This window comes from Suillus paluster, assembly GCF_016628075.1.
Source record: "Suillus paluster strain FC165 chromosome Unknown EDB91scaffold_39, whole genome shotgun sequence".
NCBI classification, from domain to species: Eukaryota; Fungi; Basidiomycota; class Agaricomycetes; order Boletales; family Suillaceae; genus Suillus; species Suillus paluster.
In genome coordinates this window covers 1-116,015 of record NW_024537599.1, presented here as the reverse complement: position 1 = coordinate 116,015, position 116,015 = coordinate 1, and the positions used below count along the sequence as shown (strand labels likewise).

General features: G+C 46.7%; 29 protein-coding genes across 29 annotated transcripts; 14 read left to right on the top strand and 15 right to left on the bottom strand.

Annotated features, from left to right (window-relative positions):
* Nucleotides 1-2,256: 2,256 nt before the first annotated feature.
* Nucleotides 2,257-3,549, top strand: EDB91DRAFT_1250039 (uncharacterized protein; the record flags this gene model as incomplete). Its single annotated transcript, XM_041323176.1, has 3 exons — nucleotides 2,257-2,502; nucleotides 2,559-2,681; nucleotides 2,728-3,549. 3 exons carry the CDS (start codon nucleotides 2,257-2,259, stop codon nucleotides 3,547-3,549), a joined length of 1,191 nt encoding a protein of 396 aa, XP_041175601.1.
* Nucleotides 3,550-5,604: 2,055 nt separating this feature from the next.
* On the top strand, nucleotides 5,605-9,880 carry EDB91DRAFT_1250037 (uncharacterized protein; the record flags this gene model as incomplete). Its single annotated transcript, XM_041323175.1, has 16 exons — nucleotides 5,605-5,653; nucleotides 5,707-5,880; nucleotides 5,946-6,143; nucleotides 6,197-6,311; nucleotides 6,367-6,509; nucleotides 6,562-7,118; nucleotides 7,173-7,199; nucleotides 7,249-7,660; nucleotides 7,711-7,845; nucleotides 7,895-8,082; nucleotides 8,136-8,292; nucleotides 8,348-8,409; nucleotides 8,463-8,860; nucleotides 8,920-8,987; nucleotides 9,046-9,498; nucleotides 9,549-9,880. 16 exons carry the CDS (start codon nucleotides 5,605-5,607, stop codon nucleotides 9,878-9,880), a joined length of 3,468 nt encoding a protein of 1,155 aa, XP_041175600.1.
* A 1,223-nt stretch (nucleotides 9,881-11,103) lies between these two features.
* EDB91DRAFT_1083376 (uncharacterized protein) lies at nucleotides 11,104-11,756 on the bottom strand (the record flags this gene model as incomplete). The annotated part of the gene is made up of 4 exons (XM_041315621.1): nucleotides 11,104-11,255; nucleotides 11,307-11,350; nucleotides 11,453-11,650; nucleotides 11,725-11,756. 4 exons carry the CDS (start codon nucleotides 11,754-11,756, stop codon nucleotides 11,104-11,106), a joined length of 426 nt encoding a protein of 141 aa, XP_041175599.1.
* Nucleotides 11,757-13,233: 1,477 nt separating this feature from the next.
* EDB91DRAFT_1083375 (uncharacterized protein) lies at nucleotides 13,234-13,998 on the bottom strand (the record flags this gene model as incomplete). Its single annotated transcript, XM_041315620.1, has 4 exons — nucleotides 13,234-13,344; nucleotides 13,397-13,433; nucleotides 13,458-13,722; nucleotides 13,974-13,998. 4 exons carry the CDS (start codon nucleotides 13,996-13,998, stop codon nucleotides 13,234-13,236), a joined length of 438 nt encoding a protein of 145 aa, XP_041175598.1.
* A 4,052-nt stretch (nucleotides 13,999-18,050) lies between these two features.
* Nucleotides 18,051-18,389, top strand: EDB91DRAFT_1055679 (uncharacterized protein; the record flags this gene model as incomplete). Its single annotated transcript, XM_041313946.1, has 1 exon — nucleotides 18,051-18,389. A coding segment is annotated over one exon (339 nt), but the record flags the coding sequence as incomplete, so codon positions are not given.
* Nucleotides 18,390-18,958: 569 nt separating this feature from the next.
* EDB91DRAFT_1250033 (uncharacterized protein) lies at nucleotides 18,959-22,235 on the top strand (the record flags this gene model as incomplete). The annotated part of the gene is made up of 4 exons (XM_041323174.1): nucleotides 18,959-19,269; nucleotides 20,873-21,023; nucleotides 21,090-21,353; nucleotides 21,591-22,235. The coding sequence occupies 4 exons, from the start codon at nucleotides 18,959-18,961 to the stop codon at nucleotides 22,233-22,235; spliced, it is 1,371 nt and encodes a 456-aa protein (XP_041175596.1).
* A 13,738-nt stretch (nucleotides 22,236-35,973) lies between these two features.
* On the bottom strand, nucleotides 35,974-36,911 carry EDB91DRAFT_1238051 (casein kinase I; the record flags this gene model as incomplete). The annotated part of the gene is made up of 5 exons (XM_041321661.1): nucleotides 35,974-35,994; nucleotides 36,023-36,170; nucleotides 36,249-36,502; nucleotides 36,553-36,792; nucleotides 36,888-36,911. The coding sequence occupies 5 exons, from the start codon at nucleotides 36,909-36,911 to the stop codon at nucleotides 35,974-35,976; spliced, it is 687 nt and encodes a 228-aa protein (XP_041175595.1).
* Nucleotides 36,912-38,167: 1,256 nt separating this feature from the next.
* EDB91DRAFT_1055677 (uncharacterized protein) lies at nucleotides 38,168-38,446 on the bottom strand (the record flags this gene model as incomplete). Its single annotated transcript, XM_041313945.1, has 1 exon — nucleotides 38,168-38,446. A coding segment is annotated over one exon (279 nt), but the record flags the coding sequence as incomplete, so codon positions are not given.
* Nucleotides 38,447-38,545: 99 nt separating this feature from the next.
* Nucleotides 38,546-38,962, bottom strand: EDB91DRAFT_1009030 (uncharacterized protein; the record flags this gene model as incomplete). The annotated part of the gene is made up of 1 exon (XM_041312379.1): nucleotides 38,546-38,962. A coding segment is annotated over one exon (417 nt), but the record flags the coding sequence as incomplete, so codon positions are not given.
* Nucleotides 38,963-45,034: 6,072 nt separating this feature from the next.
* On the top strand, nucleotides 45,035-48,092 carry EDB91DRAFT_504650 (uncharacterized protein). The gene is made up of 12 exons (XM_041327502.1): nucleotides 45,035-45,177; nucleotides 45,261-45,414; nucleotides 45,473-45,670; nucleotides 45,723-45,837; nucleotides 45,892-46,034; nucleotides 46,087-46,643; nucleotides 46,698-46,724; nucleotides 46,774-47,185; nucleotides 47,236-47,370; nucleotides 47,426-47,613; nucleotides 47,667-47,935; nucleotides 47,992-48,092. The coding sequence occupies exons 2-11, from the start codon at nucleotides 45,294-45,296 to the stop codon at nucleotides 47,907-47,909; spliced, it is 2,139 nt and encodes a 712-aa protein (XP_041175592.1). The 5' UTR covers nucleotides 45,035-45,177; nucleotides 45,261-45,293; the 3' UTR covers nucleotides 47,910-47,935; nucleotides 47,992-48,092.
* On the top strand, nucleotides 48,093-49,630 carry EDB91DRAFT_504662 (uncharacterized protein). The gene is made up of 5 exons (XM_041327503.1): nucleotides 48,093-48,386; nucleotides 48,445-48,512; nucleotides 48,571-49,023; nucleotides 49,074-49,401; nucleotides 49,458-49,630. The coding sequence occupies exons 1-4, from the start codon at nucleotides 48,220-48,222 to the stop codon at nucleotides 49,355-49,357; spliced, it is 972 nt and encodes a 323-aa protein (XP_041175591.1). The 5' UTR covers nucleotides 48,093-48,219; the 3' UTR covers nucleotides 49,358-49,401; nucleotides 49,458-49,630.
* A 2,429-nt stretch (nucleotides 49,631-52,059) lies between these two features.
* On the bottom strand, nucleotides 52,060-53,224 carry EDB91DRAFT_1083370 (uncharacterized protein; the record flags this gene model as incomplete). The annotated part of the gene is made up of 4 exons (XM_041315619.1): nucleotides 52,060-52,100; nucleotides 52,209-52,382; nucleotides 52,435-52,584; nucleotides 53,083-53,224. The coding sequence occupies 4 exons, from the start codon at nucleotides 53,222-53,224 to the stop codon at nucleotides 52,060-52,062; spliced, it is 507 nt and encodes a 168-aa protein (XP_041175590.1).
* Nucleotides 53,225-55,315: 2,091 nt separating this feature from the next.
* EDB91DRAFT_1142299 (uncharacterized protein) lies at nucleotides 55,316-57,568 on the top strand (the record flags this gene model as incomplete). The annotated part of the gene is made up of 9 exons (XM_041319042.1): nucleotides 55,316-55,385; nucleotides 55,439-55,553; nucleotides 55,609-55,747; nucleotides 55,830-56,360; nucleotides 56,415-56,441; nucleotides 56,505-56,901; nucleotides 56,952-57,086; nucleotides 57,136-57,323; nucleotides 57,377-57,568. The coding sequence occupies exons 1-9, from the start codon at nucleotides 55,340-55,342 to the stop codon at nucleotides 57,566-57,568; spliced, it is 1,770 nt and encodes a 589-aa protein (XP_041175589.1). The 5' UTR covers nucleotides 55,316-55,339.
* Nucleotides 57,569-60,238: 2,670 nt separating this feature from the next.
* Nucleotides 60,239-61,131, top strand: EDB91DRAFT_504421 (uncharacterized protein). The gene has a single exon (XM_041327501.1). It carries the CDS (start codon nucleotides 60,498-60,500, stop codon nucleotides 60,963-60,965), a length of 468 nt encoding a protein of 155 aa, XP_041175588.1. The 5' UTR covers nucleotides 60,239-60,497; the 3' UTR covers nucleotides 60,966-61,131.
* Nucleotides 61,132-61,154: 23 nt separating this feature from the next.
* EDB91DRAFT_504372 (uncharacterized protein) lies at nucleotides 61,155-63,752 on the bottom strand. Its single transcript, XM_041327500.1, has 2 exons — nucleotides 63,547-63,752; nucleotides 61,155-63,482 (listed from the first exon to the last, which is right to left on the bottom strand). Exon 2 carries the CDS (start codon nucleotides 63,469-63,471, stop codon nucleotides 61,345-61,347), a length of 2,127 nt encoding a protein of 708 aa, XP_041175587.1. The 5' UTR covers nucleotides 63,472-63,482; nucleotides 63,547-63,752; the 3' UTR covers nucleotides 61,155-61,344.
* A 2,749-nt stretch (nucleotides 63,753-66,501) lies between these two features.
* EDB91DRAFT_1083367 (kinase-like domain-containing protein) lies at nucleotides 66,502-68,576 on the bottom strand (the record flags this gene model as incomplete). Its single annotated transcript, XM_041315618.1, has 11 exons — nucleotides 66,502-66,528; nucleotides 66,606-66,683; nucleotides 66,826-66,863; nucleotides 66,982-67,201; nucleotides 67,256-67,454; nucleotides 67,519-67,561; nucleotides 67,631-67,661; nucleotides 67,719-67,906; nucleotides 67,951-68,014; nucleotides 68,065-68,269; nucleotides 68,320-68,576. 11 exons carry the CDS (start codon nucleotides 68,574-68,576, stop codon nucleotides 66,502-66,504), a joined length of 1,350 nt encoding a protein of 449 aa, XP_041175586.1.
* Nucleotides 68,577-71,345: 2,769 nt separating this feature from the next.
* EDB91DRAFT_1224728 (kinase-like domain-containing protein) lies at nucleotides 71,346-72,461 on the top strand (the record flags this gene model as incomplete). Its single annotated transcript, XM_041320957.1, has 4 exons — nucleotides 71,346-71,586; nucleotides 71,725-71,762; nucleotides 71,815-72,027; nucleotides 72,083-72,461. The coding sequence occupies 4 exons, from the start codon at nucleotides 71,346-71,348 to the stop codon at nucleotides 72,305-72,307; spliced, it is 717 nt and encodes a 238-aa protein (XP_041175585.1). The 3' UTR covers nucleotides 72,308-72,461.
* A 434-nt stretch (nucleotides 72,462-72,895) lies between these two features.
* EDB91DRAFT_1224725 (uncharacterized protein) lies at nucleotides 72,896-79,115 on the top strand (the record flags this gene model as incomplete). Its single annotated transcript, XM_041320956.1, has 4 exons — nucleotides 72,896-73,934; nucleotides 75,573-75,604; nucleotides 76,307-77,258; nucleotides 78,862-79,115. The coding sequence occupies 4 exons, from the start codon at nucleotides 72,896-72,898 to the stop codon at nucleotides 79,113-79,115; spliced, it is 2,277 nt and encodes a 758-aa protein (XP_041175584.1).
* A 3,672-nt stretch (nucleotides 79,116-82,787) lies between these two features.
* Nucleotides 82,788-84,902, bottom strand: EDB91DRAFT_1250010 (uncharacterized protein; the record flags this gene model as incomplete). Its single annotated transcript, XM_041323173.1, has 5 exons — nucleotides 82,788-82,820; nucleotides 82,868-83,293; nucleotides 83,343-83,792; nucleotides 83,844-84,015; nucleotides 84,073-84,902. 5 exons carry the CDS (start codon nucleotides 84,900-84,902, stop codon nucleotides 82,788-82,790), a joined length of 1,911 nt encoding a protein of 636 aa, XP_041175583.1.
* A 1,411-nt stretch (nucleotides 84,903-86,313) lies between these two features.
* EDB91DRAFT_1250009 (uncharacterized protein) lies at nucleotides 86,314-88,482 on the top strand (the record flags this gene model as incomplete). Its single annotated transcript, XM_041323172.1, has 3 exons — nucleotides 86,314-87,793; nucleotides 87,852-88,018; nucleotides 88,057-88,482. The coding sequence occupies 3 exons, from the start codon at nucleotides 86,314-86,316 to the stop codon at nucleotides 88,480-88,482; spliced, it is 2,073 nt and encodes a 690-aa protein (XP_041175582.1).
* Nucleotides 88,483-93,914: 5,432 nt separating this feature from the next.
* On the bottom strand, nucleotides 93,915-97,222 carry EDB91DRAFT_1142251 (uncharacterized protein; the record flags this gene model as incomplete). The annotated part of the gene is made up of 11 exons (XM_041319041.1): nucleotides 93,915-94,791; nucleotides 94,848-94,979; nucleotides 95,028-95,120; nucleotides 95,181-95,233; nucleotides 95,274-95,516; nucleotides 95,571-95,628; nucleotides 95,729-95,820; nucleotides 95,939-96,539; nucleotides 96,654-96,945; nucleotides 96,999-97,026; nucleotides 97,216-97,222. 11 exons carry the CDS (start codon nucleotides 97,220-97,222, stop codon nucleotides 94,033-94,035), a joined length of 2,358 nt encoding a protein of 785 aa, XP_041175581.1. The 3' UTR covers nucleotides 93,915-94,032.
* A 165-nt stretch (nucleotides 97,223-97,387) lies between these two features.
* On the bottom strand, nucleotides 97,388-98,900 carry EDB91DRAFT_1142248 (uncharacterized protein; the record flags this gene model as incomplete). The annotated part of the gene is made up of 10 exons (XM_041319040.1): nucleotides 97,388-97,630; nucleotides 97,687-97,926; nucleotides 97,978-98,005; nucleotides 98,057-98,108; nucleotides 98,158-98,232; nucleotides 98,406-98,410; nucleotides 98,528-98,625; nucleotides 98,681-98,743; nucleotides 98,803-98,827; nucleotides 98,877-98,900. Coding segments are annotated over 10 exons (853 nt in total), but the record flags the coding sequence as incomplete, so codon positions are not given.
* A 399-nt stretch (nucleotides 98,901-99,299) lies between these two features.
* Nucleotides 99,300-101,468, bottom strand: EDB91DRAFT_1250006 (uncharacterized protein; the record flags this gene model as incomplete). The annotated part of the gene is made up of 7 exons (XM_041323171.1): nucleotides 99,300-99,446; nucleotides 99,493-100,157; nucleotides 100,221-100,338; nucleotides 100,730-100,780; nucleotides 100,832-100,966; nucleotides 101,017-101,151; nucleotides 101,202-101,468. 7 exons carry the CDS (start codon nucleotides 101,466-101,468, stop codon nucleotides 99,300-99,302), a joined length of 1,518 nt encoding a protein of 505 aa, XP_041175579.1.
* A 771-nt stretch (nucleotides 101,469-102,239) lies between these two features.
* On the bottom strand, nucleotides 102,240-103,854 carry EDB91DRAFT_1250005 (WD40-repeat-containing domain protein; the record flags this gene model as incomplete). The annotated part of the gene is made up of 9 exons (XM_041323170.1): nucleotides 102,240-102,437; nucleotides 102,484-102,573; nucleotides 102,621-102,891; nucleotides 102,943-103,002; nucleotides 103,051-103,165; nucleotides 103,217-103,349; nucleotides 103,404-103,595; nucleotides 103,667-103,720; nucleotides 103,771-103,854. The coding sequence occupies 9 exons, from the start codon at nucleotides 103,852-103,854 to the stop codon at nucleotides 102,240-102,242; spliced, it is 1,197 nt and encodes a 398-aa protein (XP_041175578.1).
* A 193-nt stretch (nucleotides 103,855-104,047) lies between these two features.
* On the top strand, nucleotides 104,048-104,804 carry EDB91DRAFT_1250004 (uncharacterized protein; the record flags this gene model as incomplete). The annotated part of the gene is made up of 4 exons (XM_041323169.1): nucleotides 104,048-104,233; nucleotides 104,281-104,382; nucleotides 104,434-104,706; nucleotides 104,760-104,804. 4 exons carry the CDS (start codon nucleotides 104,048-104,050, stop codon nucleotides 104,802-104,804), a joined length of 606 nt encoding a protein of 201 aa, XP_041175577.1.
* Nucleotides 104,805-105,247: 443 nt separating this feature from the next.
* EDB91DRAFT_1055671 (uncharacterized protein) lies at nucleotides 105,248-105,840 on the bottom strand (the record flags this gene model as incomplete). Its single annotated transcript, XM_041313944.1, has 3 exons — nucleotides 105,248-105,349; nucleotides 105,396-105,488; nucleotides 105,541-105,840. The coding sequence occupies 3 exons, from the start codon at nucleotides 105,838-105,840 to the stop codon at nucleotides 105,248-105,250; spliced, it is 495 nt and encodes a 164-aa protein (XP_041175576.1).
* Nucleotides 105,841-106,772: 932 nt separating this feature from the next.
* On the top strand, nucleotides 106,773-109,578 carry EDB91DRAFT_1083357 (uncharacterized protein; the record flags this gene model as incomplete). Its single annotated transcript, XM_041315617.1, has 5 exons — nucleotides 106,773-108,210; nucleotides 108,269-108,417; nucleotides 108,474-108,935; nucleotides 109,142-109,212; nucleotides 109,407-109,578. 5 exons carry the CDS (start codon nucleotides 106,773-106,775, stop codon nucleotides 109,576-109,578), a joined length of 2,292 nt encoding a protein of 763 aa, XP_041175575.1.
* Nucleotides 109,579-110,922: 1,344 nt separating this feature from the next.
* Nucleotides 110,923-113,813, top strand: EDB91DRAFT_1083356 (uncharacterized protein; the record flags this gene model as incomplete). Its single annotated transcript, XM_041315616.1, has 8 exons — nucleotides 110,923-111,053; nucleotides 111,113-111,218; nucleotides 111,268-111,607; nucleotides 111,753-111,785; nucleotides 111,848-112,272; nucleotides 112,409-112,745; nucleotides 113,093-113,748; nucleotides 113,799-113,813. 8 exons carry the CDS (start codon nucleotides 110,923-110,925, stop codon nucleotides 113,811-113,813), a joined length of 2,043 nt encoding a protein of 680 aa, XP_041175574.1.
* Nucleotides 113,814-115,243: 1,430 nt separating this feature from the next.
* Nucleotides 115,244-115,654, bottom strand: EDB91DRAFT_1083355 (uncharacterized protein; the record flags this gene model as incomplete). Its single annotated transcript, XM_041315615.1, has 1 exon — nucleotides 115,244-115,654. The coding sequence occupies one exon, from the start codon at nucleotides 115,652-115,654 to the stop codon at nucleotides 115,244-115,246; it is 411 nt and encodes a 136-aa protein (XP_041175573.1).
* Between the last annotated feature and the right edge of the window lie 361 nt (nucleotides 115,655-116,015).

Here is a 116,015-nt window from a genome sequence, read left to right as displayed (position 1 = left end):
AGATCAGGGATGGGCAGTTGAGAAGTGTCAACAGTAGCCATCCACAAATTACTGGGTCGTAACCTCCAGGGTTCCTCAGCCCAAGTGCCAACCATTCGATTTGTGATAGTAGTTGCTTAATCCTCTCATGAAAGTGTATGACTGCAGGCGCATATGGTGAGATACCACTGTATGAAATTAGGGACAGTGTAGTGCAAGCAGGAGGAAAGAGCACCTCAAACTCACCTGGTGCAGGATAAGCCGGGGGGAGTGCACTTACAGCATGTGTAAGGGGCGTGGACAACAGGTGATTGATCTGGTCCTGAGTTGGTATAGTAAGAAAAAGATTCTAGAGTAAGAAAAAATGATGATACTGGAAGAAACAGTGTTTTCAGTACACCAATATCAGCAAATGGAATAAAAGAATGGTTCAAGGATGAAACTCTATTTGGTAGCCATGGCATGTGCCAGGCATCTGACATTCATCGACGAGCCAAACAACGCATTGTGGAAATGGGGCAAAGTTCAATGTTGCGTTCAACATTCAACCATGAGACACTTGTTATGTAGTGCTGTAAGTGGTGGTGGGCAACACCTGCCAACAAAGTGTGCATTCCCACAGGCATTAGATGCCCAAATAACTCAATAAGAGGTGGCACAGACGTCTGGGTACTGTATTCTCGACTTTTTGAGCAATCCAAGTAGACCAAAATACTGTGTAATAGCCTAGGAATAAAATGTTGAGGCCAAAATTTTAAATGGTTCAAAACTCATCAAGATCAACACATCACTTCACACATATCACCCCAATAATGGATGATTTTCCAAAATTGAGCCTCAACATTTTTTTATTGCATTCAAATACACATGACAACAGCGACAGAACAGTGATATGTGTGGAAATACGGTACCCACACTGCAATGCACACCGGGGCCCCTGAAAACACAAAATCTCAGCCACAGACATGTACCAAACAAAGAACACAACCTACCATAACACATGTTTTCACCCTCGTCTCTCACCCAGCTCAACACAAGCTGTGGCATGTTCGCTCCGACGACCTATTATGATATCCTATTAGTATCACCTCTAATAATATATCTGCATGGGCCGCCAACATCCTGATCTCAGCACATCCTGAACCTCATTTGCAATAAAAATAAAGAAAAATTCTCACCAATTCAGGCTTTAACCTTACTCTTTTAGATTAATTCTATACTGAAAATGATTGTAGTAGATGTGGAAATCATAATTCTTGTCGTTGTGCCATGATTTTCGCGGTTTTAGGGGAATTCTGCTTATATAAGCAGTACACTTTGTTGGCCGGTGTTGCCCACCACCACTGTAAGAGCTAGTTCGGAAACCCGGTGCTAGCCAACATTTGCTTGTTGATGTTTACACAAAAGTTTATCGGCATCATTCCAAGATGTCGGAGCTTGAACTTTACCTCCTTCCTACTGTACATATTATCAATGGATAGCTACCCTCATCTAACCCTAGAGCGGCGCAAGAGGCTTTTTGCTGGCGCTGTCACGATCACTGTGATCTGTGCTCAATATACCACTCTCCTCATGTGTTAAGGTCGTGCTCAAGGGAGAGGTTACTCAAAGGGCTTCGGCTTCAGCTCGTGCGCTGCACCCCTTACCCGAGTACATGCCCTTTAATTTCCGGGGGACAGAGGGGAAGTCCGACAGAAGTCCGGGGAGTTCCGGAGGACTTAGTGTTGGTGGAGTTCGGCGGAACTCCGGAAGGTTTATATGGGGATGGAGTAAGGCTACTACGGAAGTCCGGAGTAGAAACTGAACAGAGTTTAGACTACCCTAAGGTAGAGCCGGAGAAGTAGTCCTAAGGTTTAACCCCTAAGACTCAGAGGTGGACAAGAGGTGAGACTCAAGTCCAGAGATTGCAGGAATGAGCAGAACTAAGATGATATTCGAACTCAGGAGTTCCAGAGTATTACAGGGGTTTATATACTGTAGATATCATGTAGGTAAATCAGTCAGCAAAGGTAAGGGCTATGTACGAAGCATGTGGAAAGTCTATTACTAAGTATAATGGATCAAAGCAGTGAAGTCAGAAATGAAGTAAGAATGGACGGATCAGTAAGCATAGCGGAATAGGACATAACCGGTAACCGGAGCAATAGCTAATCTAAAAGGAGTTAGGGGTGAGTGTGGAGATGAAGGTGGAGCGCCGGGCGGAATAGTAAGACGGAGGACCAGACTTCAATGAAGTAGATCTGGAATTCCGGATCCGGAGGTACGGGATATGACATCATGGCCCAACCTGAAGTCAATGCCCCCCCTCAGGCTAAGCTCCCCCATGCCCAGTGGAGTGATGGCGAGATCACTGCCCTCGTGAATTATCTATACGAGCATCACTCAGATGCTGAAGGGGCAGGCAACTTCAAGCCACAGGTTTATGCTGCTGCTGGAAATGCCATCAACATTGATGAAGCTCTCCAACTCACTTGGATGGGTCTGCCAAAGACAGAAAAATCAACTAGAAACAAGTGGACATGGGTACATCAGTTATAATCAGTTCTAATCAGATTGTGAGCTGATGAGAGACCTTCTAGCTCAAAAATATCTACTATGCTATTGAGAAGTACCGCAACCAGACAGGGGTCCATTGGGACAATGAGAATGGGGCTGGGATTGAAGGACCTGCGGTGGCAGTTGTATGGATGTTATATCTCAAGGTATTTTTACTTTTTCTTATTTATTCAATAGCTAACATCTTGCTAGTCAAATCAATCCATGCATCCATTCCGCAACAAAGGATGGGAGCATTACAAGAAAATGCAGGCTATCATACCATTGGGTGGCGCTAGAGGGCGGCATGTTTTCCATCCGGGTGGCGCTGCTCCACCTACCACCAACACTGACAGTGAGCTTGGGGGGCCAACATCTGAGGATGCTGCTCGCCCTACTGGCGCTGTAGCTGGCCCATCAGGCACTACCACCATCACCACTTCCATTGCTGCGCATTCCACCACCACGCATTCTACCACTGCTAGCTCTAATGCTGGCAAGTGCCCATATTCAGAAGCACTGTCGGAGATGGAGACGGCATCATTTGGCTCAACACACGTGTCATCCATGCAACCTCCCTCCACCACCTTGGTGTCAGCCCCCCCGTCCAAGAAAGCACGGACACCAGCAGGGTCCCAGCATAGCCATGCCACGAAGATCAGTAGTGCTTTGAAGGCAGCAAAGATTACACTGGCAGCTGCTGTGGTGGGGATGCAAGGCACCATCAACCGGCTCACTGATGTCTTCAAATGGTTTGTCAAAGGAGGGCCTGACGGCGCGCAAGGTAGTGATGACTTAGTGACACAAGCCATCTGCGTCTTAGAAGGGGAGGACTCTGATATACCACCAGACCAGCAGGCTGTGCTGATTGCTATCCTTGGCTTGAAGGGTAACGAACATTATCTGAAGTTTTACGTGAACCTCCGGGACAAGCGCGGGAGGCGTGCATTTGTGGCAAAGCTAATTAACCAGCCAGTTGATGCAGGGGCTGATGCAGGGATGCGTGGTGCTGATGATCCTGAAATGATGGGCTGAGTTGCCCTGATTGTTGTTTGTTCTTTCAATCATGCTGTTGCTGCATCACTACTTTGTACAATACCAAATATTTGTCATGCATATCAATCATCCATTTGATCCGTTGAATTGAAGTAGACTACATATCACTTGTCATTGTCAGCGGCATCCTCATTATCCTCCTCCGCGACATCAAGCCCTTCTAAACCCTGTTCCAGTACAATGCACTGATACTGTGCCCACATCACCGCTGCAATCCGATCATGCATCGCAGCTCCTTGACGAAATTCAAGCTCGTTGTCCTCTTCAACAGCTGCCGCATCACCTTCAGCAATCACATCAGCGCCAAGACCATCCTCCGAAAATCTTTCTTCTTCGTCTTCATCATCAGCGGGAGGATCACCCTCGCTAGGGTCATGTATGAGGATGAAATTGTGTATAGCATATAGTGCGGCGGGAATTTGGGCCTGTACCTCCATAGAATATGCGGGTGACAGAAGTAGTATCCGAAAATGTTGCTTGAGAATGCCAAAGATGCGCTCAACAATGTTTCATGCTGATGCATGACGCAAATTAAACAATTCCTCTTTATTTGAGGGCCTATAAAACTTAGCATGAGGTCTATGAATCAAGTAAGAACTCACTGTATGTTTGTGCGACCCTATTCGGCAAGGTGATAATGCACACTTCAGTTGGGCACAAGTAGCCCAGGATGTAGAGGATATCCTGCATCTGCCAGGAAATATTTCCCTGGGGGAGTGAAAAAGTTGACAGAGCACCAGCCCATGAGCGCGTACATGAAGTTAAGGTCGAAATCACACACAAAGAGGCAGTTCTGGGATACAAAGCCCTTCCGATTACAATATATGGGATGTTTGACTGTAGGTGTGACATGGATGTGACTACTGTCAAGCGCCCCAATAGCATCCTTAAAAAAAGGCCACCATTTGGGGTTCTTCTGGATTTTGCGAGGGACTGAACCATCCAGAAAGCGTACATATTTTGGATAGAATGGCTGGGACGTGAAAATGATAAGCATCTTGCAGAAATAACTATGTACTATCAAATACTGCCCCCTAAAAATAAAAACAACAACTCACTGTGAAATCGTTTCATTCGAGCATTGGAATCTCTCTGTGACGTGCCTGATCAAAAGGCCAGTCACAGAGGTGTAGAGAAAAATCCCAAGCTGTTCCTCGAGGGAGACAAACTTAGGGTTTGAATGGCCCATGGCCCGAAGCTCAGAGATAAGCTCCGTGAAAGCACTGGTGTGCATGCCAAGCTCACACCTGATGTGTTCTGGGTGACCAGTGAGCAACTCGATAACCCAGTCTTGCCTGGATAGAGCTGAAGTATGGTAAGGTTCCGGATCTTTGGGATATATGGACTGTAGTATACTATGCGTCGCAGCAACAACAATGCTGATTACCAGTACCATACATTTGAGTAGTCGGTCCCAGACCTCCGGTCGAGGATTCGTCACAAGCGGAGCTAAGCATTGACGATCTATTGTGAACCCTGGTTGAGGATCCATGACGAGGAATGTATCATACCTTCTAATCATTGATTGAGGATATCGATAAGCGGAGGCCAAATTCAAGCTCCGATTAATCCGGATCCTGATTCAGCCGAGACAATTTTTCAAATGTTGACCAGCATCGGATTTCCGAACTAGCTCTTGGCAAGTGGACGCTTGTCTTGAACAAGCGTTTAATCCACGCAGCTGTCTGGCCGACTCTTGCAGAGAAGTTAGCCCAGGAGTGGGGCATTCTCCATAGCTTGTTGTACGGGCGGGGTGCTTGTAGCAAGGATGTCGGGTGTAGCGCAACATGTAATGATGTTCTATATAATACATCTTGCTGTGCATCTCCTGTCGTGTAAGCCAGTTGGCGGACCCAAAGGGCTTGAGCTACCGCGCAAGTACTCGCCACTTTCATCTGGTCAACTTGTACAGGCACTAAAGATCCCGACGGTACATTCAAGCCAAAGTTTGATCAATGCCTGCCCCTCGTCCTCTTTGTGCCAGTACTGTGCTGTGTCTGCCGTCAGCGAAGGTTTCATCAGTACCTATCTATGATGGAGCGCACTGCACAGTACAGCCCCGATGTCAAGCCCTTATGGATTCGTAAGCTCGTTTATTGATCGCCTACTTTCAGCTACTTTCGACATACTTATCAGCAGTCTCTTCCCTTCTTACTCGACGAGATTTTCCCCTACTGCCACAAGCCTCCATGAAACACAAAGAAGAAGTTATATTCGACGTGACGATTGAAAGAACACAGAAGACATTGGATGAAGCCACGAACTTAAACTCAACGTCAGCTGCAAAGCTTGACATGTGGGACCACGCAGGTTCGTCGTCGTCACTCCATCCCAGTCGCTTAGTGTCGTATTCAGATTACTTTGTCCTCGCCTAGAGGACTTCATCGCCCAGACCGCCCAAGAAGTCGTATCAGCGCACGATTTCTACAACCAGAATGCTACAGCCTTCAAGTCATCATCTGACGCGATGGTTACGGACCTCTCAAAGAAGAATATGGGCGACTTTCTGGGTGAGGCAAAGAAGGTCATGGATGCCCTGGATTCTCTGCAACAGATCCACCCGTTTGTTGGTGGTGTGTTTCCTACTTGTTGGTGTGTTTCTACCTCGCTAATAGATAGCCTGTAGTGGCTATACTTGCTTTCAAGGCAGTCGTGAATCTTGAGCTAACGCGAAGAGAAAACGATCGTAGAGTTGGATTGATGATAGCTCAGGCATCTGATATGATGGTCATGCTTCTCCAGTTCGTCGGCTGATGCCAATCTAGGACGACTTTTACTGATTCGATTTACTGGTAGACTTAAGGACACCAAAGACCCTGCCATCGTAGGACCTCACGGTGAAATTCGGGGGCGACTCCAGCGTGTCACGGACGGCATCAAGAAAGATATTGAGGATTGCGGGAACGCCATCGACAAGTACTACAAGTCAAAATTCGTTGGTTAGTTTCCCCTCGAATGTTAGGTGTTTCATATTGAGAACCTCATTCCCAGTGAAATTCTTCAGATCATCCCATTGGGCGAGCGAATTTGTCAAAATTTGCAGCAGCTTTTCCCAGCGTACCCAGGACCTCCAGCTCGCCTTGAATATCAGGACGACCTTGAGAGTTGACATTGCGATCGATAAGCTGGAGAAGCTAATCCAGAGGCCAAGCGAACGCGAAGCGAAATTCGAGAAAGAAGTGCAAAGGCGCGGTGGAAGGGAGAAGTGTTTGGAGAGTGAAGACGCATTAGTGGAGCTACTGAAATTTGCTGAGCAACGGGAAGCACGTCCACAGAATAAAGCACGTCCCGATCCCGCCTCCAAAGATGCCAATAAGCCTACTTCCAAGACCACTTCGGCCAGCGGATCGGTTGTTGAGCAGTACCGCCTCGATGCCTCATTGCTTCACGAACTGCGTGCTCCTTTACGCAGCTTACTCGACGAAAACCGCGCTCTCTTCATGTTCAAGCTCGACACCCAGACATCTGACATCAAAGATGCTATCAAGGATTCCGAGGCGCGCATCATGTGGGCCTTCAACAGCAGATTCAGACGGGTCAAGGATCCAGTAAGGAGCAGTAAACTTAGCCTCATGCATTACTAACTTGGTCGATTTCACCAGCACCTCCGATATATCTGGAAGGAGATGGTAAGTGTTTGTGCAGGCGTTAACAAGGTGCATACTTATCATCACCAAGAAATGGACAACAAGTGTCAAGACACTATACTTCATCGCAGAACTCCACGACTATTACGTCAATCGGTTCTCCCGCCTCCGTCACGATGCTCCGCCCGCACAAGAGACCTCGGAGGCTTCATCTTTGATCCTGCGAGTCCCATCCCCAACACCTACTGTCTCTGTCGCCTCGGATTCAGAAGGAGAAGATCGCGATCTTCAAGCAGTCGATTCTGCATATCGCGAGCTTCCTACAGTTGATCTTGCAGACAAGTGGTGCCTGAAATACTTGTCTGTTTTCTACGTTCCGAGTCTATCGGAAGGCTTCGATGGCGATGCGAATGGTTTGGTCAGCATAAGGGAAGTGAACTCCTTTACTTCCACGACGCCTTCGGGTTGGAGTCTTCCACAAACGCTTGCGTACTGGGCAGCAGGTGAGCATTATTATCATCAGGTTGAGTCCGCAGTGTTGACGTCAGGGAAGGGTGGAGAGTGGATAGCCAATATTACCACGCACGGATTGAACAGGTCTTGAATAGCATGGTTTATGTGCATGCAGATGCACTTCCGGAAAACCGGAGGTGTATCGCCACATACTTGAATTCATATGTTATCGATGGTCTGTCGCTCTGCTCACCTTTGGGTGGGGGGATTGACATTGTAGACAGGCATCAAACGACTCGTCCGTTCTATTGCAGACCTTGGATCAGAGGATTCGGACTTGGATCTTACGCAATTGGCTGCTCAGCGTCGCACGGCTCAGGAAGAGATATTGGCGGATAAACTTAACATCGTGAAGTATGAAATTGACTCTAGGGACACTATCAAACTTTTTGGATCTGGTCGCATCGAAAATGTGAGTTGTTTGCTCAGTGCTTGTGCTGGATGCTCACATGAATACTTGTTCAGTTCTTGCTGCCTTTGCTTTACCTCATCATCAGGAGGCATTTACAGATCATGAGACTCGCCAGCACAGTAATTCTGGTTGAGAGAGAACTCGAGTCTGCAACTCAAACGATAGAAAATATTCTGGGAGGGGTGACTCTGCGTGTGGAGCAACTGGCAGGTGCGCTTCCGAGTTGCATCGTGATGAGCTACTGAAATATCCTTCCACGTCGTAGAATCATTTCGCCAGCTGGGAAACGATCCGAAGGTGAGATTCACTTGGTATGCGCATGGATTGGTGCGTGGAGACAGCAACATTACATTGGTCATGGGTCTCACACTTCGCAACAGTACAACTTCTGGTACAGCCCAGAACTAACCACGGACGACACCGAATACTGGGAAACCCACAATTATGGACTTGATGAGACTGAGTTCGACATTGATGCGACAGCATTGAAGCTCGGTCCCTTCAGTCTGGCAGAGAAAGATGAAGCGTTGGAAACGCCTGTGAAGCTCACTGCAACTAGTCCCGGTCAGCAGCCTGAAGACACCAAGGACGAGTATATCCGTTTGTGGTGCATGAATGAACTCCACAATGCGCGAAACTTCTACCCTTATGAAATCACGCCTTATCTATCGTCCGAGGAAAAACAAAGGTTCAATTCCCTGTGCGACGAGCTGCCTCCTTCAGATGTGCAGCGCTGGAATTCATTAGCTGAACTCCATGTGCGCAGACGATTGTTCGAGTAAGTCCAGCTTTCGTTAGCTATTCTTCTCTAACCATTTGTTTGTTTCCGGGGTTCAGGTGTTCCTGCGATGCATGTCATTGCCTTGTCACTGACGTTCTTCACCGTTGTATAGACTGCGATTCCAGTGAGTGTGATGAAGACAACCCTCACGTGCGAAACGACTGATCATCTTGCATATATAGATCAATATGATTTATGTGCAGAATGTGAATCTCTACCGGTTTCGGAACATAAATACCCATCCGACCACAAGTCGACGCACAACATGCTTGTTTTCCGCATGCCGCTACCGCATGGTCGCTACAAGCGAGTCCAGTGGTATGCTAGGAATTATTTGTCTACTTGTATGCCCAATGCACCACCACCAGAAGGGCCGTCGACTGCGCAAGAAGACGAATGCCGGATACAATCAAATGGAACAGAACTTCCGCCTTCGACAGAGGCCACTCAAACGGATGTGGCTTGCGCCCCCCTCGATTCGCCGGCAGACGACGAGGAGTTAAGCGGAAACTCAGGAGCGGCATCCGGGGGGATAGTTGAAGTTGAAACCTCAGTTGCGGATGGGGATGCTTATACTTGTGCTGAATGTGGCGTTAAGATGAAGGGCATCTTTTATGTATGCCTTACCTGTGGAGGTCAGATTTCTATTCCTCTAAGGGAGCACGAAGCTTGATAACCATTACAGAAATCCAGACCGCCATTGCCTTATGTGGCGACTGTGCGTTTCGCGATGTATTCAATGTGGTCACAGCGCACCACCCTCACAAACACTGGCTGGTCAAGATTAAAGACAAGGTTCAAGACGCAGGTGGAGCATCAGACGAACCTCCCGATGACTCGGACGAGACAAGTTCGCTTTCCTTACGAGTCGACAAGCTGGCTGCAATGGTGGAATCTCGCTTTGCTGAGCAGGATCGCCGCCTTGATGCACTTATCACGCAGGTTGATCTACTCGTGCACAGTCTAGCTGGATCGACGGGAAAAGCACAGCTTCCCTTGGAGTCTGTCTCGGTTTGATTGGTTCGTAAATTGGCAGGCTGTCATTCTGATTCTCGTGTATGGTGTAGATGAACGCTAACTTGTAATGTCCCTCACATAAGTGTAAGGCTTGCTATGGGTTCGAAGGGGAATTGTAACGAAACGAAGTGGATAAGAGACGAGCGAGAAGGTAATCGAGAAGAGTAGGAATAACGTGTAATACGACGACTTTTGTACGAGGCTTTTCGGTCGTGCTTGGAGCGGGGAATCAGCGTCTAGGATTCTGCTGTAGGTATGAGTGTACATGGGTGGTATATATACGTTTTCAAGTGGTTGACTAGGCCGGAATCGGCGTGAAGAGCATATGGTGCAGTGAAAGTACTCTGTCAAAGAAAGGGATAGTGAAGTGTGAGCAGTAGGTAAGATAACGAGAAAGAGATGAAAGGAGGTATAGGGTAATGTATCCACGTAACTCGGATGCGAAGAGTAAAGCTCTTCGCGTCGGTTGAGTTACGTGGTCGTGCTAATCGTGTCTCCATCTGAAGGCTTGGTCGGCGCGCAGAATGGAATCCTTACATAAGCAAATGGTGAAATAACGATGTCCATTAATATTGCTACGAATTACGGAGTGTTATCTCCAGCCTTGCATGTAGCGTGCCATCGCAGTCTGTACACAGATCGCTACAACAACAGTCAATTCAATTCAGTGAAGGAGAATAGTCACAAAATATGTTGGTTGGTAAAATAACCGCTCCAAACACATCCACATGTAGCACGGATCGAGCTGAGGAAGCGAAATACTTGCTCGTCATACGTCGCCCAATCCTTCAACGGCCACGAATAGTCGGTGTAAGGCTTTCCAACTACATCACTGTATCTTGTATTACAACCAGGACTGTGTAGCCAACAGGGCAGCAGATAGAATCATACATCCATCAGTACCTTGATTTCGGATGAGTCGATGCAGATTCAAACCTACCCATCTGGCACAACAGTCTCTAGGAATTCCGGACATGTCAATTTCAAACCTTAACATGGAGTTTCACAGTCTGAATTCCCTTTCCCTCCGTGAGCCTCTATCAGAAGTACTGTTTTTAGACACACTGGAAAGCTAGGCAAGGAAAGACCAAACACGACGTGCCATTGCCACTCAGGACCCAGATAAAAGCGAAGGTGCCATAGACATCCTGCAGGGATTGGCGTCATCACATTGACGTGAGGAAAACCCGAGAGACATGGACCACACGTCTCATGCAGCATATTCAGTCTACTTGCTGTGTAATGCGCAAATGTTTCTGGAACATCCTGATGCAGAAAGAAGCAATGAACTGGTTGCGATCTGGTTTACCGCCTTCACCCACCTGAACCTCATCTGGCGGGCAGCCCAAAAAGTGTTTCAAAGACTCATCCTTGACTGATAAATGCGTCATACATCAATAAATGTACTCACCAAGTCGGCGCTTACCATCAATACTTCCAAAATTCAGCTGCGTAAAAAATACATGGTTGCTGGTTTCCATATATGCAAGGCGCAACTCAGGAAGAACAAGCAGACGAAAATTTGGAAATCAATCCAGAAAGGGCCGACAAAATTTCTCGCCGATCACTCACAACTGCCCAATCTTGATATTAAGCGTTTGCAGGAGGTGGAAGAACTGTGCAGCTGCGAGAGCAGTGGTGCAGGCATTGGCAGTTGAGGCAACAGAGGAAGAGGTATCACCAGGAGCAGAGACAAGATCACAGGATACGAGGTAGAACAGTGGTACGTTCCCGCTTGGTTGATAGAAGGAGAATACTACGAATGGTGGTCTGCATTGGATGAAATCTGCTGTCAATGCGGACATAGAAAGTTGTTGTATGAGGGAGGTGCATTAGCAACGGACTTGCTATCAAAGGTTTCGGACTCAGTGGTCATGATGATGGAGCAAGAAAGATCCTTCGACAAGGAAATGGGGGCATCGTGCCAAGCATTGCAAAATAACAATCAGGATAGGAGCACCCGGCTCGAAGACCCGACGAAGGAAAGAAAAATGAAATGCACGAAACAACATGGCAGACAAAGAACCTCACATATCAATCACTTACCTTTCGCACCCCACAATGAAAGACAATGACACACGTGTCAATTAGGTGATCCTGTGCAAGAACCATTCTATTTCAACAGAGCATATGGTATTATATAGTTGTTCCTCCGAATGAAGACCATTGAGAATGGTAAATATAGATAATAGTACTCCTACTACCAGTCATATTGGAAACAATAAACTTGTCGTTCACAAATGACATTTCTTCGTGTGAAAGTCCCAACTCCACTCGGGTTTACAGTCAGCGGCAGCAAAGACATACTGAGGACATCTGGGAAATGGAATTTTCCGAGTCTGTCCTGAGTGCGGATCCGTCCGGTTCACGACATCATAACTTTGATGCGCCGTTGGTTATCTTTATCTCTTGCTTTCAACCAACCACTACCACCACCATGCCTTTGCACGCCCACCCGATATGTGTTCTCTCAATCTCTATGCTACCTGTAAGTTTCTAACATGGCTTGTATCTTACAAATACTAACTACTATATTCCACAGCATGTCATTCGTTTCTCAATGTTTATGTGGTTCTCAAGCTACTTGATAACGTCGGTAAGTCTATTTCTATGTGCCCGCCAGATGAATATTGTTGATATCCTTCCACCTCGCAGGGTGCACCATCATGGGAAGCTGTTCTCAATGCTCGATTGGCTCAACCACAGCTTGATTTTATACACTCGTGCAATAACTGCAAAGAGGAGGTTCCTTGGTGACGGTGCAAGACAAACGAGAACAGAAACAAGGGCCATTGGATGGCAGTGGTAAGTGCTATCTTTTCTTGGACTTATTCACTGAACTGACTCCATCACCAAAGTGCAAGAAATTTGCTGGCAAGCAGCAAGTGCCATGTAATTTCTTTCACTGGGCATGAGGTTCAACCAGTCCCTCTAGCTCCCCCACCCTGGGCTCAGCTCAGTTAGCCCCAACTGCTGTTGTCCAGCCTGCTGCCTTGAGCAACACCACATTGCTCCTTATGTGCCCTGCCCTGGTGTGCAAGAAGTGTCCCCATGCACATTGTGATAATGCTGCATGCCAAACACATTGCGGCCTGTTGGGTGGTTGTTCTGTCAAAGGACATACCACTGCTGTTGTGTTAGATCCATCGTTGGCGCTTCGAACACTTCATCAGCCTCAAACATGTCTGCCTATGCCCCCACCCCCACCTTCCCAGCCAGCATTGATTCTTGATGCTGCACCTTCTGACTTGGACGTCCGTCTGTCCCCACCCTTGGATGTCTGTTTGTCCCCCACCCTTGGCCTCTTTATTGAAAGTTCCTGAGCCTCCTGCACGAGTCCAGAAGGGCAAGGGTCAGGCTGTTGAGCTGCCAGATGCTAGTGAACCTGTGGTGCAGTTGTTGTCGAAGAATATGTGGTTGGGCTTGACAGCATCTTTGCCTGCATAGACTTCTTTGATGAATTGCTGCAGATAACCATGAGAGTTGAAGAAATGGTCATAGAATGATGATACATACCTTGACACTGGCTACTCCCTCCGCTCCAAAGAAGGTCCTTCAAGCAATAATCATACCACACAGAGCAACAATTAACTGCTCATTGTGTGTGCGCCGGCAGCCAAGGACTGCCTTGAACTTCTTCCTTCCAGGTCTATCCTGGGATGAACTGGTAGCAGGAAGTGCTCTCCTGGTGTTCTCATCGAACTCATACTCTTCTTCATATGGTGGATCATCTGTGTGAGATGTGTTGGTGGCAATGGTAGTTCTGGCACGAGTGAGGCACTCCTGAAGCTGGAATCTGGATTGACTGCGCAGCTTGTGAGTATCCTCGACTTGACAATGTTCTGGTATTGAGCAAGTGCATCGGCCATGTACAACAGGCAGGTCACAGCTGATGATCATGCACTTGTCATTTTGACCAGAGTGTAGAGGACAAAAGTGATGGTGGTTGTTAGACAGCGGGACGTGGCAGTTATAAACTGCACAGCATGGATGGCCGACAGTGACACCGTCGACAATGACAACAGACACTTTATGTGTGACTGTATATATCTTACCCGTTAGTCCCATGTAGCCTCAAAACTATGACACTCACTGACACCTTGCTCATCTTCATACATGCTTGTGCATCTATTGCAGTAGTGGCGACGGACCTGCTCATAGCCATAGAGCTAAATGCAGTGGTTCCTTGTGATCATGACCTCTGTGAATCGGTCCCACTGTTCACCAGTGTGGGGAGTAATGAGGGTGCTCATGCGATGCTCACAGTCCTCCAGCAGTGAAGTGATTACATAGCCGTCCCAAACATGCTCAACAGAGAGTGCAAACTTGACTTTATAGTCTGCAGGTGCCTGCTTACCACGCAAGAGGCAAAGGTTATACAACTTTGTGCAGTTCGTAGCTGAAGTCCTGGGTGCAACCAAGATTTATAGTCAGATGGGAGAGATCAAGAGCATGATATATAGCATACCACGAGAAATCCATTCCAGTCCTAAAGAGCTTGATTACACTCTTCTCAATGAACACACTATCCACAGCCTGAACACTATCTGATTGATGCTCATAATAGGTGTGCTCTCCTTTAAACACACTGTAATTGTGGTGGTAATCGATTCCACAAGCTAGTCAACCTTGTCAACAACAAAAATAACGACTCAAAGCAAGAGTGCAGCTTACTTTGACAGTAGAGATGGATGGATTTTGCAATGCATGGTCCTTTTGTCAGTGTGAACAACACCACATAGGTTTGAGCAGCCTTCTTGAGAGTCATGCCCTTTGCATGACATTGGCAGTTGGGATGAAGGCACAAGTGGCTAGGAGGATAGAGCAGATACTCAGCTGGGACCATCCCATCATTAGATGAAGAAACAGAGGTGACAACACAATCAAATGAACTTACCTACACCCCTTTGAGTGCCATGTGTCTCCCATAGCCGTCCCACATCGACAGTGATCCCTCCACTCCAGATGACATCCTTGAGGAGGGACCATGCATCATTGACTTCAGCTGGAGAGATTGAATGGCCTGCACTAAGAAACGTGGTGACTGCAGGTGAAACACACCAAAAATGCGAAAATGCATGTTTGGAGGTTTTGGTCTATGTACAAGGCCCCTGTGGATATCCTGTGGTACCAAGTTGATTAAAATGCTCTAAGTATACCTAGAAATTGTCTTCATGCCATCCTGGAGCTGCATTCCTGCAGGAAATGTTTTCCCAGGGAGTGAACCATCAGGAGAGGGTGGTCAAACAGCACCAAAGGGGCTTCACCTGCTGTCATGAGCTGCTGATACATTGTTCATAATGTTTAACTGATGCTGGGGACAGTATTTGCAACTACATATAGCTAGAAACTCAAAAATTCGAACCAATTTTGTATTTCATGCATCTATGCTATACATGTCAATGTTGGGAGCTCCAGGGGGTAAAACAAGCGGTGGAATGAGTTGGTATACACTCCTAAACATGTTCTACACCTTCCAGAACACCCTCCCATCATAGGAGCAAAAATGCGAGCATGTTTTGCCATATTGTAACCAGACACAGCAATTACAGACCTGGAGGAGGCATGTGGACAAAAATACACCAAAAAAGCGGTCTATTATATTATAATATACATATATAACATAAACTACTACTTAGATACAAGGGATGAGTGATTGTGGTGTAGTGGAGACAGAAATGACATGGGGAGGTTGATATTTTGGACAGTTACCAAAATGGGTGATATGTTAGGTGTTGTGAAGAAATTCCCACGGTGAGTGGTCAAAATTGCGAATTTAATATGGAATGTGGTAACTGTGTAGATCCCCCTGATGAAATCTGTTGTAATGATCTACAGATGCCTGAAATTGCATAATCATGCTTTGTGGTAATGTCCCTGACTGTGGGGTGACTTATGAAATTGTGGGGAACTGTCATATACCGGATCTGAGCACCTCCAATACCACCCATGAACATCCCCACCCCTGGTCCGACCCCCTGTTTCCCCGTCCGCTTCATTCCTCCTTCCCCGACAATGCACGAAGTGCATCTCAGCAGGATTAGCCCTGCTACCTCCACCCAACTCCATTCCGCTTTTCCGACATTACCCCTATGTCCTCTGACCCCATACCCCTTCCATCCGACCCTATCTGGGGTTCCGCTCCTCCACCCTATTGGTCTGCCCGACCCTACTCCTACTCCCTCCGCTTTTCCGACCCGTTCAGTTCCTTCGGTTCTGCTTGTGTTGTCCCACCCGACTATTAATCCGTCCGACCGCCTCACCGGTCCACCCCTAGACTAGGAACCACTCAACTGGTCCTATCCCCATTTAGTATCATAGTTCCGCTTTTCGGGTACCGTTCCTCCGTTCCTCCGTTCCTCCGTTCCTCCGTTCCTCCGTTCCTCCGTTCCTCCGTTCCTCCGTTCCTCCGTTCCTCCGTTCCTCCGTTCCTCCGTTCCTCCGTTCCTCCGTTCCTCCGTTCCTCCGTTCCTCCGTTCCTCCGTTCCTCCGTTCCTCCCGTGCGTCAGAACTAGACCCTGCACTCTTGCATCCGTCCCCTCCATTCCGCTCTGCTTTGGACTTCGTCCAAGCACTTCCTTCCGCTCCGCTTCTACTGTTGGTTCTGACCGCAGTAGTCTCCCATCTCCCTCCTGTTGGGCGGAACAACCCCCGCCCGACTTTCCCGTGCTCACCTAGTAGTCCATCAGTCCTCCTTCAGAGGACCCCTGTTCTGATGTCCTGTCGGAACCCATAGAATTTGTGTCGGACTACATTCCCAGCGTACAAGCTGAAGCCAAGCCCCTCAGAATCCACTTTACCCCTGAGCACGGTCTTAATAGGAATGATAAATTAAGGAGAAATTACCACAGGTGCCTGAAATTTCGAAATCTGCTGTGTGGTAATGCCCCTGACTGTGAGGTGACTTATAAGAATGACCTAATTTTCCCACAGTCCGATGTTTTGATAAAATATGTAGTACTACTTGGGGAGGGAATGTATGTTGCATTTTCTGAGCAATTGCATGTGGTAATGCCCCTGACTATGAGGTGACTTGTAAGAATGACCAAAATAGACTATGTGTTCATAATTTTCCCACGGTCTGATGTCTTGATAAAATGTGTACTACTACTTGGGGTGGGAATGTATGTTGTATTATCTAAGCAATTGCATGTGATTTCAGCAAGTTATAAGCAATACAAAAAATCATTGTTGGGCTTGTCTTTTAGACCACAAGTGAGTTGCTGTGGTCTTTAACTAACGTGTGGTCTTTCCCACTAGCATGTGGTCTTCCCTATTAGATGAATATTACACCTATGGTCTTTCCCACTGAGCATGTGGTCTTCCCTATTGGATGCATATTACACCTATGGTCTTCCCATTAAGCATGCGGTCTTCCCTATTAGATGAATATTGTGCCCATGGTCTTTCCCATTAAGCATGTGGTCTTCCCTATTAGATGATTATTACACCCGTGGTCTTTCCCATTAAGCATATGGTCTTCCCTGTTTATTGTTTTTGCAAAAAGCTTATATCTTTCCCAAATGATAGTAAATTGATAAAATACAACCAGGTGCGGACCTACCCTGACTAGGACCATGACTTTTATCAAGGATAATGTTTTTTTTTTTTTTGAAAACAAGCCTGACAACAATTTTTGTTATGGCCATATCTCACCTTCATGTCAAAATTTTGATAAGGTATGATCACATATAGACTCGCCTTAATGCATACTACAACTTTCATTAAGAGGTTCAATTAAAATAATGACTATTCATTTTTTCCATATACCCACCAGATATATTGTTCAATTATATATAAGAAGATTTATTAGGTTTATGGAGGGGTGCAGGAGGCAGGGTGCAGGGCATAGATGCGATACATATAGTGGGTAATTTTCAAAGAAAATGGTATTTGAGGACCCCAGACACCCCTGCATTATATGGAATTCAAGTGGTCCAAATCATCCTATGGTCCTCCCATAACATATTCCCAATGGTCTTTAGTTCATGTATGGTACATGGTCTTTTGGTCCACAAGCACAACAGGGAAAGACCACAAAACATCGGGTAGACCAGCAGAAAAGCACCTCTCAGGTGAAAACCTCTATAGGTATAAATCAACCTAAGAGGTGTCTGAAATGGGGTGACCAAAGTGTCACTTGTCGACTGGCAAGTGTCCACAGACTACTCGATGTGCTCCGATGTTTCATGGCTCACCGCGATATGATTGCATCATCTTGCAGACTGACACCGGCGTCATCTTTGGCAAATTAATGTTGATCTTCACCTGCACAGTAGGGGATGTTCAATATCCTGTCATGCTCATTCTCCCGTATGATCGACCAGTTGACGTTCATTCACGAAAGGACAAAGTCTTTCAGTTTTGGCGCATTAAGAGAAAGCCTAGGGCTTCTGCAGAGTTTTTCTCAGTTCACTCAATTGTTTGGGGTTGTATGATAGTAGAGGATGCCAGCAGACCTGACGAGTTTTTAGTTGTTGACACTGTTGATACAGATATGTTCCTTTGAATGCAGGACATCTGCAGCCAGTGATTAAATTGGACTCTTACTTCTGACTCCCTTATTTCCCTGGACCTGCCTTCGACTATTAGCAACTTCAGGCCTCATTATTAGGGCAACTTGATTCATTTCTTATTACTATTATGGTTTTCTTCTATCTCATGATGCACAGTCTAAGCGCCTGTTACTAACTCATTGATTCAGAATCAGAGGGTCCATACCCGCCTCATGTCAGGTAATACCCAATATCCATGCTCGGGATTCAGTCAAGGACCTGATGAACGTTACCAGATCTTTAATTGTGCACTTCGAGCATCGAGAAGCGCTGTCGGCCCTTAGCAAATCGCTGAGTGCAAGGCAGAGACCGTCAGCAAGTTGAATGCAGACTTTGCAAAGCCTAGACCATGGTTTGGTTGGAAGAAGGATGGTCTGAGCGTTACCCTCAATTTGGGCAACATTATTCAGACATATGAGGAACTTGACAGGCGATTGGTTGAGGCGCGTAGAGGAGAGGTTTGCAGGTGTGGGTATTCTGGTATTCAACACCAAATATGGTGCACATATAGTCACTTTAAAACATGTTTCTGGCTGACCCGATGGTTGTAGACTCTGATATGCATACTTTGGAGACATCTATCATGCGTTCATTGTGCGACCAGATCTTTATGTCACCCATTCACTGGACGCTTGCCACTGGTTTCCCTGAGACCGCGACACACATCATCGACTTTGGTCCTGGTGGCCTGAATGGCATTGGGCCTCTCACAGCTCATAATCTTGAAGGTCATGGTGTGCATGTTGTCACGCTAGGTGATACTGTCTGCATTCCCAGCACTGAGAAAGCAGCAGAGATCATTGATTCAGATGGATTGAGGAAGGCTGGTATCCGGTACGTGTTGTTCAAGCCAGTGTGGGTACGACAATTCTGCTGGGTGCAGAAAGTGTTGGGTCTTGCTGCCTGCTGCTATACCTGCAAGGAGGTGCATTCGACCCTAGAGAGTTTCTGGACTAGAGCTAGGTAGTGCTCAGAGAGAAAAGTGAATCAAAAGAGCACTGCTCATGGTGGTGGCTCAAGAAGATTCATTGTTTACATAAGCAGTAAAAATGCGTACATAAACTAAGGAAAGTAAGTAAAAACCATCAATACAAGCCCAGAGTAACATAACTCCCTACACCGGGCTCGGTAGATGGTATCAGGCAGGTCGTCAATATTGCGAAGTCCAACCCTGATTTCCCTATCATTCTTCAATGGACAGGGGAATGGTTGCAGGCCCAGGCGCTGGAAATTCGGCTCGGGGTTGAGCTGGCTCAAGGGGTATTCTAATTTATGTATTTTGAATTATGCACGGTCCCTACGCTAATATAAATACCTCTAATGTTCTGAAACTGATGTTCAGATGTGTTTCAATGGATTGTCAATGTAATTATGTCAGCATTTAATCGTGTTTCTCACTAAGTTCGTTGATTGAGTTTACTGTTGCAACCAAGTTGCAACTTCTGAATCTTAGTCTGAAGCCAATTGGGACCACAACTCAAGCACAATTTGATGGATGTCAAGCAAGCACAGGTGAGTCTGGATTGCCACTTATTAGACTGCCTACTGTTAATAACTGTAACATGTTCATTGTTTAAATTGGACGCCTGGCCGACGCTGTGTGATCTCCCTTATTACGTTGAGAGCAGCTCTTGCTGATAATTTTACCCAACACCTTTCCTCTGAGAAGGAAATTTCAGGTGATTTACATTCCTCGCATGCTTTGAAACACCTTTTGATTCACTCTATGACATGATCTAAGGTCTTTGAATTTAAATTTCAATGCCGGCTCTTCAATACTTCTTGGCCATCAACACTAGACAGTGCCACACAGGTAAGTTGCCTCTGTTGTATTGTCATTCATCCACATGCTGATTTCAATTAAACGTCAAGGCTATTATTCACGATGTAATTTCCCTTGTGTTTTCTTTCATCGTGTTCGGTCCAAGTTGCATGGCCAAGATTGACTATAAATTTATGGTGGGTCCATCATTATTTTTCGCACCGTGTTTTACTTGACCATACAAGTTGTTGTGATGCCTCAGCATCCCATTGCGCACCATGATTTGGAGTCCGAGTCAGAGCATGATGATGCATCAGAATCGGACATACCGTCGTCGTTTGTGGTGGGGATCTCATCAACCACCACTCAGTCATCGGCTTCTGTGCAGGATGGAGACATGGAGGTAACAATGCTTTACTTCGCTCGCTCTGATTTAGTAACTCTAACTTCGTGCATCTCAAGATCATTCAGCGCCTGCAACTCGAAAAACAGTCTCTCCAGAATAACAATCAGACTCTGGGCGAGAAGAACAAAGTCTTAGTGTCCAATCAATGTAGACATTCAAGTGCACAAGTTCCTGACGAGCTGAAGGCCTTTGACATTGAAATCTCGACCTTTGCTCGCAAATACGGTGTTATTGCTGAGATGTTCCCACCCGAGCACCTGCATTCTCAGATTGCCTGTGCCAAACCCTTCGCCTGTCATCACATCTGCTAGTCGCTATGCAAGCAAGGGTGCCGAAGAACTTTGTCTTGTGACAGAGGTATATTCACTTCTACTGGATCACCTCCATCGTTTCGTACCTACTTCTCATTTTCAATCATTGGTATGTTATTTTATATATTTCATTATCCGACCAAACACTGATTGATATGTAATTTAAATATTGCAGCTAGAGCAGCATCTTCAAGGTGGATGCTCCAGTGAGATCGGCAAACTACGCTTGATGGCAGGGCGTATCTTTGGTCTGGATTTGTCATACTTCGACCTGAGTTTCATGAAGCAGGATACCATTCCTGAGATCCAGAAGATGCTTGGATCAGGTACTGCTGGTGGTCGCTCCTCACTGTCGAAGTTTCCGTGCATCCTTTTCACAAATCAAGAGATGGACCCCACAATGTCCACAGTTTTTGGTAACTGGGAACCACTTGCGAAGGTAATTTTATAAGCTTCACTCTGTTCTCATGCTAATGGATCTACATAGGTGATTAGGATTGTGATGTTCGGAAAGAATTCACTAGACATTTCTGGCTGGCCGCATGCTAAGTGCGATGCTTGAAAATGGGGCACAATGTCCTGTACTCCCGGTCTTCTTGCATGGGGTTGGGTCGCAGTGAGTTCTATTTCTGCTATGATTGGTCCTCTGGATCAGCACCTAACTATTATTCTTTAGTTGATCTTCATCCTTTCTCCTGACACTTCATTCACAAAAGCTGGAGTTGGTGCAAAGTCTTGGCTACCATATGCTGCCATGTTTACGGCCTACAAGCAGCTGTGGGTCACCCTTTGGGATCAGCCTCGTATTTGTGCAATCCGCAAAAAGATCGACACCCACGTCTGGCAATCATCCTCAACTTCCAATGTCACAATGTCCAATGCCAAAGGTGAAGATTTTACCTCTGATCTGATGTGTTTGGCCATCGCAAATGCAGGGCAGAAGGAATCCAACGACTTTCCTGGACCAACAACTACCAATGACAATCCTGTCAATGACATTCCTGGATCGGTCGCCCCCATCACACCCACAATCACTCCTTCAGCACCGGTCGTTGTTCCTTCAACACCAGTTGTTATTCCCTCAGCACCAGCCATCCTGGTGCTTGCCCCTGCAAATACTACCACTGCTCTCAATTCTGCAACCCTCTTGCCAGCTATTCCAGCCCCTGGGCCACCCATGGTGTCTGCAGGCGCGGCTGCTGCCACTGCAGCCTCTGAAGTCCCTGGACCTCCAGCGACCACTGTTGATTCAGAAGTTCCTGTAGTACCCAATGATGTACTGGTGGTAGCGGCAGCCCCATCTTCTGGTCATCGGGGCTGAGGAAGGAAGGCAGGGATGCTGGTGCCTGTATCTAGTGGACCAGCAGGTGAGCGGACCAGCTGACCAAGACGAACCCAGAAGAAGTAGTATTAAGGACCACCACCTACAGACTGCTAATTTACTTGGTCTCAATGATATTTGAATTAAATTGAAACCTGCCTGTATGTATTCCAACATTGTTGAGACCCGGTTAGGTTATTCAGATAAACCTTGAGATCTAGATCTCAAGGTACCACAAAATCAGCTTGGACAGTTGCAGCTGACGGTCAATATTGCAAACTTGGTTGAAAACCTGATTGGAATCACCATTGTGACACAAACTCAATATTGTAACGTGAATTGTAACATAAATGTAACATCACACTCTTTTATTGCAACCTATTGGAACCTCGGCTTGTCATTGGATCATTGCAACACATTACAAGGCGATGAAACCCGATTAGGAAATTTCTGACAGATGCCAGACAATGCAAAACTTACCCTACCAACTAATGGTTGTATGATAAAGGATGAGGTTCAATATGTTCGCCGCTGAGGGAACATTAGGAGGGTGCTCATCACAAGCAGAATGTACTTGCCAGGACAACATGATGAAATATCCAATGCTGTCATAGATCAGGCTGAGTATGGTGAGCAACACAGCATTGACTCTCTCAGTGGTGAGGGACTTACACTTGTATCAGCCGTTCTTGTTAGGTACCGTGCTGGCTCAGGAAGCAGAGGGGTCGGGGCTTGGCTTCAGCTCTTGCACTGTGCCCTTAGCCGAGTACAGTGCCCCAAATTTGGAGCAGGTCTGACGTTGTCCGACTGATAGGACAAGTGGACCGCTTAGGTCCACTTTTAGGATTGAGAGGTAAGAGCTACTAGCGGCGGGCCAACTAGGAGCGGAGTGGAGAAGGCAGGGAGTGATGCAGAGGGTGGATAGGAGCAGGGGGAATGTTTGGTAGGAGTGGGGAAGGCGGAGGATAATGCGGAGGATGGAAAAGGGTCAGAGGGGAATATTGAAAGGGGCGGAGAAATAAGGGGGAGACTTAGAGCACGGCTCTAAGTCAGAGCAGAGGGTTGGAGGGTCAGAGGTGACAACAAGTTGAGACTTGTGTCCAGAGGAGGCAAGGTCCTACTGAGAATTCTCGCAAGTAGTAACTGCAAGAAGACAAGTAATATTAAGACTGAGGAAAATATCTAAGTACATGATATGTTATATACTTCTATGTATGAGGCAGTGATCAGGATAACTATGTTGTAAAGCTATGTACCAAAGATATAATTTGTAAGTACTTACACAGGTGAAGACATAAGTCGGAGTGGATATCAATATGTACGCGTTGTGGGGAATTCCCCCACTGTAGGTGTAAAACCCCATCCTTTCCGCATCATCTCACATCAGTTCTGCGTATTCCGCATGTTCCGCAGTTTCCCGCGCATCATCTGATGGGTTCCGCATTCCCGCGCATCCTTCGGAACCCACCCGCACTATCTGGTATTCCCGCCCATTGTCGGACAACCTTTGCATGTCCTGTCCCCATCCTTCCAGGTCCATTGGTACGCTGTATCTCTCTTCCCGCTGTTCCTAACGTTATCTGGATCACACTGACACATGCCCTTATGGCATGGACCCCTATTCCGGAGTATTGCACCCATATGCACTGCCTGCCTTCACTTCTGCTTCCTGAGAGACTTACTACCTGTACCTCAGTGTTCCTTGAAAATAATCTTCCCTTTAAGTAGTGGTACTCAGGGCTTGGGTGTTTTTTATTGAATCCCATCTTTTACCTTCCCACTTTTCCTTCACCTTACTAGAGGACCGCTTTGACTTATGCCCACTATCAATCTAACCTTGTGATATACTTCCTTCGACTTGACCTGCAAGTTCTGACGACTCCTTATGTTCCACATTGTATCCAGTTGAGTTCCGCTTCATTCCTGTTCCATTCCACTTGGGTTCTGCTTGAGTCCCATTTGTTCTGCTTGAGTTCCGCTAGTTCTGCTAGTTCCGCATTTTTGCGGATCCTCATCCTACCTGTGGTAGGGTTGATTAGGGTCATTTAGACAGAGACTAGTACTCCCCAGTAGCAATCCCCTTTAGGGTCGAACATGCTTGTTCTCAAGTGAGGCAGCGGGCTAGCAAAGACCCAACTGTGTAGTAGATCAATTTCTCTCTGCTGCACTTGTTGTACCCACAGCATCAGATCAGTGATCGAGTGGTAAAAGGAATTACCGGTGATCCGGAAGTAAGGGTCTATGTACCGAAGGGGAAAGTATATATCTCAAAGGGGAAAGAGGTCCAGTTGAATGGAGACATTATGGAAGGGGACCGGTTGAGCGGTTAAGCGGAAGTGTAGGGGCAGATATGGATGATGATTGGACAGAGCAGGGAATGGATGGAGTGGAGGTGGTCGGAAAGCGGAGCGGATATATGACAGTTCTACTCTGATAGCAATGGTTTAGTGATCATAAAGATGGGAGAAAAAAAGGCGCACCTGGTACTGAGAGGATTATAGCGCAGAAGATGCATGGTAGATACCGTCACCTTCACAATGTCATAGATCATCAGAGCAAGGTGACACTCAGCAAATGAAAGCGGTGAAAGAAAGACAGTCAAGCAAGCAAAGAGAGAATAGTTGAAAATTGAAATCATAATACAACACGAGAGGCATTGCAAGATGCCAGGCAACCAGAAGTAAAAGTAGCGCAAAGAAGAAACAAAGAGTAAAAGCAAACATCACAAGTCGTAGGTAGTAGGAACATCATCAATGTCATCACACTCCTCCTCTGCAATTGCTCTGAGAAGAGTGTCACATACATCACCTGTCATTCCACTGCTGGAAAATGTCAAAAGATTGTTAATCTCCTCTCCCTCGCCCAACACCTCATACTCCATAGCCTTTTGCAATGCTGCCCAACCTTTCATAAAGTTAAGTCATTCTTTTTCATGAGAAACTTTACCACCTGCAGGACCTCCATCAGGACCGGGCTCATGTGATTACGTTTCTTCGTGTCGGTCTCACTACTGGACGAAAATACTCGCTCACATGGAATGGCAGAGGCCTGTATAGGGAGGTAGTCCATTGTGATACCATAAAGTGTCGGAAATAAGGTCTCCGAGACCTGGTGAACACCTCATGGTCAATAAAGATTTTAATTGTAGAGATATGGGATGCTTACCATCCAGAACCCAAGTATATCTGTTCCCTTGGTGCTGAGATTAGCTGTGGTGTAGGCCTCGAATTCTTGCTCAACTGTTTGGGCACCGCTGTTGTGACATGGCAGGATGCCAATATCAGGAAGTCCATAAAGGCGGGAGCCTAGCATGCGCAGTTGTTGCCAAGGTCTTACTTCATTAGCTGGAGACTCGACAGATGCTGAGCTGTTCGTGGTTCGTTTTTGATGCATCTACGTGTGCTAATATTAGTTCAAAGTTGCATTGTTATTGGTTTGACAGACGTACCAGATTGATTATATGTTTCTCTACATCTCTAACCACTTGTTTTGCCCAACGACTCCAAACCCATGACATTCAGACCACAGGATCAACAACTATAAATGCAATTGTGAGCAACCAAATATTTAAAAAAGATACCAGACTCACGCATAGCGACTGCATAGGCATTTGTGGCACCCAGCCTGTCATCATACTTATCTGCCAAAGTCAAACATATCTGAACAAGAGGGTCACAGTGTGGGACAAGTTTGGCCAAAGAAATCCACCGCTCAATCAACATTTTGAATGCCAGATATGTACCACTTAGCATGGGAGTGCATTCGCCTGACATGCATTGTTGGGCAGCGTGGGGCACCTAGTATAGAATGATAAGATGGACCATGAGTTTCGAAGATACTAAAACTAACCTCTAGGATTACTTCGACATCCTGTAGGAACTGCCACTCCATTGGACTCAACTTGAACTTGCTGATGGAGCATTGAGTGGGAGAGTCGAAGAATAAATCTATTGCCTGGGTGAATATTAGTTCATGACAAATGTTTCATGCGTGATGCCTTACCTGGTGAAGGGTTCATAAACGGTTGAGCATGACGTAGACTGAATTTCAATGGGTTACCTCATCAAGCAGGAGTTTGACAACAGGGAGGCATAGTTTCTCGCCCACATCATCTTGGAACCACTCCTTCTCATTACCTGTGATGATCGTGTCCCTGAAAGAATTATGTCACTGGTTTGACATGCGAACCATGCACACAAGGTCCCTAGCTCTGCTGAGAGCTTTCCCGGTCACCACTTCGAGATACTCCGCCTTGATGATAGTGCGATCGCCGATTACCCAATGTTTGTCCACAAGCGAAAAGTCAGCCTTGTGGTAATTCTCAATAATATGCTTCACACATATATTGATGATATGTGGGAAGCATGGGATTCTGTGGTTGACGGGGTCAAAATCGATACCATGGCACTCCAGTTTTTGCGAAAGCTCTCACATGGAAACCTGATTGTTTGCAGCATTGTCCAAGGTAAAATGACCAGTCTAAACAAAGTCAGAGCGTGTTACATGGTACAATTAAACACTGACCTTTTTAGTCACAGCAGTGCGATCAAGAAGATGCAAGATGACTCCTGCCAGCAATTCACCTGTGTGACTGCCTGGAACATGATGGAAGCCTATTAGTGCAGCCCTCAAAACGAGCATTGAACTCCGGTTGGCCTTAGCGATCCAATGGGCAGTAATGGCCATGAACGGGCAAAGGTTAGAATCTGACCAGAGGTCAGATGTGAATGAGACCTTTCCCTGGGCAGCCTAAAAGATATAAGACACTTTGTAGGGCTCTTGATGGCTGTAGACTTACCACAAGGTCCCTCTTCAAAGCATTGAAGTATTCATGAAAAGTGTCAATGACCAACTCACAAATTTTGGTACGGTGAAATATATCGGTCTCGTTCACCGATGGCCGCAGAAGATGGATCAGACGATGAAATTCCAGACATTCAATAATATTGATTGCCTGAAGACAATTGTTAAACATAGTGTGTAGAAAGTATACATTGACTCACCTGATCATCAGCAATAATGAATTTGACAATATGTTTGTGCATCTCGTCCAGATTAAACGCAGGCAATACATCGTCTGGAACTGACAGGCTAGTTCCAGGGAGTGGGCCAGGACCAGGAGGAGTACCGAGTGAGTCTAGCGTGTAAGCTGGATCCTTCAGCCTTTGATGCATGGTCGCGACCATCCAACCTTCATCCAAAAAAGTCTTCAAATGTGATGACTTATGGAGGACATGCCAGTGCTGACGCTCTGCCTCCTCCAGGTAAGTGTCAGTATGGTCGGTGAAGGCGTGTGCACAACGAGCTGAAGTGCCTGTACTAGGAAGGTATGACATGATGTGGTGAGTGTTGTCGAGCTCATGGATTGCTCTGGTGAAGGATGTCAGAAAAAACGATAGAATCCAGACACGATACTCACTTGCAGGCTTTGCAGATATTTGACAGAGTGGTAGGGTCCTGTCTGAAGAAGAAATGAATATCGGCAGAGGATTTAGGCAGTTTGACTTGGCCACCTGTCAAGGGCTCACTAGATCAAGTATTCAGGCTAGTCTGCTGGAAGGCAGCTAGATCGGTGAACTCAAAGTATCAGGAGAGAACCTAGTAGATTCAAGTTAAGGAATACAAGTACAGGAAGCGTGATATATATATGTAACAAGAATGTAGTTTAGGGCCGGTCTGTAGGTAGGTGACCCTATCAAGAAAGGTAAGTGAGAATAGGAAGACAATATCAACCAATCAGAAAAGGAGATGAGAAATGGTACAATGTTGGATTGACCAATCAGGGAACAGTATGAGTAATCATCTGCGTAAGCATAATGAGTAAGCATATAGGTAAGCGTTCACGTGTTGGACGTGTTGATAAGCAGTCATGAGACTCAATGAGTAAGTAAAGAAAGAAAGAGAAAAGAAAATATAGCGCCATTGTAACATTACCCCCTTTGTATCATTGAAGTCACCGACTGCAACCTAGTCAAGCCTTGCATCATTGAGGTAGACGGGGTCTACGTCGACGTCATTGTAGGAGAGTAAGTCCTCTTCTTGCGCCGCGTCCTCTTGTGCTTCCCACTCGGCTAGATGGGTGTGAAACCCTTCAGTGCTGCTAGTCATCCCTCTGAATGCACTGATGGTTTCTCCTCGTAGAGAAGGACAGTATGGGGAAAGGTGTCCTGGAGAGAGTGTCCTGCAGACCCTACACCTGTAAGATGGGCAGTTCTTGTGACGGTGCCCAAGTTCCTTGCATATGCGACAAACAATGTTGTCGAAGGGAGGACTAGGGGTCTCTTCCTTTGGAACGGGAGTTGGTGATGGTGGGGTTATTGGGAGAACTACAGGGTTTGTTGGAGGAGGAGTACAGATTTCTGGCCGTGAGCAATGATCTTTATAATATCGGGGGGGTAGGACGAGTAAGACCAATGGTCATGATGGTTGTTTGTTTGGTAGGGTGTTTTTGTCCAGTGCTCATTTTGGCAGCTTTACAAGGGGATGGTTCTTCTATAGGGGATGGAGTGGTAGGTGGTAAGACTGGGAGGATATGAGGGGAAGGCGGCGTGTTTGTAGTAGTGGTGGCAAGGTGTTCAGCGATGGTGTGGATTGCGACTGCTATGTTGTCTCTGAAAGTTTTAGGGAAGAGAATCTGAATGGTGTTCCTAATCTTTCGATTGAGGTAGCGAAGGCGAGTAGCGGTGTCAACACTGGCAATGTTGGGGATGATGTCTTCTTCTATGGAATGGGTATCACGGAAAATGGAAAGGAGGTACATAGAGATATGGTCATTTCTGTTGACGAAAATCTTTTTGAGTTCAAGAGCATGTTGTCGGCTAAGGAGGGTGGCATCAAAGAGGGCTTGATGTTCTTGTTGTTCAAAGAGTTCATAGTTTTCGAGATTGCGATGGGAGGAGGCAGAAGAGGAGCTGGATGAAGTGGACATAGTGATTTAGTGGTTTTGTGGGATGAGGATTCAAGAGAGTTTGAGTTGCTTCTTATAGGTTTTTAGGATTTCAGGGGCATTTTCTAAGGCATCTTCCGGAAGCCACATGTTGTCTGCAGATGAGTATCCTTTCCATGACATGAGGTAGCGGTGTCTCCCTTTTTGTCCTTTGTTGTGAGCCAGGATAGTGTCTACTTTGTATTCTTCTTCGCCGTTAATTATGTCAGGTGGTGGTTTGGGGAAGTTCGGACCATGGATTTCAGTTTCCCGATGGGATGATAACTCAGAAGCATGGAACGTGGGGTGAACCTTCCATTGTTCTGGGAGACGGAGTTTGAAAGTGATAGGGGAAAGGACGGCGGTGATCAGGAAGGGGCCATATTGCTTTGGAGCAAGCTTCTTTGATGGAAGGTGAGTCATGAGGTGTGTGGCAGAGAGCCAAACCTTATCCCCAATTTTCCAGGGTTCATACTTCTTTCCATGAGAGTGTTCTGCCATTTGCTGTCTGGCGATGTTATGGCATGCGAGGGCTTCTTCTCGGATCTTTTGCAGATAAGTGATTCATTCTTCTGATGCAGGGATGTCGGTTGGAGGGAAGGCATAAGGAATTCCTCGGGGTTCATATCCCATCATGAGGAAGAAAGGGGAAGCATTGCGTGCATCGTGTTTTCGGTGGTTGTGAACGAATTCTGCCATGGGAAGGTGCTTTACCCAGTCAGTGGGTGCTGAGCGACAATAGATGTGAAGGTAAGTTTCAAGTTCTTGGTTTAGTCATTCAGTCTGTCCATCAGTCTGGGGGTGATAGGCAGCAGAAAGGGCTACTTCATAGTCAAGGAGTCTTCCAAGCTCTTTGGAGAACTTCAATGCGAATTGTGGGCCACGATCAGAGATGAGTTTGTCATGTAGGCCAAATCGGAGGAAGACTTTCTTGAAGAAAAGTTGGGCAACTCCTTCAGAAGTGATGGTTTTTTTGCAAGGAGCAAGAATTACCCCCTTCGTAAGACCATAGTCTACCACGACCATGATGGAATCAAAATCAAAGGAGACAGGGAGGTCGGTGATGAGATCCACAGAGATCTGGGAAAATGGTCGCATGGCAGAGGATGGAATCGGTGTCAGGGGTGGCATAGTTGGGTGGGTATCGGATTTCATCTGCTGGCATATGGCACAGCCCTCTACATATTTTCGGATAAAGGAGCCCATCTGAGGCCACCAGTAATTGCATTTGATGAGTTCTTCGGTTTTGAAGCGACCTGGGTGACCTGCAGTGGGGTGATCATGGTGAAGAGAAAGGACACAGGAGCGGAGATGAGGGGGTACGTAAGCACAGTTCTTGTATCATAATATGTTATTGGTAAAGGACCAATCAGAAAGGGAGGAAGTCATAGGGGGAAGGCAGAGGCCATATAGAGCCTTGCTGGCAGCTAATATGATCGGATCAGAGATAGGATCAGGCAAACAGAGGGCATTTTCAAAATCAGTATCTAAAAGGCAAACAAAAAGAGAATTGGGAAGAAGAGTAATATCTGTGTTATCAAGAGAATCAGGAAGGTGATCTGGTCGTCGTGAAAGAGCATCTGGGGCGGCTAGTTTGCTCCCAGGGACATGGTGAAATTCTAGGTCAAATTCAGAAAGCGTCAGTTGAAAACAATAACAGGGTGTGGGTTCCCTTCGAGGTAGTGGCGCCAGTTCTTAAGGGCGCGGATGACAGCAAGGAGTTCTCTGTCGTAGATCTGGTAGTTTCATTCTGCAGGGTTGAAGGATTGGGAAAGATACCCGCATGGGTGGTATACTCCATTTTTGTTGGTTTGGAGAAGTACTGCACCAGTGGCAACAAGGGAAGCATCAGTGGCAAGGGCGAATTGCTGAGTTGGATCAGGGTTTCGAAGGACAGGGGTAGAAAGGAAGCATTCCTTGAGTTTGTTGAAGGCATCATTGCAGGAGGGTGCCCATTTGAACGTGGAAGTCTTCTTCGTCAGGTATACAAGGGGCCTAGCAATGTCAGAGTAGTGGGAAATGAAATGGCGATAGAAGTTACAGAAGCCTAGGAATGATTGGACATCTTTTACATTCTTTGGTACAGGCCATTCTTCAATCCCTTTTAGTTTGGCGGGGTCCATCGCTATCTGTCCTGGACGAATGATCATTCCAAGATAGTCAACTTCTTGTACGTCAAAAAGGCACTTCTCTGGTTTTAGGAAGAGTTTCTCATTCCTTAGGATTTCCAGGATCCTATGGGTTCGCTTTTGATGTTCTTCAAGGGAGTCTGAGAAGATAAGGATGTTGTCCATATAGATTACCAACCATCCTTCATTGAGTTCTTGTTGGAAAGTGCGATTCATGTATGCTTGGAATGTGGCTGGGGAATTGCAGAGCCTGAAGAACATAACATTCGGTTCATAGAGACTGAACTCTGTTGTGAATGCAGCTTTCCATTGATCTTCTGGATGAATCAGGATGTTGTTATATCCAGAATGAACAGTCCATCTTGGTGAAGTACTTTGCATTTCGGAGTTTGGCAATAAGTGGGGGAATCAAGGGAAGTGGGTAGGCGTTTCATATTGTCCATTCATTGATGTATCAATAATCTTGGCAGGGTCGGAGAGATCCATCTTTCTTTCCCACGAAGAAGAAACCGCTGGCTTCGGGAGATTTTGATTTGGTGATGAATTCTTTCTGGATGTATTCATCTAGAAACACCTTGACTGCTTCTTGTTCTTTTTCAGATAAGGGGTAGATCTTGGATGATTTGGGAATGAATCCTGGCTTTGTTTTGATGTGATGGTCAATTCCTGGTCTAGATGGAGGAAGTTTATTTAGCCCATCTTTGGCGAATATGTCAGCAAAATCATGGAGATAAGAAGGAACTAATTCTTCAAAAGACTTCTTCTTCTTTGCTTGTTCTCCTGCCATGGCAAACTCTTGCGCCTTGTTACTTGTCTTGTGGTATTCCTCTTCTGTTGAAGTGGCGAGAATCCAAGAGTTTCATAATGGGGCAGTTGTGCTTGCTCGTCGGATTTCGGCAGCAGAGGTTCCATCGGCAGTAAGTGGGGAGTTGAAGGAGAGGTTTTCGATGATTCAGGATAGTAGTGCCATCTTGTGCATATTCTATGAGAATTTCGTCATCGGAAAGAGGGTAGGTTGCGACATCTTCTACTTTTTGGGCAAATTGGTCAGTAACCCATACATCTTCCTTCTGGTTAAAGTCAGGCATCTCAATTTCTTCATCATCATCAGGATCAGGGATCAGATTGGGGAGTGGTTCTTCGGAGTTTAGAGGGGGAAGAGATTCGTCTCGTACTTCTTCTACTGTTGCTTTCTTGGATGGTTTCTTGGCAGGTTCAGGGGTTTTCTTGATTTCTTGTTGTTTCTTGAGGGATCGTTCTATCTTCCTGGAGTGAGGCATTGCAGGGATGGAAATAGTCTGCTTGGTCCAATCAATGTCAGGGTTAATAGCCCGTAACCAAGGTATTCCAAGGAGAATCTTATCCCTTCGTCCAAGTTTGGTTACATTGAACTTTCCTATCATGGTTCATTGATCGATCTTGAATCCAAGGACACAGTAGAAGGAGACTGGTCCATCAGAAGAGTAAGATCCATCGGCAGTCTTGATCTGGAATGGTTCAGAGAGTCGTTTGACGGGGATGTTGTGTTCCTTGACGAAGTCCCAACTGATGAATGTTCCTGCCACTCCACAGTCCACAACGACAGTTGTTTCAACGGTTTGTGCACGCTCTGTGAGGATCAGGGTAGCCGGTACCCGAAATTCTTTTCTTCCTCCTACAGTTCGTACAAGGCGTATATCAATGGAAGGTACTGACGTCGAAACAGTCCTTCCTTCTAAAAATCCATTCGGCAGGTGGCTTCTTCTTCTTCTTCCTCGGTGTCTTCTTCTTCAGGCACTTCACGCCTTACCGGTACTTTCCTGTTGTTTCTTTTATCGTCTCCTTGGGGGTGGAAGTTAGGGTCGTTGGCATGATGTCCTGTCTTGGTGCAGTGGAAGCATTTCCCTGTTCTCATATATTCTTTTCTGTCAGCTTGTGATAAGCGATCTACTTCCATAGTGTTTGGATCTCTGGAGGGTGTGTATCGGCTTGGACCGAAGTTCTTCTTCTTCTGATAGGTGTTTCCATTGCAAGCACTAATTGTGTTGAAGTGGAGCCGAGCATTGTTGAGGGTGACGCATTTTTCAACAAACTTGTCATATTCTTCAGGGATTACTCCAGTGTTGTAGAGCTTCTTGATGAGTCCTGGGTGGGCTCCATCGATGAAGAATTGAATCTTGGGAGTGTCTTCGGTGATCCCTGCACGAGTTGCATATTGTTCAAAGTTAGCAATATACTCGGCCAGATCGTTCCCCTGTTTCAGAGCTCTAAGCTTGTCAAGTGCATCAGCAACTGCAGTGGTGGGTTCAAAGGCTTTCTTGAAGTCTTTCAGAAACTGGGGCCATTTGCCATATCCAATCTGCTGTCCAGACGTATCAGTGTGGGTTGGATCTTGGGCTTTCTCTAGGAAGCTCTCTGCCCAAGTAGAGGCCACTCCTTCAGTCATGAGAGATAACGCAAAGATGATCTTCTTTTTGTCATCATTGTAGATCTTGTCATTGATGTCGAGATAGGCAATAGTGGCGAGGAGCCATCATCTAGCTTTGTTTCTGTCTCTGTTCAAGAAGGTGGAGGTTCTGATCTTGTACTCAATGTCTTTAGCTGTCAACATTGTCAGTCTTCTGGGTGGTAGTGGTGGGAATGAAGGTGGAGGGGAAAGGGAGAATGCTGCTAGGGTGGGTGAGATTGAAGATGGACTCTGAGGTTGGACAACTGGTGAGGATGGTATGGTCTGAGGGGTTCTTGATCCTTCTGATGTTGAGGATTCTTCTGATTCGTTCTTGCTTCTCCAATTACTGTGAGAAGGTTCATTCTGTTGTCGCCCCAAAATGTTGGGCTAATCTGTTCTGGGGTTCAAGGGGTTCAGCATTACTTGGAAGTAAGGCAACTAGAGGTAACTTGAATCTTTTGTTACGACTAGGATAGTTCTTCTTCAATGTTCCAATAAAGGATGATCAAGGTTGAAGTGTATCGCGAGTTCTTGAGATCAAGGTTCAGGCTAGTCGAGTGTCAAGGGCTCGCTAGATCAAGTATTCAGGCTAGTCTGCTGGAAGGCAGCTAGATCGGTGAACTCAAAGTATCAGAAGAGAACCTAGTAGATTCAAGTTAAGGAATATGAGTACAGGAAGCGTGATATATATATATGTAACAAGAATGTAGTTTAGGGCCGGTCTGTAGGTAGGTGACCCTATCAAGAAAGGTAAGCAAGAATAGGAAGACAATATCAATCAATTAGAAAAGGAGATGAGAAATGGTACAATGTTGGATTGACCAATCAGGGAACAGTATGAGTAATCATCTGTGTAAGCATAATGAGTAAGCATATAGGTAAGCATTCACATGTTGGATGTGTTGATAAGCAGTCACGAGACTCAATGAGTAAGTAAAGAAAGAAAGAGAAAAGAAAATATAGCGCCATTGTAACAACAGTGGACTATGGCCTTCAGCAGGCCCAACTGCAGGTGCAGGTGAGTTGACCATTTTGTCCCCCTCATCCCCAGAGATCTTCTCAAGGTGGAAGGATTCCCCTTCATCTGCACCATTTTCTCGAAATTGGACAGGACGCTGATGATGCCTTTGAGGGTTACAAAGGATATTTGCATTCACTGCAGCAGCGATTGGAGTGGGAGCAGCAGTGGGAGTAATGGGAACAGCAATGGGAATGGGAGTAATAGGAGCAGTGACAGGAGCAGGAGAGATGGGAGCAGCAACAGGAGCAGGAGGAATGGGATCAACAGTGGGGACAGCGACAGCGACTCTGGCAGTAACCCAGGCAGTGTTCTTCCGTCGAGGAGGCATGTTGGTGGCAGTGGTGGTGAAGATGATCCAACAGCAGAATTATTGGTCTAGATATATCATGACATCTGGGGAAACCCCAGAACATGCCAATGTGCAGTGATCCTGAGTCCCTGATGGAAAAGCCCAAAGAACGATTGTCACGAGGTATGACTCCACAACTCATGCAAGTCAAATCTGATTCAGCAGTGAGTGGGGGGTGAAAAAAACTCCTGCAATTGTGCATACCTGGAGAGAATCAACTCCAACTTGAAACTCCAGACTCCAGAGGGCCCAAAGGCTTGAAGTCAAGCACATCTTCATCCTCAGGTGTAGTTGAATGATCAATGGAATCAAAACTAGATCTCCATTGATAAGCACTCACTGAGTCGTCATTATTATGTGGTATGGCTGGATTGCCGATTATGATGATTCAGGAAGTCATGATGAGTCCCCAGCGAGTTATGAAGGTCATTTCCAGGCAGGGCTGCAGCCTGCAGGATGTTGAAAGATAAGAGGCGCTGTGTGGGAGTTGAAGATTTTTAAATATCAATATATCTGGTTCAGTGGTTATTGCATCCGACACGTCATATGTATGCTGCAAAGCTCATTGTAAGAAATTGTATGTGCTGTGAATCCTACTATATCACAAAGTACATGTACAGTACTTGCTTGTACAAACTACTCCATACAGGTATCCAACAGCATCATGATCTAGTTTTTTTCCAGTGTGGAGTTGAAGATGTTGCATGTAACGGGGAGTCATTACATGGGCACAAACTTGCAATCACATTAGTTTGTAAGTACTAAGATAAATGGACTACTCACACACAAGTCGATCTGCAAAGCAGCGGGCATGGAGGCACTGCCTCAATTACACAGGGTTTGTTGAAGAATGGAGGGGAATGTGTGATAGGTACATCAGGCTGGTTTATATCCAGCAAGCACGCAGCTGGTGCAGGTGGTGTAGAACGAAGTACATGAAGCAATGAGTGAAGGTGGTTATAGTTGGGATCCTCTGAGAATGCAAGTGAGTGCGTGTAAATGAGAATTGTTGCAAACTCAACAGGAATTCCATGACATAAATCTTTGATGGTGGTGTTCACTTTGCGCTTGAGTATGGAAGCGCTGGAAAGTTTCTCTTGGTCACTGGTTAACCATGGAAGGGAGCCCTGCAAGAAGTATATCAACATGTACGTAAGTCACTTGATATCGTCACGATGACCTGGTTCAACTCCCAAGTGATTGTTGATTGACACAAATGCAGGAGTGCCAGTGAGATGTTGACCTTGGTGAAATGGGATATGGACACTGGTTGACATATTCCAGAATTCCTTTGCGATACTGAAATCAATAATAAAGGCGGTGTGCCTCAAATTGCCAAGACCCAGAACAACATTCTGTGGTTTGATGTCACCGTGAATATAACTGTGCAAGTGAATGTATTCGAGACGTGAGAGCTGGGGAAAGGGGTTAGTGATCTGTACATGCAACCCGCACACCGACTGACCAGCTGATCTCCTAGATTTATGACAGTGTAAAGGCTGAATTTTTGGCTGTGGGAAAGGAAGAGACTATGCAGGGATGGCCCAAGGAGATCGAGAACGAGAGCATGATATATCGACTCCTTACCGAACCAGAGGGCATGGGGAATACCAACACCACCTTCAAGGTGTTTCAAAATGTTGTATTCACGCTGCACAGAAGATGAGCGGGTGATGGGTTCAAGTTTGACAGCAACTGCATCATCCTTTATGATGTTCCGTGCACGATACACAACAGCTAATGGGGTCCAAATGTCAAATTCAACATGTAGTCAGTAATCATGATATGTAAATAACATACCATACGAGCCGGATCCCAATACATCTCCTAGCCTAAATCTTCCATCAACTCAAACAGGGACCTTATCCATAGTGTATACAAGTAACAATAGCCCACGAGTAGAGAAATCCAGGGGATCCAACTAACAACACTGGAGGCAACAAAAAAGCTATTCTTCCACCCAACTGCATAGCTTGAGCTGGCTTAAAGCGGTTCAAGCTGCAGTTCATAAATTTTTGGCTTGTAAAAGTTGTAGCTGGTTCACACAACTAATGAATCGGACCAAGTCAGTGATCAGTGGCTTGGCTAACGGGTATTGCCAAACTTCTGGCAAACCAGTAAATACCGAACCAGAGCCAGCCATAGCCGAGCTGTGGCACTAGTACTCTGTTCCCACAGTTTTTCTCATGGTTTGAAGTTGATGTCTTATAGTCAGTTTAATGTTCATGCCGCATCATGCTCAGCAAGCTCTCTCAACATTTCAATTATCTACTAAAAAATTTCACCGATGTATCAGTGATTGTGCGCATTGATGGATTTCAATTGAAATCACAAGTTTCTTCCACTTTTCTGCATGACCACAATATTCCACGTTCTGTTGTGGAATCCTCTTTAGGACCTGTTTGTGTGCCTACCATCAATGGCTGGTATCTCTCGCAGCAACCATTCCAAGCGACTTATCTTTGTGGTTGCGACGTAACTCTTGACTGTGATTGGTTGCAGTCCAGCTTCGTCTGGTGTTCTGATTATCGTGTGGTGCGACTAGATGGTTGGGCTGTGCCCAGAGTGTTAACTCTGGGAGGGACACGAGTGTGGAAGCCGCCAGGCGGGCGGGCTCGCACACTGTGAATTCATTGCACCATGCAAGGCAGACAATGCAATCTAATATCCAGGCAAGGAGGCTGTACATAGGTGTGTAATAACTAGACACTAAGGACTCAATACAAGGGAGGGCGGGAGGGTGAAAATAAAGTATGATTAGAGGCTGTAAGCTAGGGGTCGCTGACCACGGTAGGCATTGGTCTTGTTAGCGTGTTGGACGTTGAGAGAAGAAAATTGATGTGGCTGTGCGTGCACTCAGCTGGACGTTAGGTGCCGGTTCCTTCTGCAGGCTACAGGAACTGGCACTGAGACATCCAGCTTCGTCTGGCATTCTGATTCTCATGTGGTGCGACTAGATGGTTGGGCTGTGCCCGGAGTGTTAACTCTGGGAGGGACACGAGTGTGGAAGCCGCTTACCCACATGCGGGACTCCCTGCGGCTGACGAAGTGGCCAGCATGCCCAACCCGAGTGCTGCAGTTCAATGCACCCGATCAGCAAGACCGGCGAGATGGTAAGATGCGACCTGCTCGAATGCCCTGATGTAGGCTTTGTACACTAGTGAGCGCCAGTGCCCTGCCAGACGTACTATTTTGGGGTCGACTTTTTGGGACAGGTAGAATGAGGCTCCACCAATGCAAAAGGAGTGGCCGAATGTAGTGCCCCAGCCATGGGCAAGCAGGATGTTGTTGATGCACTCGATCACGCAGGTACGCACCATAGGACGTGTGTCACCACAGAAATCTCGCCAAGAAAACAAAGGGTCGGCAGCGAGTGCAGGAATGATGTGTGCGAGGTTGCACAGAGCAGCTAGTGGGCAGAGGTCCCCTTGCTCTGTCAGGAACACGGACTAGGTTTCCCCAGGCTGTGCAGTCTTAGCAGCGGGTAAGTCTAGACGAGCATATGCCTGGCCGAGTAAGTTGGTGCCAAAAAAGGCATTATGACGTGTGAGGTGATGTGTGGGGGAGAAGTCAGAGCGCGACCCCACAGATATTTCGCCAAAACGCATCATGCCAAAGAAGGCACAGCTGGCCATTGCCCAGACGCAGGCGTCGAAGGGGTCATTGAGCCACAGGCAGGCCTTGAGTGTCAAGAGCATAATGAGAGTGATAGGGGGGTGCCTAGGTTTGCGGCAGGCAGTGTACATATTTTCGAGACTGCGCAAAGACCAATTAATGCGTTGGTGGTCATCATGGGACAAGGGTGAGGGCCAACCCTGTGTGATGTGCCAAGCTCGCACAGCTGCGAGGTACTTCCTCACGACGGTGACTGAGACTGGTTCAAATGGTTGCAGTGCAGCTCTGAGTACAGGGTCATCTGGTGTAGGGTCTGTGGCTGCCCACAGTGCAAACGAGTGCAGGACGGCGAAGGGAGCAGGTAGGTGAATGTCCTCAGGCATGGAAAAAATGTTGCAGAAGAGGTGGAATTTGCGAAGCCCAGACCCGTACCCAGAGGTGTCACAGTAGGGAAGCCCGGGATGCAACACTAGTGAGGTAGTGCAAGATGGGGTCATCTAGTGTCCCCAGGGGGGCAGTGTTTACCCCCCGCCAGCGAAATATGCATTCAGCAGCCTTGCAAGGAGGTCGTAAGGGGGATGCACGAAGGGCAAGATGTCCTCTCGTATCCACAGGCCATGGTGCCATCATTATAATGGGGTTAAGAAGCCAAGGAGGTGCTCTGGCAGAGGACACAATGTCTTGGTGGTGATGGACGGGAAGTTGTGCAGGAACACCGACACCTCGCCGCGGGATAGAGCATCGGCAATGTTGTCTGCAGGAAGTGACGTGCACAGTATGGAGGTGAACACCTAGTGCGGCTTGGAGTGCATACACGTGTTTCAGGACTGTGTTGGTTGTAGCACTGTGTGAGCACCCCTTTCGTGTCACTGCTACAACTCCAGCATTGTCCGAATTCACCAGGAACACATGGCCCGCAGGGCCATGTAACAGGCCTAGGTGGGATGCGAGTCTCAGGCCAAGTTCAACAGCCACAGCCTCCGCCCAGCCAATGTTGAACCGGAGCCCAGGCCCAATGCGGAACCCAGGTGCCCACCTCCAGGCTGCCCAGTGTTGGCCAATTATGAGGCCAACTCCGAAGGATGTGCTGGCATCGCCCAACCAACCAAGGTCGATAGGTGTAGGGTTGCATAGGGGCACTGAGGGGGGGAGGGAACGTAGCAGCCTGAGGACCCAAGGTAGGTCTGCCAGGAGCTTGGCTGGCAGGCGCAGCCACATGCATGGAGAAAGGAAGGAGCTCGTGAATGCCGAGATTGAGCGTAGGAATGGCCGGATGAGGCGGAAGATGCAGGACACATGCACCAACTTGCCATGCAAACTGTTTGCATCTGACATGGAGAACCTTGCACCTGCAATGAGCCAGGATTCGACGAGGGAGATCACACTGCTGAGTTTCTCCTCCAGCAAGGCAACGGTCCTCGATGTAAGGTCCCAGTTGAAGCCAATGTAGCGCTGGATGGCAGAGAATGGGTGAAGCTTCTCGACGCTCCATGGTACGCCAAGTTGGGCAGTAAACTGCATGAATTCAGCTTTGGACCAGGTGTGGTGTGGTAGGCGGACAACAAAAAAATTGTCCACCCATTTCCGTAGTGGACCAAAGTCCGCGGCACAGTAAAGGGCTGCAAGCATATCCACAATGGACCCAAACACCCCAACACTTGATGACAGCCCAAACATTACTGCCCGGTCTACATAGACCAGGCCTCGCCAGAAAATGCACAGGGCATTCTGCTGGTCTGGGCGAACAGGCGTAATGCGGTAGGCTGCAGAGATGTCGAATGTTGCAGCTACACACCCAGCAGGGAGTGACAGGACAAGGGCTGTGGTGTCGTCGAAAGTCCCCCACTCGCATGGGAATTCGTCAGAGTCGATGCCAGCATTGACAGAGGCAAGTGAGGGGTTGTCTCGTGGGAATGACATGTCCTGCACAATTCTGAGTTTCGTGGAATGGGGCTTAGGAACCAGTCCCAGTGGGGAGGTGTGGAAAGGACCTATCAAGGCTTCTAGGTCTTCTGGTAGAAAACTGGTGGACTACCGACCTGCGGCTTGTTCGGATGCAATGTAGTCGTCGATTACAGACGGGTTCACCGAGGACGAACGATGGTTCTGAAGGATACATATTTCAATAGGTGCAGTACAAATACCAACATCAAAGCCCTCATGGAAGCCAGCCAATACATGGGCCCAATCATTTTTATATTATATTTACAAAGCAAATACTCAACCCTGTCCACATCAAGGGGGGTTACGACGGAGCGTGGATCTCGCTCAGGCATGGGACCTGCAGTCTGCAGCACCATGTCAGGTGTCTCTGCAGATGCTGCACCCATGGAAATGGGTGCACTCGGTGCCAAAGGTGCAGGAGGATTCCCTAGCCCAGGCAAAGCAGAAAGGTTTGCCGGAGGGACTCGTGAGGGCATGGCGACTGCGGGCATTGGTGGCAAGTGGGGCAACAGGCTTTCCAGCAGAGGTTGACTCTGCGGAGCAGTCACCAGGCATGTGGCCTGTTCCCCCACAATGAAAGCAAGTGGAGGAGCGAGGTTTCTTGCGAGTGGGGCCCTGGTCGTCTGCAGGAGCCCGGTGTGTCGAGCCTGAAGCTGAGGCTACCATGTGCTGGCATGGGCTCAACTGTGCAGGTGCTTGCTGGTTCAACAGGACAGCCTTGCCAACAACAAGGGTGAGCGCAGTGTGGTCTACACCTGTGAGGTTGTGGCTATGGTTGTCAGCAGCAAGGTTCCTCTGGTAAATATCGTAGTCCACGGCAACTTGCCATGTGTGCCAGTGGGCAATGTTGGTTACAGCCTGGTGGTGGGAAGTGAGTGCTGCTGCTTGCTTGTTGCCATGGTAATGGCGGGTGCGCTCCACCGCTACCTGGGAGGCTGCCGTCCATTGTATGGCTGTGATGCTACATTCCAGGCTGCGGTCCAAGCCCTTGGCAGTCAGCCCACCTTGGGCATTCACGATAAAGGATCCTTCACCTGCCAGGGCCTGGCTATGTGCCTCGCGTGTGAGCACAGTGTAGGGCACATAGCGGTAAAGGCGGAAGGCTTCATCAACCTTTGCAGGCACCACTGGTGACAATTGTAAGTTCAGGTTTATCTGGGATGACGAGATTGGGTCGTCTAGTGCGCCCCTCACGAATGATGAACAAAGATAGACGGGGTGGGCCTTCAGCCCAGACATGAGCAACGATGGTGGCCTTCAGCCCAGACGTGAGCAACGATAGTGGCCTTCAGCCCAGACACGAGCGACGATAGTGGCCTCCAGCCTGACACTAATGAAGAGGGCCTCCAGCCCAGCAGACCAACACTTACCTAGTTCAAGAGTGCTTGCTTTGAAACCTGGTTGCAAGGGCGACAGGGTGGGGGTGTTGGTGTCTTCTTTGCGGGTGGAGAACAGGTTCCGGATGTTCTCTACTGTGCTTGGCACAGCTACAAGCGGGTGGCTCGTAGAGGGGGGCAGGGTCGTGCCCTCAAGTTGTGAGAGCCGGTTGAGTATGGCAGCCAGTGTGGCTTCAACAGATGCTGTTGGTGGAGGAATGGTGGGAGCGCTTGGCACTGCAGCTGACGCGGTTGGCGTCGTTGTGGCTGCTGCTGGTGAGGCAGTTGCCGCAGAAGCGGTGGTGCCTGTGGTTGGCGCGCCGTTAGAGGCGGCTACAGCAGTGGTTACAGGTGTGGCAGTGGTTACGGGTGCAGGTGCAGCAGTGGTCACAGGTGCAGCAGTGGTTGCGTGTGCAGCAGGAGGTGCAGGTGCAGCAGGAGGTGCAGGTGCAGCAGGAGGTGCAGGTGCAGCAGGAGGTGCAGGTGCAGCAGTGGTTGTGGGTGCTGCTGCAGTGGTGGTAGGGGCTGCAGAGGAGGCCACAGGCCCAGGCATGGCGCTGGCAGCGCTGGGAAGGGCAAGGTTGAGGTGTTGGTGAGTCATAGGTGAAGTAGTGTGAATAAGGATGAAAATAAAGTATGATTAGAGGCTGTAAGCTAGGGGTCACTGACCACGGTAGGCATTGGTCTTGTTAGTGTGTTGGACGTTGAGAGAAGAAAATTGATGTGGCTGTGCGCACGCTCAGCTGGACGTTAGGTGCCAGTTCCTTCCACAGGCTACAGGAACTGGCACTGAGACATCCATTTGCCCTGCATTTCCATGTGATGCATATATCACCTGAAAGAAAAAATGTAGCGGGCTCTGCCACAGGGACCGACTTTGGTCAGGATACAAGGACCGAAAGAACCATGTGTGACCAGGACTGAACTGTCCGTGTTTTACAAGGATTACCTGATTGGGAAACCACATGAGTTCTCTTTTTTCTTTTCAGATCGCCCCAAAGCGGTAGTGGCTGAGTACTACTGCCTAAAACATTACTCGATTAGGTAGTCTCAATAATATCAATGTTTCCCAGACTCCCCAAGCCTCCCCCTGCTCCCTCCTGTGTAGTAGGCTCATATATATAATGCATATTAGCCATTATATACCTAATAGAACATACTTGACTGCTTTTATTTGCTACCAGCTACCATTAGGCAATTAGTTCTATTAAAACAATATAATTCGCATTTTTAACGATTTTATGTATCATCATACACTGTACATGGGACTATATACTTATATTTATGCTATACACACTCTAGATGACATTTTAACACAGTCTCATAGCTCCAGGAGGCCGATGGTTTGATTTCATAGGGATAGGGGACATGTGAGAAGATCAGTGTTCTGGAGGATTAATCAAACATATATTTGAGATCTGAGAGTTAGAACACATGTAATACACCTATAGGCGACCAGTGATACACTCCTGAGCAATCGGACACTAAGCTAAGAGTTGTGGAAGGAATGTAGAGGTGGGACATGCATGGGAAAGTATACAAAACATATGAAAAAGACATAAAAACATATCATAGCGTGCTACAAAATGCCCCCCATGATCTAAAATATGTGTAGTATGATAGGGGGATATCAGAAATACTATTTTCGATGTTTCAATTGTGACACAAGGTCACTTGTATGTCTAGATACTAAAAACTCGAGATTTGGTATAGGCTTCTGTAGGGAATAGTGTGCACTATGACAAGAAAGCTCAAATCAACATATATACCTGTAGAATCAACCTGTAACACTTCAACAACATTGAAAATAGTATTTCTGATATCCCCCTATCATTCTACACATATTTTAGATCATGGGGGGCATTGTGTAGCACGCTATGTTATGTTTTTATGTCTTTTTCATATGCTTTGTATACTTTCCCATGCATGTCCCACCTCTACATTCCTTCCACAACTCTTAGCTTAGTGTCCGATTGCTCAGGAGTGTATAAATGGTCGCCTATATGTGCATTGCATGTGTTCTAACTCTCAGATCTCGAATATATGTTTGATTAACCCTCCAGAACACTGATCTTCTCATATGTCCCCTATCCCTATGAAATCAAACTATCGGCCTCCTGGAGCTATGAGACTGTGTTAAAATGTCATCTAGAGTGTGTATAGCATAAATATAAGTATATAGTCCCATGTACAGTGTATGATGATACATAAAATCGTTAAAAATGCGAATTATATTGTTTTAATAGAACTAATTGCCTAATGGTAGCTGGTAGCAAATAAAAGCGGTCAAGTATGTTCTATTAGGTATATAGTGGCTAATATACATGATTTATATGAGCCTACTACACAGGAGGGAGCAGGGGGAGGCTTGGGGAGGCTGGGAAACATTGATATTATGAGACTACCTAATCGAGTAATGTTTTAGGCGGTAGTACTCAGCCACTACCGCTTTGGGGCGATCCGAAAAGAAAAGAGAGAACTCATGTGGTTTCCCAATTGGGTAATCCTTGTAAAACACGGACGGTTCAGTTCTGGTCACACACGGTTCTTTCAGTCCTTGTAATTCCATCAGCGGTTATCCCCTGCCGCGTGTGGCCCTTCGCGTTATATTATAATGGTATGTTACCTTTTTCCGACAACGCGTGACAAATGAGCATCGTGTGATGACGTGGACATATGAATTATAGCGTTATATCTGCACATTTGTTATTTGCGCGTTCTGCAGCTTGTGCGTTTTCGTCAAGAGTTTCCGTGGTTTCGTCAAGAAGTTCCGCACTCCCGCACTGCGCGTTTTCATTGAGAGCTTCTGCGTTTGCGTGTTCAAGTCTCTGCTAACCAAGTCGCAAGTTATGCGGAGCTAACTTAGCGGCTCACGCAGCAACATGGTTTTTTCAAATACATGCTGTCTTGAAACACCCACAAAACGAGCAAGACAACTGCCATTGAAGCCTCAGATGTCGCCCCTCGATTCTCCTGTCACCTATTTTTCTTCCTCTCAACCATCCATTGTCTCCTCGCCCCAACCAGCACACTGTGACAGGTTTCAACACGCCAACCACGCCTAATCCACATTCTGTGGGGTGGGGACATTTAATCTCCTTTGGTCCGCACATGTCTATTGAAATTTGAGATGGTTGTGACGAACTTGACAGAAGGTGAGTTTGAAATTACGAGGCGCAAGCGCTAGCGCTTGGTCAAATTTACTTATATGCTTGTCTCTTTCTGACATTCTTATCAGCTCTTTGCTTCTTCCCCTGCTGCACAAGCATCCATGAATCACAAAGAACAAGTCATACCCGACATTACGATTGAACGACCGCAGAAGGCATTGGATCATGCTATAAATTTACACTCGACGTCAACTAGAAAGCTCGACAAATGCGACCGGGCAGGTTCGTCATCTTCACTCCATCCCAGTTACTTAGTGTAACATTCAGACTCCTCGTCTAGAGGATGTCGTTGCCCAGACCATTCACGACGCTGGATTGGCGCACAATTTCTACAACCAGAATGCTGCAGCCTTAGACTCGGCATCTGACGCGATGGTCGTGGACATCTCAAAGAAGAATGCGACCGACTTTCTTGGAGAGGCAAAGAAGTTGATGGATGCCCTAGATGTTCTGCAACAGGTCCACCCGTTTGTTGGTGGTGTGTATCTCACTTGTCGATGTTTCCACCTCGGCCAACAGATAACTTGCAGTGGCTATACTCGCTTTCAAGGCTGTCGTCAATCTTGAGCTAACGCGAAGGGAAAATGATCGTAGAGTTGGATTGATGATCGCTCAGGCATCTGATATGATGACCATGCTTCTCCAGTTTGTGGTTGATGCCAATCTCGAATGGCTTTTGTTGATTCAATTCGTTGGTAGACTTAAGGACACTAGAGACCCTGCCATCGTGGGACCTCACGGTGAAATTCGGGGGCGACTGCAACGTGTCACAGACGGCATCAAGAAAGATATCGAGGATTGCGGAAATGCCATTGACAAATACTACAAGTCAAAATTCATTGGTTTGTTTCCCTCGGAATGCTAGATGTTTCATATTGAGAACCTCCCTCCCAGTGAAATTCTTCAGATCATCTCACTGGGCGAGCGAGTTCCTGAAACTTTGCAGCAGCTTTTCCCAGTGCGCCCAGGACCTCCAGCTCGCCTTGAATATCAGGACGACGTTAAGAGTTGACATTGCAATCGATAAGCTGGAGAAACTGATCCAGCGGCCAAGCGAACGCGAAGCAAGATTCGAGAAAGAAGTGCAAATGCGCGGTGGAAAGGAGAAGTGTTATGGAAGCCAAGAAATAATGGTAGAGCTACTGAAAATTGCCGAGCATCGGGAAGCACGTCCACAGAATACAGCATATCCCGATCCTTCCTCCAAAGATGTCAACAAGCCTGCTTCCAAGACCGCTTCGGCGAGCGGATCGGTCGATGAGAAGTCCCGCCTTGATGCCTCGCTACTTTACGAACTGTATGCTGATTTACGCATCTTGCTCGACGAGAACCGCGCGCTCTTCATGTTCAAGCTTGACAGGCAGACATCTGACATCAAAGATGCTATAATGGATTCTGAAGCGCGCATCATATGGGCCTTCAACAACAGATTCCAACGGGTCAAGGATCCAGTAAGGATCAGCAAACTCAACCACATGCATTGCTAACTTGGGTTATTTCACCAGCACCTCCAATATATCTGGAGAGAAATGGTATGTTTCTGTGCGGTAATGAACGAAACGCATACTTATCATCACCAAGAAATGGACAACAAATGTCAAGGTGCTATACTTCATCGCGGAACTCTATGACTATTACGTGAATCGTTTCTCCCACCGCCGTCATGATGCTCTACGCCCACAAGTGACATCGGATGCTTCATCTTTGATGGTGCGATTTCCATCCCCAACACCTACTGTCTCCGTCACCTCGGATTCAGAAGGAGAAGATCACGAGATTCCAGCAGTAGATCCCGCATACCACGAGCTTCCTGCAGTTGACCCTGCAGACAAGTGGTGCTTGAAATACTTGAGCGTTTTCTATGTTCCAAGTTTATCGGAAGGCTTCGATGGCGATGCAAACGGTTTGGTCAGCATAAGGGAAGTGAATGCCTTTACTTCTGCGATACCTTCGGGCTGGAGTCTGCCGCAAGCACTTGCGTACTGGGCTGCAGGTGAGGATCACTATCATCACGTTGAGCCTGCATTATTCACATCAGCGAAGGGTGGAGAGTGGATAGCCAATATTACCACACGCGAATTGAACAGATCTTGGACAGCATGATTTATGTGCAAGCAGATGCGCTTCCAGAAAATTGGAGGTGTATCATCAGATACTTGCATTCATATCCTATTCGTGGTTTGTCCCTTGTCGCTCTGCTCACCTTTTTGCGGGGCATTTACATGGTAGACAGGTATCAAATGTCTTGTCCGTTCTCTTACAGAGCTTGGAACAGAGAACTCGGACTTGGATCTCACGCGATTGGTTGCTCGGCGTCGCACGGCTCAGGAGCAAATGTTAGCGGATAAGCTTAACATCGTGAAGTATGAAATTGACTCCACGGATTCTATCAAACTCTTCGGATCTGGTCGCATCGAAAATGTGAGTTATTTACTCAGTGCTTGTGCTGGATGCTCACTTGAGTGCTTGTTAAGTTTTTGCTACCTTTGCTTTACCTAGTGACCAGGAGGCATTTACAGATCATGAAACTCGCCAGCACAGTAATTCTGGCTGAGAGAGAACTCGAGTCTGCAACTCAAACGATAGAAAATATCCTGGAGGGGGTGTCTCTGCGTGTGGAGCAACTGGCAGGTACGCTTCCAAACTGTAACGTGATGAGCCATTCCCTTCCACAATCGCAGAATCATTCCGTCAGCAGGGAAATGATCCGAAAGTAAGATTCACTTGGTATGCGTATGGATTGGTGCGTGGAGACAGCAGGATTATACTGATTCGCGGGTCTGACGCTGTCTGCAACAGTACAATTTTTGGTACAGTCCAGGACTGATCACAGACGACACCGAATACTGGCAAACCCACGATTTCGGGTTTGACGAGACTGAGCTGGAGATCGATACGACAGCACTGAAGTTTGGTCCCTTCAGTCTGACAAAGGACAATAATCCGTTGGAAAGACTGCACTTCGTTGCATTTTATCCCGGTCAGCAGCCTCAAGACACGAGGGAAGAATATATCTATTTGTGGTGCATGAATGAGCTCCACAATAGGCGGAACATCTGGCAGCTCTATATCCCACCTTACCTATCGTTGAAAGACAAAGAAAGGTTTGATATCCTATCCCAAGAGCAACCGCCCGCAGACATCAAGAGCTGGAATTCATTAGCCGAACTCCACATGCGCAGGCGACTGTTCGAGTGAGTCCAGCTGTCTATCTATCATTATTCTTCAACCATCTACTTTTCCGGTATTCAGGCCTTTGTGTGACGCATGCCATCACTTTGTCAGTGACGTCCTTCACCGTTGTATAGACTGTGAGCGCAGTGAGTGTGATGGAGACAATCCTCCTACGCGAGACGACTGACCTTCTTGCATATAAAGATGACTATGATTTGTGTGTAGAATGCGAATCTCTACCGGTTTCAGAACATCAATACCCATCCGACCACAAGTCGACGCACAACATGCTTGTTTTCCGCATGTCGCTACCGCATAGTTGCTACTATCGAGTCCAGTGGCATGCTAGGAATTATTTGTCTGCTTATATGTCCAATGCACCACCACCAGAAGGGCCATCGACTGTGCAAGAAGACGAATCTCGGATACAATCAAATGAGACAGAACTTCCGCCTTCGACAGAGGTCACTCAAACGGATGTGTCTTGCGCCCCCCTCGATTCGCCGGCAGACGACGAGGAGTTAAGTGGAGACTCGGAAGCGGCATCCGGGGGGATAGTTGAAGTTGAAACCTCAGTTGCGGATGGGGAGGCTTATACTTGTGCTGAATGTGGCGTTGAGATGAAGGGCATCTTTTATGTATGCCTTACCTGCGGAGGTCAGATTTCTATTCCTCTAAAGGAGCACGAAGCTTGATAACCATTACAGAAATCCAGACCGTCCATTGCCTTATGTGGCGATTGTGCGTTCCGCGATGTATTCAATGTGGTCACAGCACATCCACCCTCACAAACACTGGCTGGTCAAGATTAAAGACATTGTTGAAGACGCAGGTGGAGCATCAGACGAACCTCCCGATGACTCGGACGAGACAAGTTCGCTTTCCTTACGAGTCGACAAGCTGGCTGCAATGGTGGAATCTCGCTTTACTGAGCAGGATCGCCGCCTTGATGCACTTATCACGCAGGTTGATCTACTCGTGCGTAGTCTAGCTGGATCGACGGGAAAAGCACAGCTTCCCTTGGAGTCCGTCTCGGTTTGATTGGTTCGTAAATTGTCAGGCTGTCATTCTGATTCTCGTGTATGGTGTAGATGAACGCTAACTTGCAATGTACCTCGCATAAGCAAATGGTGAAATAACGACGTCCATTAATATTGCCACGAATTACGGAATGTTATCTCCGGCCTTGCATGTAGCGTGCGATCACAGTCTATACACAGATCGCTACAACAATAGTCAGTTCAATTCAGTGAAGAGTCATAAAATATGTTGGTAACCGCTCCAAACACATCCACATGTAGCACAGATCGAGCTGAGGAAGCGAAAGACTTGTTCGTCATACGCCACCCAATCCTTCAACGGCCACGAATAGCGGTGTAAGGCTTTCTAACTACATCGCTGTATCTTGTATTACAACCAGGACTGTGTAGCCAAGAGGGCAGCAGATAGAATCGTACATCCATCAGTACCTTGATTTCGAATGAGTCGATGCGGATTCAAACCTACCCATCTGGCACATGCGTCTCTAGGAATTCCGGACATGTCAATTTCAAACCTTAACGTGGAGTTTCACAGTCTGAACTCCCTTTCCCTCCGTGAGCCTCTACCAGAAGTACTGTTTTTAGACACACTGGAAAGCTAGGCGAGGAAAGACCAAACACGACGCGCCATTGCCACTCAGAACCCAGATAAAAGCGAAGGTGCCATAGACGTCCTGCAGGGATTGGCGTCATAACATCGACGTGAGGAAAACCCGAGAGACATGGACCACACGCCTCATGCAGCATATTCAGTTTACTTGCTGTGTAATGCGCAAACTGTTTCTGGAACATCCTGATGCGGAAAGAAGCAACGAACTGGTTGCGATCCGGTTTACCGCCTTCACCCACCTGAACCTCATCTGGCGGGCAGCCCAAAAAGCGTTTCCAAGACTCATCCTTGACTGATAAATGCGTCATACATCAATAAATGTACTCACCAAGTCGGCGCTTACCATCAATACTTCCAAAATTCAGCTGCGTAAAAAATACATGGTTGCTGGTTTCCATACATGCAAGGCGCAACTCGGAAGAACAAGCAGACGAAAATTCGGAAATCAATCCAGAAAGGGCCGACAAGGTTTCTCGCCGATCACTCACAACTGCCCAATCTCGATATTAAGCGTTTGCAGGAGGTCAAAGAACTGTGCAGCTGCGAGAGCAGTGGCGCAGGCATTGGCAGTTGAGGCAACAGAGGAAGAGGTATCACCAGGAGCAGAGACAAGATCACGGATACGAGGCAGAGCAGCGGTACGTTCCCGCTTGGTTGATAGAAAGGAGAATACTACGAATGGTGGTCTGCATTGGATGAAATCTGCTGTCAATGCGGACGTAGAAAGTTGTCGTACGAGGGAGGTGCATTAGCAACGGACTTGCTATCAAAGGTTTCGGACTCAGTAGTCATTATGACGGAGCAAGAAAGATCCTTCGACAAGGAAATGGGGGCATCGTGCCAAGGATTGCAAAACAACAATCAGGATAGGAGCACCCGGCTCGAAGACCCGACGAAGGAAAGAAAAATGAAATGCACGAAGCAACACTGCAGACTAAGAACCTCACAATGATGATCAATCACTTACCTTTCGCATTCCACAATGAACCATTTCAAAGACAACGAAACACGTGTCAATTAGGTGATCCTGTGCAAGAACCGTCAACTTTTTGCTCATGATCAGCTTAGATTCGGGGTGCAAACCATAGACCCGTACATACAATAGTAGGAATATCAGCGCAGGAACCGAGTACTTGGCAGTAGGTGGAAGACATGAACGAGCGAAAGAAACCAAGCACGTGCGAAAAAAAGAAATACTAGGGAGACCGCTGTAGCGGAAATGGATCATCCAAGGGCTATCCAACCACACAACTCCATCTTCTGACTGATCTCCGTCGGCATCCTCAACACGCTTTCCTTGTGCAACTCATTGATATTGAACCTCTCTGAGCACAGCACAAACCTCCCTCCCTCTCGTCCTGTGAATATAAACACAGTCGGCGGTCGCTCCGCACGGAAATAGTACATCGTCGATGAGCACGTGTCGATGAGCGTGAACACGTGTCCCGCTAACGATATTATACCTCATGGCTTGGTATCGAGGACGCAACGTGTTGCAACAATCAGTGACATTTATCGTCTTCTTGGAACCAAGCCTATTTCAACAGACCATGTGGTATTATATAGTTGTTCCTCCGAATAAAGACCATCGAGAATGGTAAATATAGATAATAGTACTCCTACTACCAGTCATATTGGCCAAATAACCGATGGGGCTTTTGCGCAGCTGTACCCTACGGAGCATGAAAGGCGCTCAGGTGCCAGCCAAACTTCAGAGCGTGAGAGGCTTGCGGTGGACTAGGCGGGGGATGTAGTAGGCATTAGAGGCGAGGGCGGGATGAAGTATTGAGAATCGCTGGGGAATCTTAGTAGGCTTGGCACCAATACAATCGTTTGGTGTCGGTCAAGCGAGCGTTGTTTGATTTACAGCCTCAGTTGAGACTTTTACATCGCTCAGACATGCTGGATGGTATGAGGGTGGACAAAATTCGAGACTTAGATTTGAACTTGTAGAACTGCGGTCAGGTTCACGACGAAATCAAAATCAAACATCCCCAATGCATTCGTGTAAACTGAATCCAGCTAGTATCGGCAAATCTAAAGTCAGGTATCGCTGTCGACACCTCCAAGTTGCGTCTGAGACTCTGTACTAGACGTTGTGGCTGGTTTCAGGTTTAAGAACGGTTTGCTTAACTGATCGGCGGCAAAGAATCGTAAGGCCCTTGGATATTCGTTCAAAGTAAAGGACTTACCAGCGCCTGTGGAGTTCGGCGAGGCTATGTTGATCGCTACATGCTCGTGAAGCGTGTTACCACTGAATACGACGCTGTCACGACCGAATTCTACTGGAGCTAACTGTATAGCGGACGGACGCTCTAAGGTGGCGGGCTGAGCAGCTCGGGTAACGCGTTCTAACTTGCTCACGGCTTCAAGTCAAAGGTGAGTCTAAATGGCAAGTCGCATATGCGAAGAACTCACTGGACCCGGTAGAGTTACTGGAGAAGATATTAATCGTCACGCCCTCACCAAAGTTGTTATTGTATAGGACTACCTTGCGGTCGTTTGAGTCCAGCTTTTGACTCGGCAGGGGAGTTTCATCACCCATCATTGGGGTCTGACCGGGCGAATCTGGCGTTATGTTAGTATGGCACAGCAAAGGTAAATATGTTGGAGTACTGGGGTCGTATACGCAGGTAGCCATCGTAGATATGCAAGGGTTGATCAGGCAAAAGTTGAACAGGAAAGAGTGGAAGAAAGAGATGCTTAACGACAGGTAGACATACAAAAATCGCATCTTATCTGAATGCCTTGGTTGTGGCTCCCGATATGGTCTGAAATCCGAACCAAATCACCTTCGAGATAAACACGCGGTTCACATTCCAGAGCAGGCATTCCCAATTCGATGTAAACGGTCGTCGGGACGCTCCGGTCTACGTACTTCCAGTCACGTTAATATGCCCAAGTACATCATGATAGCTGGCACTCTCATGATGAAGACATATTTGAATCCCCGAGGTGCATTTTCACGGTCACTATACCAAGAGTATTCACTGTGATAAGAGTGGTTTCCTCCGCGGGGCCGCGGTCGCCCTGGTTATGTCATGTGCCCCACGAGGTTGCATGAACGTATGTGCATCGTGCATGACTCCCGGAACCCGTGCACCGCAAAGGTCGGGGGTTTGCGGATATCACGGGTTTTTGCAGGGTTTGACAGTGCCAGGGGGATGTTGAGCACAGCCCAGATAGCGATAGTCATCAGAGCAGTCATTAGTCAAGGACGCGGATAGACTCTGCAAAGGTCGGGGGTTTGCGGATATCACCATCGTGCACTACAAGGCCGGGTGTTTGCGAGTATCGCGGGTATTTGTAAATGCCAGGGAGAGCCCGGAGTACAGCGATGGCCATCAGGGTAGTCATCCCCAACTTCCCACGGAGTAGGAGGAGGGTTTTGTCGGATTGATTAGTCAGGGACGTAGATGGACTGCTGTCATCTTCTGTGAGCTCGGCAGATTGACACGCCTCTTACTATGCATGAGATGAAATCATGTGTCCATGAAGAAGGCGACCTGGAGGATCACATAACATTGTGAATAACACAACGAGGTGTGAGCTCAAACCTGTCAAAGGAAGGCGTAAGGCGAGACAGCAGGTCAACAACACGAAGGTAAGGATGAACAGAAACTCACGGTGGGTGTTGAGTGACGGTAAAACGAGAAAACAGTGACGGCGGTGAGCTCAAGCGTTGGCTGCATAAGTGCGAGGGATTGTAAGAATACGCACGGAGTTTACAAGTCACAGAACAAGCACTCTGCATTGCGGGAGTGGTACCGAGAGATGAGGGAGGGACAGCGTTGGCAGGGTTTAAAAAGGTCTTTATACCACATTAGGAACGAACTACCGGTTTTGTTTATAAATCATTTTTAGGCAATCCAATTTGCCATTTCAAATCAGAATGTCTCACTAAGGTTGTGCAGACCTTTTTAGGCTCCTGCTTGGCTAAAAGGTCTTCATCGACTGCGTTAAGATTAAATTCTCATTCAGTAACTCCGCACTAAGCTCCTGCAAACCGAACTACTTACTGGGCCTGGCGTTGATGATGGAGGTACGATTCTATCTGCTGCCATTGGCAAAAAATGACTTATCGTTCCTAATGGGGTATTAAAGACCTTTTTAGGCAATCATGCATCGGGGATGTTTGATTTTGATTTCGTCGTGAACCTGACCGCAGTTCTACAAATTCAAATCTAAGTCTCGAATTTTGTCCACCCTCATACCATCCAGCATGTCTGAGCGATGTAAAAGTCTCAACTGAGGCTATAAATCAAACAACGCTTGCTTGACCGACACCAAACGATCGTATTGGTGCCAAGCCTACTAAGATTCCCCAGCGATTCTCAATACTTCATCCCGCCCTCGCCTCTAATGCCTACTACATCCCCCGCCTAGTCCACCGCAAGCCTCTCACGCTCTGAAGTTTGGCTGGCACCTGAGCGCCTTTCATGCTCCGTAGGGTACAGCCGCGCAAAGCCCCATCGGTTATTTGACCAATATGACTGGTAGTAGGAGTGCTATTATCTATATTTACCATTCTCGATGGTCTTTATTCGGAGGAACAACTATATAATACCATATAATCTGTTGAAATAGGCTTGGTTCCAAGAAGACGATAAATGTCACTGATTGTTGCGACGGTGTAAGCCAGTTGGCGGACCCAAAGGGCTTGAGCTCATGACACAATTGGCCGCGCAAGTACTCGCCACCTTTCATCTGGTCAACTTGTGCAGGCACTAAAGATCCCGACGGTACATTCAAGCCATTTGATCAATGCCTGCCCCTCGTCCTCTTGGTGCCAGTATTGTGTTGTGTCTGCCATCAGCGAAGGTTTCATCAGTACCTATCTATGATGGAGCGCACTACACAGTACAGCCCTTATGGATTCGTAAGCTCGTTTATTGATAGCCTACTTTCGGGTACTTTCGACATACTTATCAGCAGTCTCTTCCCTTCTTACTCGACGACAATTTCCCCTACTGCCACAAGCCTCCATGAAACACAAAGAAGAAGTCATATTCGACGTGACGATTGAAAGAACGCAGAAGACATTGGATGAAGCCATAAACTTAAACTCGACGTCAGCTGCAAAGCTCGACATGTGGGACCACGCAGGTTCGTCGTCGTCACTCTATCCCAGTCGCTTAGTGTCGCATTCAGATTACTTTGTCCTCGCCTAGAGGACTTCATCGCCCAGACCGCCCAAGAGGTCGTATCAGCGCACGATTTCTACAACCAGAATGCTACAGCCTTCAAGTCATCATCTGACGCGATGGTCACGGACCTCTCAAAAAAGAATATGGGCGATTTTCTGGGTGAGGCAAAGAAGGTCATGGATGCCCTGGATTCTCTGCAACAGATCCACCCGTTTGTTGGTGGTGTGTTTCCTACTTGTTGGTGTGTTTCTACCTCGCTAATAGATACCCTGTAGTGGCTATACTTGCTTTCAAGGCAGTCGTGAATCTTGAGCTAACGCGAAGAGAAAACGATCGTAGAGTTGGATTGATGATAGCTCGGGCATCTGATATGATGGTCATACTTCTCCAGTTCGTCGGTCGATGCCAATCTAGGACGACTTTTACTGATTCGATTCGCTGGTAGACTTAAGGACACCAAAGACCCTGCCATCGTGGGACCTCACGGTGAAATTCGGGGGCGACTCGAGCGCGTCATGGATGGCATCAAGAAAGATATTGAGGATTGCGGGAACGCCATTGAAAAGTACTACAAGTCAAAATTCGTTGGTTAGTTTCCTCCCGAATGTTAGGTGTTTCATATTGAGAACCTCATTCCCAGTGAAATTCTTCAGATCATCCCATTAGGCGAGCGAATTTGTCAAAAATTGCAGCAGCTTTTCCCAGCGTACCCAGGACCTCCAGCTCGCCTTGAATATCAGGACGACCTTGAGAGTTGACATTGCGATCGATAAGCTGGAGAAGCTAATCCAGAGGCCAAGCGAACGCGAAGCGAAATTCGAGAAAGAAGTGCAAATGCGCGGTGGAAGGGAGAAGTGTTTGGAGAGCGAAGACGCATTAGTGGAGCTACTGAAATTTGCTGAGCAACGGGAAGCACGTCCACAGAATAAAGCACGTCCCGATCCCGCCTCCAAAGATGCCAATAAGCCTACTTCCAAGACCACTTCGGCCAGCGGATCAGTTGCTGAGCAGTACCGCCTCGATGCCTCATTGCTTCACGAACTGCGTGCTCCTTTACGCAGCTTACTCGACGAAAACCGCGCTCTCTTCATGTTCAAGCTCGACACCCAGACATCTGACATCAAAGATGCTATCAAGGATTCCGAGGCGCGCATCATGTGGGCCTTCAACAGCAGATTCAGACGGGTCAAGGATCCAGTAAGGAGCAGTAAACTTAGCCTCATGCATTACTAACTTGGTCGATTTCACCAGCACCTCCGATATATCTGGAAGGAGATGGTATGTGTTTGTGCAGGCGTTAACAAGGTGCATACTTATCATCACCAAGAAATGGACAACAAGTTCAAGACACTATACTTCATCGCAGAACTCCATGACTATTACGTCAATCGGTTCTCCCGCCTTCGTCACGATGCTCCGCCCGCACAAGAGACCTCGGAGGCTTCATCTTTGATCCTGCGAGTCCCATCCCCAACACCTACTGTCTCTGTCGCCTCGGATTCAGAAGGAGAAGATCGCGATCTTCAAGCAGTCGATTCTGCATACCGCGAGCTTCCTACAGTTGATCTTGCAGACAAGTGGTGCCTGAAATACTTGTCCGTTTTCTACGTTCCGAGTCTATCGGAAGGCTTCGATGGCGATGCAAATGGTTTGGTCAGCATAAGGGAAGTGAACTCCTTTACTTCCACGACGCCTTCGGGTTGGAGTCTTCCACAAACGCTTGCGTACTGGGCAGCAGGTGAGCATTATTATCATCAGGTTGAGTCTGCAGTGTTGACGTCAGGGAAGGGTGGAGAGTGGATAGCCAATATTACCACGCACGGATTGAACAGGTCTTGGATAGCATGGTTTATGTGCAAGCAGATGCACTTCCGGAAAACCGGAGGTGTATCACCACATACTTGAATTCATATGTTATCGATGGTCTGTCGCTCTGCTCACCTTTGGGTGGGGGAATTGACATTGTAGACAGGCATCAAACGACTGGTCCGTTCTATTGCAGACCTTGGATCAGAGGATTCGGACTTGGATCTTACGCAATTGGCTGCTCAGCGTCGCACAGCTCAGGAAGAGATATTGGCGGATAAACTTAACATCGTGAAGTATGAAATTGACTCCAGGGATTCTATCAAACTTTTTGGATCTGGTCGCATCGAAAATGTGAGTTGTTTGCTCAGTGCTTATGCTGGATGCTCACGTGAATACTTGTTCAGTTCTTGCTGCCTTTGGTTTACCTCGTCATCAGGAGGCATTTACAGATCATGAGACTCGCCAGCACAGTAATTCTGGTTGAGAGAGAACTCGAGTCTGCAACTCAAACGATAGAAAATATTCTGGAAGGGGTGACTCTGCGTGTGGAGCAACTGGCAGGTGCGCTTCCGAGTTGCATTGTGATGAGCTACTGAAATATCCTTCCACGTCGTAGAATCATTTCGCCAGCTGGGAAACGATCCGAAAGTGAGATTCACTTGGTATGCGCATGGATTGGTGCGTGGAGACAGCAAACATTGCATTGATCATGGCTCTCACACTTCGCAACAGTACAACTTCTGGTACAGTCCAGAACTAACCACGGACGACACCGAATACTGGGAAACCCACGATTTTGGACTTGATGAGACTGAGTTAGACATTGATGAGACAGCATTGAAGCTCGGTCCCTTCAGTCTGGCAGAGAAAGATGAAGCGTTGGAAACGCCTGTGAAGTTCACTGCAATTAGTCCCGGTCAGCAGCCTGAAGACACCAAGGATGAGTATATCCGTTTGTGGTGCATGAATGAGCTCCACAATGCGCGAAACTTCTACCCTTATGAAATCACGCCTTATCTATCGTCCGAGGAAAAACAAAGGTTCAATTCCCTGTGCGACGAGCTGCCTCCTTCAGATGTGCAGCGCTGGAGTTCATTAGCTGAACTCCACGTGCGCAAACGATTGTTCAAGTAAGTCCAGCTCTCGTTAGCTATTCTTCTCTAACCATTTGTTTGTTTCCGGGGTTCAGGTGTTCCTGCGATGCATGCCATTGCCTTGTCACTGACGTTCTTCACCTTTGTATAGACTGCGATTCCAGTGAGTGTGATGAAGACAACCCTCCCGTGCGAAACGACTGATCATCTTGCATATATAGATGATTATGATTTATGTGCAGAATGTGAACCTCTACCGGTTTCAGAACATCAATACCCATCCGACCACAAGTCGACGCACAACATGCTTGTTTTCCGCATGCCGCTACCGTATGGTCGCTACAAGCGAGTCCGGTGGTATGCTAGGAATTTCTTGTCCACTTGTATGCCCAGTGCACCACCACCAGAAGGGTCATCGACTGTGCAAGAAGACGAATCCCGGACACAATCAAATGGAACAGAACTTCCGCCTTCGACAGAGGCCACTCAAACGGATGAATCTTGCGCCCCCCTCGATTCGCCGGCAGACGACGAGGGGTTAAGCGGAGACTCGGGAGCGACATCCGGGGGGATAGTTGAAGTTGAAACCTCAGTTGTGGATGGGGATGCTTATACTTGTGCTGAATGTGGCGTTAAGATGAAGGGCATCTTTTATGTATGCCTTACCTGCGGAGGTCAGATTTCTATTCCTCTAAAGGAGCACGAAGCTTGATAACCATTACAGAAATCCAGACCGCCATTGCCTTATGTGGCGATTGTGCGTTCCGCGATGTATTCAATGTGGTCACAGCACACCACCCTCACAAACACTGGCTGGTCAAGATTAAAGACAAGGTTCAAGACGCAGGTGGAGCATCAGACGAACCTCCCGATGACTCGGACGAGACAAGTTCGCTTTCCTTACGAGTCGACAAGCTGGCTGCAATGGTGGAATCTCGCTTTGCTGAGCAGGATCGCCGCCTTGATGCACTTATCACGCAGGTTGATCTACTCGTGCGCAGTCTAGCTGGATCGACGGGAAAAGCACAGCTTCCCTTGGAGTCTGTCTCGGTTTGATTGGTTCGTAAATTGGCAGGCTGTCATTCTGATTCTCGTGTATGGTGTAGATGAACGCTAACTTGTAATGTTCCTCACATAAGTGTAAGGCTTGCTATGGGTTCGAAGGGGAATTGTAACGAAACGAAGTGGATAAGAGACGAGCGAGAAGGTAATCGAGAAGAGTAGGAATAACGTGTAATACGAGGACTTTTGTACGAGGCTTTTCGGTCGTGCTTGGAGCGGGGAATCAGCGGCTAGGATTCTGCTGTAGGTATGAGTGTACATGGGCGGTATATATACGTTTTCGAGTGGTTGACTAGGCCGGAATCGGCGTGAAGAGCATATGGTGAAGTGAAAGTACTCTGTCAAATAAAGGGATAGTGAAGTGTGAGCAGTAGGTAAGATGACGAGAAAGAGATGAAAGGGAATATATTCACGTAACTCGGATGCGAAGAGTAAGCTCTTCGCGTCGGTTGAGTTACGTGGTCATGCTAATCGCGTCTCCATCTGAAGGCTTGGTTGGCGCGTAGAGGACATGGAACCCCTACATAAGCAAATGGTGAAATAACGATGTCCATTAATGTTGCTACGAATTACGGAGTGTTATCTCCAGCCTTGCATGTAGGGTGCCATCGCAGTCTGTACACAGATCGCTACAACAACAGTCAATTCAATTCAGTGAAGGAGAAGAGTCACAAAATATGTTGGTTGGTAAAATAACCGCTCCAAACACATCCACATGTAGCACGGATCGAGTTGAGGAAGCGAAATACTCGCTCGTCATACGTCACCCAATCCTTCAATGGCCACGAATAGTCGGTGTAAGGCTTGCCGACTACATCGCTGTATCTTGTATTACAACCAGGACTATGTAGCCAACAGGGCAGCAGATAGAATCATACATCCATCAGTACCTTGATTTCGAATGAGTCGATGCGGATTCAAACCTACCCATCTGGCACATGCGTCTCTAGGAATTCCGGACATGTCAATTTCAAACCTTAACGTGGAGTTTCACAGTCTGAATTCCCTTTCCCTCCGTGAGCCTCTATCAGAAGTACTGTTTTTAGACACACTGGAAAGCTAGGCGAGGAAAGACCAAACACGACGCGCCATTGCCACTCAGGACCCAGATAAAAGCGAAGGTGCCATAGACGTCCTGCAGGGATTGGCGTCATCACATGGACGTGAGGAAAACCCGAGAGACATGGACCACACGCCTCATGCAGCATATTTAGTTTACTTGCTGTGTAATGCGCAAACGTTTCTGGAACATCCTGATGCGGAAAGAAGCAACGAACTGGTTGCGATCCGGTTTACCGCCTTCACCCACCTGAACCTCATCTGGCGGGCAGCCCAAAAAGCGCTTCAAAGACTCATCCTTGACTGATAAATGCGTCATACATCAATAAATGTACTCACCAAGTCGGCGCTTACCATCAATACTTCCCAAATTCAGCTGCGTAAAAAATACATGGTTGCTGGTTTCCATACATGCGAGGCGCAACTCGGAAGAACAAGCAGACGAAAATTCGGAAATCAATCCAGAAAGGGCCGACAAGGTTTCTCGCCGATCACTCACAACTGCCCAATCTCGATATTAAGCGCTTGCAGGAGGTCGAAGAACTGTGCAGCTGCGAGAGCAGTGGCGCAGGCATTGGCAGTTGAGGTAACAGAGGAAGAGGTATCACTAGGAGCAGAGACAAGATCACGGATACGAGGTAGAACAGCGGTACGTTCCCGCTTGGTTGATAGAAAGGAGAACACTACGGATGGTGGTCTGCATTGGATGAAATCTGCTGTCATTCGACAAGGAAATGAGGGCATCGTGCCAAGCATTGCAAAACAACAATCAGGATAGGAGCACCCGGCTCGAAGACCCGACAAAGGAAAGAAAAATGAAATGCACGAAGCAACATGGCAGACAAAGAACCCTACAATATCAATCACTTACGACAGTCTGCTGCCCTTTCGACTTTTGATATCACTGATATTGCTTTTGCACCCCACAATGAACCATTTCAAAGACAACGAAACATTTAGGTGATCCTGTGCAAGAACCGTCAACTTTTTGCTCATGATCAGCTTAGATTCGGGGAGCAAACCATAGACCCGTACGTACAATAGTAGGAATATTAGCATAGGGACCGAGTACTTGGCAGTAGGTGGAAGACATGAACGAGCGAAAGAAACCAAGCACGTGCGAAAAAAAGAAATACGACTGCTGTAGCGGAAATGTATCATCCAAGGGCTATCCAACCACACAACTCCATCTTCTGACTGATCTCCGTCGGCATCCTCAACACGCTTTCCTTGTGCAGCTCATTGATACTGCACCTCTCTGAGCACAGCACAAACCTCCCAAGCCCTCCCTCTCGTCCTGTGAATATACACACAGTCGGCGGTCGCTCCGCACGGAAATAGTACATCGTCGATGAGTACGTGTCGATGAGCGTGAACATGTGTCCCGCATGAGGTCCACTATTCTTTAGAATCGCCGATCCGTATTGTATGTCTCTACCTCCCCGTACCGTGCTTTGTTCTGGAATCGAGAACTCTGACCCGCTCGGCGTGTAAGACATCCTTGGGAAGTGTGCGGCAACGGTACCCCCATAAAGGTGTCTCTCTACCTCTGCGATGTCGATCACTCCTTTGACCCCGATGAACCACGGTTGCGCGGCGACGATACGCCCAGATTGACTGAAAAGGAACAGTCTGGGGGAAAGGCACAGGAACACGGTTCCGATGACGATGAGCGCGATACCTCCCTTTCGACTGGTCGTCCAAATCGCTGACCCAACAATGAGGCACGGCCAGGCGAGATACGCAAAGAAACCGACGAGTGTCCTCCTCAGTGAATCTGGGGTCTCATATGCGATATCTGGGAAATCCTTCCATCTGATAGCTGCTGCCTTACATCCATCAAGCACGAGGGCTCCGCTCTTCGTCACACCAGCAACTTGGATCTCCGGGAGAATATCCCAGAGATTGGCACGGTGGATATCATCGTCAGCGTACCAGCACGCCGTCTCGGTGATAGTCGAAGGCAACATGGATACCATGCGCTCAATGATGCGGTCGTTGTCATTGGCCATTGATAACCTAACGAGGGCGCGCAAGTCGTCCTCTGAGCGGTTCGGGTGAATGCGGTGCTCAAAAAAGCCCATGAGCGCATACACCCGCTCCGCACTGTACGCCCCGTTGGTGACAGGGTTTTCGCCTATCATATCCAACTTCAGCGGGGGTGGAGGGGCAGAGTTTACTGGTAGAGCTGCTGTACCGCGCCGCCATATAGCTGATTTCAACAGCGTCAAGCGTTCCAACCTCTCAAGTGGATCCTTCCCGCTGTACGCATTGATGACTGCCTGTTCTATGTCGTAGTTCGTATAGGCCAGGTTAGCCAGCTCGAACAACGACAACGGCGTAACCTCGTCCCGATCCCTGAACTTGTAGCAAAGGCGAGGGCTCAGGAGGGCTTCGGGCAGTGTCCACACACGTTCGCCCCAGCCCCTCCAGCACTCGCTCTCACCCGCCGCAGCTTTGCCGAGCATGATCAAGGTCAACTGTGCTCCCCGGTAGACGTCCGTCATGCAGTACAGATCCAGATTCTTTTCCAACGGAGTCTCCCCCACACACTCCAGGTCAAGCCAATATGCATTGAATTTCTGTTCGAGCACCGCTGCACGAACCTCGTCTTTAAACTGCGCCTTTTCCTTCTCCATATTTGGGCCTCGAGTGAAGGCATCGACGGCGCGGTAAGAGATGGCGATGAATTTGGTGCGGATGATGGTCTCGCGATCTGTGCATGGAACCCACTGATTTCGACTCGGGTCGCGGATTATGAGAAGTCGGGGATAAAGAGTATGCGTGGGGATATCCATCTCGCCCTCCTCGATAACGCGCGAAGAATATTCCTTGGGTGAACGAGCTGCCCATAGCTGACCCTGGAAGTCACGAACATAAGGTTTGTAGTATCCAGTTTTATACAACTCTTTATCATCCCCAGAGTCATCCGGCAAGTCGATGGTAGAGAAAAGCTGCACGAGCAGGCTGATGATTGACCAAATGAACGACCAGGAGAGCTTCAACGTAAACCACAACCACACGCCGACCCATTTGAAAATGACCCATCCTCTGATGGGAGTAGCTACTAGCCATACGGCGAGTTTGGACACCTGGTTGGTGTGGTTTCTGATGGCGACTTCGGATGGCGCAGAGCGATTGACGGCTTGCACGACGAGTTTTCGACAGACCCCAGTGGTAGGGCTGACATATCTCTGCTCTGGACCGTGTGTTTTGGAATTGCCCAAGTCATCTGTACAAGTAATGGTTTCCCTTTGCGTGACTGGGAGCTGCCAGAGCGGCATCCTGGCAGACCCTGGGAGAATATCAGTTGGACAATGAGCAAACTACAGGACTTTCGAGCTGTTAACTGGACTTACGGTGAGGAGAGACACGGGCGAGGTGTTACTTACCACAGTAACGCCCTAGTATTACCTTTATATTACGCTTGTGCGTGCCCATGAATGTTGCTGTGTTTCAGCTGCCCAGGATCAACCGTATATCCAAATGTCAGGAAGACTTCTTTACCCTATTTGCCAAGGCATGGAGACAGTTACTCGAACTTCGTGCACCTGGTACCATACGAATCAGATCCGCATCGTCAGAATAGCGTCAAGGAAAATGGGGTGCTTCGTGGCCTAGCATCATACAAATAAGATCCTGACCGCGCATCATCAGAACAGCGCCAAGGAAAATTAGGTGCTTCGTGATTACCATAGGTCACGAAGGCGAATGATATCACGGACTGGATCTACCAATCTTGCTTTTATGTGTCACGCACAGATATTCCATGGCAAAGAACCATGAAACTAATACCAAGAAGGGAAGAATCAAAACGAATCCCTGGCGCCCTGCAGGCGGAGCGCCGCCGTGACATTACAAATACTGGCTGGTCAAGAATAAAAACAAGGTTCATTGACAGGAGACAGATGAAATATCATCCGTCCGAACCTCTGCTCAGGATTCTCTTTGCGCGCTTGCAAAATGCTTTGGTCGAGGGCGGGATAAAAATCCCCCCGCAGCCTCTCACTATTCTCACTGTCAGCCAACGTCAAAATCACCACCAATCAGGTATTGTCATCTCCAGCTTTGCATGTAGGGTGCCATCGCACTCTAGATATATGGGATTGCTACAACAACAAAGTCAGTTCAATTCAGTAGAGGAGAAGAGTGGCAAGATATGTTGGTTGGTAAGGTAACCGCTCCAAACACATCCTGTAGCATGGATCGGGCTGAGAAAGTAAAAGACTTACCCGTACACTACCCAATAACCAAATCACCAGTTATCGCTGATGAAAGCCTTGCCGGTTACATTGCCCACGTATGGTTTATGACAACCAGGTCTGTGCAGCCAACCGCCGGAGCAAAGAATACTAAATAGTCCCATCGGAATCGTAAATCCATCAGTATCTTGCCTTCGAATGGGTTGGAGCAGATTGAAACCTACCCAGATGTACAGGTGTCTCTATGAATCGCGTAGACACAAATGTAAGGCTGAGTATGAGTTCGGCAGGGAATTGTTAACGAAACCAAGTAGATAGGAGACGAGCGTAAAGGTAATCAAGAAGAGTAGGAAAACGTATAAGACGGAGACTTTCTGTGAGCCTTTTCGGTCGTGCTTGGAGCGGGGATCTGAATATAGAATTCGCTGCTAGATACGAGAGTACATGAACGCTTTATATACGTTTTCGAGTAGTCGAATAGGCCAGAACAAGGATTCGTAGCGCATGGTACAACGAAAATTGAGCGGGAAAGATAGGGAACTGTGTAATGTGAGCATGAGGTATGATAATGAAAGGAAACGGAAGAGATTGTATCCGCGTGACTCGGATGCGAAGAGTGTTACTCTTCGCATCATTGAGTCACGTGGCCGGTTTCGAGCGTACTAGATCTGAAGTGTTGGTCCGGGCGTAGAGGACATAATACCCTTACACAAATTACAGCCCTTGAGGTGGAGTTTCACGGTTCACTTTCCCTCCGTGACCCTCTATCAGAATTGTTGCTTTTGGACACACTGGAAAGCTAGGTGATGAAAGACCAAACCCGACGCGCCATTTCCACTTCGTGCCCAGATAAAAGAAAAGGCGCCGCCATATATATCCTGCAAGAATTTCCGGCGTCATCCTATCAGCGTGAGGAAAACTCGAGAGACATGGACCACACATCTCGCGCAACAAATTTGCAGTTTGATTTTTGTATACTGCGCAGACGCTTCCAGAACATTCTGATGCGGAAAGAGGCAACGAACTGGTTGTCACCTAGTTCACCCCCTTCATGCACCTGAATCTCATCTGCGGGACAGCCCAAAAAGACTCATACTTGGCTGATAGGTGGGTCATATATCAACAAATGTATTCTCAGGTAGGCATAGCCAAGCACTTACCATCAATATCACTCAAATTCAGCTGCGCGAGCAGATGAAAATTCGGAAATCGATCCAGAAAGGGCCGACAAGGTTTCTCGACGGTTATTCGAAACAGTTTGCCCAATAGAGCGCCATGTGACCTTCGATATTGGGCGTTTGCAGGAGGTTGGACAGCTATACAGCTGTGAAAGCAGCAGCGCATGCATAGACAATTGAGGCAACGAAGGAAGAGGCAACATCGGGAGCAGAGACGAGATCACAGATGCGAGATAGAACAGCGGCACGTTCCCGCTTGGTTGATAGAAAGGAAAATACGGATGGTCGTCGGCATTTTATGGTCTCTGCTGACAATACGGACGTAGAAAGTGTCGTACGAGGGAGGTGCATTACCAACAGAATTGCTATCATCCGAGTCAAGGGATCCGGAGTTGGTAGTCATTATGATGCGCAAGTGAGGCAAGGGAGATCCATCGTCGAATAACAAGAAAATGAGGGCGTCGTGCCAAGCTTTCCGCCGCAAACGGTATCAGCTGTGTTCGGCTGCTATCAAACGCACGAATACGTTAAATTACACAGGATTGAGTGGTTGTGCTGCGGTGTGAGGAGCGCCTGCCAGCTCGAGATCGCTCGAGACCGCTCGAGACCTCCCGTTGAAGGAATGAAATGAAATGCACGCTGAAGCAGCATGGCGCAAAGCGATAAACACCCTTACAATAGAGTCAATTCTGACGGTCTGCCATCGTTGATGTAACGAGAAATGCCAAGGGCCGACGCCATCCCGAAAATGCTAGGGCAGCTAAGTGTGGGCAGTTGCGTTGTTCGAACGGTGGTGGTCAGCTCATCACGGATTCATGGATAACACTAGAGTAAATATGAGACGAGCCAAAGGGAACATTAATTTGGCCCGGGTGAGAGAGTCGTTTGGCAAGTAAGTACTTACATACTAGGCCGAGTGTTCAACGTTCAACGTTCAATCCCTGGACATCCCTTCTATAATCTAAAGACGCCAAGGAAGTGCAATGAGCACGGAACCTGGGTTAAGCGAAATTCCTTCAGACACCCATCATTACTTACGATCCTAGCATCACGGGCGGTACGTACTACGCGGGTGATATAGATCTCGTGGTAAGTACTCCCTGGTGGTTCCCTGAGCTGTAGGTGATTATACTCTCACACACGGCGCAAAAGATCAAATGAAACAAGGACACAGCGTCCTGGTAACAATCAAGCAAATAGGACAACCGCTCTGCGATGCAGTAGTGAGACAAGATAAGGAGTGGCGCAGTAAGATGACCTTTCCCCTGAATTTATACAATGGCACAATGAATGTAGCTAGCGACACAGCAAATCACAGGCTATATGAAATATGGTTGTCTGTGAGCGTTGTGTGAGCGTGTTATGAACGTGCAGATTTACGTACTGGGAGTCAAGTGCCGCGCCTAAGGCGAACCTGCCAGCTGTAGCTCCGACTCAAGAGATTCTCCTATTTCACTGATGGTCGAACGACTAGGTAATCCACCACAAGGCAACCAGCATCGTTGAATAAGATTCCACTGTGCACTGGTGACAAATGTTTCTGGAGGACACCGTGGCTTTATGCCTCTCGAAGATAATACAATAACAGTAATGTTGTCCTTGATATCGTAGTAAGGGATTGATTCCGTGAACAGCTAGAGTGGTAAAGTAGTAAGCGGGAGATGCCTTGAAGAGATGATAAACCACACCTGTAGGAGGATACTGCCTATTGAATAGATGTCAGTCTGCTCCGTTGGGATGCATGGATTGATATCGCTTTTCTCCGTCTCGAATAGTTGAGGATCAGTCCATCGCACCGCTGAGCGAATCCCTCCCGACTGGTTGTACCGGCGTCGGAATTTCCGCGAGCAACAACACGACCCCGAAGTCAGATAGTTGCGCTCTCCCCTGATCATCCACCAGGATGTTGAGCTAGACAACGTTAGCGAATTATACTTCTGGGAACAAAGACCTTACTCCAGTTATGTCTCCGTGTACAACAGAATGAGCGTGTACTATATGTTAATTAATGAAAGCCATTGTCATGACGAATGGAAAAAAAAAAAGGAAAAAAAAAAACTAACGATAGCCGAGGCCAGCCACCACCTGTTTGGCCTAAAGACGCGCAATTGTAAGAATGAGAAACATCATGGCCACCGAAAGGTTACATACGAGATCCAACTTGCTCCGCGGTGATAAATGATGATTAGTAGCGATGTAGTCACTCAACGTCCCCTGGTTCACCCAAGGTGTCACCAGTGACGGAAAGTACCCGAAACCGTCCGCAACCCCATATAGTGGCAAGACGTTTTCATGATGTAATTGTGCCCAAGATGATATTTTACCCATCAGCCCCTGAGCTATCCATGAGCGAACCCTCTCAGACATGAAGGAAAGAACGGACTTGACAGTTTCTTCCTCTTCTCATCTTCATCGGAGAATGGAATTTTCAGTGACTTGACCGCAACCTAAGAAAGTTAGTCGTACATAAAATATTTCGATAGTAGGTGAATCTTACATCACATCTTTGCTTGTCGTGGCACCAGACTGATCGCCAAACATCGCTGTACGTACCCGACAACGTGGGGTATCTTTCGCGACGAACGACTTGCCTGGTGAGATCAGGGGCCGAATTGCACTGAGATCCTCTCACAGCATGTCGCTGGAAATTTGTGGAGGCAGTTGGTACTTGCTTCAAAGAATCGAGTGACGAATTTACAGAGCTGTTCTCAAATTCAGCAAATAAATATTTCGAGAGACATGATGTGTATACTTAGGGACAACAATGTTAGGACCTTTTCTCAGGACGGTGCAGGAGCCTGAGTCGACTGAATTCGAAACGGCGCCTTGCTGATTGGAGCATGAACCATCAGAAAACGAATGGAGAGTTGCAGGTGCTATTTCTCGGTACGACCATCGGATGAGCGCCAGAGGTAACTTCACCACTAGCCCGAAATATGTCAGCAAATTAGAAACGCCGGAACCCTGTTGAGGGGTTGTCGGGGTGTGGTCCAGCGGATTGTTAGACATGACCTATAGCTAATAAGAAAGTACCGGGGTGTAGAATTGTTAGGAAGTAGACGCTGAATACAGGCGATATTCATACCTTTCGAAAGCATGCCATAATAAGTGCGGTGGGGGGGTCTCGTGAAATGCCATTTCAATCGATCGTCTATCTTAGTTCACGGAAGTTACAACACTTCCTTCATGGCATGTGTCCAACCGAGTGCCCACCTGTGCACATTTAACGGGCACGGGGTAGATACAGTGTCTTCAGCTTCCAGCCACTGATTTCCATGGACCAGTACCAGCCCAAAAGAACACGAAGTCATGCCAGCTGCGATGGGCCGCGACTTCCTCGAGCGTGATCGGATATGAATATGACCACACTATCGCCTCAAGGCTCAAGCAGCCCGACAAATTTCCAGCGATCTTCGGACGATTCACGTATTTCCGCAGTTGAGTAATACGGCTGGCACTGGTTATGCTGTTGCTAACAAGATGATCAACTCGGTAAGTATCGTTAACCCGTATGGCAAACTTTGTTTCTTACTTTTCATAAAGTAGTGTTCGCGCGCTACTCGGCCTCAAGGTGGTGGTTCTGTGGCTATATCTAGGGTTATTGAGCCTTCCGAGTGGAAGTTAAAGGGCAACTTGTATAAAACACAGACAAACTACACGTGCTTAGCAGTGTGATTCATTTGAGCACATTGATTCAGGAAAACCTTGATACACAGTTTGATTAGTATGCCTGCAATTCATGTCATGTTTGAGGCCTAGGGCTCATCCGGCGAGTCAAGAATCCACCACCGCGTTACTTGCGCTAGTTTCGGGACCAGAATAAGTGAGCTTCTTGCGTAAAGGATACACTAGCAGAAAACCCTCTCGTTGAGGTTATTCGAACTCCGGCAAAATGTAAGAGCGCGTGGACCAAGTTCCCATCAACAACTTGCTGTAGACGCTTTCACCGCATCGTCAAGAATTACGCATTGAGAACGACATGCAGATTACGCCTGTGAAGCCACGCTCAGTTGAGTCAGTAGTAGGATGCACATTGCACAGCAGCCAGCTCTGTTCAACGTTTCAACCGCCGCGAGGTGCGGACTTGGAATTCTTGGAACTAGGCAACTGGCATGTTCCTGGCAGATACGACTCAGTGACATCACGAGATCGGATTGAGGTGTTCATAATACCACTCTTAGGAGGCTGGAAGAAGGGCTCGGAGTCGAGACGCGAGAGATAAGGTCACACGCATAAGTGGCGTCCAAGTTCCAAAACTCCGGAGTAGTAAACTCAATGGGGCACAGCGGCTTACCCCGCGATGAACTTCCAAAGAACGTGATAGTCCAAGGCGGGGTAGAAGATCTCAGGTCGTCATGCGCAAGTATGGTATTTAAGTGCGGTATTTGCCAGGCATGATTCCACGACCACTGACTTAGATTCATTTAGCATATGACGCTTTAGATCGTGCATTCAAACATAGCCGAGCAACCTGTTTGCAGCCTGTGTGACGAGTGTTCGTGTCCAGTAGGGACCGTTGTTCGCGGAGAAGCACTGGTAACTTACCGCTGCGCAGCACCGGGGTTTACTCCAGTGTTTCAGCTGAGGTACACTATGTGACGCCTCAGCCGAAACTGCGGAGTAAACCTCCCGCATGCGATATGGCCTATCACTCTTTCGGTGGTGGCAATTCAGCGATGTGAGTCCTCGTGTCAACCATCTCATGCAGTACTTGATATTACAAGGGTCTATTAAACTCCACAAACCTATCTTAAATCCACCATAGTGGATTCATTAATTTTGGCTCAGCCGCCGTGATTGCAGGGATCATCCTGATTTTTGAATTCGCTGCCAAGATCGCAGGTTCTGGCAGGTCAGAAGACTTGCAAATGCTGAGTGCGGTGTCAATTTTATGTTCGTGCTTTACTTCTGTGAAAATTGCGAGCACGCCCCCAGTCCAATAAAAGTGAGATCGTTCTCCACTTACCGTAGCTCCTGACATTCTCCATTCTCGAAATCTCCAGTCTTCTCTTCGTTGCTGCTACAGCGCAATGTCACAACCGGGTACAGAAAAGCCACCATCTACCAGTGAGTGATTTTCCACCTGGTGGCTTGATGGCTGATGGCGAATCATCAGAAATTCACTGGATGAAACGACTGCGCAGTCTGCGCGTTGATTGCTCACTCTCCTTCACAAGTGAAGGGGCCACTTCTTCGGTGAGTCTTATCAATGGGCGGCATGCAAATTTAGACCGACTCAATGGTATACTGATAGGGAAATGATTCTGACGAATCAAAGACGGTCCCGGATCTTACAGGAAGTTGCACTGACTCTGAGTCGCCTTGTATCGTATCGCCTTCTGGGCCATTTTCCAGTTTTGAAGACCTTTCACTGTCTACGTTTGAAGTTCCTGACTATGAGGATGAATTTCCTTCATCACTGACCCCACCTTACGCAACAAGGTGTGTTTTCCTGTTGAGAGACAGTAAACCGAGTATGAATATTTTTATTTTCAGAGATGTTGACTTCAAAAAATACCATGATGAACCTCTCGATCTGACGCCCTACGTTAAACGCACCCAGGCGTACCCCCACAGCAATGGTGGATTCAGCAACGTCTGGAAGTGCAAATTAGTTTCCTTCCATCAAAATGGTACTAAAGTTCGTGGATGGATTGGTTTACCTGCAAAAGATTTGCTGATCCCACTAGATGTCCCCACAAGACGTCGCAGTCAAGGCTTTTAGAGTGCCATCAAAGAAGACAGAAGACATCGATAAATTAATCAAGGTCAGTTCTCATGCAGTCAATTTATGTGGCACGTACCATTCTCTTTATCCAGAAACTGCGGCAGGAAGTCTTTATTTGGCAGGCGCTAGAATGCTCGCATATCTTGCCTTTGTATGGCACCACGAAAGGATTTGAGAGAATCCCAGCGCTAGTTGGTCCGTGGATGAAAAACGGCGCCCTCCATGAACATCTAAACAAAATGTGGGGCAAGCAATCGCTGCCCAAAATGCATTGTCTCTTCCTTCTCGTAAGTGCTTCTTGCCTATCTTACAGACACTCTCATATCAGTTGAAATATAGCTCTTCCAAATCGTTTCAGGTCTTCAGTATTGTGAGTGATTTTTCTTTCTTTTGGCTCTGCGACTCATTCAGACTATCAAAAATGATCAGTGCATGTTAGAAATATTATCCACGGGGACCTTACGGCCGTATGTCACGGAATTCTAAACCATTGGTTCGCCCTGCTCATGAAATTTTCAGTATAATGTTTTGATTGATGAGAACGGAGATGCTGTCCTTGCGGACTTCGGCCTGTCGCTACTGCTGGCAGAGCATGAGACATCTTTCTTCGATTCTCACAGCCCAGGCGCAGTTCGTTGGGCTGCTCCAGAAATTATACCGCTTGATTCCTCCGAAGGTATCAAGCCAAATAAAGCAAGTGACATCTATTCATTTGGGTGCATCATGATGCAGGTACTGTGTGATCCTCTTCTCCGTCAGAAGTCAGTGATTATGAATATTTCATTAGGTGCTATCTAATAACCTCCCGTACTCGGAAATCAGCGCACAGGCGGTAGTTGTGGCTAAATCAAAACACACTCCGCCAACACGGCCCACACTGCATCCAATCGACGACGTCTACTGGTGCTATCTCGAAAGATGTTGGTCGCCACGCGTCGAAAGGCGACCTTTGGTTGACGACATTCTGGACTACATAAAGGCAGAGTGTGACAAACAAAAGTTAGCTTCTTGAGCTGTCCGCTCCTGCCAGTGACGCGAACGAGTTGACCTCGAACGCCATGCTTTCTTGTCCTTCCAGCGCAGCATAATGTTGTACTCATCTCATGTGTTTTTCCATCATGTTACGATACTTGCCTGTAGTACTACTCGCAGCGACATAATATTATGCGTGTCAGTTTGTTTCGTTCGTCGTTTGATTCGTCGATAAAAATGATTTTATAGCCTTGACAAGCCTCTCGACGAGTACTGCCCGCTTTTTTTGGATGATGTAGACCGAGGACCTCTGCAGTCCTAAGCTCTAGGACTTGGAACTCCGCGACGGTACCAATTCGGTACCGCTTTCAATTTGCAATTTGAACTCGACAGTCATCGACTCATCTTCGCCTTTAGCGACGAGAATTCGACTCATTAATATCGTGCATTATGACTGACCTATAGTCTCTTATAGTTTAAACGAGTCAGAATGTCACAGTCACGGTCAGCCTGGCAGTTTATAAGGGCCCTACCTTCAGTTAAGGGGCCTTGTCATGCTCGTCTCGCCATCTGCACCTCAACCCAAATAATCAGACCTAGCTCGTTTCTTGCTGCCATCGCTGCTAAGATGTCGTCTACTACCATGGCTGCTCCTCTTGCCGCTGCTTCATCCCAGAACGTTACTCTCCCAGCTATTCCTGAGCTCACCGATCCCAACTTCCTTGACGTTCTTCTTCCTGTCGCTGAGCGTGCTAAGCCGATTAAAATCGCCGAAACTTCTCCTGCGCATCCAAATGCTATGATGGATGCGCTCCGCTCGACTGCTCACCAAAAGCTCACTGAAAACGCTTCGCCAGCGTTTAGTTCCACTCTTTCCACTACACTCGATGCATTCCAGGGAATTCGTCCCGGTGTGTCTGGGTCCTCGATTGATGATTACCTTTCCAAGGCTTGGGCTGAAGACCCAGCTCTCACCCTCCGAATCATCTGGTCTCTCAGGAGCATCCACGATGGGAAGGCTGACAAGGAGCTCTTCTACATGGCGTTCGGCTGGCTCTTCGAAAAGCACCCTCGCACTGCTCTCTCCAATCTCTATCTTCTTGTAGAGCCTGTCTGTACTCGCTCTCGTCCTGTCAAAGGCAAAGACTTCAAGAAACGTGTGAACATGTCTCACGGGTACTGGAAAGACCTCCTTAACATCCTCGCATTAGCCACTGTCGATGAGCTTCATCCTGCCCCTGTTCGTAATTCGCGCACCAGTTTCCTTCATAACTATACGCTTCACAACTCTCGTCCCAAATTCGAGTCTAATGCAGAGCAAGAAGCGTGGTCGAAGGCACAGCGTGTTCAGGCGCTTGGTGTGAACCACGCCCGCATTGCGGAGAAGCTACAGCAGCCAAAGTACCGCGCTCTGTATGTTACAGTCTCCAGGCTATTCGCAGAGCGGCTTGTCCAGGATGTCTCGATTCTTCAAGGGCTAGCTTCCCTTCCGGCGGATGCGAGAGACAAGGACCGGGTATCCCTCATATGTTCGCTATCCCTAGCGACGAAGTGGGCACCCTCTCCTGGTGGGTCGCACGATAGGGTCACGAACATCACCTCTGCCATTTGCATCCTCCTGCACCATGCGCAAATCACATCTTCCCACAGGATACAGGCAGAAAGATGTATCCATATGGCTAATAATCCTAAAAGTCCGATACATCTTTAAGTCTAGTTATCCACTCTGGAATACATCCGTTCTGTATGGTTATCGATCAGCCAGCCTACCGAACTTCTGAGAATGGCATACACGGCTCCGGGAAGGTGGCCGTCCATTGACGTCCATCCCCGGCGGTCATATTATTTCAGTGTTTGCGATCTTGCGATCTCCCCAGGTACCATATCACTATGTAGTTCTGAGATCAAGAATCACATCAATTTAACCTTCACAATCGCAGTCCAGAAATGCTATTATTCATCAGGTCGGTCCCTTGATATAATCACAAGGAGGCGCATCCAAAGAGACCCCTACGGCACGCTCGGGCTTGGTTCAGTCCGGTTTTCTGTCATTATTTTCTAGACGCTAACCCGAACGCTAGCCTAGGTTCAGGTTCAGCTGTTGGCCAAACTCTGGACCGAACACCGCTGAACGTGTTCGGGAGGTCTGGTTCGCGTTTGAACCGGGTTCGACCACAATCTCGAGGTGTTGCATTGACAATGCCCACCACGAACACCACGCCGTTCCATACACCACGAACACCATGCGCAAACGCCCAGTGCACGTCAGCAACTGCTGACGTGGCTCAGACGAGTGCGGATGATGGACAACAGCAGGAGGAACCTCGAGGGAAGCAGACGAGGAGGAGAACGAGGGAGAGAGACAAGCAGGAAGAAGGAAGAAGCTAGAAGGGATGGTGGACACACAATGATAGTGAGTACTCACTCATTCTGGTACTCGTCCCAGCACACCCCTGCAACACCAACCGAGAGACAATAACACCCACCGCCTCCAGCAACAACAATGCAATGCCCACTACACCATCCAGCCCAGCAAGAGGATCGACGGAGGTACGAGAGGGTGCAATGCGGGTGCAAGAGAAACTGGTGCTGACGAGCGGGCCGCTGTGATTGAGGAGGGTTGTTGATTCCAATGGATGAGAGCAGGAGGAGGAAAGTCGAAGATGAGGAGGAGAACAAGGGAGCAGGAAGAAGGAAGAAGCGAGAAGGGACAGTGGATGCGCAAGAGAAACCAGCTCTGACGAGCGACTCATCAGGATAACGGTAGTGTACAGAACTTGGGGGTGATGTGGTCAGACACAAGTGTAAGCAGCTCAAACGACAAAATTACTCATGAACTGAGAGCAGGAGGTGGTGATAGCAAGGTGTAAGCAGCCTGAATGATGCATGAATGGAGAGCAGGAGGTGGGAGTGTAAATTCAAGCTTGTGAAACAAGAGACTTTGTGATCAGCACGTACTAGTAAAAGACCTATAAAAGTCCAATGATGCATAAACCAAAAATGGCGTACATGATCCTTGAGCTTTCTCGACAAAATTCCAAACTTCCTTACAAAACTACTGAACTTGAAGAGCTCGAGGAAGCAAACAGACAGACATATATACTATCTTTCTTGCATCTATATGTTTTTTTGCTTTCATTTTCATTAGATACGTACCGCTTAATGAAGAATTTGAGAATTTTGATTGAGTATATACAAAGTGCTGCGCATGATGTGAAATAAAAGTGGTGGGACTGGGGAAAAATTCTATTAATATTAAACATCATGTTCTATAGTAAAATGTATCGTATACAGTGCTAACTGAGCTCCTGCCATCACCGCTAGAGAACCACAGAGGGTGCCAGTGGTGGGTCGACGTGGCTAGGAGCCCAGTGCAGGCATTGTGCGAAGCCCAGACTCAGAACACAGAACCTATATCAACAAAACCATCGAAGAGTCATACATGCATTCTGTCAGCCTCGAGCTTTAGATATAAGTGAAATGTGGGACTCACGAGTTACTGGTGTGTCAGGACACAAACTGCCTGATCTGAGATGCTGACTTGAAGCTTGAATGCTGGTGAATTTGATTGTATTAGAATTTTCATTTTCACTTGAAGTTTTTCAGTGTAGCCTCTGAACGTGTATATGAAAGGTCACCCAGCCTGAGAGCCCCATCCTGGAATGCTCTAATCTAGAAAGTTCTGGTCAGGTACATTTGAGCTCGACTGACACACCTCAGATCGAGATCATCAAAGAAGTCAATGGAAGCCCATCAGGAGGAACTGGACATTCGGGAGAATTGTCCATTTGAGGTATACGATCACTGCCAGTATGATTTGTAATCCCAGAATGCGTGATTTATAAGCAAAGGAAGCCGGCAGCGCGATTCTCGTGTGGATATATCCTGGATACATCCCGTTGGATAGTGGATGACTACAGAAGAGTATGTATTGGACTTTTAGGACTATAGTCCACTTAGGATACATCTATATAACATCATCGGCTGATCTTCCCTCGCGTACAAAATCCCTGTCACGCTCGTGCCTAGTGCTCTGGAGTTGCATGTCTTGCGTTCCTTCCTCCGCCGCCACATTCTTACCCCTTCCTGTTGCCTCAAGTCCCTCCCTGAGCCCCTCATGTCCGCCAACCGCTGGTCTGAAATCATCTACTCCCGCATTTCATCCGTCTGCATGGATCAAAATAAGGGTCATTTCTTTGATCACGATCCTGACCGCTTTGTTTCCTATCTGACGGATGTGGAATCAGGAACGAAGCAGATCAGTGGTGCAATGCTCCTCCCACACAACCTTGTCATGCAGGCCATGGAATCCGTGCACGCTGTGCCAGTGAAAGAGGGGACCCTGCAAGCTGCCCTCCAGCGACACAAGTTAAAGCTTGCTGAGACACGAGCGCACGTGGTGGAGGCACAGTGGGCGACGCTCCTCGAGCGTCTGTGCGAGGCTGGAGAGCTAGATAATTGCATCGCCATCTGTGACGTCTCGGGGTCCATGGGCAGTGTCCATCACGACTACTCTACATCACGCATGTCCGACGTATCTCCCATCTGGCCTGCTATTTCCCTCAGCCTTATCTTAGCGCGGCTCGCAAAGCCACCTTTTAATGACGCCTTCATCACTTTCTCTGCGAACCCACAGATGGTCGTACTTGATCCTGAAGGCACTGTTTCACTCGGCAAGATGGTGAAGAAGATGGCGTCTTCTCAGTGGAACATGAACACCGACTTCAACACTGTCTTCCTTAACCTCCTTCTCCCACTCGCCAAGGAGCACACCGTACCTCAGGACCAGATGATCAAGTGCATCTTTGTGTTCACGAACATGCAGTTCGACGAGTCTTGGAGAGTCGAACAGTACTATTCGCGTGATTCAGATGGTACCACACTGAATGCGGCGGAGTGGGAGACGAACCATGATGTCATCGAGAAGGCATACAAGGAGGCAGGATATGAGATGCCACAGATCGTGTACTGGGACCTGTCCTCCGCGGAACGTTACCCAGGTACAGTGGCTCAAAAAACTGTCCACATATTTTCACATTTTTCACTATCTATGATATTGTGTGAGAATATACAAACACATCAAGGACATGCTGGTACCACATTGTAGTACTACTTCAGGGCTTCCAATTGAGCCCTATGACGTGGGAATTGGTCGAGATATGGTGGAGATATAAGGCTTACAAAATGATGACTCATGTGGACAGTTTTTTGACTCAAGTATTTTACAGTGATAATCAGGTATTCCAGTACATTGTGTGACCTCCCTTGGCTTTAATTACTACCTCTATCCTTCTAGGCATACTCTTAAAACTATATATAACTATATAAACTAGAATGTGTCATGTGTCATGGTCATAATCACCATGAAAGCCATCTCCTCTGCTCAAAGGGATAATATCCTCTCTTTGTCCTGTGCTGGCCTCTCTGCTCATAAAATTTCCTCTAGAACTGAAGTATGCAAGTCTACTGTGGCCATGTGTATCAAAGAAAGCCACCTGGACAAGGAAAACTCTTGTGGAGGACATCCACCTCTGCTAATAAGAGGGCTATCATTCAACATATCACTACAGGAAAGGCTAATAATGCTGTCCAAGCCACCCATTATATCAATTCCACCATCACCACCACCGTCTTTTCACAAACTGTGAGGAGTGTTCTCAAGGCAGCTCATCTCAAGACAGTAACAAAGAAGAAATACCTCTTCTCTTTATCAAACATAGGCAGAGAAAACTACCTTTGGCTTGGCCCATCAAAACTGGACTGTAGAGGATTGGAAGCATGTTATATGGTCAGATGAGACCAAAATCAATAGGATTGGGTCAGATGGGAAGGTATATGTATGGAAAAAGAAGAGGGATTTTCTAACAGACAGAGAGGTTAGTGAGACTGTCAAATTTGGAGGAGGTTCTCTAATGGTATGGGGCTGTATGGGATGGAATGGTGTGGGTATGCTTGCTGAAGTTGAGGGGAGGATGGATGCTGAGCAGTATGTGGACATTCTAAACAACCACTTGCTGCCTAGCATAGCTGAATCAGGGATTGATGAAAAAGACATTATTTCCCAACAGGATAATGATCCCAAGCACACATCTAGGAGAGCCAGACAATGGTTTAAAGAACATATTATCAATGTTCTTGACTGGCCAGCACAGTCCCCTGATGTCAATGTCATTGAACATCTCTGGGGAACACTCAAGAAGAAGCTTCAAGCCTATGAAACCCCCTCTAAAGGAGTATAGGAGCTATGGGAGAGTGTAGCAGTGGAATGGGCAAGGATTACAGCAGAATATTGCCAGAAATTGATTGAGAGTATGCCTAGAAGGATAGAGGGTAGTAATTAAAGCCAAGGGAGGTCACACAATGTACTGGAATACCTGATTATCACTGTAAAATACTTGAGTCAAAAAACTGTCCACATGAGTCATCATTTTGTAAGCCTTATATCTCCACCATATCTCGACCAATTCCCACGTCATAGGGCTCAATTGGAAGCCCTGAAGTAGTACTACAATGTGGTACCAGCATGTCCTTGATGTGTTTGTATATTCTCACACAATATCATAGATAGTGAAAAATGTGAAAACATGTGGACAGTTTTTTTGAGCCACTGTAACACTGCTCCTGTGACTGGTGATCGGAAGGGTGTTGCGCCGCTGAACGGGTTTTTGCCATCGCTGTTGAAGGTGTTCATGGGAGAGCTCGAGGAAGAGGAGGATGAGTGGGAGGCAGTGAATGAGGACGGGGAGAAGGAGAAGCTGAGGAACTTCGAGGAAGAGTTCAATCCCATGGAGATTATGAAAAAGGTGTTGGGGAGGAAGAGTTTTGATGGGCTTGTTGTCGTTGATTGAGGGATTGGTTGGTTGCGTTGACGTGTATTTTTAGCATCTTTCACCACTCATGTAACTTATCTGTATCATATTCAATGCACGCACTTCTCATCCAAATGTCAACCTATTAAGAGCTCGCAATCAGCATGGGACACTTGAACAACACTGCCGAATCGCAAAGGTGCAATATTATGATATTTTGCGACGGCACCCGGATATCCAAATATTCATGGGCCGACCTCAAACCACATCATGATCATCCCCTTCACTTTTAAAATATATGATTAATACGAGGGATAGCCTGAGAGGGTCCAGATCAATTCGCTTCTAGTAGTATTTCAGGCTATACTGTCATTATTATAGATAAACGACTCCAATTAGAGACAACTCGTTATACTTCCTTGTCACGGACTACTGATGCTTTGATAGATTATCCATTACAGCTCCCACGATGGATAATTTGCCAGACACTCAATTTGGCATGATTCTACTCATTCTGGGGGCTGTCCATGATGGATAATGGGACAGCCAATACTATTTAGTGTGTTCCTATCCTTTCTGGGCTGCATCACCCTCTTGTTTCTGCTTTGAATTTATCCTGCCCCTCTCCCTGCTTCTCTGCAATCTAGATCTGATCATTCCATCAAAAGAACCAACATGAGTCCTTATGTCAGGCTCCCTACATTATTCCCACACATCACATGTTCGCATTTTTCAGCCACACAGTGTGGGAATTACCCCACAACACCAAAAACATCGCCCATTTTGGGAATCTCCACAATATCAATTATTCCCACACCCTCCCCACCTCAGTGCAGCTTCACCACCACACCACAATAGGTCTCCCTTCATATATAAGTATATTATAATATAATAGTCCGCTTTTTTTTGTTTATTTCTGTGCCTGCTCCTCCTCCAGGGCCCTTTCAAAATAGCCTAGGGTACAGAACACTTACACACTTTTGCCCCTTTGATAGGGAAGTGTTCTATTGTATTCAGGACATATTTGGGAGTGTATATGAAGAGATTCCCCCACTTTTTTGACCCCCTGAAGTGCCCTACATCAATAGATATAGCTTATATACAGGAAAATACAAAATATGTTCCCGTGTATGTATTTCTAGATAGATATACTTGGAAAAATTATCCCCAGCATCTATTAAACAGCAGGAATAATGTATAAGGAGCCCAGGACCATAGGAGAATCCCCTGTTCCATAGTGCACCCTCCCTTTCCTAGTGGTTCACCCCCTGTGAAAGTTTTTCCTGTAGGGTCGGACCTTCAGAGTGGTGGGGAGTCTATTCCTATGCATATTCAGAGTATATCTATCACCTAGCTACCATAGGAAACCTATAGGTTCGTTCAACAGGAACAAAATATGTAAAATCACATTTTCGACATTTTTGATGTTTTTCAGTATTTTACCCTTGCATACATGATCACCCCTTCTCATATATCATCAGTAGCACATATATAAATGCATTGTATCCCAAGGATCAGCTCAAAATAGGCCGGGGCTTTGAGTTAGTGTATATACTTGATATTTCTACTGATAAGGGGCCCATACCTTTGAATCATCGATGTTTATTAATCGGACACCTGGGATGCCTCTAATACATATCCCTAATTATAGCTTTAACGTTTTAGAAAGATCCATCAAGGATTGAGTGAATTACAAGCAAAATAACATATATGTGAAAAGTGACAATTGACATCTGTTCACACAAAGTCACATTTATATATGATACAGGTCGAAGATTTCATTAAAAATGTGTAGGATACATGATAGACTACCTAAGAAACCTATACTACATACTGCCCTGAGGGCAGAGTGTTGATGGGGGGGATGTGGTGTAGAAGTGTTTGAATTGGTGGCCCATAGCAAAGTATACACCAACTGATCATTTTCGATGTTTTGAACTTTGGGACATTTAAAGTTTCCCACACTTGATTTCTTATCTATTTCACTTCCACAGCTCTCTATTCTGGGTGGATCTTTCTGTATTTTTGAGTCCATGATACGGAATATATGTGAAATGTACTCCAGGTGTCTGATTATTAAATTTCGATGTTTCAAAAGTATGGGCCCCTTATCAGTAGAAATAGCAAGTATACACACTAGCTCAAAACTCCGGCCCATTTTAAACTGATATTTGGTATACAAAGCATATATATATATACAACTGATGATATATGAGCAGGTTGGATCATGTGTGCAAGGGTGAGATACTGAAAAACATCAAAAATGTCGAAAATGTGATTTTACATATTTTGTTCCTGTTGAACGAACCTATAGGTTTCCTATGGTAGCTAGGTGATAGATATACTCTGAATATGCATAGGAATAGACTCCCCACCACTCTGAAGGTCCGACCCTACAGGAAAAACTTTCACAGGGGGTGAACCACTAGGAAAGGGAGGGTGCACTATGGAACAGGGGATTCTCCTATGGTCCTGGGCTCCTTATACATTATTCCTGCTGTTTAATAGATGCTGGGGATAATTTTTCCAAGTATATCTATCTAGAAATACATACACGGGAACATATTTTGTATTTTCCTGTATATAAGCTATATCTATTGATGTAGGGCACTTCAGGGGGTCAAAAAAGTGGGGGAATCTCTTCATATACACTCCCAAATATGTCCTGAATACAATAGAACACTTCCCTATCAAAGGGGCAAAAGTGTGTAAGTGTTCTGTACCCTAGGCTATTTTGAAAGGGCCCTGGAGGAGGAGCAGGCACAGAAATAAACAAAAAAAGCGGACTATTATATTATAATATACTTATATATGAAGGGAGACCTATTGTGGTGTGGTGGTGAAGCTGCACTGAGGTGGGGAGGGTGTGGGAATAATTGATATTGTGGAGATTCCCAAAATGGGCGATGTTTTTGGTGTTGTGGGGTCATTCCCACACTGTGTGGCTGAAAAATGCGAACATGTGATGTGTGGGAATAATGTGGGAAGGCCTGACATCACCTTGCTTGCAAGGTCATATCACCTGAGACACAGCCGAAAAAGCTCTGCAAGCAGATGTGATACACATCTGGAGTAAGATTTTGAATATATCAAACCATTTGTATGCTGTACGGATAATGGACAGTTTTATAATAAAATCACAAATAAGAATGAGGATCAAATTCTATCAATCAAATTCAGAGTAAGTTTACCAAAAAGAGGGTGAGTTTATTCCATAATCTGCATATGTTACAGATTGACTGAATTTTTAAAATTTAGTGACAGATATGAAGACGCCTCTGACTTTGCAATTGTTCGTGCATATTTCACGTGACATTTCCGAGGGAAGACTTAACATCAAATTACATATCAGACTTCAGGTCTGCCTCTGCAATAAGCTCGAAAATAAATCTAAAAAATAATCATTATTTGCCGATGTGACAAATGTGTTTACAAATTATGAATATGGCGAAGATATGTACTAGTGGCCCTCTGAGTACCCCACTAAAAGGTCCACTGGGGTGGAATACTGCTCATAAAAGTTTTGGGTATCTCCATTGCTGAGAGTCTCAACCGAGGAACTTGAGAAAATAGGGGTGTTTGATTGAGATGGCGAGAACGATATATTGAGTCACGATTCAAACAAAGTGGATAAGAGTTGCGCTGCAATTGTGCAACATACGAGTATTTACTGCATTTGATAAGTAACTCTCCCCGTGCATATCATGGGTTTCATCGATGGACATTGGCAGAATGATAAACATCCTACCAAATGGTCAGTAAACCTTAAATTCAAAGATGCAACTACGAACCAAGCACAGTAATTCGAAGTCCTTGCGAGCATCAATAAATGCCCAAGCACCGCTTGAATTGGCTTTGTACCAAATGTCATTATACCAATTACGAGGGAGCCATGCGATTGCAATAGAATTGTTAGAGGTGCGTTTCGCCTCCATGGAGCGGGGGAGCGAGGTATTACCAACTGGAACTGACATATTTTCCTCATATGTTGCAGGTGCGTAGGACTCAACTGCATGAAGTAGATCAGTGATTGCTGGGCTGATCCACGGGAGAGTCACACGCCTCACGATCTTTGGTTTCGCACCTATAGCAGTGTCTGTTTCATCCCCGCTCATGCCATCAACATCCAACCGGTCAATGATGCGCTTGATTGTGTCCCAGGTTTGAGGATTGCGGTGGTGATTTTGTTCGGCGATTTTTTGACATCTTTCGAGCGTCTGGAAGCACATGAGGCACAAAATGAGGGAAATAGCAATACCCACTTACCCCATGCTTGCAAGTGTTAAGCCTATCCAGACATTGCCTCCGAGTGCTATGAGAAGACAGTTCACGAGTAGCTTCCTCCCTCTCTTGAATGTCTCTAAATTCTTCTATCTTGCTGCGCTGTCGATAGGCTTGCTGAGTTCGACGAAGTTTGTCGATGCAGAGTAGGCGCAAGTCGCCGAGGTTCATTGTATCTTCATTGAAAATTACCGATGGATAACTACCTGTCTGAATTTTTTCTTGAAAGTCCACCACCATCAAGTTGATCACCTCTGTATTCCATAGAGAGGATCTCAAAGAGTCTTGCCAGTCGATGGTGATGTTGCCCAAACTTGGTGAGCTTTCATTGTAATGAGTAAAAGCGTGAACCATTTGTGACAGAGGTGATTGTGGCAAGGGACCAGTCTTGGATCGTAGAAGATGTTTCTCCCGTAGATATATCCGAAATGAGCGCTAGGATTGATATTGGTCAGCCCCTATTCACTTGGAACACCCCAGACGTACATGTAATTGATTCTTGATGCCCCGCTTCCCCGGGTGCTTCCTGTGAGGAGAAGGTGTTAGATTGTCGTCACAATCAGGCTGGCTAGCATCGTCATCTTCAGATGACCCACGATGTTTCCAGGCGCGTGTGAGAGCAGGTGGAGTGGTGTGAGAGCAGGTAGAGTGGATGCTCCTAATTTCACCAGTTATCTGTTCAATAATTGTTGGTATCATAGCGTCAACTGCACACCTGAGAGCAGGCACAACTACCTTGTCGGACAGTTGAGCAACTTGCTGATTTACCAACTGTCCCAGATAATTTTCTGTGATGAGCGGCAAGGGCAGTGCTCTGTGTCGTCCAGAACTTGTAGGAATATCGGACGCTGGTTCCAAATGGGTTATAGGGCTGATGAGCGGGAGTGGAGTGGCTGCTGGCACATCTTGATCCATTGGAATTTCACGATTGGCATGGGAAGGTGGCTCACCGTTTATAGGAGTATTGCGCATGGGAGTATTGTTTTGTTGAGCGTCGGTGATGGTTATCTGGGCAGTTGTCGGAGAAGATGGATGAACGAGTGCAGCAGAGATATCTAGAGATGCTATTGGGATGGATGAAGGGCCAGGGGACGTGAATGAAATGGTAGCAGGAGGCGGGGACAAAGACTTGGTGGGGCCACATGAAGAGCCGGTGAGTGTAGTGGATTGGAGGGAGGCGATATTTAATGGGTGGGATTGAGGGGTAGACTTGGACACACGGTGCGGAGAGTGGCTGGAATGTCGTTCACGTGGAGTGAAAGAGGTGTATGGCCTGTATGGCCTGTATGCCAATGAAGTATTAAGCCTGTTCTCTAAATTAGCACGATGTTCTGGCACAGTTGGGCCTTGCGAAATGGGAGTCCCGCGAGTGATAAAACTAGAAAAGATTGCAACCTCAAAGTCAGTGCTAGTATGTGCGTCCAGCTCAGTCATGTACTTGCGGGCGGTCCGCCCGATTACAACGAGTGCTGTGGCAAGGTTTTGGGGACTTGGATTGATCTCTGAATTGTCACGCAGGATAAAGTTGTCTCCATGTTGAGCCATAACCACAGGTAGAGAAATAGGTCGGTCGGTCTCACACGATGTAGCATCATGATATACTCGCAATGAAGTCCGCAATTATATGGCATCCGCTTGCTTCGTCTGCCTGACAACTAAATGAAACAAAACAAGTTCGAATAAGATTAGATAACAATAGGCCAAGGGGAACAAGTCCTAATAAGAATGCACCGTGAACACTGAATCGTCTAATCGGTAGTCACAATTGGGGGTTAATACATAACAATGACCTTGTTGTTTTCAAAGACTACAATAACATTGAGATTGATGCCACACAAAGTGTAAAGTATACGATACTACGATACTACGATACTATGATACTACTACTACATTAAGTCTACATGATAGAAAAAGAAAGTCTGTGAAATAAGGTTTTGAGTCCTAAGTAGTGAATGGGAGAATCAGACTCCGCCGGAAGTACCTGAAGTGGCTGAGTGGCTGAGTGGCTGAGTGGTTGAGCGGCTACCAGCAAGTTCCGTCGGAGTTTCGACTGACTCAAATTCACTACTTAGGCAGCAAATCCCTGTTTCATTGCTTTCTTTCCTCCTATCACAGTCGTTTACAATCATTATGTTAATCTTTTTACTTATGCAGACTGTAGAATTGTAGACTCATAGATTTATATCTTAAATTTCAGTTTGGATGCGTAGTAGTTTTGTAAACTTATGGTGGTGGTTCTGATCTCCAATCACATTTCAAAATGTTACGTGAGTCTTGCAAAAGACTGAAGTCTAGCGCATACCCCGCGTACGCCGTTGTATAGGTCGTTTTGTTTCGTGCATTAAAGAAAGTTAAATCGTCATACAGACCGAATTGAAACATCGAACACTCCCGCCAAGCCTCACATACCTTGTCGGATCGACTTGATATCGTTTTTCATATAGGATACAGCAGGCAAGTTTCTGTGCTTTGATTCCACCACATCCTTATACTTATCTTAAGGTCAAAGCACTTTCCCTATCCCTGAAGGTTACACCATGGTTATTGTGTGCCCTCGTTTGCTTGACGGCTATTGTCGTTGACGCGATTCAAACACAGGCTACCGGCTTCCCATATTGTCATAGATCAGAATGTGCATAACTACGTCAATTACCAATTTTCTAGTCCCCCTCTTTCCTGCATCATTTGCTAACTTTAAACATCATTTGTTGTCTAAGCAATAACTTAGAACTGAGGTAGCGGGCGCTGCCGCAATGTAATGGACTAAACAGTGGTATTTGTTCTTGTATTTGCTTGCTGCTGAGTGCCTAGCGAGTTCTGGAACACCCCAGTGATTTCTGGAGCATCAGTGACTCAGTCCGATTCACTACTTATGGTGCTAAATCTCGCTCACTTTTTCTTTTTCTTTCCCCTCTCCCAACACAAGAAGGGGACGAGCCTCTTATGTGGTATCACCATGATGAGCACCTCCACATCTGGGATCTTGCCAACTGTCAGCTCGTCCAGCGCATTTCCTACATGTCGCCTCCAGCCATGCATGGATAATCTCTTGCAAAACGATCTTGTAGGTAACGTCCTGTGGGAAGAAACTGATCTCCCCGCCACCACTTCTTCTCTCATGGATCACATCATCCCAAAATCGAGTATCCGCAGACCAGTTATTGAGAACATTACTTACGCGACTGGAGTGCTGATATTCGTCGATCACAAGTGGCAACTCGATAAACATCAGAACAAGCAGATGCTGAAACAGAAACAGAAGCAGGCGCCGGACGACACTGATTCAGATACAGAGGAGTTGGGGACAGATTGTGAAGGTTCCTCTGTGTCAGGGCAGGAAGGTTCCTCCGCGTCAGCCGCGCCTGACGCCAGTGATCAGGGCTGGGACTCTCAAGAATATGACCCTAACCAACCAAACAGAAAGCCGACCCCGAAGCAGACACCAGAGCAAAAATGGGTGTGTCTCTTCAATACTGTCTATACGGCCATGCGCATGACATATAGGGCAATGTTCCCTCATCACTCGCCCATGTACCCTTTTGAACCTGCAGATCACAAACGCCCGCATCAGCAATGGTCACCGGAGTTTTGCAATGCTCCCATTCCAGACGTGACCAACATCCAGAAGCCTGATGTAGTCCTTCTTGATCGTGACGTTCAACCGAAAAGCTGGGCACACGTCCTCACATGCATTGAGATCACTGAATCTGATCTTGGCACAAACCATGACATACCGTTGTTCAAGGGGGTTATCACCAAAGGTTATCTCATGATGCGAGAACAGCCCTGGCGTCGGTTCATCATGCTATTTAGTCTGGCAGCAAACCATCTTCGCGCCCATTACATGGACCACTCAGGCCTGATCATCACACGTCCCATCCTAATCACCGCAAACCCAATGCGTCTTGTCGACATGTTAAACACCATGTCACTGGGGAACAATAAATCCCATGGCATGGATCCCACCATACACATGTGCAACAAGTCCTGCAAGCAAACACAATGCGAAGTGGGGGACCAGGCGATCGGCTGGATAGAGGACAAGGAGAAGCAGAAATTATTGATCATCGCTATTTTGTGGAGAAGCCAGGGTCTTTTCTCTCACGGGACTATTTGCTATCACGTTTGGGATAAGGATGGCGTTGAATATGCACTAAAGGATTGTTGGGTGGATGAGGCAAAGAAAGATCATGAAGAAAAGGTTCTTGAGATGGTCCGGGGCATTCCTAATGTAGTTACTCTCATTGCCACTTGGGATGTTGAGTACGAGGGAGAGCCCGACTCTACATTGCGCATCCATAACCGCCACAGGAAATTCAGTCCTGAATTTCGCTGTAAATATCACCAACGCATGCTTTTGACCCCTTGTGGAGAGCCGCTGTCGACATTTTCAACTAAACGAGAGCTAATAAGCGCTTTTCGAGACCTCGTAGTCAGTGGGTTTCTTCTTTGACTGTTCGAATTAAGCTTAATCTTTACATTGATTTTTTTTAGCGCACAAGGCAATGACCGAGAGGAAAGTCCTACACAGAGACCTTAGTCCCAACAACTTGATCATCTATAAAGGATGTGGCTTCTTCATCGATTTTGACCACGCCCAGATCATCGTGCAATGCAATATTAGTGTTCGTGCATGGGGTACCATAAGTTCAAGTTCGAAGGTTAATCTGGTATAAGTGGCTGATCCCAATGTTCGAAGGGCACCTCGCCGTACATGTCTATCTGCCTTCTCCGTTATCTCCATTCAGCATCTAAACTGACAGATAAGGATCTTGTCATGATGGGACAGACTGCCAGCGATGATCTCGAGTCTCTTTTCTACATTTTTGTCGAATTTGTGACTACATATGACGGGCTGCATGGTAAGATAATATACCCGAAGACAGAACAGTGGGCCGATCTATTGGAGGACATAGGCTCCAGGGCTGTTTCGTACAAGTCGGGGCTATTACTCGTAAAGCGCGACGAGGAGTTGATGAACTGTACAATGGCTTACTTTGGCCAACTCAAGTATCTCGTTCAGGAGTGGCACCTCAAATTTCTTCAGGCAGTTGAAGAAAGTTGCGAGAGTGGCATTCATCACAAGGATATCGAGGAGGGTCCTCGTGAAATGGATATATCATGAAGCTGCTGATGAGCCCCTTCCGGTTGCTCAAGCCTCGTCATTGAGTCCAGTCAGCATCTTACCTCTTCCAGTTTCCTCATCGTTCGAATCGGAAGACTGTCCCGGTGAAGAGACCGTAATGTCGTCAATACGTCAATACTTGCCTTTGTATGTTTTGTAGTATCAAGTTATGCGTCTGCTATTGTGACGCCTCCTACTACCTGCTGCTCGTCGACGTCCCTCGCTTCACGGAGTGCATGCTTTTCTGTATGACTACATATGATTATCTTGGACTCTCATTTCCTTGCACTACTATTTTACTTCATGACCTCGTTTGCTCAGGCCTTGTTTAGACATGCCCGGATTCTGCCAGCATCTTCAATATTGTTACCCTGCTATTGATATGTTCGCATACATGCTGTTTCGTGGCAGGCCTGCATTTATGAACTATAAAAGTAAGCTCTTTGGGACTGTTGGTGTATGACGCATGTTATGATTTGCAACATCACATTGGACTCCATCTATGTTTTCTCTATTGTCCCATGTAGGTGAGATGACGCACCCAGCAACTTCTTCCAAGGACAACAGAGCCAACAATGATCCTGATCTACATCATCCAAGAGGGTCCAAGTTGACGAAAGTTGATCTAACACAAAACGCAAAACCATAGCCGTCGAATCAACTCGGTGACAGCGGGGTTCACACAATGACGGTAGCTTACTACGTAATAGTCTGGGATATACCGGTGACACCATACAATCAGTCAAATTTGAGGTCCCAGGGCTATTTCATTTATGATTTCTCCATCCAGTTCAGCCCCTTGTTGGAGAGGTCAGGCTGCGGTTTGTCTGCCTTGGCTTTTCGGGGTGGTTTTCAATAACTGGAGTTGGACAGCCATGAGTCAACCTCAAGTGATCAAGGAACCAAAGGTGTGGATCCTCTCTCTCCACAGTTTGGCTAGTGGATCTGGAGCCAGGAGAATGTTTGTCCTAGTTTTGTGATTGAGTGCTCCGTGATCAATTGAAGGAAGTTCAAACTTCACATTGACTCGAGTTCATATTGTAGCATGAACTTCTTCCAGTCAAGTGACTGATTGCGTCCATCTTCACAACCTTTTTTCCAGAGTTATTTAGTATCGAGAAACACGTAAGTACTAAGGCAAGGATACTAACAACTCTGTCACCTACCAGACAACTCTTGGCAGTGATATGATTGTGAATTTCGCTTTCCATCTACCTGGTGTCTGGCCTTTGGGCCGTCTTGTTCGGCACTCAATACGGAGCCAGTCATCTCAAACACCTAAATCGCCTCGGGCGGTTTTAAAGGAAGTATTGGTTGATTGTTTGATACAAGCTGGCTGGAATCTCATGTGCCTAATAGATTTTCTAGTGATATGGTTCGATGGTCAAACCGCTGGACCAGTCCTCACTGCAACCAAGGTAGTGATCCGATTATGTGGACTATCCCTATAGATCCCTATCAGGAGGGTCTACTTCATTAAGAGCGATTGATCCAAGTGAACATCACGGATGAATTGGCAGTGGTATCCATGAACAAGAGTGCATCTGTTGTTCGTATCTTCTTTATTCTGGAACGGCACTGCTGACCTTGCTCCAGCACTGGCATGGAACTAATCAGTATTGGTCATTGGATGGAGCAGCCACGGTCATATGGTGTCCTATAGCCCATCTGGGCATTTTTTTCATGTAGGGCTTTACACCAGTAAACCAGAGCAGGTCATTTTGGTGCAAAATCATGTTGTGTCTGCAAATTATTATTACTGGTCTATCATATATCAGGTATCATTCACATGTCGTGCTCTAGTACTGTTGGTACAGTGGTTTCATTGTTGATGCAGGCGAAGGTTTGAGAGAACCCTCGGTCATTTATGACCAGATCCCTACCTGTGCATGTATGACATTGATAACGGTCTTAAGCTTGACCATGTATGTTGTTTGCATGTGTCGACGACAATCTAGCATCGACCATCCTTACTATCACGGATTGTTAGGATGATCAGCGTTTCTACTACTTTAACTCAACCATCTAGTCAAAGGTGCCACATGAACGCCTACAACATCGCCTTATCCGCTACTCCTGATGTGATTCTCATTAATGACCCCGGACGTAATCTAAATGGACCACTGGTACCTCTTTAAGTCCTGAGTGTCGCGCATGGTCAATGAATATGGTATGCAAATCAAACTTCGTGTTCACGATTAACAACCACATGTTTACAGTTGTTGAGGCAGATATCAATGCCTCCGGTCGTAGACTCGATCTTTCCCAGTCACCAGTACTCTTTTATCCTGGTTGCAGATCAGTCAGTCAACAACAAGTCATGTCCAATTATGATTCAACTAACTCTGCGATGCTTGGATATAATGAGGCCCCGGCACTGGAACCCATCGACAGACATTGGACTACACGCAATCCTTTCAAGTTGTTGGAATAGAACTTGTATCCGCTAGAAAACCCTGCAGTCTGGTGGCGCAAACTGTCGATAAATCTGGTCAGTGTATGGGATGATGTGAGACACCTCATCAATGGCTACAGCCAGATCTCGCTGTCTACTTCGGTTTCAATATAAACTTTAAACGGACCTCTGGAGGCTTCTCAGCTGCAATCCAATGGGTCTGTTTACACCTTGCTTGCTAACAAAATCATTGAGCTGTCTATACCCGGCGGACAACACGAGGGACCGATGAACAATGTCACTCTTCTTCACCTTATGTTCTCGTGCACCATCCTCGCAAGTGAGTATCACTTGTTATATCCATTTCGCACTCTAGCTGATGTATCGCACAGCACATATTTTCTGTTGTAAGAAGCACTGGTAGTAACACCTACAACTACACTGGTCCTGTCTAGTGGGATACGACGAGCAATGGTGGATCAGGTGATCATGTAACAATCCGCTTTAGAACTGATATTAATCCTGTACCATGCTCCTCCCACTGGTATGATCAAGAAACTGTTGCTTGCATGACTGATTTACATGACAGCTCCTCTAGCCACATTGACTTTCACCTTGAAAATTAGTGTTAAATTTGGTCATCTATGCTCGTTCAAGCTCAGGTGCTTAGGTGTTTCGATGGCTCAAGGGAAGTAGGTGTTGTCTCGCTGTCAGGTGACCAAAATGATCCAGAGGCTGTGATCTTCACGATGATACTGCATCGTCCCTGAAGTAACAAGTAAGGCTCAGATCTTACATCTTGTATCCTAGTGTCCTTTCTCGCTTACAGTGGCTCAAAAAACTGTCCACATGTTTGTGCTATTTTCACTATTTTCATTATTGTATATGAATGAACAGGTAGACTTGGGATATGCCAGTGGGGTACTCTGTAGTACTCCTTTGGGGCATGAATTTGAGCCCTTGCCCGTGGGAATTTATGGTAATGTGGTGGCACTATAAGCCTCACAAAATGATGACTCATGTGGACAGTTTTTTGACCCTAGATTAAAATTATATAAATCATTAGTTATGACACCATAAAGTCATGCCACTATTAAATAAATTATGAAGTGGTGTCATTATGACATTATTAAACCTATCTCTAAGTATATAATGAAGTGTGTCCCATATATCATAGTCATAATCACCATGAAAACCATCTCCTCTGCTCAAAGGGATAATATCCTTTCTCTGTCTACTACTGGCCTCTCTACTCGTCAAATAGCCTCTAGAACTGGTTTATGTAAGTCTACTGTAGCTAACCTCATCAAAGAATGTCACCCAGACAAGGAAAACTCCAGTGGAGGTCGTCCATCCAAACTCACCTCTACTGATAGGAGGGTTATTATTTAACATATCACCACAGGAAAGGCTGATAATGCCGTCCAAGTCACTCATCATATCAATTCCATCATTCCTACTCCAGTTTCTTCACAAACAGTGAGGAATGTCCTCAAGGAAGCCAATCTTAGGGTCGTAACAAAGAAGAAAAAGCCTCTTCTTTCCATCACTCATAGGAAGAGAAGACTAGCCTTTGCCCTAGCTCATCAAAACTGGACTGTAGAGGACTGGAAGCAGGTCATATGGTCAGATGAGACTAAAATCAATAGAATTGGGTCAGATGGGAAGGTACATGTGTGGAAAAAGAAGGGGGGGCCCTCTTACAGACAGAGAGATTAATGGAACTCTCAAGTTTGGAGGAGGTTCTTTAATGGTATGGGGATGTATGGTGTGGAACTTCTGGTGTGAGAATGCTTGCAGAAGTTGAGGGGAGGATGGATGCTGAGCAGTATATGGATATCCTCCATTATCAGCCTTTCCTGTGGTGATATGTTAAATAATAACCCTCCTATCAGTAGAGGTGAGTTTGGATGGACGACCTCCACTGGAGTTTTCCTTGTCTGGGTGACATTCTTTGATGAGGTTAGCTACAGTAGACTTACATAAACCAGTTCTAGAGGCTATTTGACGAGTAGAGAGGCCAGTAGTAGACAGAGAAAGGATATTATCCCTTTGAGCAGAGGAGATGGTTTTCATGGTGATTATGACTATGATATATGGGACACACTTCATTATATACTTAGAGATAGGTTTAATAATGTCATAATGACACCACTTCATAATTTATTTAATAGTGGCATGACTTTATGGTGTCATAACTAATGATTTATATAATTTTAATCTAGGGTCAAAAAACTGTCCACATGAGTCATCATTTTGTGAGGCTTATAGTGCCACCACATTACCATAAATTCCCACGGGCAAGGGCTCAAATTCATGCCCCAAAGGAGTACTACAGAGTACCCCACTGGCATATCCCCAGTCTACCTGTTCATTCATATACAATAATGTAAATAGTGAAAATAGCACAAACATGTGGACAGTTTTTTGAGCCACTGTACATAGCCGCATGGAAGCAGTTATGTTCGAGCTACGATGACCTGTCACCATCGGAACGAATCGTGGACCAGCATCACCGATATGTTATGAAACACCAGGTCGGTCATTAATTTTGTTAGCAAACTCAAACGTTAGAGACTTTATTAGGATTGAGCCGCCGTGAATTAATTTATCCTTCATGACTTGCGTCAACCGCAGCACTTCAGATCAATGAAGTGGCCTTGTGGGAGCGTGTACTTTCGCGCAGTGGAGTATGCCCGAGGCTATCGGCTGCTGTGCTCCACTGCTTCATTGCTGCCCAGTAGTCAAATCTCCTGGTCTCCATTGGCAGCCCGGCCTTGAGGTGCTGCATGATCAGGCCGTGTAACAACATCGATCACAGTAAGAATGCGCCGAGTACCACAAGGCATTCAATCAAAACTGTCAAGCAGACAATGAGCTTGTGAGTTATGACAGTCACTGTGCGCATAGCAACTATCAATTTCCAGCTAGTGGGCATAGAAGGAACTCTTACTAGGTCTTCCCTGTCTTCCTGAATCGTCCATGGTCTGACTTTTGTACGTACAGCTCAACACATTTTATGTGTTTTCTGTTTTGAGGGCCGAGCTTGTCGAGAAAGATGGAGAGGTGACAACGATGATCGAATAAGCAAGAAAAGTGATAAAAAATGTATAATGACATATGAATAGAAAAAGTAGTCACCCGAGAACAGTTTGTCACTGCGTTCTGTACCCAACCCCATCAAAATAACCTGATTCCCGCATAAAGGACGTCCGACATTCATCAAGTCTTGAATCCTGTGATACCAAGCCGAGTCCAGCGAGTTCCGAAGGTAGTGGCCGACTATGTTGGCCATGGTATGAGGCCACAGAAGACGAACTGTATTGGTGAAAAGCGTGCGCCTGGGGGGGCGGAGCTGTAAGTGGAGTCTGACTATATTGCTGCGAGGATTCGCTTGCTGGGGCCCAGTGATAGGTGGATGACCCCACAACAGGTGCAGGAGCATGGTGCGCTTGGTGTACATGCAATGCAGCTGAATGGGAGACATGATGCTGGGGAGGATATGTATAATCAGAACTCTGGGGCTGTCGCCATAGGTGGGTTGGAATGCTGGTGCTTGCACTAGGTGCAGGGAGATCATCAGAGTGATGCATATCATAACGACCACCACGGTTCGAAGCTGACTGAGTCCAGTCAGTTGAAGATTTCGGGCGATATAATTTGGCAGTTTGCTGCTCAGTGGAACTAGCTTCTAGATATGTGCTGCTGCTAGAAGAAGCCTCCGGGTAGTCTGCAGGTAGACCTGAAGGTCGCTTCGCCGACATGAATCTAGTTCTTCCAGCAAAGATGTCGAGTTCATCATCATCTTGCTCTACTTTCACGCTCCATTGCTGACCAAGCTGTTGTGATGGCTGTTCATGCTGAGCAGCAGTGAGGGGTATGTGCGCGTTCTCACTCAGTTTCGTAAGCATTGGCTGCGACAACCGATCCATTACATAGTGTAACAAGCGTGATGGCAATAAGCACTGACCAAGGCTTGAGCAGCACATCTGCTATGTGCAGCTGCCCTTGAGAAAAGAAGGCAGGCATCATCCAATTCCTTCATAGCATTAGACGCCAGTGGAGACCGTGGGCCTCGAGTGACAATTGTCCCAAAGACGATCTGTTGGACTATCAGTCGTGATCGACATTGAGACCAAAAAATGCCTACGGCAGAAGAAAATGCAAAGGTCCAGACAGTCCAAAAGCAAGCACAGAGACTAGGATATTCCTGAAAAGCTTGTTGGACGGTTCGCAGTATCGTCTGAGTCGCCCGGTAAGCAGCCAAAAATGATGGCACGTAGGCACTCTTTTACGGATTCACAGGGTTTTCAATGATAGCCTGCGCAAAGAAACTGCGATGAATGTAAAGTAGTACTAAGCAACAGGTTAGTCACACAATAGCCAGTCGGTGTACAAGGGCAGTCTAATAACAAGTTTCCCGAGAGTGAGACATCACAAGATGGTTCCTCAGAAATTGGTGGTGGCGAGGTACTGGACGCCGAAGAGGCGATTAGAGCTGCAGGATCCGGGATCGGAAACTTGCGAAATTTACGATCAATTTCCATGATTACCGCATAACTCGGTGCTTCAGCTGTCAAGGTACGAGTGGCGACCTCTGCGACACACTCGGCCGCATACCTGATTCCCCATAATGCGACTATACTGAAAAGGTTCATTGGGTAAAGACGAGCAAACAAACTTGAAGACTCACATTCTGCTTGATGGCCAAGTTCTCCGTCACCCCCGCTGTCTGGGAAACGGCAGTCTATCTAAGCTAAGGAAAAACTCGGTGGGCATCTGGTGTTTAAGCTCTATGTTTGGGAATGTCAATGAAACCAATGTAAGGAAGAGAAGCCAAGCTGCATTTACATTCCAGGCATCAGCAACAAAGAGATCCCAAAAGAGAATGCGCCGTTTTTGCACGACTTTGGCAGGAAGACCCCACTTTGCACTATCCCAATCTTGGGTGCAGAAGCCGAGTGAGATTAGATTGTTCCTTGACAGAAATGTATAAATGTATGAAGACCAATCTAGATCAAGCTCTCATTTAAGTGAGAATCACATGAATGGAAAGACTACGCATGGTTTGGGAAAGATGAGCAGCAAGGATAAGCAATGACCATGTCGTTTCCATGCTGGTCTCTTTGGCCGCAAGTTCATTGCCACTCATAGCATTGTAGATACTCAACAGATGAAGCGCCTGAATAGTAATTAGGGAGGGCTTTTCCAAGACCGGCCACAAACAGATGGCAGCATGGGCAAGTTGATGATAGTGTTCAGCCTCAGCATTGGACGGTTCCTGCACAAGGTCCATGAGAGCTCCAACGGCAAAAACAAGTAAAGGAAGACCAAGGTCATGAGCTCCTTTGGTTTCGTCTGATGGTGGCACAGGGCCATTTGAGTAATATATCGGAAGTAACTCTTCCATCACTTGATCCTGAGACACACTGCAAAACAGCCAGCCAGCTTGTTTGAGATAAGTCTGCGCAAGGTACTTGGCCCATTCCAAAGGTGGCAGATGACTTTCTATCAATTCCTGAACAGCTGCTACCGGACCCATGGGGGTGAAAGGGAACGCCTGCGAAAACATCCTAAATTCTTGCGGTAATCCAGGGCTCCTTGAGTCTCTTCCGGATTCTAGACTAGATGCATCTGCAGTCTCTGGTGGAACTTTATCCGCCTAATAGGAAGTCTGCATGAGCATAGCCCAACATGAAGTAAGATACGCACCATCAACAAGCACTACCGGGGGCGATAAGTATGTCTTTCACTGAGTAAAGGATAGAACACTCACTTCAGATCCGCCTGTGGGGCCGAAAAACCATGATATGCCATGATCAGTGATGGAAAGCGTTCCAAATGCGTCCAGGATCTCTGGAGGATTCAACAGTTCTGCAGTGCTATCTCCAGCAACAATGCCATATTCGTCCTTTTGATCCACACCATGAAGGTCGTCGCGAAGAAGAGGATGGGGTTCTGTCGAATGCTGTGACTGAAGGGATCCAAGAGCGTCTTCTAATTGCCGAATACATCCACTCATGCTGGCTATCTGCTGATGAAGATGCTCAGTTGCCACCAGGACAAAGCTTGGTGCAAAAATCAAGACAATGAACACTAACGAGAGTTATGTAGTGCGTACCGGGTCCCCTGTCCAGTAGCCAAGCTGCCTAAGAATACAACAAGTGTAAATGGTTATTACGGAGAGCATGAGGTGATACCACCACTTACCATTTGGACACAACACAGCACAACCTCATCTCTCGGTGACTAACCTGCCTCAATTTCCCGAGCTATAACATGAATAACACGTTCATAAAAAGGTCAAAAGTAATTAACAAAAGTACTTGCCTGCTTACTGGCCATGACGGTAAGAATGAAAGAAATGTGCCTTCGTAATACCCTTGCAACGGGACGGCACTCCATTGTACTCTTTATTGTGTATTCATTTCGAGTAGTCTGACTTTGGAGTCAAAAAAAATAAGGTGCGCACTGCACAACGCTGCCGCGCATAGCATGGAATTGGAAACTCTACATACCCTCGTAGACAGCGACGGCTTCCTCAACCCAGGGTAGCCTGAAGAAATCACTCCTATGCAACTCCTCAGCATGGATAGTAGCACCCTCACTCAGTCCACTTCCAAGCACACTTTCCAAGTCGCGAGACTGCGACGCCAGCCACGTCTGTATGAAATTCGCTGGGTCGTTGGCAAAACTTTGAAGGAATTGCTGCTTCATGTGTGAGTTATGTAGTGATTGTGCTAACAGCGTGATCTGCATTTCACCGATATTAGAGAAAGGGAGTCAGACCTGAGGGAGTGGACATTTACCTCGTCATCTAACTTGGTGAGGTCGGACATGCTATCTTTACTTGACTGCATCATCACCATGATGGGGTTCTTCAAGTTGGTGTCCTCCATCTTGATCTCAATATCCCATGCAGAATGGTGCTCTGGGGGTATCCGTGCTGGGTTGATGGAGTAATGAATGATTACAGGTCCTGGAGGCATCAAATATCGATTGACTGGCTCTGGTTGTTGGTGGAACATGATGCCTTCTCCGCCACAGATCTGCAATCATACAATTGGTATGATAGTGAAGAGTCAACAGAATCAACTTACCGGTCTCAAATAATCGTCAGCATGTATTCTTCAACAATCAGTTTTATCTTGCAGGCCGTGTATTTTGATATAATTCCACATAGCCTGGATGATGCCAACACGACTCTCCTCTTTGATGCCCAAGACGTTACCTGAAAGGTGGCATCAAGTTTAGAATTCATGAAGATACACAAGACATACCCAAGTCTGGAGCCACTTTATACCGCTCTGGTGTCTGCTCGAGATATATGATGAAACGCACTTTCATTGGCTGGTCTCCAGTTCACCTTATGATGAACCCATCTAGAGGCGACTGAATGGCTGGAACTCGAGGCCACTGAAAAGACAAGTAAGAACTAGACAATGTTCCCATCTGGATACAAGGTAGGGTCATGGTCAAGCTCGACAATCATTCATTTTATGAGAGTCGAGAATTTCCGAGGCAGAACCCTGTCTCATGCACATTGATTTGGAAGCTTCATAGGCGTCAAAGCAATGCATTGATGCTCGCTGAAATAGACGTGCCTCTAGTAATCGCCCTTCGACCTTCAGGGACCATGCTGGAATTCACTGCCCCGTCTTGAAGTTTACTCCCTCAGCAGCTTTGCCAGTTTGCCACGCCTGCCCAGAAACTGTGTAGCTCAAGAATAACCGAAGTGTACACGTAGTCTGATCATCATCTGTTTAATAGACCAATCATCAATTGTAGGAATGTGAAACGTACGGTCGGATTGCGTGCCAATACGTCTTGCACTTCCACCTTTTTCTGGTTCATCATCCAGTCAAGCTTTGGTACATTTTTGAGTCCTCAGCGAACTCTGGGAGCTGGGCAAGAGCATTTGGAACAGATTTGTCTGTGATTTTACATCTCCTGGGGATACCTTAGTAGGTTTATAAAATAAACTTTGTGAGGAGCGTACTTTGCAGCTTTCACCCCGTCCATCAATTGTGGTGAACATTTGAAATTTGCAAACTTGAATGATGGTCAATGATTGTGTCTCAGGCTCTCGATGTCATGTGCAGACATCGTTGCCCATTGTTGTTTGACAGACTCAGGTATGCGTCGAGTCTGTTGGCAGTGGTGGATGTGATAATGTTTAATCCCGAAGCTGTGATCTGACTAACCACTCTGAAAGTAAACAAAAGCAGTGAGTCGTGCAAATGGAATCTGGTCTATCGATTTGGAAATAGCTGTAAATGTAGAATCAATGTAGACATTTGGGATTCTGACCAAAATATATGATTGACAGAGGGTATATAGTATATGTGATATGATAACATATATGGATGGAATAGGCACTGAGCTGCTGGTAAGTTGTGCTTTAATATTGTAGATGTATGAATTACCAGTCACTGCTAATTTTCAGCTGAAAAGGATTGTCCGTACGAGAAAAGAGCTCTGCAAGCTTCTCGAATGAACTCGTGCATTTGGCCTGAAGTTCAACGCTTTCCAGCTCATGGAAGGCGTCGAGCCAAGGATGGCAGCGGAACTACATGAGGATGAGTGCTAATATATGTACATTAAAGGGAACTCACGAGGAGAGCGTCTGGATAAGGGCCACACACAGAAATTGTTAGGTGTTTCGAAGGTACAGTGCGGCCATCGTACGGGACATTAAAGTGGCTGGCAGTATGGGAAGCGTCGAAAAAGCTCAACTGCAGTGCCTGGATACTCGTGAAATGTTGAGTAACGTCTAGAACGGCCGACAAGTGGTTAGAAGTCAAATTTTCCCCAAACTGAAGGCTGAGGTTTCGAATACAAGGGGCTGAATGAATTATGGCTAGCAGGGAAACAAGATAGCAAGGCGGGCCGCCAAGAACATTCAGGTGTAGTAGATGGGAATTGGGGATGTGCTGCAATGTCTGTCTTGATACCTTCTGTAAGGCATGATTTGGTAGTTTCGGCGAAAGAGTCGACCCCAGATGAATCCACAATTGGCCAACATTCTGATGGCGGATCAAAAATTCAGCGAGAACGTTGGGGGGGCACTCAATGTCAACTGTCAACATTTGAAGCAGCGGGAGGTGGACGTTCCGCAGCAATGCAGCCCACTGAATGCTGCTCAATCCAGTGTAAGTGAGTGAGAGGTCGGTTAATGGGGAGTCCTGCAAGGTTGCGAGGGTGAGTGAGGCGACGCATGGGGAGAAAAACATGGGCAAGTCCACCGACAATCGCCGAAGACTAGATACTGCGCTTGGGTCTGATCCAGAGACAGGAGCAGGTACAACCGTACATGGGTGGTCTGCATCACTGCTTGACTAACTGAAACTGGAGCAATCTAAATCCTTGATGAGCTGGAATAAAGATGCCAGATCTACTCCTGGGGGGGCGTCGAAGCACATAATCGATGACATAGGTTTACTCTGAACACCTTTCAAGGACTGTAAGAATATCTTGAGTGCTGTCAGGTCATGGTCACCAGTACCATGGAGGTCACAATGCAGAAACCGAGGAGCGCAGAAAGAAGTTGTTCAAGTGTACAATGGAAGAGCTAGGCAGGTCTGAGCGTTGACGCGCAACCATGTCTGCTCGACATGTAAGCCTGCAGAATGCAGATATAGGGGTGCGGCAAGGTCCTTTGAGAGGCAGGACACGTGTGTGATTGACCGCAGGTCTGTCACAGGCAGATGTTGGAAGATCATCAATACAAGCTCGTTTGGAAAGGGCCAATACGAAAAAGTGGTTCGTCCAGTCAAAGCTACAGGCGACGGCATCCCCTGCAAAAGACAGGTATTTTGTTTAAAAACACCTCAAGATTCAGGATTGACTTACGTGCAAAAAAAGGACGGGATCTACGCTGCGCTCTTCAGTTGCTGAGTGAGCCTGAAAACGAATGAGGCATGGCATGGAAGACTGGTGAATGATTAAACTCACAGTGAGATCGGCAATCACATATGAACGGGAGAGGGTATGCCTTTTGAAACTGGGAGGGAAGGAACCATCTAGCATGTCTCCATATGCTTTGCGTTTTGAATGCTCTTGAGGAATTTTATGCGGCAGATCCGCAGTCTATAATTGAGGAGCATGAGGCATGAAGACTAGGGAAAGGTTAAACTCACTGTAAGGTCAGCAATCGCATATGAACGGGAGAGGGTACGCCTCTTGTAACTGGGAGGGAAGGAACCATCTGGCGTGTCTCCATATTCTTTGCGTTTCGAATGCCCTTGAGGAATTTTATGCGGCAGATCCGCAGTCTATAATTGAGGAGCATGAGGCATGAAGACTAGGGAAAGGTTAGACTCACTGTAAGGTCAGCAATCGCATATGAACAGGAGAGGGAATGCTTCTTGGGACTGGGAGGGAGGGAGCCATGTGGGATTTCTTCATCTGCTTTACATTTCGAACGTGCTGCAGGGAATCTGCACTTCTTCTCACATGGCAGTATGAAGTTTTCGAGAGAATCATCAATGGCCTTCGATTTTGAAATTACAGGGGCTAACAATGATTCAGTTTTCGCATATGAAACGACGCGTACAGGTGAAACAGATCTGAGAGCCTGTGTGGCAACCATGGCTAGAGGATGATGGGGAATGACACGGAATTATGCAACATATTTATTGCAAGTTGCGAGTTGCCCACTCACAAGCTAGACAATAGGCCTACTCCCACACCGACTGAAATGAACTAAAAAATCAAATGAGCAAATGGATGCAATGTGTTGTGAGGGTATCGCTGAAAAATATAAAGTCAAATAGTCAAACAATACTATCACGGTCGACTGACGAGTCCAAACTCCTATCTATCCTAGTGAACAATAGTTTATCCTGGACGAGGTGACAGTGCATAAGTCCAAACAAGATATCATATGTGTCAGCTCACGAGTCTAAACTCCTATCTATCCTAGCGAACAATAGTTTATCTTGGATGAGGTGACAGTGCATCAGTCTAGACTCTTTGATATCATGTGGGTCGACTCACCAGTCCAAACTCCAAACTCCTATCCTACCAAGTCCAAACAAGTGTTGTTGGATGACATACACTTGCTACGAAAAAAATCATGGGTTGTCTGGTGTTCGGCGCCGAACAGCAACTTGCATGCAAATGTGCCTGGTATATAACAATTATTTCGCTTGGCATGAAAAGTAAAATCAAGCCTAACTGCATTACACCCGTGATCACGATTGAAGATACAAGGGGGAGAGCAGGGCAAGATCAAATCGGATTTACTAGTGTACAGCAACTTCGGAAGAGGGATAGCTGAATTGGATAGTTGAACATCGTAAACAATATTGGCCGTACTCAGACCCCATAGTATATCATAAAATAAAGTCAAGCAATGTGACTAATAGGCCCGGATACCATCGACTACACTGTCATGAAACAGCAGGTAAAGTTCTGACAATGTGCCTGAATGGAGGGCGTGTATGGCAATGTTTACGAGCATGCAGATAATAGCAAACCGAACAAGCTGCATTGTTGGAGAAGTTCCTGCAAAGGTTGAAGGAGGTGAAGGAGATGTTGTGTTGTCCTCCATTGACACCTGAAGTTGATTAGATATTGCCGCCGTAATGGATATTCAATCATACCGATTTGCCCTCCTCCCAGACCTTCATGCTACTATGCCCATTAAAGCAGCTGCCAGTAACAACAGTGCACCCAGCCCGCCCTTCATGCGACTGCTATTGTGAGTATGGTACATATATATCAAGTTCGGCTGACTTACTGTGATGGGGATGATCTGATCACCCCGATTCCCGTGTGCCAACTGTCCTCGGTATGTCCCTGTGCTGTAATCAAATACACAAGCAAATCCATCATCACCACCAACAAAAATAAGTCCCGCCTGCCGAGCAACGGAGATTTGCAGAGGAACATTGCGAAGGATCACATGGTTATAGGACTGTACGCGCTGGAGGGTAGGAATGGTGTATTTATCCACCCTGTCTTTGAGATTACTCATGAGCAGAAAACTGCCCTCAAGAACAGCATTGCCACTGCAGCATATGCGTGAATAACACGATACGCGAAACAAAACCCCCACTTACATTCTTCCTTGCACCTTCTTGTGCCACTTTAGATCCCAAGGTTTGATAGAATAGCAGAATCTGAATATAAGGGTTAGAGTGAAATCAAGAATGGAATGGGCAGCTGACATTTCACCACTTTCCAGATATGACACTAGGAGGGAAGCACCGTTGTCGTAGAAGTGAACTGTGCGGGCAACGTACAACTGTTTCTCAGGCTGCGAGGTGATGGTCGCGAGGGTTTCTGACCAAAAAAAATCAACACCATGCAATAACTGACGGGTAGGCAGCCCACTGTCTGGTGTCAGGTTCCAAAGATGTGGGCGACCACCAGCAGCACTTGCCAGACGCCGATGAACAGGATCCCAAGCAAGCGACTCCACCACATCTGAGTGGCCCATGGTGGTGCTCTGGAATGTGAACAGTGCCTGAGGTGATCGACCGTCATCAGTGAGAGCAATAACGATATCCCTATCACTTACATCATTGCTCCTTTCATATACTTGAATGTTGCCATCTGAAGCCCCGAAAGCAAATGTTGTTTCACCATGATTGTTAACGTCCATCCAGATAATGGCACTGATATAACCTGCTGCCGGTGTAAAGATTTCTTGAATCATTTCACTGGATACCAAGCTCCATACAACTATGCAACTATCATTGCCTATCTTGCTCTTAGTACAAGTTAAGTGAGAGAGATAGACTGATTACCTCCAGTAAGGAGCAATGCTCCATGTATACTCACAGCCAATACGTTGACTGCCTTAGTGTGGCGAGTGAGAGTATATTTGCTAGAAAACTACTTTGCCATCAACAAAAATATAACTTAACTGAACTTGAAGGACTTACATCCATGATCGAATATTGAGACACGTAGGAGACAAATTGGTCGTATTTAACCATGCGCATAGCACCGGCAGCCAAAGTGATCATGAAGTTTGTAAACAAAAAGCATCGTCGACAATTGGCCAATTGTCCATTCACCACGGAAATGGGAGGAGCTTACAGATTTAGAGTTTGATAGGGGGGATTTTGACTTGATCGGTGACGAGATCATTAATTGTTTGATAAAGACTGCCCGGCCTACTTTTAAATCAGGAAGTAAGTAACTCAAGCCACGAAACTCATGGCATCAAAAATACCTTCTCGCAAACACAGCGCTATCAATACATGGTTCAACCCGTATGGCAGACCTACACTGCGCTCCCTCATGGGAACCGTGAATGCATACGAGATGCAGGAAATGGAATGGGGTATCAAGGCATCGATAAAGTCCTATGAGCGTGAGCTTCGACAATGTGAAGACGACAAAGTAAGTAAGTTAATTACCTACAATTCCTGCCTGCTAAACATTTCCAGGACGTGTGGATGGGATCTGCTATGGATCTCGATCTCAACCTGCCTATCAGTGCAGGGAGTGGAACATATGGCTGTGTAGACAGCGCAATGGCAAATAACGAGGTTAGTAACTCCTCACCACCTGTCAACACTGCAACTTACTGTAAAGTAAAGGAGATCGGACCCCTGGCCATCATTCCGATGATGAACTGCAGTGAGGCCCGGCAGTACCAGTACCAGTCGCCGAAAAAAAGGAAACTTGTTTGTAGCCTGCACAAAGGCATTAACAAGTATATCAATAATCACTGCAAGAGGGATCATGCCAATACTGACCAGTTATGTGAGCGCATGTACATTGCACTCCAAGCTGCATTGCTAGACGTAGATGTTGATGATATCATGCTGCCTGACGCAGGTTTGGACCAAGCCCAAGCTGGAAAACATAGTGTAAGGCGGATTATTGGCAATATTAATTTGTATGAATAATGTTGTCATTATAGAAGCTTCAACAGGGCTACCTCATCTCACGTGAGGTTGCACAATGATTCCTCAATGGAGTCAATTTTATCATCCCCCACAGAGTGAAATGCGGCCTGCTATCTATCGGAACTGCACTAACTACAAAGTCATCAATTCCAGGTATCATCCATAAGACAGGTGAGTTCACGAACCTTCCAGAGCACCATCATTCCTAATGTAAAGGAAGGGTATCCTGCCACAATGCCGGGACAGTTTCCAGACTGATTATTCGAACATCTAAAAGTCTACTGGTACCCCTGTACAATAGTGTCAATATGGTTGCTGCAAATAATGAATGAAGATTTATCATTTGTTTGTTACAAGACATGTGCTCCACATCGATCAAATCTCATCTATTGATCTGGTAAGAGTAGATCAATGACGACGGCAATCAATTGACTTACCAACCTGCTTTATATATTCTTTCAACCTGAGGAGATTGCTTGGTATTGTCAGGTATTTCACATGCCTAAGTATCACAGCTACAACTATTTTTCAAATATATACGGAGCATATTGCCAACAACCCAACTTCCATCATAACATTCAAGGATAGGATATCGTTTCTGCACCTACCGGAGATGAGTAACCAATACCGTTGACCAGACTGATACCTACCTCTGCATACACAATGGCTAATCTGGGCTGTGCTTGGAGCCTCCAGGACTTGTTGACTTTTAGATATTCACAGGCTAGTTGTGAAACAAAAGCCTGCATGGAAAAAATTAAACAGACAAGATACAACAGCTACAAGGACACACACACGAGTTTCTTCATATTCAGAGGCAGGCCAGCCAAGTGCCTCCTGTAAATTATATCCTCCTCGACTGATACGGGAGATGTCTCCTCGCGGTTTCAGAATCTTCGCTGGCAGAGGGATGGGTAACTGAGCCACTGGTGTAATTGGTTGTGCGGCATCAGAGGTTGATGAGTCTGTGTTGCGTGAAAACAGTTGATGTTGTGTCAACGGTGGAGGGGTGTAGTTGCATTCAGGGGGGAACTCGCAATGAATGGTGAGTGGCTTGAAGTGGCGACAGTACCGCAATTTAGCAGCTTTAGGCATAGCTCAGTTAGATGAACTTGTTGAGCCAGAAACAATGAGCTTACCATTATGATCAATAGGACATTATATATTTTGGCGATGTGCACATCCTGATGCTGACGGAATGCAGTTAGTTGCAGTCAAAGTCACTACCTTGTAGTTACATACAATTTTGGTAATTGGTTATGACATTCATAACGACAGCCTTGTTGTTTTCAAGGAACAAGGACTACATTAACATTAATGCTACGCAAAATAAACATGATCGTCAAAAGGGAAAGCTCGAGTGTGACAATGTTTCGAGGCTTAAGTAGTGAATGGGAGAATCAAACTCTGCTGGAGGTATCCGAAGCGGCTGAGTGGCTGAGTGGCTGAGTGGTTGAGCAGCTGCCGGCAAGTTCCGTCGGAGCTTCGACTGGGTCTAATTCACTACTTAGGCAGTGAATCCTTGTTTCATTGATTTTCTTTCTCCTATTGTAATCCACCCTAACGGAATGTTGCATCTGTGTTGGCTTCGTTAGACTGGAGCCTAAGATTAAGCTGGGCGTCGTATGCATTTCTTGTCTACAGCCGTATCGTGCACTTAATATTGCTTCTGCACTTATTGCTAATTGTTGAATTTGAAAATGTGTAGACTCGTATAATTAGTTATTAGTTAGACTTTGCGTATTCCGGCGGAGCTTGCTGAGTCTGATTCTGATTCACTACTTATCAAATACAACACTTGATGTACCTTCTTTCTCTCCCACTATACATGTACGTGGACTTAGCTGTTACTAAATATAATCAACTTATACATATAGTTGTACATATTATTATTTCCTCAAATGGCATAGGCTCTTATCTGGCATATCTTGATATCCGGTATGATGACGCGCTTTATGAATGAAGAAAAACTGATATCTACATATAGATCTTGATGATGAGCCGCTGCGCTTCATCTTCCCACCACCATGACGAGCACCTCAACATCTGTCATCTTGCCAACGTTCAACTCATTGAGTGCATTCACCTCACCCCCCCACCAGTCACATATGGACAAACTCTTGGACAAAGGTCTTGAAGGTAATGTCCTATGGGAAGAAATCGATCTCCCTGCCACTACTCCTTCTCTCATGGATCACATTGTCCTGAAATCGAGTCTTGACATATCAACTATCGAGAAAATCACCTACACCACTGGAGCGCCTATTCTCGTCGGTCAGAAGTGGAAATTTAATACATTACGGGGGGTGAAGAAAGCAAAGAAGCTGAAGCAGGTGCAGGATGACACTGGAATGGAGGTGTTTAGGACAGCGGACGAGGATTCTTCATCCACACCTGACACCAGTTTTGAGAGCTGGGGCTCCCAAGAATTCTACCCAACAAGTCCGGCGAGAAAACTGCCTCCGCAGGTGCACACACGAGAACCAAAATGGGCGCTTCTTTTCAACACCATCTATACAGCCATGCACATCTCATATCTAACTTGCCCTCAACGTTCATCTATCTTCCCTTTCGAGCCCAAATATCTCGAACACCTGCCTCGACAGTGGTCACCGGAGTTCTGCCTTGCTCCTATTTTGGACGCGACCAACATCCAAAGGCTTGGCTTAGTCCTTCATCGCGATGTTCAACCGAAAAGCTGGGTACACGTCCTCACATGTGTTGAGATCACTGAATCTGATCTTGGCACAAACCATGACATACCGTTGTTTAAGGGGCTGATCACCAAAGGTTATCTCATGATGCGAGAACAGCCCTGGCATCGGTTTGTCGTCTTATTCAGCCTAGCAGCAAAACATCTTCGTGCCCATTACATGGACCGCTCAGGCCTGATCATTACATGTCCCATCCTAATCACAGCAAACCCAACGCATCTGGTCGACATGTTAAACACCATGTCACTGGGGAACAGTAAAGCCCATGGCATGGATCCCACCATGCACATGTGCAACAAGTCCTGCAAGCAAACACAATGCGAAGTGGGGGACCAGGCGATCGGCTGGATAGAGGACAAGGAGAAGCAGAAATTATTGATCATCGCTATTTTGTGGAGAAGCCAGGGTCTTTTCTCTCACGGGACTATTTGCTATCACGTTTGGGATAAGGATGGAGTTGAATATGCACTAAAGGATTGTTGGGTGGATGAGGCAAAGAAAGATCATGAAGAAAAGGTTCTTGAGATGGTCCGGGGCATTCCTAATGTAGTTACTCTCGTTGCCACTTGGGATGTTGAGTACGAGGGAGAGCCCGACTCTACATTGCGCATCCATAACCGCCACAGGAAATTCAGTCCTGAATTTCGCTGTAAATATCACCAACGCATGCTTTTGACCCCTTGTGGAGAGCCACTGTCGACATTTTCGACTAAACGAGAGCTAATAAGCGCTTTTCGAGACCTCATAGTCAGTGGGTTTCTTCTTTGACTGTTCGAATTAAGCTTAATCTTTACATTGATTTTTTTTAGCACACAAGGCAATGATCAGGAAGAAAGTCCTACACGGAGACCTTAGCCCCAACAACCTAATTATTCATGAAGGATGTGGCTTCTTCATCAATTTTGACCACACCCAGATCATCACGCAAGGCAGCACTAGTGTTCGTTCACCTGGTACCGTGAGTCGAAGTTCGGCGTTTAATATAATATAAGGGGCTAATCTCATTGTTGGAAGGGCACCGTGCCATACATGTCTATCCGCCTTCTCTATGCAATAACTGCAATTGCGAGAGCCAAGGGTTGGGGAAATGTGATGGTCAAACATACTGCTAGTGATGATCTCAAGTCCCTATTCTACATTTTCATCGAATTCGTTACCTCGTTCGATGGGCCAAAGGGCAGTAGAACAGACCCGAGGAAGGCGGACCGGTGGGGTGAAGTCCTTGAGGGCATGGGTGCCACCACCACTCCATATAAATCGGGGTTGGTGCTCGTGCCGCAGTGCGACAAGGAGCTGATGAATCGCATGACAACTTACTTTGGTGGAGTCAGGGATCTAGTTCAGGCATGGCACTACAAATTTCTTGATGCTGATGCCGATCAGACACGTGGTGGTGTTACTCATGAGGAGATCGAGGGGCTCCTCAACACATGGGTATCTCATGCAGCAGTTGATGAGCCCCATCCTCCAGAGGAAGTTCTTCGAGCCTCATTATTGACATCCGAGTCAAATTTTGGTTGTATGAGCCGGAACATGGTTCCGATGACAAGATCGCAATATTCTTGTTCTCTCCCTCCAGTCTGTGTGTCTGATACATCAATATTTTCATTCTACGAGTCATACTTTCACAATCTTTTGCTGTCATCACAGGACTAGAATTACATGCTTTATAGTAAGAGTAGTCCTACTGTTATGCGAATTTGACGAGTGTTAGAGTACAACTTGTTGAGACCCAGCTGGAGATACGTCATAGGTATGCACCAAAGTAGCATTATCTCTCAGCAGGGCCAACGCCTCGAGAATCACAACTTCGGTCAACCACTAGTTCGGACACTTTGCAATATCTCACTCAACTCTGCTTCAAATCATATTTTGTCCACTTATAATACACTACTGCGAAGTTGAATAATTGAAATTGGTCGAGAAATGATTGACATCCTTGTTCAGGTGTGACAGAGCCAAAAATCACGTCTACTTGTCACCGAGCCAAGTCTGCCGTAGCGGAGTTTCAGATCTGCCGAACCATTCACCATTAGCATTTGTGCTCGTCTTGACTCGGAACGGCGCATGGGGCATGCTCAGGGCAGGGGTGCCCATACCCCAACTCCAAGAAAAATGATCCAGCGTGAGTCGCAGATTCAAGAAGCCCTTGCTGGAGTTCAAGGAGGAACATATAAGAGCTATAGGGCAGCAGCAGAGGCTCATCAGGTGAGATTCAGGATAATCTGTGCTTCAATGAATCAGCATATTTAATAAGACCCCACATGTTTCTTTCCAGACTCTACAGGATCGTGCAACCGGGCGCCACTCAGCAAGGACTCCACGCCTAATATCAACGCGTCTAATATCAACGCTACTAGTAGCAGTCATTCAGTGTCGTCCCCTGCACCACATTTTGGCTTCGACTCATTACTCATTACTCCCAGTCTCACGGCCACCTGCAGGACTCGAACACATGTGGCATACTCCCCCTCCCTCCTCCTTCGAGCTTACAATATCAATCATACTACAACACAATAGGTTTACAAAGTCGTTAAAACAACCAAATTGCTAACATTAACATCAACCCGATCCGGTTTTCAGTTGTCATGTGACGTACGAATTAAAACAACTACAAGAGAATTTAGTGAGATCCGGTTTTTTGGTCGTGTGACATAAATTGTTGTAAAAATACAAGGGAATTTTGTGAAGGAGACGCATTGAATGAAAAGAATTCTCAATCAATAGTGACCTTGCGTTCACTACAAAACCGAATGAATCATTGATATCTTCTTTAAGTGTCCAAATTATATCTCCACCTTCGACGCCAGGAAGATAACCCAATGATGTTGGAAAGGCCAAATTCAGGGGTAGGTCACACAACACGATGTAATCTAACGCATGCATTCAGTTAACAAGTAGAGGAATAGGATGACAAGGACCTTGTCAGAAGCATCTTCCAATTAACACTGGAAGACAGGACACAGGACGGGCACGTTACTGAAGCAATCCAGGTTGACAGCTGATGCGCATTAGATGATACCACCAGAGCTGCAAGGGAGCGTTCAGCAGAAATTCAGGATCAAGCATCGGAAGATTACCGCAGGCTTTACCTCCTTGATTTTGAGATGCACGCTCGTCTTCAGGGCGTGACCGATGCTGTGAATCAACTTGACTCAGCTGACGGACAACAGGTCCTAACAATGCTTACTGATGAGTATAATTGGATGGAAAAAGCGCAGGAGGAGGTAAGAGCTATGCGAGTAGATGACGATGTTTGTAATGAACAATTGCAGCATGCATCTCTTCAATCATTGCATGAGATCAGAGAGGCGGTGGGGAGTATCGTGGATGTGGTGGGTCATAGAACGAAGGAAGACCTGAATAGTGCATCAACAACCGTCAACACAGGTGAGAGATATTGGATAAATGGGAATGCATACTAAATCATAACCAGAACCTAATTTCAGACGAAGATTCCACAATGCCAACCCCCGCCATACTCCTGACCATGCTTATTGCCTTAATCCTGAATGTTTTCGGACACGTTACCAGGCCATGGTGCAATGCAGTTCTCGGGCTTTTGAACCTTCTCCTCGAGACCACGCTTGGAAAGTCCACTGGTCCGGCCATCCCTTCCAATATTCATACCGTCTGCAAAACATTCGACCTAGAACCAATTACTTGGATGTTCGCTACTTGCACAAGATGTTCGTGCACGTATCCGCCCGTAACCACAAGAAAAAAATCCCCATACCCGGAACGCTGCACCTATACGAAGTACTGAGGTAGCATGCCGTGCGGTCAGTTGTTGATGAAATGTACGAAGGACGAAGGGCGAAAATCATGGGCGCCCGTGCGCCCATACGTTGTTCAAGATTTCAATGCTTTCCTTGCCAGCTTGCTTGGTCGGCCTGGAATAGAAGAAGCCATGGACCGTGGAACGATGATAAACGAAAAGTATCACCTGTGGGATATCAAGGATGGCACTGTGATGCAGGATATATTAGGTCCTGACAGGAAACCATTCATGGATGGGTTGAAGAGAAGGGACCTGAGATTAGCGTGGAGTCTCTCGACAGATTGGTTCAACCCTCACAGAAATAAGACCTCTGGCAAGAAGAAATCAGTTGGGTTGATTGCAATGGGGCTACTGAACCTCCCACCCAGTCTGCGATATAGACCCAAAAACATGTACTTGGTTGGCATTATCCCCGGACCTAGAGAACCAGCTCTTGAAGAGATAAATCATTTCCTTCGTCCAGTAATCGAATTCTTCCTACCGTCTTGGAAAGACGGGACGTGGTTTACCAGGACACTTGAGCATCCTGAAGAGAGACTTTCAAGGTCTGTTATTGCAGTAGCTGTCAATGATCTACCAGCCGCTCGCAAACTTGCGGGACGTGCAGGTCCCACTGCGAATCAGATGTGTGGACTTTGCTGGCAGAACAAGTCAGACATTGCGAACTTCAACTATGACACATGGGAGCAACGTACGTGCGAGGAACACAGGGCAGCTGCAGAAGAATGGAAAAATGCGGAAACAAAGTCAGAACGCAATAAGGTCTTTGCACGACACGGAGTGAGGTGGTCTGAGCTTCTACGACTGCCTTACTGGGATCCAGTGCGGTTCATTGTCATCGACGGCATGCACAACCTCTTCCTGGGGGTGGTGCAACACCATTTCAGAAACTTCATCGCTATAGACAAACAGGCGAGCAAGGCAATTAGAAAGCCAGAAATCAGAGCTTTCGATCCAAAGGATTTAGACAAGGGCAGAGCAGTCTTGGAGTCGAAACCCACCACCTCCGCCATGACCCGCTTACGGCTGCCTGTCCTTCAAGCTCTTGTCTGAGAGGCAGGGGTAACGTTGTCGAGCAAGGGTCGTACCACTAAAAAGAAGATGGTCAAAGCACCTTTGGTGCACTGTCCATTTTTACCCGTCAGAAACCTGATTGATAAGTCAATAGGCCAAACCCACCCACAATGTCCCAAGGAATGACAAGGATCAGATGGAAGTGGATACCGAAGCATTTGTCATGGAGGAATTGGTGAAGGAGTATGCGGCCGATGTAGAAGAACAAAATGACCAGAAAGGCGTATTTACCGAAGCCCTGACAGACGAGGAGATTAATACAATTCAAGCAGAACTAAGCGGCATCAAGCGACCTTCATGGCACCGGGGGCCGCCAAAAAACCTTGGAGATGCAGAGCACGGCAAGCTCAAGGCAGAGCAATGGCGTTCGGCAATTGAATTCGACTTACCAGTGACTCTAGTAAAACTTTGGGGGGCGGAATATGGTGGTGGTGGAGAACGGAGGCAGAAGTTAGCTCACAGCACTATGCTGCTGGTGATGGCAATACAATGGGGAACGTCACATATAACATTGACACACCACGCTCAGCAATACAGGAAATACATGAAGGCCTACCTGGAATGCATTCGAGATGTCGTTCCAGGCTATTCTTTCCATCCCAACCACCACGCATGCCTCCACCTACACAAGTTCCTTTTGAGATATGGACCCATGCATGGCTGGTGGATGTTTCCCTTCGAAAGGATAATTGGAGGCCTGCAGAAGACCATTACGAATCACAAAACTGGTGAGCATAGAACGGAAATATGAAGAGAAAAATTGAACAAGGCTTTACAGGGGAAATGGAAAGAACTATGCTAGAGACATTCTGCATCGCTGCAAGTGTGAAGGCAATGCTTCAAGAGCCTGGGGCACCCAATATTATCAACAAAGCAGCTGATATTCTGCAGCAATGCTGCGCTCCTTTCACAGAAGGAATATTTTGTACAGACACCGGCATCCTATGCACAGCTATGGAATCAATCCCATATGTCTCTCACGACGACGCCAATATCATCAAGGCCCCTATGTCCGATGTCCTCCGACACACCTGGGACAAGACAGGGATGACTCACCTCTATGGGAGCGACCGCATCACGGAGTATAAACGGCTGAACATAGGAGGGTTGCAATATTGCAGCTGCAACTATTCCGCTCTGGATAGTTGCATGTTCTTCAAGACATCGGAAAAATGGGTCCCTGGTGTCATTGAACACATGTTCTTTGTAGGGCAAGATCATGATCGGGTTTACTACATCACAATCCGAGGTTACTTACCAGTGCCTGCGGGGTACAAAGACCCCTTTCTAGCCTACAGTGACTTTGGCGCGCAGATATGGAGTAGTGCTTATAATAGCCAGTTGGATATCATTCCGGTGTGCACAAGGGGATTTTGTCACGCTGTGTCAATGCAGTGGGGAACATCTGAATTGGTACTTAAACCGATGAACAGGGTGAGCTGTTGGCAAATTCATGATTGTTACTGTACTAACTTACCTGGTAGGACTTTGGCACATGATAAGTTGGTACTCAGATCTGGTACATACTGTAAACATGACTGTACGCTGATAGCGCATGATAAACGATAAAATAGTGTCAAGCAGCGTGCGTCAAATAGACCTAGCGTGTTCAGGCATAACTCATTAGATGAACTTGAGCAAGTAAATATGAGCTTACCGCCATGAGATCATATATTTAGCAGTGCGCAGATGCCAATCAGCTGCGTGAATCAATTGCTGGCGGGATGTAGTTGGTTTGATAGTGTCAGAGTCACTAAGTGACTTTGGACCCTGTAAATTTTTGGATAAGGAAAGTGATAGGGGCAAGGGACGTAGTACATACGTGCCAATATATGGTTGGTACCAGGAGGGAGGGACGTTCTGTGAGGCTTGACGGGAGATTTCAACGTTTCCTTTCGGTCTGCATGATCTATCTTGAACTTTGATATATCTTTATCACCGAACGGCAACTTTAGTGTCTTTCAAGACTTACACAACATTTCGAAATGCAGTTGGAGACCAGAACCAACACTACAAAAGTTTACAAAACTACTACGCAGCCAAACTGAAATTTAAGATATATAAGTCTATGAGTCTACAATTCTACAGTCTGCATAAGTAAAAAGATTAACATAATGATTGTGAACGACTGTGATAGGAGGAAAGAAAACAATGAAACAGGGATTCGCTGCCTAAATAGTGAATTCGAGTCAGTCGAAACTCCAACAGAACTTGCCAGCAGCTGCTCAACCACTCAGCCACTCAGCCACTCAGCCGCTTCGGGTACCTCCGGCGGAGTCTGATTCTCCCATTCACTACTTAGGACTCGAAACCTTATTTCACAGACTTTCTTTTTCTATCATGTAGACTTAACGTAGTAGTAATATTGTATACTTTACACTTTGCGTGGCATCAATCTCAATGTTATTGTAGTCTTTAAAAACAACAAGGCCATCGTTATGTGTTAACCCCAATTTATTGTCGGTGTTGCTGCCTTACTGAAGGTTTGTCCACTTCTCTGAAGTTGTTCGCAGCTCACGATGATCCTAGGTCAATTTGTATCCATAAGTGTCTTCATATGGCCTCTAATTGCGATTGACCTCGCAGACTGTTTCCTCAACGGCCAGATCAAAGAACACCTGCGATCTATCTCTTATTCTCTCAATTCAATGTTTCATGTCCACTCACTGTGGTCCACCAGACCCTTCAGTCATATGTACTGCATAACCTGTTGATGAGACATGTACATTGACCTGCAAAACCAGGTGTACAGGACACCCAGCCGGCCAATGCACTGCCTGTATAGGCCGGTCATGCAGAGCCTGTGCAGGCCGGTGTCCTATATACAGAATGATATCTCTGCAGTATCTGTGTAGGCCGGTGATGCAGATCCTTGCAGGCACTACCTATATACATATCCAGGCTGTGGTTGACATGTGGGTAGGCCTGGTCATGCAGGCTGTATGGGGTGGCCGGCCGCTGTGCTGCTGGTTTCTGCCACAGTAGGCCAGCCTGCCTCTGCAATATGTGGCAGGGTGTCGGCCGGCCTAGGGAACAATTGTTGCTCACAGGGCCAGCCCACAGTAGCAGCCTGTGGGAAGGGACCGGCTGGCTTGCTTCTCATATCTGGCTGAGTAGGCCAGTGCCCCCTTACGGTCTGCAGGAAGGGGCCGGCCACCATCATGTGAGCATCTGGCCCAGCAGGCCTGTCCATTTCTGTAGTATGTTGGTATGTGGCCGGCCAGCCTATGAATGAATTCTTGCTGGGCCAGCCCCCCCTTACAGTCTGCAGGAAGGGGTTGGCCGCTATCATGTGGGCATCTGGCCCAGCAGGCCTGTCCATTTCTGTAGTATGTGGCATGTGGCTGGCCGGCCTAGGAATGAATTCTTACTTCCTTTTATGGTCTGCATGGAGAGACATACTGCTGGCATACATGTGAGTAAATATTAGGACACTTAACAGATTTGACAATAGCATTCATTCATGGATTTTAAAGTTGTCATTTTGAAGCAAATTTGAGTACATTTGAAGAGATATTTATTGGAGTGGGTGTGTTGTGTGCTTAATTTATAGCTTATGACACATCTATTTACTCCTGCATACTGCATTCCAGAACTTTATGTGGTGATCTGACCTTTAGAGCCAACCACAAAACTAGCCTCCAGCACCAATAAGTTGGCCATGGGACAAGATCCACTTCGATTTTCTTCAAAACACAAAT

Excerpts from the sequence above, each read along its gene's own strand:
- EDB91DRAFT_504650 (XM_041327502.1), top strand. The coding sequence starts at position 45,294 with ATGAATCACAAAGAACAAGTCATACCCGACATTACGATTGAACGACCG. Across the intron at positions 45,415-45,472 it reads CGACAAATGCGACCGGGCAG|AGGATGTCGTTGCCCAGACC; the intron begins GTTCGTCATCTT and ends CTCCTCGTCTAG. Across the intron at positions 45,838-45,891 it reads ATGATGACCATGCTTCTCCA|ACTTAAGGACACTAGAGACC; the intron begins GTTTGTGGTTGA and ends ATTCGTTGGTAG.
- EDB91DRAFT_504662 (XM_041327503.1), top strand. The coding sequence starts at position 48,220 with ATGAATGAGCTCCACAATAGGCGGAACATCTGGCAGCTCTATATCCCA. Across the intron at positions 48,387-48,444 it reads ATGCGCAGGCGACTGTTCGA|GCCTTTGTGTGACGCATGCC; the intron begins GTGAGTCCAGCT and ends TCCGGTATTCAG. Across the intron at positions 48,513-48,570 it reads TTGTATAGACTGTGAGCGCA|ATGACTATGATTTGTGTGTA; the intron begins GTGAGTGTGATG and ends TTGCATATAAAG.
- EDB91DRAFT_504421 (XM_041327501.1), top strand. The coding sequence starts at position 60,498 with ATGCGTCATACATCAATAAATGTACTCACCAAGTCGGCGCTTACCATC.
- EDB91DRAFT_504372 (XM_041327500.1), bottom strand. The coding sequence starts at position 63,471 with ATGCCGCTCTGGCAGCTCCCAGTCACGCAAAGGGAAACCATTACTTGT.